This window comes from Rhinolophus sinicus, linkage group LG03, assembly GCF_036562045.2.
Source record: "Rhinolophus sinicus isolate RSC01 linkage group LG03, ASM3656204v1, whole genome shotgun sequence".
Classification (NCBI taxonomy): Eukaryota; Metazoa; Chordata; class Mammalia; order Chiroptera; family Rhinolophidae; genus Rhinolophus; species Rhinolophus sinicus.
In genome coordinates this window covers 102,333,065-102,462,893 of record NC_133753.1, presented here as the reverse complement: position 1 = coordinate 102,462,893, position 129,829 = coordinate 102,333,065, and the positions used below count along the sequence as shown (strand labels likewise).

Sequence of the window (129,829 nt, the reverse complement as noted above, 5' to 3'; positions counted from 1 at the left end):
GAGATGACAAGACAAGATGGTCCTGGAAATCCTCCCTCCACGGCCAGGAGGGGATTCAGAGAGGCTCGCCACCTTCCAAGTTAGATGGCAGAGCTAGTACCCAGGACTGGAAGTGACAGGGCCATCCATCAGAACCATCCAGAAGGAAAACGTGCTACCTCAGGACTAGTAATGTCCCCCCGTGCGAGATGTGCAAACAGACTGGATGGCCACTTGGTTGGGATGTCTTAGAAGAAACTAATACTTCAGATGGGAGTTGGGGTACAAGGCCCCAATACTTCATTGACCCTTTCATTGATCCATTTAGCAAATACTCCCTGAGGGCCTACTGTGGACCAGGCGATGGCCTGTGCTCTGGGGCTTCTGTTCGCTGCTATAGCTCTCTCCTCATAGAGCTGACCGTTCAGGCCTGGCGAGTCTGAATCCCCTCATATCTTCTCAAAAGTTCTGGAGGCATTTGCAGGATACAAGACAGTGTTCGTGGGCTTTGCCCTTCCCTCACTCATGTAGACTAATAACGGTAACTGCACACCTATCCAATGTTTACTACATGTCCGGCACTACGGGGTCTGACAATTGAGTTCGCGAACTTATTTTCAGCAATGTTGCTAACCTTTTTGGATATCAGAGGGATTATTCATTATGAATTTGTATCAACTGGACAGTTAACCAAGTTTACTATTTGGAAGAGCTGAAAAGGCTGCGTGAAAAAGTTAGATGACCTGAACTTCTCACCAACAATTCATGGCTCTTGCATCACGACAATGCACCAGCTCACACGACACTGTCTGTGAGGGAGTTTTTAGCCAGTAAACACATAACTGTATTGGAACAACCTCCCTACTCACCTGATCTGGGCCCCAGTGACTTATTTCTTTACCTGAAGATAAAGGAAATATTGAAAGGAAGACATTTTGATGACATTCAGGACATCAAGGGTAATACGACGACAGCTCTGATGGGCATTCCAGAGAGAGTTCCAAAATTGCTTTGAAGGGTGGACTAGGTGCTGGCATCAATGCATAGCTTCCCAGGGGGAGTCCTTCGAAGGTGACCGTAGTGACATTCAGCAATGAGGTCTGTAGCACTTTTTCTAGGCGTTCACGAACTTAATTGTCTGACCTGTATTCTAGGTGCTTTATGTATATTAACCTCCACAACATCTATACAGGCGTGTTGTGAGGATTTAAGAGTAAATATATATAAAGCACTTAAAACAGTGTCTGGCAAAGAACCCCGTGTAAGAGTTATAATTATCATCATCATCTCCATTTCACAGATGACAAACTGAGGCCCAGAGAGGTGACTAGCCCAGGTTGCATGGTTACTGAGGTGCTCACTCACATTGTCTGACGATAGTCCCTGCTTTCGCCCCTTCTCTTTACTGCGCGGTGACAGGTGCACCCAACCTTTAAGTGCTATTTGCTGCTTCAGACAAAGGTGGAAGTGGCCCCTTGAAAGGTAAAATCCTGGTAGTTTGTGCTATTTTCACCGACTCACACCCCGCCAGCTCTCCCTTCTCCCCTCCCACTTACCCCCACGTACTCCCAGCTTCCTGCCTTTGGGCTCCTCCTCCGGCCTTCCACCCCAGCCTCACCCCTGCACTGACTGCTTTCACAGACGTCCCGACTCCCTTGTTGTCAAGTCCAGTGGCCACTTTGCATGCTCTTGTCTTCCCCAGGGCCCTCAGACCCTTTCCTTGAAGCCCTCTTTCCCTTGGAATCCAGGATTCTCGCCAAGCTCTCGTTGCTCCTCTCTGACAGTGCCTTCACAGTTCCTGCTGTGGGAGCCTCTTCCTCTGCCTGTCCCTTTCCCTGGCCCACTTCCCTCTCATTCTATGGCAAGCCCCGGGTAATGCCATTCCCTTCGGCCTCTCTCCTGAGACCCTCTATGTGTACCTGTCCTGCTGTCCCCCAAGAGCTACATAACCACATATCTGACTGCCACCCTGTCCCATCCCTTTCCATGTCCCATAGCTCCGTTAACCTTGAAGCAGTCAAAACAGATCTCATCATTTCCCAGATTGTACCCTACGGTGTTCACCCTCAAACCCGGTCCTCTCTATGCACCCATACCCCAGAAGGCTGCCACTATGCACACACTTGGGCGAGCTGCAGTCATCTTTGGCTCCTCCCCACACCCCACTGCCTTATGGTACCTGTTTCTGAGGCCTGGCCCATTAACCTTATAAGCATACACCTCTTTGACCACCGCCCTGGACAACAGAATATTACCTTTTAAAGTACTTTTGCATGAGACTTCTGGGTCCCTTACAGCTGCTCTTCAAACTTAATTGCGCATTTGAGTAACTTGGCAGGGGGAGGGGTGACTTTTAAAAATCTTCACGACCAGGTCCAGTCTGAACCAATTAAATCAGAATCTCTGGCTGTGGGGTTTAATATCATCATTTTTTCAGGTGATTCCAATAATGCAGCCAACGTTAAAAACCTCTATGATAGAGGCGCTGAGCTGCAAATTATAAATGTCTGGGATTCAGATTAGTTTAAATCAGTGGTTCTTAAACTTCAGTGTGCATCAGACACCACTAAGTGGGCTTGTTAACATACAGATTGCCAGGTCCCCACCTCCAGAGTTTCTGAGTCAGCAAGTCTGGGATGGAGTCTAACAATTTGCATTTCTACTTATGCTGAGTCCAGGGCCCAGTACCACTGCTTAAACAGTGAGGAAATTTATTGTTTCACCTAACACAGGCCAGCGGTAGGCAGGATTCCAATCAATGCAAGGTAGATCTTCTATTGCAAATTGAAGTGGTGCCTCCATTACTTTTTTGGCTTCTGCTTCCCCCTCATGAGGCTGGGTTTCTGGACAGATGTTCAAGGTGCTTTGTAACTGGGCCTTGCTACCCCTGCAGGCTCATCTCTCTCCACAGCCTCCCTCCCTTCACGTTCCAAGGAGTCAGTGCTTCCTGGGATAAATCATTCTGGTTTGCCTTTGCAAGGCCTAATCCACCCATGAGAAGGCAGGCCTAGACTTTCCTGTCTCCCTGCACGTGCCCCTTTCCCACTGTACAATTTCCTCCCACCCCACCTGCAACACTCACCCCGACAGCCTGGCATATTCACGCCCTTCTGCACGGGAATCGGTTACTTCTTCCTCCATACCTTTGTTCATGCCTTGCTTCCCACCTAGAATCCCCTCCTAGCCTCTGCTTCATCTGTCTAAACGCCCACCCCTGAAGGTACAGCCGGGTCTTGCTGCCCCTCAGAGTCCATCGACAGCTCTCCCTCCCTGACCTGCCCAGCTTTGCCAAATCCTGCTGTGTGTCATCAGTTGTCCTCTGTGGCCTTGGCTACCAACTGGGCTTACAACACTTGAGGGGCAGAGTAAGACCTTACTTACCACAGCCCAGTAGGTGGTGGGAGGAGTATGGATTAGGAGTGCAGGTGGACCCAAGTTTGACTCTGGGCTCTAGCCCTGGCTTCCTTGTTGACCTTGGGTAAGTTACTTGACTTGAGCCTAGTTTTTTTTCATCTGTTTCGAGTTATTTTGTAGCATCACCTGTCTTAAAGGTCACTATAAAGATCAACTGAACTCATGATGTGAAAGAATCTTGTACCCTTGACTGAGCTATACACAGTTGAGCCTTACTCTTGCTTCTCCCTCTCACAGACCGGCACGTGTCCCCAGGTTCACTCTTCAGCCATGTGACCTCTGGAAAGTCACTTAACAAGCACCTCCTAGAACATCAATCTTAATCTGTGGGATAGGAATGTGAGAAGATTAAATAAAATGCCAAGATCCTGCATCAATAAACACCATATGCAAAATGCTTGGTGAATGAAATTCTTAAAAGTACAGCTTCATCTCTAGGTGGTAGAGAAAGTGGTTCATGAATGGCCTACAGTTCTAAATAACAAATTAATGAGGAAAAGCCCCAAGATGCTCTGGACACCCCCTCCCCACCCCGCTACCCACAGCTCAGTCATTGCCAGTACCCCCCTACACACACACACACACACACACACACACACACACACAAAGGACAAAAGGGAAGGAAATGAGGCCACTTGGTTTGCTCTCTGACTGGATCTGCTTCCTCACCCGAGGTTGCGGGTATGTCTGTCTGTCATCTAGTCTCTGCAGCAGCCTCTTTCCCTCAGAGGGGCTGTCAGGAGAAGCTCCCTGGCGGGCATGGAAACGTTTGAATCTGGAATTCCCGACCCTGGTACTTCAGCTTGCTCCGGGTGGCAGGGCTAGGAGGCCTATGGGCCATGCCTGCTCTAAGACTGTTCCCTCTCCAGCCAAGTGAATCTAATCCAAACTCTATCATTAGTGTTGTATCAGAATATCTCCTCTTTGGTGAAATCTGAATAAACTCTGTAGATTGTACCAATGCCAATTTCCTGATTTTAATATTGCACTGTAGTTATACAAGATGTTACCACTGGGGAAACTGGGGGAAGGGTACATGGAACCTTACTGTTCATTTTTCTCAACTCCCTGTGAATCTATAATTATTTCAAAATAAGAAATGTCTTGTTAAAAATCTCCTTTTCTACTTCCTTTCTGCTCCCCAGGCCACCCTTGGATCCTAGTAAACACCTCCTGGTTTTCCTTATGTCTTTAGTCTTGGCACTCACTAGTCCATCCAGGCAGAATCTCCGAGACACCGATTTTGCCCTATCTCGCCCTGTAATACCAGTGAAGTCTCATCTCTGCTTGTTGGATTGAACTGGTACTCACTGCCCTCCAGACCTTTCCAATCTTATCTACTACTTTTTATTTTGCTCATGTCCTGCCTCCCTAACAGTACGTGTCCTTCTCAGGTCTTTGCTAAGGCTGTCCCACACTCCAATTCCAGAACTATCCTTTCCCTTCTCCATTAATAGTAAAAGCCTATCTGAATTTCCTCCAATGCTAAGAATTTCCCACCTGTTAAATGGGAATAATAATTCCCGCCTTGTCTCCTTGAAAGGATCCAGTGTGGTGATGGCTGGAATAACGCCTTTAATAAACGATTATCAGTAAATTAAGCGGAAGCCTAGACAGGGCCTGCATGTCTTTCCCCTTCAGCCGCCACAACAGCCTCAACGACCAGGCCTCCCTAATAACCAAGCCCCGTCCCTGGGGTGGGCTAAGGTCCGGGCCCCGCCCCTCAGGACTCTCCAACCGCCGAGCCCCGCCCCTCAGGCCTCTCCAACCGCCGAGCCCCGCCCCTCAGGACTCTCCAACCGCCGAGCCCCGCCCCTCAGGACTCGCCAACAGCCAGGTTCCGCCCCACGAGACTGTCCAACAGCCAGGATCCGCCCCTCTGAACGCTTCAACGGTCAGGCCCGCCCCGCGAGATACTTTAACAGCCAGGCCCCGTTCTGCGTGCGTGCGCGGCCCCGCGGAGACGTGCAGGCTCCCGCGTAGCCGGAGGCTGAGGTGGCAGCAGCTGGGTCAACATGGAACTGCCGCAGATGCCGGAGCTGATGGGGTTGTCGCTGTTGCTCGGGCTGCTGGCCCTGATGGCGACGGCGGCGGTAGCGCGGGGGTGGCGGCGCGCGGAGGAGGAGATCCGGTCCGCGGGTTAGTGGGGTCGGGGCGGGTAGGGGCGACCCAAGGGGACCTCGCTCCCGGCCTCCCCGTGGTCCGACTTGCCGTCTGGGCCCGCGGGTGGGCCGGCTCCCCCTGGGCCTCAGTTTCTCCTCTTGTGGAATGAGCCTCGCTTCCTAACAAGAGGTGCCGCCTCGCCGGGCTGGTCGCGCCCCTTCGGGAGGACTGGTTAGAATCTGGGTCCCGCGCTGCCGCTTTCTCGGTGGCCGAGGCTAAGCCACTTTGCCTTCTGAGCCTCAGCTTCTCTCCGAGGTTGCTGCGAGAAACTCCCAAGCGCGCTACTTGTTCGTTATTTTATGAAAATTGGCGCGGTGGTGGGGGACAGACGGACATTCAGTTGTAAGCACTCAGACTAGTTACCGGATTTATTGAGTACCTACTACAGTAAACTTTGGGGTCTGTTACTTTAGGGAGTCCACTGTCGGGTAATGGAGAAGAGCATCTAAAAATTAAAAATGTAAGTGAAAAATACAGTGTAATAGGTGTTCTAGAAGAGGTCAGTACTAGAAACAGGAAACCGAGGGGTGAGAGTGACCAGCCCTGCTTTTTTTGGGGGGGGAGGGGTCAAGAAAATCTTCACTGAGAACTGGGAACCCATGATGTATGGTCTTGAAGGATAGACGTGTAAGAGTTCGCCAGACGGCCAAGGAGGAACATTCCTGGCACTGGCAGCATGCACGAAGGTAAGGAGCCCCAAACAGCATTTGGTAGGACTAGTGCGAGGGGAGAGAGACCTGTTAGACAAGGCTGGAGAGGTAAGGAGTGGGCACATTGGGGCTGGCCATCTTTGTATTGGGCCTCAGGAGTTTTTTCCTGAGGAATTGAGGAGTCTTGGCAATAATGTAACACATGCCAACTTTGTGCCTGGCCTGATTCTCAATTAAATCTGCCGTTTTATGCAAAAGTGCCTGGCACCATTTCTGGTGCAGGGTAACTCAACACATGTTGACTGCCTCTCATCCATCAGCTCTCTCTTACTCCTTTTTGCCTTTAATGCTTGTGTTGGGTACTCTGCTTGTCATTTTGTATATGTTATCCAATTCTGACAGCTTCTCCTTAGGGAAACCAAGGCCCAGAGCAATTGAGTAACTTACCCAAGGCCGGGGCTACCAGATTCGGTTGTGCACATTATTCCCCATACAGGGATATCTAGCCAAGGATTTGCACTCCACTGGCTGTGCTTTGTGCCCACTTAGTGTGCCAGCCCCAGAAGGGCACCTTTTCTAATTTATATTGAGGTTCTATATGGACTAACAGTGAGCAACCTCCTCACAATCCAAAACTCAGGTCTGATTCCAAAGCCTGTTTTTGCCCACATCACTCTTGTTGAGAACAAGGGCCATATCTGGTCATCTCTTGCTGCTCCTCTCAATGCCTGGCCAATAATAGATGATGTAAATGCTTGTTGAGTGAGTAATGGATGGATGACATGGCCCTTTCTTACAGGCCAAAAAGCAAATGGAGTTCCACTTGACAAGTCCTTGAGATCCAAGAAGCAGAAACAGCAGCAGCGAATTCGTAAGGAGAAGCCTCAACAACACAACTTCACCCACCGCCTCCTGGCTGCTGCGCTGAAGGTACATGGGTACCGTGTACGACACACACAACAAAGACACGTCCCCACAGACGTTTTCCTTTGTGTTGTTCTGTACATGTTACAGACCCCTCTGCTTCTGACCAAAGTCAGTTTGGACACCCCATCCTATCCCTTCTCGTCACGTCCTATCAGGAACTTGCTGTTAATCCAGGAAACAGAGCCCTGGAGTTAGAGCTGTACATTGGGGTTCCCCATCTGCCCAAGGGGTTCCTGTTCACACTTCCTCCAACCCTTCCCCTAGAGCCACAGTGGGAACATATCTTGCATGGACTTTAGCAGCAATGGCAAGTACCTGGCCACCTGTGCCGACGATCGCACTGTCCGCATCTGGAGCACCAAGGACTTCCTGCAGCGGGAGCACCGCAGCATGAGAGCCAATGTGGAGCTGGACCATGCCACCCTGGTGCGCTTCAGCCCTGACTGCAGGTGGGGCAAGATGGAGCCTCGAGTTTGCCTATAGGAGCCCAGCCCCAGATTTATGGGCTTCCCTTCCTGGTTTGGGATAGTGAGGGGGACCCAGGGTCTCCCTTGGGGTAGCAGAAAGAGCATCTAGACACCTTGAGCCCTGCCTGGGGCTGCCTACAGGGTTATGCAGCTACACAGCAAGGCAGCAGAGAGGGGAAGGTCTGTTCCAATTTGGGAAGTACCAAAGCCTGGCTTCCAGGCCAGTCTTGGAAGCTGTAATGATTTTCTAAGCCCTAGAGAGAAACTAAAGGAGTCAACCTATGGGAGTCCTATCTTCCAAGGAGCTTTAAGAGATTTTGAAACAAGGGGTTAAGTTGTAAGGCCGGACTGTAGGCCATGAGAGGAGATCTTGATTTTCCTCAGTACCTGGTGCGGGCCTGGCACCCATAGGCCTCCATGTCCAAATGAGTGAGGGACGGACTTGTTTGCTGTCTGTCTTTAGAGCCTTCATTGTCTGGCTGGCCAATGGAGACACCCTCCGTGTCTTCAAGATGACCAAGCGAGAGGATGGGGGCTACACCTTCACAGCCACCCCAGAGGACTTTCCTAAAAAGCACAAGGCACCCGTCATTGACATTGGTATTGCTGACACAGGTAAGAGGCATTCAGAGGGGGGAGCTTGCCCAGGGAGGAGGCAATGGCCCGTTAGACGTGGTGAATGACTTAATGCTGCCTCTCTCAGCGTTATGCTCAGCCCCAGCATGATAAACGGGCTTTGGCTCTTGGTCCCCTGGAGTCGAGGAGCCATAACAAGTCCCCAGGGAAGGCAGGTAAAAGCCACAGTCTGCAGCAAAGTCCTTATCTGTGGTGACATGTGGCCCAGGAGGGGAGCATGGATACTCTGGGCAGCAGAGGCCTTCATAAGTGTCTCCTTGGAGACTGACGGTTGGTTAGGGCATTGACTTCAGCTTATGTCACTCCCCTCACTCCTCAGGAAAGTTCATCATGACTGCTTCCAGTGACACAACTGTCCTCATCTGGAATCTGAAAGGTCAAGTGTTGTCTACCATTAACACCAACCAGATGAACAATACCCATGCTGCTATATCCCCTTGTAGCAGGTGAAGGACAAGGGACTTGGGCGTCTGCAACGGGCAGAGGTTGGGGCTGGGGGCCAGGGACAGCAGTGAGCCAGCTAAAAATAGTGAAAGGAGCGTCATGTGGAATCAGGACACCTGATTCAAGTCTGTAGTCTCTGTTTCTTCATCTGTAGTTTTTAAAAGGTTGGTGTGGGGGTACTACATATCTTATAGCATGGCTGTGAGTGAATGAGGTCACGTGTATAAAAGCACTTTAAAAATACAGTGTTACTTAGGCATAAGATTATGAACTTCCTCAAGAAAGAGGCTTAGTGGGTTTGCAGAAACAAGATGCCCTTAAAATTAAGTTTTAAAGCAACCTGGGTTGTATGGCAGGTTTGTGGCCTCGTGTGGCTTCACCCCAGATGTCAAAGTTTGGGAAGTTTGCTTTGGGAAAAAAGGCGAGTTCCAGGAGGTCGTCCGAGCCTTTGAACTGAAGGGCCACGCTGCCGCTGTCCACTTCTTTGCTTTCTCCAATGACTCCCGGAGGTGAGTGAATCCTCTGACTTTTTACCAGTGGCTCTGAGCCCCGCTCTGAGGGGGGGTTGCCTGACCCTCAGCGGGAAGGAGATTTCGCAGTGGAGGGCTTCCTAGCTGAAGCCCTGGTGCTGTCTTAGTGCCCTCCCCTCCAGGGTGTGTTGGGACTAGAGCTGTGATTTTTTTCATGCTGCAGGATGGCCTCTGTCTCCAAGGATGGCACGTGGAAACTGTGGGACACAGATGTGGAATATAAGAAGCAGCAGGACCCCTACTTGCTGAGGACAGGCCGCTTTGAAGAGGCGAGCAGCATGCCGTGCCGCCTGGCACTCTCCCCTGACGCCCAGGTCTTGGCCTTGGCCAGTGGCAGCAGTATTCATGTCTACAATAGCCGGCGGGGTGAGAAGGAGGAGTGCTTTGAGCGGGTCCACGGGGAGTGTATCACTGACTTGGCCTTTGACATCACTGGCCGGCTTCTGGCCTCCTGTGGGGACCGGGCAGTGCGGCTCTTCCACAACACCCCTGGCTACCGGGCAGTGGTGGAAGAAATGCAGGGCCTCCTGAAGCGGGCCTCCAATGAGAGCACCCGCCAGAGGCTGCAACAGCAGCTGACCCAGGCCCAGGAGGCCCTGAAGAGCCTGGGCGCCTTGAAGAAATGACTCTGGGAGGGGGCAGCAGGCAGGATCGGGCCTTCTGCTGCCACTTTTCTCCCAGGTACTCTATAGCTGCAAACCTTTGAAAGGAGTATCCTGATTTTTTTAAATGGTGGCCCCCTCCTTTTTCCCATTGAAACTGTTCTTGCCTACTTAGATCTCTCTCTCTTCTTTCTGGTTGTGACTCCTGGCCTTACTTGACCTCCCAGGCTAATGACCAAGGTGCTTCTCTTTTTCCTGAGCCCAACGAGTGCAATCTGTTTTCACTGAGCACTGAGGAGGGTGGTAATAGGAGAGAGAGAGAGAGAGAGAGAGAGAGAACATAGTCTTTGACCTTGTGGCAACACACCTTGGTATCCAAAGAAGTTTGTAATTGTGGAGGCAAAACCTAGAGAACGCCTGAGTATTACTCAGCAGTGTTGCAGAGGCTGAGACTGGGATATCTTCCAATTACAGAACTGTGGTGTGGGTCAGGGAAAGGCTAGTCTTGATCCAGGCAAAGCCCCTAACCTCATCCAAAAGTTTTTAAGGAATTCCATTCTGTGCCTCAGTTTTCTTATTTGGAAAATGGAGAATAATCTCATCTTGACCTCCTTAACAAAGATGTGAGAATATGAGAGTATAAGTCCCGAGATTTGGAAGGAAAATGGAAAAGAGTATTAATATGTTATCTGTTATCCAGTATCATTTATTAACTACTGGGTAAAAGTGGGGTTTCATACTACTCTGTAGTTTGAAACTAAATTAGAAAGAAACATATCCCTTGGGAAGGTGAAGTTTCTGGGATCATACATTTTCATATGTGGTTCTGCTATAAGTGGTGTGGTTGAATCATAGAATCCGCAAATGAGATCCTCTCTTCCAGGAGGTTGTATCCTGTTGGAGGAGACCCATTTTCGATTCAACAAACATTTGAGTGCCTACTCTGCCCAGCACAGCACTGGACATAGATATAAATGGGACATGTGCTCTGCCATCAAAGATGGCTGCTGGGGGAGAGGTACGCATGCCTATTAAATGCTTCTTGTTAGCTTATTTATAGCTGTCGAAGGTTGTTGTAGAAGTCAAGGCAGGAGAGGACTGAACCAGGACAGAGGCAGTAGATACGAAGTTGAAGCTGAAGGGATAGATTGGATAAGAAGGGGTATTTAGAAGTTTGGATTTTTGGACTTGAGGACGGCCAGGGTGTGGGCGATAAAGGAAATGAGGAATCCAGGAAGACTTGAGTGTAGGCAACGTGGATTCAGTCAGATCAGGTTCTCCCTCTCCCTGAAACAGGGACCTCCCTTCCGCACTGTTTGAACAAGCCACAGCCTTTCAGTACTCCCTCCGCCCCACTACCACCACCACCGTCCACTCCTCCGAAACATGCTTGGTTATACTCCAGATTGTATGATATCCTGAATGTACTGCTTCTCTCCATCTTCTCTTACAAGCCTGGTCCTAGCCACTGTCACCTACTGGACTATAATATAGTGTCCTCATTGGTCTCCCTGCTTCTCTTGCCTCATTAAATCACTTTTTTCTACATAGCAGAGTGATCTTTAGAAAATGTAAACCAGATCACCTTGTTCTCCAGTTAAAACCCTCCAGAGGCTCCCTATCACACTTGGAATAAAATCCAAAATTCTCACTAGGATCACAGCGTCCTATGGAATCTGGCTCTTTACTTCCTCTGTGATCTTGTTACCACTCACCCCACCACCCCAAGTTTGCTGTTATTCCACCACGCCACGTTATTTCCAGCCTCAAGGTGGACTTGTGACCCTGCTGTTCCCTCGCCTTGCAGGCATTTTTCTTTTCTGTTGGCTGACTTGTCATGCTCGTCATAATTCAGGTCTCCGTTTTAGTTACACTTCAGAGACCCTCCCTAACCACCCATCTGAAGTAGCCCTTTCCACCAGTCAAACCGCATCCATCGTATTTGCTTATTTTATTTATTTTGTTTTACTTAATGCTATCTGAAATTATCTTGTTTGATATTTGTTTGCTTCAGGGGTTTCAGTTTAAATGTTTATGGATGTCAAGTGGGTAACATAAATGCTTGATTCGGGCCAGTCTAATGGGTGTAAGACAGCAGGAAATGGTAGGGACTAAAGCAATCTCTAAAGGGCGTGTGTCCTAGATAGGGAGCAGGGGTGGCTGCTCCTTATTATCCAGGAATCCAGAAGTTGCCTGTTTCAGAGAAGCTACAGTTGGCAATTTATTATAAAAAGAAAAAATTCAGCCTGTATGGGCAAAACAAAACACTAACGGGGGCCAGCGGCAGCGCACCAGTCTCTGATTGGCAGCTTCTGGATTGTTCATTAACCCACTGGAATGTGAGCTCCACAAAGGCAGAATCCTTGCCTGTCTGATTTGTTCTTTCAAGCACGGTGCCTGGGATAGAATAAGCTCTCAATAAATTAAAACCAGGATTTGCTGACAGAAATTTCAGTGCTGGGTGTGTCTTCTCACTCCCGCTTTCCACTTTGGTTTTACATTCCTAATAACAGGCTCCTGATTAATAATACCGTGCACGTGGGTCCTGATGAATATTTGCTTTCTGATTGCCAACAGAATGAAGTTCTTTGCATATCTACTTGGCTCTGGCTTTCCTCTCATTATATATCTAGGAGAGGAAGTGACCATATAGAATGTTGAGTTACTGAAGTCAGAAGTCTTTGGTTCAGCTGGATAATTTACTGACTTGAGACCTTGAGCGGGTAGATCATTTGACCTCTGAGTTTGTTTCCTCGTCTGTAAAATAGGGGTAAATCCTATCCTGTGTTTCTAATGAGCTGAGTGAAATCACTGCAAAAAAAAGTCATGCAGGCTTCCAGAGGACAGAAAGTTCTCGCTAAAGATGAGGCTGCTTCTCTAGTAAGAATGAAGAAGGTATCTGGATATTAATGTAGAGCAGAAGCCGCTCTGTCTTTTTGATCAAAAATCCTTGTGTGTGCAAGCAGCATTAATATTTTAATATTGCTATTTCAACTTCTGTGGGTTTGGAATTTTTCAAAATAAAAAGTTGGGGAAATACTAAAAATGGTAGTCTATAACCTCTTTTTATCAGTCATGAAAAATAGAGAAAAATATTTAAACCACAAAAATACTTGTTTAAAGGCCTATTGATAGTCTTAGTCAGTTTTCATCAAGGTAATAATACTTATATTTAAAAGATTGTTCTGTAGTTGGAGATGATAGGAGGTACGTAGGAAACACTGTTGTGATGAGTTATCGTGATGGTTGGTTATTTCATACAGCGTTAGAGAGATGCAACACTCCCCAAGTTGGCCCCTTATCTAGAAACTTAATAATTTGGGGATTCATGTACTCCTCGACAAAATTCCAGAAATACGGGTCTCCTGGTGAACACGGCTTGGTTTCAGCCCACAGCTCTTCAAGTTGAAATCCACTGAAGGGCACAGGTTGGCATTGCAGAAGCACGCACAGCATCTCAAAGCATGATTCATACACACAAAATTGTGACTCTTCTGAGATTGTGACTGCATTTCCAAGTCTTCGTTTCTTCCAGCTTCCAGCCTCTAGAGTGCAGGGCAGTTAGAAAATGAGTAGTTTCCACTTGCTTTCTATTCAGTATACATACCCAGTTTGAGCCCATTTGCATTTTCTTGATCCCATTAATACTGGCTAACAGTGAGTGCCAAGAATTTAATCCCTACGAACTTGCTACTGTTTTTGCCTCAGCCATTCTCCCAGTAAACACATCTTCGTTTTCATTTGCTGAACTACCTCTTCCCTGACTTGATCCATAATAGATTTACAGGCGATAGACCCAGGCGCTCCATAGTGGGCGTGTAACCCATCAGCGGATCCTTGGACTTTGCCAAAACTTTAAAAAAACGAAAATGACTTTTTCTGCTGGGATTGCTTAGTAAGTAGGATGTAGGCTTGTTACTATGTGTAGTCGTGTCCAAGAATGAAGGTAACACAGGAAACCAGGGCCAAAGATGTAGAGAGACCACGTACTGAGGACGCTACCTCAACTGGCAACGCAGATACACCCAAAGTTTCCACCACTGGACTTGTTAGAAAAGCCACGAAGTTCCTGTCTGTGATTAAATCAATTCGAGTTGGGCTACTCTTGACTTGTAACCGAGAAAGCCTGAACGTCAATATTACTACCGAGTCCAAGTAAATTGCTCAAGGCACATAATCAATAAATGTCATGCCCAGATATTTAAATTTAAGCCTCTCTGGTACTAAGGTACATACCTCTAACTACCAGGCCCATCCCTAACATTTGTAAAGCCAGAGGCAAGAGCACAAATGGAAGCCCACTTGCCGTGTCTTAATATTTAAAAGTTATAAATCAAACAGCTCAAATACACCCTATCCTATCATGATAGTTTCAGCACTCTGGAAGGTCAAGTTTGAATTTAGAATTCTCAGACTCAGGTCTGTGCTGCAATGTGTCAAAGCAGGGCATCCCCTGGGTAAGGCCTGTTCCTCTTTTCTTCCCATCTGGTTCTTTCCCACATTGCAAGGGATACCCAAGCCCACACCTCCACGTGCCATCGTATCCGTGAGAATCACCATCCCTTGGCCACCCACCACTTGGGCCTTAGGGGTGCACCGTGGCAGCTCAGCCTTTGTGAGAATGGACCAAGGGGAGAGGCTCTTGCAGGACCTGGATTCAGGCTTGCCTCTGGGCAGGGATTCCAGGGTCTTGGGTAGCTGGACTGTGGTTTGGTGGATGACGTGGGGACACAAGCTCTGAGTCCTGCAAGCTCTGTGCCTCATGGGGAGGGACATGGCAGGAGGGGGGCCAGAATAAGTCCCCCCAGGAGTCCTCTTGCCTACGTCTAACACTATTAACCTCTGTGTTAACCACACTTCATTATTTCCCTGCAGTTCCTAGTTCACTGTTACTAAACTCTCTTAACACATTAGAAATGGAATGCTGTGTTTTATTGTGTGTTCCTGGGGGTTCAGCCAGGTATATCTCAGAGTTCTAAAAGTTCTGGACGTGTGGAAGTAGCCTCAGATAATTTTTTTAACGGGTATCTGTGGCCAGATTACTGACTTTCTCACCTTTAAGTATTTCCAAGTATCCCACAGATTAGCTGCAGCCAGGATGCCAGTAGAGGAACCATTCACACCTTGTTCTTTCCTTCATCACATCCCAGAATCAATCTGACAATGTTAGGAAGGAAGCCATGGGGAGCTGAGCACACCGGCTTTCTCCCTGGTACACTGATAGCTCTTCCTCCTGCTTTCATGGTAGGTGCTATTACTGCAGCAAGTGAACCCAGCGTTATCACGCTTAAACATTTCAAAGTGCTTACCAGCTTGTAAATTATGCTATCTAATTGAGTAGGGTTTTATTTGTTTTTGTAAGTAATCTCAGTTAAACTTATTGAATATCCTGTTTCATCCTCTCATCCTCTCCTTTACTTTTTTTTCTTCCTAATGGCACCTTTCAGCACAGCTGAAACACTTGATGATGGCACGCATTTGTGGAGTACTCACTAGAGTCCAGACACCGTTCTTAGTGCTGTAGTGATAACTCATTTCATCCTCCCAGCGGTTCTATGATATACATACTATTATCACTTCCATATTACCCATGGGGAATCTACAGCATTGCCCAAGTCACTTAGAAGTCGCATGGCTGAGCTGGGATTCAAACCCACGGAGTCTGGGCCCAGCACTCAGGTTCCTAACTGTTCTCAAGCTGTGGCAGGTATCAGATCCCCTGGGACCTGGGCATAACTACAAAGGTCCAGGCCCTATCCTGCTTCAACAGGCCTGGACCTCTGCATTCTTTCTTAGCTCTCAGGTGACTTAGATGCCAAACTTTGGGAACCATTGCACTGTGTTCTTCTGCCTTGACTTCGAATGTTATTCAGATGCTGCTGCCCTACCTAAGGGTGTGTTCCTATCCCTACAAGTATTTTCTTGCTTGTGCCTAGTGGAGGAGACACTGCAGGGGAGCCATCCAGGGAACCTCTAGAGGGCTGTCCCACTCCCTGCTTGGCACTGGAAATCCCCCAGCTCTTGTCCCTGACCCACGGCTATCACCTCAGCTCCCTCAGGAACCTCTTTTTGGAAAATGCCTTCCCCCCATTATTACCTCAGCCTAACTGTCGTGCAGGAGACCCTGCGGGGTCTCTGCTCCCACTCCCCATACAAGAATGCAGGATATGGTAAGGCCAAAAAGGAACACCCACGGAGCCATAGGTAGGGGAGTCATACCACTATATTCTCTCTGGCGGCACTATACTCTCACTGGAGGCTGGATCCACACTGTCCGCAAACCGCCATCCACACTTGCCAGCCCAGCCGCCATCTTCTTGCTAGCCCCCATTCTTTCTCTCTTCCTTCTCTCTCCTAGCGTAGCCACAGCAGTTATATTAGTGGCCAATGGCTCACTGGTTACAGCTGACGGCCAACTAGCCACAGCTGATGGCCATGCAATCACAGTTGATGGCCATTTACTACCTGAGCCAGCACCTGTCTATGTGAGGCCGAGAGCCTGGAAACTACTTTCTGGGGCTCTGCCCCCACACTAACTTAATGGCTTCTCAGTGCTTTCACAAGCTTACACATTCCTCCATCTCTATCCCAGGTTGTATTGTCATTTATCTATGCTGTGATTGTCTGGAAGGCAAGTGACATGTCTGATTAATTTTAGTATCCTTACAGCATAACATAAGGTCAGTCCCTCATAAGAGCTTTCACCTCCCTGGAACCTTCCCCAGCTCCCCTGGGCCTCACAATTGTTGAGTGCCCCCTTGGATACTCATTCTGGACACCTCCCTCTAAAGGGCCCATTTCCAACACCTAACCCAGGGATCCTGCAGCCTCTAACCAGCACATGATTTGGGCACATGCTTTACACTCCCAGAGGCTGCCTTAAGGTGAGGGTCAGGAACAGGCTTGGCTTGTGGGCTTTAAACTGCATAATCCATGGAGAGGTGAAGACGGCATTCTCATCCTGACAGTGGGCTGTTCATTGCAGGGCTTCCCTTCCCCCTCTCCCTCATTCTGACTACTTTCCCAGGAGCCGGAAGATCTTCCCACTGCCTGCACCCAGCCCCTCAGGGGCATCAGGGAAACCAGTTTCTTCCTTGGCTGATCTTCCTGTGATACTGAAGCTCTGGACAGTCTTTTGTGTGCGGACGTGCTTTCATAATTATAGCTACTCCATCCAGAAGTCGTGTTTCAGAGACTCATATCTTGGGGAAAAGCGCATTAAGTTTTGCTTCTATGTTGTCTGTTTTCTACAATGAACGTGTACTTTTATAAAAATTAGTAAGATCATCACGTGATATATGGTAAGACTAATAACCTCTCATTACATACATTTTCTCACATGCTTCATAGCAACTCTTGTGAGGGATCAATTACTATCCCCATATTGCAGATGAGAAAACAGGTTTATGGAGTAATGTTAAGTGACAAGCAAGAATTCAACCCTGGGACTGAGCATACAGTTCAAGCTGTTCTTGGGGTTACCCCACATGGACTCTGAGTTGCCTCAGTTCCTTGAGGGCAGGGACTTTATAGTCTTAGGAGTCTGTCCTGCGCCTCGTTCTAGCCCTACTGCACCCAAACAAGTGAGCACACAGTAGGCACTTTATATTTGTTGGTTAACACAATAAACACATAAGTTATTGTTCAACAGTAAATGAGCTCACTATGGCCACCCTTTCCTCATCCACCATGTAATTGTGCTGCCAGTAGAAATTCCATTACTTTCTCAGGTCACTATGTCTTGTGAGATCACACACTGGAGCATAATTCTCCCAGGGACTAGTAGCTCCCTAATGAGGAGATCATGAAGGCTGCAGAAGTGGAAAGCCAAACCCTGGGGTTTGGAGGCTACAGCCACCTGAGCGCCTTCCAGGAATTGAGCTCACCTCCATCACAACCAGATGATTTGAACTCTCCACAGGCAAGAAAAAGCAGCAGCTACAAAGAAGGCTTCATGCCCATCCATGAGGGGTGGGGTGGGGGTGGGTGTCTGCAGTTCACCAGACCCCTAAGACCTGCTCGCTCCCTGGGTCTCTGCAAGACTTTCTGGGATCCCTGGAACCCAGAGCCATTGTCTCCCCGTAGTGATTCCAGGGAATCAGCTGATGGGATCGATGACAGACATTCAGAGGCCATTGTGGTGTTGCGTGATGCAGCAGCCTGCGCCCTGGTGTTCGCTGGGCAGCGTCATCGCTTTTCCCTCTGGCCAGGAAGACGTACCCCTTCTCACCTCTGTCAGGTCTTTCAGATCCAGCTACTGTATCAGATCTTAAACGACTGCTAAGTCCTCTGCCTCGGTGTTTGCAGGTTATAGTATATTTAGGTGTGTACACGGGTATGCATACAAGCCATCCCCATGCAGCCAGTAGGTTTGACAGCCCAGGTATTGGTTTCAGAGGCTTTGGGAGCACAGAGACAGGAGATTGCCGGTGCTCGCCAACATCCAGCTTCTTTCTCCTGGATACAAGGCTAGACATTTTCCAGCCTCTCTTGCAATTAGGTGAAGCCATAGGATGAGTCCTGGACTTTGTGCAGGAGTGATCTGTTTAATCTGGGACCACCACTAGGAACCCTCCTATAGTTCTCCATGCTCTCTCTTCTCAACTACCTGGGGGCAGAGAATTCAATGGACATTGCTGAGGCTGTAAATGGATGCGCCAGTAGACGGAGCGAACCTGGGCCCCTGAATGACTATGTGGAGCAGGTCACCCCCAATGCCATGAACAAGAAATAAATTTGAATTGTGTTAAAGCCATGGAATGTGTGGGGGTTGTTTGTTACAGCAGTTAGCTTATCCTAACATTCTTAGTACCGAATGTCTCTTCACTTACCCCAGTGAATGTTGTGATTTATAATAAGAAATATATGTTCCTGGCTCACAGCTCCCATAACCCTTATAATTTCTTAAGTGATTAGATCAATAGGAACAACTTTTAAAAATAATACTTGTTTTTTGTTTTTGGCTCCATAAATAGCTCCAGAGGGAAAATGGGTGTGTTTTGTAATTCCAACAAGCCCCTTTGACCACACCTGAGTTTATTTAATGTGGTTTTTGAAAAGCCCCTAGATAACCACTGACAGAGGCTGGTTGCCAAGGGAACCAAGCAAGTGATTAGAGAGTTGGCACATTCAGCCCCACCTGACCCCACCTCCAGAGATCAGGGAGAGTGTGGAGATGAACTTAATCACGAAGGCCAAAGATTTAATTAACATGTTGTGTACGGATCATGAGAATCTTCGTTTTTTCTGAGCCATGCGTTAAGGACAGATAACGAAAATTCTCGTTTTTACTGTTGACTCTTTTTACTTTGCATATTTTATTGAATTATTTGTAGAATAATTATTTATAGAATAATTTATAGAATAATTTATTTGTAGAATCTATTATTTATAGAAAAATAATAAATAACATAGAAGCATTTACGCTTTAAAGAGAAGAGTGCATTTTAAAGTAGTTTCTTTTAAAAACCTGCCGGAACAGAGGGGTATGAGGGATTTAAACCCCGCCATACGCAACGTGTTAATAATGCCTGCATAATGAAGTCTCCATAAAAATCCAGAAGGAGTTCCCAGGGCTTCCTGGAGGCTGAACACGTGGAGGTGATAGTGAGGTTACTGCACCCAGAGAGGGCATGGAAGCTCTGTGCCCCTTTCTCCATCCCTTGCCCTATGCATCTCTTCCATCTGGCTGTTCTCAGTTGTATCCTTTCATAATAAACCGGTAATCAAGTAAGTAAACTGTTTTCCTGAGTTCTGTGAGCTCTTCTAGCAAGTTAATCAAACTTGAGGACGAAGTCATGGGAACCCTCGTTTTACGGCTGGTAGGTGAGAAGCTCCTGAACTGGGGGTGGGAGAGGCAGTTTTGTGGGACTGAGCCTATGGGATCTGTTGTTTACTCCAGGTAGGTAGTGTCAGAACTGAATTGAACTGTAGGACATTCAGCTGGTTTCAGAGAATTAGTTGATGTGGGGAAAGCCCACACGTTTGGTGACCAGAATTCAGAATACTGGTGGAAGAAACAGGAGTGTTTTTCCTATACCACCTCTGAGTTTGGGGGCACTGGAACTAGTGTGGCAGCCAGCTTTCTGGAAGTCTGAACCATGTGTTAACAAAAATTCCAAAAGAAATGAAAAGAGTTTTATTCATATATGATTTACAAATCAGGGACGTAGCCCTTGGTGTGAACCAAAGACATGTTCCAAAATGGAGGGGAAAGGGCAGCGTTTATAAAGGCAAAAGTTGCAAGGAGTTGATAATGAAAGAGATATGGATTGATAGGGGAAACAAGACTATAAACTTAAATCATTCGTTTTCTGATTGGTGGGGGTAATTGGACTTTCAACAGTCAACCGGCTCAGTGGTCAAGCAAGTGGGTTTGGGAGATGAGAACGACAGGTAATATATGATTAAGCAGATATGAAGTCCTAGTTTCAGCTCCGGCCTGTAGAACAAAAAAAGCTTTGATCACACAATTATGTTACAGGCCCTATTATTTAACAGTGATGCAAGGAGTACAATGTACTAGAAAGGACAATCAGCACAGAGGCGCTGCTTGCTCTGCGGGCAGTTCCTGAGCCCAAAAGGACAAAGTTATTCTTTGCAAGCAGCTTCAGAGCTCAAGCTGTAAAAAAATCCAAATATTGGACCGCAAATTATGCTATTAAAGTTCTTGTCAGTCCTCACACGGGCTGTAAACACCTTCCTCCACCCCACCCCAATGGCGGTGGTGTTACACTTCTCTTCCAATTTTACCTACAGGCAGCTGGGCTAGAGGAGAGACCCTGGAACCTGGAGTCAGAAGTCTTGGATTCTATCCTGGCTTGGCCACACACAAGTTATATGCAATCTTCTGCAACTCACTTAACCTTTCTGGCCTCATCTTGAAAAGTGGAAATAATAATAATGCCTACATTGCTCCTGACAATTGTGATAAACAGAAGTGAAAGCCAACTAACTGGAAGTATTAAAGACTGGTTACTTGTCTATACAAAGCTGGCGGCCCACATGGGGAGAAGTAAGGGGCATGGCCCCGGAGGTTTTATCGTCTCTGGCTGGTAACCTCAGGGAACCAGAGCTGCCTCTAGGAACCTCTCCCTTTCTTGTGATGCCTTCAGGAGTTGTTTCCCCACTCAAGCCTGTACTGAGATAAAATGTCCTTCCACTAGTCCCTAGTCTGGGAACTTGGGGTACCAGGAACCTCCTGCTTTGTCTCAAGGGTGCCCCACAATTCTCTTAACTTCTCAGCCCCTTCTTGCTTTCCACTTTTTGGGGACTCTCACCTCCCCATGCCCTGCACATCTGCGTGTCTATCTTTTTTGAGAACTTGGGGCCCAAAGTGCTCATCTTATGGAACAGAGGCTTAGACTGTTGGAGGTACTTGCCCAAAGTGATCCAGCGAGTTGTCACACAATGGAGACTAATGCTTGGGCCTTCGCCCACCAGCTCAGCTGGACTGTCTCCTCTCTTATTTCGGCAGACTTGGCTCTAAGGTACTTTCCACAATCCCTGCCTCTTAGTTAATCCCCCCCCCTTTAAGTGTGAGTAGCAAGTGTGACTTGCTTCTAACCAATAGAATCTGCCAAAGGGGGTGGGGTGTCACTGGTGATTACATGATGTCATATACGATTCCTCGCTAGCGGGCTCCTTTTGTCCCTTGCAGGCTTATTGTAAGAGGGCCTATGAGTGGGCCGTGTGGGTCGCCTGTAGGAGTTGAGGGCTGAGGCCTTTAGTCTTACAAGTGCAAGGAGTTTGTTCTGCCAACAAAGTGAGCCTCAAAGTGGGTCCCTCACCAGTACAACCTGTAGCTGAGACCTGGGCCCTGACCAACACATCGATTATAGCCTGGCACAGGACCCAGGTAAGCCAGACTTGGATTCTTGACCCACAGAAACTGACATAATAGATGTGTGTTGTTTTGAGTCTCTAAATTTGTAGCAGTTTATTATCAGCATAGAAAACTAATATCTTCTGCCCTCTAAAATGTTGCCCAAATTATGTTCCCTCTGTCTTGTTTATGCTTCTCAAGAAAGGTCTTCTATTTTCCGGATTTCCCGCTGCCCCAGTGCCTGTCGCAGAGACCTGCCCATAGCCCTTAGGGGAGTCAGCGAAACAGGAGATACTGAATTTTTAAAATCATAATGTAAGTAAAATAGGGAAAAATTAATTCTATTTTTAAAAACCGATCTTGCTTTCATTCATTATAGGACTTTGTATAGTTCTTTATATCCAAGGAACACTCAATAAATAAGTTTTGATTTGATAAGTTAATCAGAATTATATCAGGATTCTTTCAGTTTCAAGTGTCAGAAACCTGACTCATCTTGTATTAGCCAAAAAAAGAAAGGGAGATTGTTGGTTCATGTAATGAAAATTCTAGGAGTTCAGGCATAGCTAGATCCTGGTGCTCAGCAGAGACATTGGGAATCTGCCTAAATCAATGTCTGAATTCTGTTTTCCTGTCTGCTGACTTCGGTATCAGGAAGGTTGTCCTCAGGTGACGATTATATGGCTCCAGGAGCTCCAGTCTTACAGTCTTGCAGCTTAGCCACTGGTGGAGAGAGTGTCTCTTTCTAAAGACTTCCAGCCAAAGTCCTAAGAATTCATGTATCCATCCTTGAGCCAATTGCTGTAACTAATGATATACAGTGCTCTGATTGGCCAGATCTGGGTCATGTGTCCATCCCAGACAAAGGGTGGAGTCAGTCTTGCCCAAACCCCATGGACTGAGGCTGTGGGGGAGGTTGTTTCCCAACAAAAAGAAAAGTTTGGTTTCAGAAGTAGGAATGCTGGGCGCTCAAAAGCATCAAATGACCAAAACTCAGAGTTACCTACATACAAATGACAAATGGGAACTTTTTTGATGATTATTATCTAAAGATTCAGTTTGTGGAATGTATGTAAGTGTGCTCCTCTGTTACATTTATTCAAAAGCCATCTTTTGCCTAGTTTCTGCACCCAATACTCAGTGCTTGCCACTGGGAAGAAAAGATGGATGGGTGGATAGCAGTCTTTCCATCCAGAAGGCGCTTGATGAGGCCTCAGGAATATGGCAATAATAGTAGCAATAGCGAATACTGATTATGTGGTCGGTGAGGTTCTCAGTGCCTGATACACATTGGGCTCCGTAAACTTCACCACAACCCTGTTGGGTAGATAGTATTGCTATTTCTATTTTACAAATGGTGAAACTAAGAAACAAAGAGGTTAAGGGGCTTCCCTAAGTGGCAGAATTAGGACATGAACTTGGATCCAGCACTGTGCTCTTAACCCACTCTGTTATGCAGGCTCCCAGCTGTGCCTGTACCCAGAACATAGGCCAGAATGTGGTGACCTACCGTCAGCAAGGCAACGTCCTGTGCCAGGTACAGTGCCTGGTACTAAGAAATGAAGAAATGAGGACCACCAAAGTATTACAGAGTATTAAAGGACCCTTGTTTGGAGGGGTTTGGAAGTAGCAACAGGGACTGGAGGAGAAGAGAGAACAAGCTCTCTCAGAGAGGTAGGTGGGAAGCTGGACCGACCCAGTGTCAGGAGAGTTCCCTCTTTTCCTCCCTCCTTCCTCTCTTCCCTTCCTCCTTTTTCCTTCTTTCCTTCCTTCTACAAATAGTTGCTGAGCACCTTCCATGCGGTGTGTGTAGAGCATACAAGATGTTTCCTCCCTGTGACTTTGGGGAGAAAGCAGGCCTGGCTGTATGTGCCTATGTTATAAATCTCAAACACAGAATATTAAAACAAACGAGCAATGTTTATTTATTTATTTAAATGTAAGGAGAATATTTAAACAAACAGCAAAATCAAGTCAGAACTCCCTACTCATCTTTGCATATTCTTTTTGAGCAGGACCCCAGCTTTGGCTATCAAACGGGGCTACACATCAGATCATCTTTTTCAAAACACATTAAATTAAATTTCCCCTGGTGTGGACAAATCTCTATGATGTGGTAACAGAATAATGGACCCCCAAAGACATCCATGTCCTAATCTCTGGAACCTGTGAATTTGTTAGTTTACATGCTGCCTTAGTCAGCTCAGGCTACTTTAACAAAGTACCGTAGACTGGGCAGTTTAAACAACACAAATGTATTTCTCACAGTTCTGGAGGCTGGGAAGTCCGAGATCAAGATGCTGGTAAATTTAGTCTCTGGTGAGCGTCCCCTTCCTGGTTCATAGATGGTCCTCTTCTCGCTGTGTTCTGACATGGCAGAAAGAGGGTAAGAAAGCTCTCTCAGATCCCTTTTACAAGGGCACTAATCCCATTTGTGAGGGCCCCATCCTCATGACCTATTTACCCCCAAAGGTCCCACCTCCTAATCCCATCACACTGGGGGTTAAGATTTCAACATATGAATTTTGTGGGGACACAAACATTCAGTCTACTGTACATGCCGAAGGAAGATTTAAGATTGCTAATTAGCTGGCTTTAAAACGGAGACTATCCTGGATTATCTGGGTGGGCCCAGTGTAATTACAGAGACACGATGTCCTCAAAAGTAGGAGAGGGAAGCAGAAGAGAGAACCAGAGAGATAGCAGCATGAGAAGGACTCAACCTGATGTTGTTGGCTTTGAAGATGGAGGAAGGGGTCATGAACTGAAGAAAGTGGGCAGCTTCTAGAAGCTGGAAAAGAAAGGAAAAAGATTCTCCCCTACAGCCTCCACGTAATGACAAGCGGGGAAAAGAAGGAAGAGGGACACACGCTAGAATGGGGCTAATGAATTTATTTAGCAATATCTAATCAATTTATTTAGCAATATGCAATAGCAAAAGACAAAGGCAGTTAATAGAATGTGCTAATGACAGAAAGTAAAGGTGGTTAAGACTAAACTATATACATTGATAACAATGTCATGTTAAAAGAGTACACATACATATAAGTTTAAGAGATCCCAACACTTTTATTATTGATCACAAATCACTTGGCTAAATACATAAATAATATCAGTAAGCAGTATCCAAAAACAGTAATAAGCTCTATAGGATAGCAACTATTACAGTAGATGCCAAAAGCTCACCAAACTTGGGGAGAACAGCACTGGAAAAGTCATAAATCAAAACTTTGCCAGGTCTGTAGCTGAGAGAAACTCAGGCGTCTCCCACACCACTGCTTGTTAGTTCCCAAGAATGCTATTGTTGGTGGTGGTGGTGTTGTTGTTAGAAGTCAAGGCGTCTTCTGACGCTATAAGCTGCAAGCTGCACACAAGTTTTCTAGATGTTAACAAGTTCTCAAGAAGGCTAACCGTGGGGAACAGCACTGGAGAGGCCGGGAATCCGCCAGGCCTCACCAGGTTCGTGGCTGGAAGTCAGGGCATCCCCAGGTGTAAGCTGCATGTTGCTGGGAGTCTTCAAAATGTTAGAATGATGAGAAAGCACCAATGACAAATGACCAAATGACGAAACAATAATAATAATTATCCTGCCAACTGAGGTCTATCTTATCTATCTCTTTAGATGCACCCCAGAGCCACGCTCCTTGTTCCTGCCGCCCCCTCCGGGATGGCCAGTTCCGGGAGGGTCCGGCAGTTACTGATATGAATGTTGTCCATCCGGCAGAAGGGCCAATTCATCCAGATAAGCAACAAGGCCTGGCAACGTGCCTGTCACGTCGTCCTGATATAACTTAGCTGCTTCTTCACTTTATCTGCTGATGTGGGTGAAACAGACAGAACAAAGAGGGAACTCTCTCAACCCCTGATCAAGAATTTCTTTAACCCTAAGCTAACCATCACCTCACAGCACAGACAGAACAGCAAACATCATCTCATATCTCCCCTACTCGAGAGAATGAAACCAAACAGAAAACCTCATCTCAGGTCTTCCCTGCTCGGGAGAATGAGACCAAAGGGGGAATTTACTCAACCCCTGATCACAGCACAGAAATCACCTCACATACAGGAACAGATAAAAGCTAATAGACAAAAGCTCACATCAACCAATGAAGGCAAATTTTCTTCACCATCTTCCCTACACTCCAGAAGGAATGTATCTTGACCTTAGTCCAGTGAGATCCATGTCAGACTCACATCCATATCTACAAGATAATACACTTGTGCTGTTTTAAGGCACTAAGTTTGTTATACTTTGTCACAGCTGCAACAGATGAATACAGTGACATATTGAAACAGGGCCCGGTTGGGACCCCCACAAAAGAGGCCATGCAATGTCCCTGGCCTCGCCTCTCCCTGCCCTAGAGCTTAACAATTGATCAAACCCCTCCCTGTGGTTTGAGCTTGGAATGTCCCCTGTCCCCGTTCTTGAGCTTAGGATGTCCCCTGTCCCAGTTCCCTGCTTTAGATAATTACCCTGAAACTTATGCTTGCTTACTAGTCCCAATACCCACCCCCCCATGCTTGCCGATTACAATCTTTATGGCCTAGCATTCTTTCCAGGTCACTGTCATCACTGCTCCTGGGTTGGTGACCATGTTAGAGAGCCACATCGCCAGAGGGGCAGCTCCATGCAGACCCCCGAAACCATCACGTAGCCTCTGGAGGAATGCCCAGATTTTCTTAAATATCCCAGCCCAATCAGAGAATGGTAAGACAGTTTTTGAAGGTGTTAACCCGCTGCCTCCTCAGACCACCAGTGCTCTGACAATAAACGGTTGGTTCTATCACCCAAGTCCTGTGTCGGTCTATTCGCTGAGCGGCACAGGCAGCACGTTGCCCTCCGGTTACAATATGATATAAAATATCAAAGTACAGAATAATGAATAGAGTGTGCTACAACCACTAGTATGGAAAAACAAAAGAATAGGTACTTTTGTACCTATGTTCATGAATATGTGGACGGGTGGGTCTCCAACTTGGCTACACTTTACAGCGATCGAGGCTTAAAAAGCAAATCGCAATGTTCAGGCTGCAGCCCCGTTAACTGAGAACCTCTTGGTGGGGCAGTGTGGGGGAAAGAAGGCAGGTCAGTATCTTTTGAACTTTCCTAGGTTGAGACCATTGGTGCAGACTCTCACTGAAAGGTCAGGGAGTGGAGAACAGGACGAGGGCAGGACCAGGGAGGGAAAGATGGCATTTGTTTAACCTTTGAACTGTACTGCAGACCTTAAAGAAACAAAACAAACGTCTTATTATAGAAAATGTCAGGGTATACAAAGTAGAGAGGACGATGTAGTGAACTCCCATGTATTCATCACCCAACTTCAACAAGTACTAACATTTTTATACCCTTTTAATTTTCTAGCACGTGTACATGTTATATATTAAGTAAATAATATGAAAATAGAACACACATGCCCAAGCTGTCCTACAGAACTGTGGAGATAAAACTTCAGGGACAGGACCCAAGAACCTGAATTTTAACCACCTCTTGGGAGGTTCTCTCCGTTGAGGTCAGCACTGGACTCTGCCTCTGATTGGCCTGCTTTGGCTGTATTCTTGTTTCTTACTTCCTGGCACTTCTCATGGCAATGCATCAAGGACCCACCACCTCTGAACATGTTGAAGGCCTCCTAGAATCATTTCCATTTTGAGCCCATACACCTCTCTGTTAATGAATTCCAGAAGGTTCACTGTTGCGGCTTAAGAAGACACGGAGAGTCCTTTGCAACCTCCTGCAGGTTTCCTTTGCTCCTCAGGACTGTTTCTTGGGCCTCTGTGGCCTTACAAAGTGGCTTTCACAGAAGGGACACCCTGATCCCGCTCCTCTGTCTGCTCTCTCACTAGGGCTTCTCACACAATCCGAGGAGGACAGAGAGAGAAACTTCAGCATACTTCAGGCTCTTACTCCCTGAGCTTTTCTTCAAACAGATTTTCATGAATACCAGTGTGGGAGACGAACATCCAGGCTTCTAGGTTAGAACCACGGGCATTACCAGGTTCCGCAGCCTCTGTCCGCCACTGAAGCAGCCCAGGTGAAGGTCGTCGCTTTCTGGGAGGTTAAATAAAAGGAAAGTGTTGAGAGAGACGAACTCAGTACTGTGGGGCCTCAGTTAGCATGTGGGATTACATGCTTTTGAACAATTGTGGAGGCTTTCTTGAGAGATGGGGATTTCAAAAGGAGGGTGGTGAGTGGATTAGGAGAGGGAGCGGCATTCCTCAGGGGAGAAGCTTGTGAGTGACAGCAGAGGTGGAAATGTGCCAAGTTGTTCAGGGAACAAGGAACACAGGTCTTGTTCAGTGGTTGCTGAGTACGGGTGGGGGCAGTAGCACTGGAAGCCAGAGACTGTTTCTGCCTGCAAGACACTTTGTTGTTTACAAAGCTCCTCCACGCCCTACCTCACCAGATCTTCAACACAACCCTAGGAAGTGCAGAGCCACTGTTACTGAACTCATTACACAGGGGCAAAAAAACAAAAATGGATTCAGAATGGTTAGGTGACCTAGGCAAAGCCACAAGACAAGAAAATGGCTGAGCGAGGGTTCTGACCCAGAGTTTCTTGTGACTGGTGTCATACTTGGGGCCCGAGTGACCTGTAATGTACGGTATGAGTCTGAACTAGGTAGTGGGGAGCCACGGAAAGGTCTTTACAGGAGCCATGGTGATGAAAGTGCGCGGGGCAAGCATGTGTACTGGTTGGAGGACTGTGAATGCTGCAGAGAAGCTAAATCGCTCCGACAAAGAAAGTGGGATGATTTACAGGTAATGCGCACAGGGCAGAAAAGGAGGAAACAGCTGATGCTGGGCCCTAAAGAGAGTCTATGGGGAAGAATGGTGTTCAGTCATTCATTCATTCACACAGTCATTCAATAACTTTATTAAGCACCTCCTCTGTGCCAGCTGCTGCACTAGGCATTGGGATGTGAGGAGGTGATGGTGAACTTGACGACAGAGTCCCTGCCCACACTCGGCTGACATTTCAGGAGACAACAAATGATAAAGAGCAAATGAACAAGTAAAAGAATCTCAAATTGTGATTAAACATACTCATATGATCTTCAAGAACATGCAAGGACATCCACCCAGTGTCATGTGGCCTTGAGGTGGCTTCTCTGCCTGCCCTGGAAACCCCTACCTCTAAGTGTAATGCAGACGGTGTTCAGGGCCCTGTGGGAGTGGGGTGGGTCAGGGGAGGGAAGTGTCCTTCCTCCTGCTGGGAGCGGTCTGAGGAAGGCTTCATGGAAAGGGAAACATTGAAATTGGGCATCCATTTATTCAGCAAATACGTACTGAGCACCTTCTGAGTGCCTGGCTCTGTTCTAGGTGCTAGTGATAATCAGTGAACAAAACAAAACGGACCATGTTGCCACCTTCATGGAGCTACTGAAAGATAATAAGCAAGATAGGCATGTAAAATATGATTTCAGATAGTGATGAATGCTCTGCAGAAAAATTAATTGGGGAAGGGGATACCGTGTATGTGGGGACAGAGACCGCTGTCTTAGACAGGGTGGCTAGGGAAGGCTGCATTAAGATAACATTTGAATAAAGACCTGAAGGAGGTGAGACAAGGAGCGTGCAAATATACACAGAATAGGTGTTCCGGGGGAAGGACCTACAGTTCAAAGGCCCTGAGGCAGGAGTTTTACTAGGTGCTTTCAGATGAGCTAGGAGGCCAGTGTAGTTGGAGCAGAGACAGCAAAGGGTAGAGGTGTAGGAGGTGAGGGGACAGATGGGGCATTATAGGCAACGGTAGCTTTTACTCTGAGAAGGGAAGCTACTGCCTTGAATGCAAGTTGCCCAAGGCAGAGGTCTGGCCTGGCTCATTTCTGCATCCCCCTCAGCATGTAGCACCAGACTTTCACCTAGAAAATGTCAAGGTGCGATTTCTTTTCTTTTTTCTTTTTTTAAGAAAAGTATGTTAACAGAGGGCATTTGTGTGGCCTATAGGGCATAGTTGGTAGGTGCCCCCTTTGAACACTGTCTTAATGGAATGAAGAGGAAAAGTAGGGCCAGGTGGACAAATGTGGGCAGGAAACAGGTAGATCAGTGGGTCTTCAGAGCAGGGGATGGCCTGAGGACGGTGGCTGACTGGCAGGGTGGGCTGGAAGAGAGACGGGTGCAGGAGGATAACACAGCCGGGAGGAGCAGGGTGGTCTGTGTAGTGGAGAGAAGCTAGACAGGAAACTTCAGCTGGTAAGCGGGCCAGGACATGGGAAAGGATGAGAGAGAAGTTACATATAAGTGTCAGGTGTTGGGCTGTGTGCCTAGACCAGGGGGACCTATGAACAGAATTGGAGAGGTCTAGAGAGCTGGCCTCTCTCATGACACTTACCATGTTATACCTTGCGTTTTATTTCCCTATTGCGTTTTCCTTATTCTCCCCTCCATGGCAGGAAGTATGTCTTACTCATCTTGGTGTCACCCACCATGTGCACTGCTGTAGGGCATATGGCAGGTGTTCAGGCAGTGCTTGTGTTATTTTGGGATCAGTAGGGTTTGAGAAACAGGTGCGACTGCCACCTTTGATCCCATTATTTCTAGAATCATCCCTTCCCTCCACATGCTGGTTCAGCAATTCCACTCCCCAGTTAGGCAGATGTTATTCCTGGCCTCTCACTAGCAGGACCACATATGCTTATGAAGCCATAATATTGGTCAATCACGAAAACGCTGAACAGTCACAGTCAGAGGCTGTGTCAAGTTCAGGGTTAATTAGGCATTTCTCTGGGGCACAAAGGAGGAAGTTTCTCTTGAGGTGAGAAAACCAGCCACTACAACCAATGCAAACTGTCACCCGCTTCCTTTGTCTCCTGAAACAGCTGTTACAGGACCCTCCCTGCATACTGCAGGCATCAATAAATCCCTGTCTGGTGGGAGCTGCACTGAAGATTCAACATTCACCCAAACATTTATTGAGCATCTACGTCTATGGACCCAGTTATGCCTTGGAGCAATTGCATCTACCCCTTTTTCATCAACTTCAAGGTCATTTCCCCCCACCCCCCAAACCTCTGGACACCCCTCAAGTAGATTAGGGTTGTCATAGTACCTTGTACTTCCCTTAGCCTAGCATTTATAAAATGGAATTTTAAATGCCTGTTTTCTGCTCTGCCTGTTCTACTAAACTAGAAGCTCTTTGAAAGCAGAAGCCTAGATTTTGTCCACAGCACATAGCCGTGTACATCGCAGGCATCATTTAACTAACAATTGCTGAATTAAATAAGGCAGTGATGGAGAGTGCTAAGTATGAACAAAGTGGAATCCTAGGAAGGCTTCTCGAGTTCGAAATGGATATTGGAAGAGTAAGCGGTCAGTTCATCAGGTGGTGAACAGGTGTGTGCAAGGTCAGAAGGCATCCTGAAGAAAGGTGTGAAATTTTCTGTGGTTGTAGCACAGCGGTATATCTGGGGAGCTAGGGCGCCAGACAGGAAAAGCAGAAGGAAAGATGACGTACAACCACGGTCCCATTAGGGTCAATTCCATTCAACACAGGTAATGGCAGCATCCCTGGCGAGAGGACAAAGGTGCTGACCTCCAAATCCCCTGGGAAAGAACCAGGTATCCCAGCGGCAGCACCTCGCATTTCACCAGGCCCACACCACAGCACATGCCGCCCGCCGTCTGCGCACCCCGGCCTGCCTGGGGGCCAAAGGGACTCCCCGGGCACCTAGCGGGGGACGCCCGGGGCGGGGCGCGCAGGCGCGCTGAGACCTTGAGCCCCAAGGGGCGGGCGGGTGCGCGCGCTTCCTCGCGCACGCGCGCACGGAGGGGGCGACGGCCGCGGTGACGCTGCTGCGGCGGGCGGGTGGCGGCGCGTGAGGCGCGATTCCCCGCGTCTTGGGAGCAGTGCCCGGGCCCCCGCCGTTCCCGCCGCCGCCATGTCGGGCCGGTCGGTCAGGGCCGAGACCCGCAGCCGGGCCAAGGATGACATCAAGAAGGTGATGGCGGCCATCGAGAAAGTGCGGAAATGGTGAGGGGTCGGGCCGAGGGTGCTGGCGGGGGTCCCTGGGCCAGGCCCAGAAGAGCGCCGGACTAGCGGACGGGATGGGAGCCGACTGACGGGCGCTTGGGGGGAAGGGGGAGCTGGAGAAGGCGGGAGGAGGGTGCAGCTAGCGTCGGCGTGAGGTCAGAGGGCGCACCGGCCGCGACCAATCAGTGGCTCGACCGACTCGTGGCCCCGCCCACCTGCGAGTGGGCTGTGCGTCTCTCCGAGGAGCTGCCGGCTTCCGGTCGTGCTGGTCAGAAGAGCGTTCCCCATCAAACCGGTGCAGGCTGTTTCCCCATGTCCTCCGGCTTCTGGAACCTTTGCGTTATGAACTGTCCCATATAACAGTAAACAGTCTGAATGTAACCCGCTGTCCAGAATGAGCGTTCTACGTATTGACTTTTTAAAGTTTGGTGAGAGGTTCTCCGTACCTACCTACCTGCCACGGGAAGGAAGCGTGGTCGTCGGAATCAAAACCTTCTCTTTCTCCTAATACCGGCCCGCACCCTGCGAGCCTGGTAGGCATTTTCGCTTGGAGCCCTGGGAGCTGTTAGTAGAGGAGTTGAGACCTACCCCTCGTTTGTAAACGGCTCATGTCACGTTCCTTGCGGGCGCCGGTTGACCGCCTATTTTGGATCAGGAACTCCGATGTATTTCTTATCACAGTTTCACAGCCAGTTATTTGCGCCAACTTTCTGAGTGCTTTTAACTGATTACTACTAATAATTTTAAAGGCCTGGAAGTTGTTAGCTCCCTCCAAGAAGCCTTCCTCTAGCCCTCCCGCCCCTCACCCTCCACCCCCTTTAGGGGCTTCGTTACCTTGGACTTGATTTGCGTGTTTATTTGTCCATTTCCCTACAAGATCAAGTTCCTTATCTCTATATCCAATGGCTTCGTATATAGTTGAGACCCATTATAAACATTAGTAAAATAGTCACGATTTTTCTTCCTCCACATCTGATTCTCCTAGGTTTTTTGTGAAACCTAAGAATCGGCACACTTTCTCTTCTGGTAGTCTCTGTCCCCACCAGTATCCTAGGCCAGATGACCATCCTCTCTCGCTCAGAACGGTACCAGCTTCCCTATGATCTTGCTTCCTTCAGTTCTTGCCCATTGTCTGGTCCTTCCCTCACATGCACTCAGAGTGATTTCATTTTTCTCAAGTGCAGATCTTATCACAGCACTCCCTGCTATGAAAATAATGCTCCAGTGACCTCTTCTTGCTCTTTCCCAGGACGCTGCCATCTTTAAGGCAGTTGGAGCCACACTGCCGTTCCAGCTGCCTGGTAGCCTTCCTCTGCCCTCATTTCCCTCTTGCCTTGTCAACTCCTAGCTCAGCTCAAAAGTTGATTCCTCCAGGATACATGTCAAGATCCCCAGTCTAGATAAGGCTCCCTTCATAGAATTTTCCACAATTGTGTTAGGTTGAACCATAAAACATTTCCTGTATTTGACTTTTTAACCTATAAAACTGGCAATCTGATATGGTTAAACCTAATGATTGACTAATTGTGACGTGAGTTGTATTATGTCTGTTTCCAACTGGAATGCAGGCTCTGTGAGGGTAAACACCTCATCTTGTTCCCTGTGTGCCGAGGACCAACCACAAGCTCTTTTATAGTAAATATTTGTTGAATAAAGGAGGAGATGGAGTGTCTTTTCCAGGAGTTAACTTCCAATATCCTGTCTTTAGTTCATTCTTTTTTCTGTTTCATCACGGCCTCTACATTTCTGTGATGTCATCATTTGCTGAACAGCATCATCTGTAGCAACACTTACTTCTTTTTGTAATCTCAAATTTGAACCTGAAACCTTCAGAAGTTATTCTTCAGGCTCCCCACCTCTGCTTGTCCGTAATTTTCTGCCTTATTTAAGACTATTACTTGCCTTTCCCTGGGTATGTGCCTGGGGGAAAAAAAAAGCTACTTGTTTTTTTAAGGCTTGTCTCAAAAGTTACTTCCTCTGTAAAATAAAACCTTCAAGCAGTTATTCCATGGCTTGGCCTTCACCCCTTTGAGGAGCCAGTGTAAGGCTTGCTTCTGTTAGCTTGAAGCAGCCTATCCTGCGATTAGTTTTAAATGGGGTCATGTTTCAACCCAGAGTTCCACAGGACTCATAGGAGTTCTCCCCTCCATGGGATATCCCAGTCTTACTGTCTTTTTGTCTTTTCTACTTCCTTGCCACCTTCAAGTATTACAATCATATCCTTATCTTTTTCATTCCTCTTGAGTTCCCAAGGTAGGGACCATATCTTACACATCTTTTATATCCTGCAGGACCTTGTGTAATAGGGCTTTGTAAGTATCAGTGGAATTGAATTAATTTTTGGAAAATAAGGAAGTGATGCCAGGTAGACACCTAAGTTTGAAAATGTGCTGGTACTTGATATTGGTGTAGTTTGTGAGCGAAAAAGGTTTTGGTACACTGCACGTAGGAAAGGTGGCAAGTAGAGAGTTCAGAGCCAAAGATATTTAACAGAATTTTTTCTGGAAGAGGTGATTTTGCACTGAAAGGTAAGGTACAATTTGACAGAGAAAGTTTAGAAGGCATTTAAGATTAAAGGAATAATCTGAGAAATAGGAAAGCACAAGTTATGAACAGAAAATCTATTTGATTTGTTTTATCAGTCCTAAGAAGTGTCTTTTTTTCCTAGGGAGAAAAAGTGGGTGACTGTGGGTGACACATCCCTTAGGATATTTAAGTGGGTTCCTGTGACAGACAGCAAAGAGGTAAGTGTGGAAGAAAATCCCAACAACAAAAAGGTACTGTTTTCTTTCTTTCTTTTTTTGATTGCCTCTTAATTATGAAGGAATTTATTTCTCCAGAATTGAGTTGACAATACTTCAAGGCATTCTGTCATTGGTCCACACAAGCTTCTTTTTATTCCCTTTCTTCAACCCATTCCTCTTTTCTACCGTGTTTCCCCAAAAAATAAGACCAAACCGGAAAATAAGCCATAGCATGATTTTTCAGGATGCTCGTAATATAAAATAAGCCCTAATGCGTCTTTTGGAGCAAAAAATTAATATAAGACCCGGTCTTATTTTCAGAGAAATATGGTAGGGCTCATTTTATATTACTAGCATCCTGAAAAACCATGCTAGGGCTTATTTTCCGGTTAGGTCTTATTTTCGGGGAAACACAGTAGGGCCTAGTGAACTACAGCCCAGGCCTGCTGCCTGTGATTGTCGTGATAGCTCAGTTGGAACTCAGCCATGCCCATTGGTTTCCTTACTGTGTGCATGCTTTTGAGTTACAGTGGCAGAGTTGAGTAGTTGTCATAAGACCTAATGTCCCGCAAAGTCTAAAATATTTATCTGACTTTGAAAATATTTGCTGACTCCTGCTCTTATCCAATTAGCTACCCACTGTAGTGTATTTTGTGTTTTATATGTATATATGCCTTTCTAATTCCTTTTTGATGGGTTTATTTGGACACCTGTGTATTCTTGAAAAATACATAGCATTGTTTCATATTGGTACTTAAAAATTTACATCTATATATAGCATTGTGCTATAAACCTCTATTTCTTCTCTTATTCAACCTTGTTTTTGAGAACTTGCCATATTTCTGTAATTGTAAATAGACTTAACTACCTTTGACTCTTGCATCGTATTCTCTTATGTACAGTGACCACATTTGTCTACACATTCTGGGTAATAAAACACCCTGATTGTCTCCAATTTTTTTCCTAATTGTTTTGAAAAATCTCAAATACAAAACATGCAGAAAAGTATATAAAACATAAATGTATAGAATAATGAATAAATATAAAGCTAATACCTTTGTCGAAAAAACTCAAGTCAAAAAATAGAGCATTGCCAACTCGCCCGGACGCCTCTGTGTGACTCTTCCCAGCATTCCGTTCCTCCTCTCTAGAGGAACTCACGCTCCTACCTTTGCTTTTCCTACCACTTCTCTAGTCATTGTAAACATTTTTAACTTTATATAAACAGCATCATGCAGTGTCTATTTTTGTGGGTCTTGCTTATTTTACTCAGTGTTATGTTTATAAAATTCACCATGTTGTCTTTGGAGCTGTTTTTTCCTTTTCGTTGCTATATGGAATTTCATTATAGGACTATATGGTAATTTATCTTTCCGATTCTCCTGTACATAGATGTTTGGGTTTCCTAGTTTGGGATACTAGGAGCAATGCTCCTCTGAATATTCTAATTCAGTATATGGGTCAACATGTGCATGAATTTTCCTAGGACATATTCCTAGGAGTGGAATTACTGGGTCTTAGTTAGGGTCTGCGTATTTTGATCTATACAGTACTACTTACTGTAGCTAATGCTAAACTATTTCCCAACGTGAGTGATTGTACTAATGTATGTTCCCACAACAATTATGAGAGTTCTCACTGCTCCAAATCCTCATCAAGAATTGATATTGTTAGACTTATATGTAAAGCTACCTCATTGTGGTTTTAATTTGATGACTCTATGTAATTATTAATGACAGTGAACACCTTTTCAATGTTTATTAGCCTTTTGGGTGTCCTCTTTTAGGAAGTGCCTATTTAAGTCTATTTGATTATAGTCTTTTTCTTATGACTTGTGGGAATTCTCTGTGTTCTAGACACAAATTCTTTATATACTACCCATACCTCTTTCCATTCCATGGCTTGCCTTTTACTCTCTTTATGCTGCCTTGAGTAACAGAAGTTTTTAATTTAATGTAGACAATATAATTTATATTTTTCTTTATAATTAATAATTTTAAATGTCTTAAGAAATCTCTTCTTAGAGGAACAGAAGTATGGGCTGGTGTTGTGATTCTGTTCCAAGAATCCCCAGGGACCTAGGGTCTTCCTTTAAAAAAATTTTTGTAGAGAGTAACGGCTCTATTCATTTTACTTGATTTTTGTGATAAAATATACATATCATAAAATTCACCATCTTACCCATTTAACAGTAGTGTTAAGTATACTTGTATTTACCTATTGTGCAACCAATCTCCAGAACTCTTCATCTTATAAAACTAAAACTATACCCATCAAACAACTCCCATTTCTCTGCTCCATTTTTGACCTTGTATCCCAAGGTCAAGCTCTAGCCCTTCATTCAGCACATTTAGATTCCAAGCAGCAGGAAGAGTGGAAGGATGGCAAGTGGTATTTTCATGAATTTAAGGAGTTTTCTAGAAGTTGCCTCAGGACATATATATATATATATATACTTACTATGTGTGTTCATAATAGTTTGTGGCACAGGAAGGCTGGAGAAATGTGACCACCTAAAAATTTTATTAATATGGACAAGGACTTCTATCATAATACACTTTATTTCTTTTTCTCTCTTTACCTCATGATGATGATAAGTTTTTTTCTTTTGATTTGAAAGTTCTTTTTTATTTTTCAATTGGCTACCTCTAACTTAGTAAGACTTATTGTTTTTCCCTCTAAAGCTTATCAAAATCTGTTCTCCCTCTGAACCTGATAACAGCCATAACACATTTTACCCGCCTCTAGTTTCCACCTCTCCCCCACTTCCATCCTTACCTTGTCCTTAGTTTTGGAGTTTTATAATAGATCAGATATTCAGTTCAGATATTTCAGTTTTTGCAGATATTTCTTGTTTTAGTCATTGCTTAATTAGAGTAAACATTACTAATTATTTAACCCATTGTACCTACTTATTATTTTTTTCAGATTCATTTCTCTTGCTGCAATACACCCTTGATGAGTTTTGTCAGAGGGCTTTTCTAGAAAAAACTTTCTGAAAATATGTTTTTATTCCTGAAAATATTTTTGTGTTACTTTCATGTTTAGTTGATTATTTTACCTGTATATGAAATCCTGTGTTCAAAATTACTTTCTTTCAGCATTTTGAAATTATTACTTGATTGTTGTGCTTCTGGTGTTGCTGTTGCTGATGGCAGTCTAATTCTTGATACTTTCTAGGTGATCCTCTTGTATTTCTGGAAACTTGTAGAATTTCTTGTCTTTGATCTCCCAGGACTTCTGTAAGACTGTCCTGCAACGTTCACATCTAGCGTCTTTGTTTTTGAACTTTTCTCATTTGTTTCATCTCTGTCCTTTCCTCATGTATTCTGATTTTTCAACCCAGTTTTTTCTTCAGTATCTATTTCTGCTGTTAAACTCATTCATTTAATTTTTATTTTGAACAATTACATTATTCATACCAAATTTCCTCAATTGGTTCTTCAGGACAACTTTCTAGTATCACTATCTTTCTGAGTAGACATATTATGTTCTATTTAAATTCTTCTGTCCTGTTATCATTCTGGGATAGCTTGTTCTGTTCATTGTCTTTCTCATGGTGCTGTTTTCCTCCAATATCTGGTTAGTTTTTTTCTGTGCACTGATCTTTTATTCCCTTAGGACTCTGTGCTGCCTTGGCTAGTAATATGTAACTGAGCAGAGTGTGTAGGCCTCAGCTCTGGTTCTCTCTCTTCTAAAGGAATTTAAGGGATGGGGTTATAGCCTCAGGATTCAGCCTTTCCCTTTCCCCTCTCCCATCTTCCCCTGCCTCCCAGGGAACTCCCTAGTACCAATCTTCTCTGTGCCACCTTTATATAGGAGCAATATCCTGCCTTATCGTTGCCAACCAAGCCCAAGGAGCTGGTGGGGGAACATTAGGAGGGCTCTGGAGCCACCCTTTATTCTTCATGCAGCCCTGGCTCCGGTAGTGCCATCACCCTGAAGGCCCAAAGGTCAGGCAGCACATTTCTTGGGTAGTCTGTATATGTGGGGGAAGGACCCTGCCCCAACTCATTTCTCCCGTATGAGTCTCTGGCCCTTTCCTGTTTCAGGTTCTCCCAGGACTCAGCTCCCTTTGTCTCTCCTGAAGGCTTTGTCAGTGTTTGTGTCAGTTTGCAAGCTGAGCCTGAGGTCTGTCAGTTGGGCCTCCAGTGGTTCGTGGTAGTGTGCCATCTTTGAAGGTTGGAAAAGGATGAAATTGGTAAAGAAAGTGATGTAAAGGATACAGGGAGTGGGCCTGCTGATGGGAGAGTAAATTGGCCCAAGCTTTAGACAGGTCGAGTTGACCATATATGTACATTTAAAAGCTTTCAGTGATGGATGTATTGATTCACTAGATTCACATTGTATACATACATCAAATCACCACAATGTACACTTTAAATATCTTACAATTTTATTTGTAAGTTATTAACTCAGTACAACTTGGGGTTGGGGGAGGCTTTCTAAACATTTAATCCCTTTGATCTAGAAATTTTATCTCTAGGGATTTATCCTCAGGAGATAATCCTGATGTGTGTAAGGTACATCGACAATGGTGAGCGTTACAGTATTGTTCACAGTATTTAAACATTGCAAGCAAAATAAAGATCTTATGGTAGAGAATTTATTAAGTTATTGTGCACCTGCATCTTGTAAAGCTGTGTAACCTCTATAAAAAGGCTGTTGTGGAAGATTATTCAGGGGCATTATAGGAAAATGTTGTTAATGTGGTGAAGGAGGGAAGGGGAAGCAAGTTATATACTGTATCATGATCCATTTTCACACACGTATGTGTAGGTTGTCTCTGATTGTACAGGCGATTTTCATTTCTTTTTCTGTATTTCCAGAATTTTCTATGGTGAATGTGTATTTTCCATGAACACAGAACCATTAAAGATAAATGAGAGATCAGGAAAAAAAATAACGATAAAACCAAATGTTGGCCCGGGTGCTGTGAAACTAGTACACCAACTATATGGCCACCATCCTTTTAGAGAATGGTGGGGTACAGTATATTTCAAGAAAAATAATATGTTTGTATGTTCTGATCTAGAAGGAGTTTTTTTTGTATATTTATCTGAATGAAATAATCCAGAAAAAAGTGAAAGTTGAGCATTGTGGCTTTATTTCTAGTAGCAATAAATAAACTCAATCCTAAATAAGTTAAAGCTAGATGTCCAGTGGTTGGGAAGTGATTATGTGAAATTGTGGCATATGGAATATTATGCAGCTATTAAAAATCAGGTTTATGTAAGTTATGTAGTAAAATGGCAAAGTGTAATTAGATTAAAATTCTATCTGCACAGAAAAAATGAAGGGAAAAACATTCATAAATGTATACAGTTGACTTATTGCAGAGATAGGATTGAGAGTTACAAACAAAAACTGAGTTGTATTACTAGTACAATGCATGTACAATAAATGGACATTATAAACAGTATGAATTAGTGAATTTGAGATTACTCAGTTTAAACTTTTGGCTGTTGGGATGCTCTCATCCGCAAATTTCCTTTCCTGTGGGCTTGTTTGCTGCAAGCCAGTGCTTACCTTCCCACTGTGATTTCCCTACACGTGTAACCTACTCCTACTTGAAAGAAATAATGTTAATAGGCAAAGGTTGACGTGGAGTGATCATTTTTAGTGGACAGGGTTCATTGGTCAGGAATAGAGCTAGCAGGGGCCCCTTTGTCCCGTAACTTCTTGCATTACATGTAAGTGATTCCTTCCTCTGTCCAGTCGGAGGTCCATTCTTTCACTTATTATTTCTTGCTGTGCTACTAAAATAGGAATCTTTCTTAGATGAGTATTTTGTGTTTCTCACTCGTCCACATTGGGAAGGGTTGAATAGAGGCTTCTGATTAGGGCAGAAAGCAGAAGAGTACCACAGGGAGCTCTAGTGGAAGCATATGTATCTGTCTGTCACTTTTGATTAATGATATTAGCGCTGGAAAGGTCCATTTTACAGATAGAGACACTGAGGCTTGGGGACACCTTGTCTAGGATTTTGTTACTCCTTGGGCCCTGGATTCTGAAGCCGCTGTCATTATTCCTGTTCAGTCCTAATCCAGACCTCTGTGGTGTCTCAGCACCATTTTCCCTCTCTGTGAGTCTCCTGCTTGGCTCTGTCATATTCCTCTGTTTTTCCTTTTCTAGAAAGAAAAGTCAAAATCGAATGGTTCAGCAGCCCGGGAACCTAATGGCTTTCCCTCTGATGCCTCAGCCAATTCCTCTCTCCTCCTTGAATTCCAGGGTGAGTTGCATCCATATGCCTTCCTTGCAGGAAAATGAAAACTTAGATGAACCCACTAATAATAATAGTTCTATATATCATTTCAGTGCCTACTGTTTTGCTGGTATCTTTCTCGGCACTTTACTAGGGCAGTCTTTTCATTTAGACCTCACGATAACCCTGCAAGACAGATGATAGTATCCTCATTTTCCATTTAAGGAAACAGGCTCAGAGAGGTGAAGTTATTATGCCTCAAGTCACATAACTAGTAAGTGGCAGACCTCTCGTTAGTTCCTGGTTTTCTGGATCAGAAGCTCTTTTCTTAGAGTGTGTATTTTATGATAGTGCCTTAGAGTAGGCCGCCCAAAGCCAAGGCATCTGCATGTCTACTGTTGGCATAAGTTCTGCCTTCTAGACCAATCTTCAGTAAACATCCTGCCTGTGTCAGCACTGCATTCGTATTGTTACCTTTTACACCTATGTGGCATTTACTATTTGTAAAGCACTTTCACTTCAGTTTCTCGTTTTTATCCTTACATCAACCTGTGAAATAAACCGGGCAGTAATCATCATCTCTAGTTGTGGAAACTGATGCTTGGAGAAGAAAAGTGTTTGCCTAGGCTCAAAAATGACAGAGCTTTATTCTTTTTACAATAAAATGCAACTTCCATTTTAGCATAGAAGATAGGTCTTTGTAAAGGTCAAGACTAGAAAGGGGTTATGATTTACTCTTCAAGACTAGACTGGGAGTGTGCAGGTGTCCCCTCCCCACCTTTCTCCTACCCTCTCCCCGCCCGGGTCAGTGTGATACAGGAAGAGTACAGGGGAAAGGTTGTAGCTACGTGTGGGGTGTTCAATAGTCATAGGGCTCTGGGAGACAAGCGAGGCTCCATTTTCTCAGTCTGCCCACCGTCTCATCCTTTTCATTCAGTGAACAGTTAAGGCACTTTTACTATGTGCCAGGTACTATGCACAAGAGATTCAAGGACCAGTAAGCCACAGCGCCTACCTGCACAGAGTATAATAGAAGGAAACCGGTGTGTAAAATAATACAAATATAGGTGCACACAGGATACAACAAGAGCATAAAAGAGAGAGTGGTCGTTTCCACCCAAGGGAGCCTGGGACGTGGCTCCGCGGAGGACGTGATGCTTCAGCTCAATGTTGGCCTACACGGGGGCTTTCCAGGAAGACTGGAAAGAGCAAGTTATAACAGACACCTGTGCACAAAGCCGCTCTTGCTCAGGTCCAGCTTGGCTAGAAGCAAGGGTGTGTATGAACTAAAAACAGGCAGTGAGCCTGGAGATCAGAAAGGACTTTGTATGGCGTGCTAGGGCCACCTTGTGCCTGCCTGGAGAAGCAGTGGGCTTTGAAACATATCCTTTAGGCACAGGGAGCCATGGGAAGGTTTAGAAAGATGGCGCTGGCAGCAGTGTGAAGTACAGTTGGGAGGACATGGGGCTGAAGGAAGGGCAGTAGGGCACTGTTGCTGGAGACCAGGCCAGAGATAATGAGGCCTGAACTCAGGCAGCAGGAGAAGAAGGAGTGAACGTAAGTGACAGAGCAGAAGGGTGGATCAGATTCGGTGACTGGAGGACGGGTGCCGGAGGAGAGGGAGAGGAAGGAGTAGTGGACTCCTGTGTTTCCATCTTAGGTGGTGACTTTAAGCCTTCAGACAGCTTCCCAGGTGGGAACCCCGTGGTCCTGGAGGTGTCAGGGGGAGCCTGGGCTGCGGAAAGGCCTGAGCTGAGGACCTCCAGTCACCACCCTCCTCTTTTACGTAGCTGAGAGTGCCAGGCAGATTTGATCGTTTTCTACACATCTTGTGTTGTGAGAAAGGTTGAGAGGCACAGCTACGTCCCTCTGGGCGACTAGACAGTGAGAAAATACCAGGTCTAAGCTATAATTGGTGGGTAATAAAGGATTAATAACTATATCCCGACCTTCCTGAAATATATATGTTGCATAAACTTAAAGAGTCTAGCTGCATGTGGTGCTTAGAATATGTGTCGTGAAATAGAAGGTGCTTAAATTAATCAGCTTAGACTTTGTTGCTACTTTGCAGTGCATAGAAGCCCTGTGAGTGTGTGCCTTCGGGTCAGGGTGCATCTCCAGCAGTGATCTCTGTATCCGGCATGTCCATGGCTGCCTGAGGAGATAGAGCAGGCCCTTGGCTCTATACTGTGTTACTCTCAAGGAAAAATGACCGCCCTCAGCTGTTGCCTTTGTTATGTTTGGTTTTCAGATGAAAACAGCAACCAGAGTTCTGTGTCTGATGTCTATCAACTCAAGGTGGACAGCAGCACCAACTCGAGCCCCAGCCCCCAGCAGAGCGAGTCCCTGAGCCCAGCACACACCTCCGACTTCCGGACAGATGACTCCCAGCCCCCGACCCTGGGCCAGGAAATCCTCGAGGGTGAGTCAGTGGACCCAGGATGAGTATCAGTTGACCCAGGAAGAGCACCTCTTGCTCTTGCCTTTTCTCTTCAGAGTAAGAGGTTAGAGAAAGTGATGCAGAGCGTGGCGGCCTCAAGCCATTTGTTAACAATTTTGGCTGTTTTGGGGAATGGTTGTATTTTTCCCTCCTCACAGAATGAAGGAAGAAAACAAGCAACACAGCTGAGTGTCAGGCTCTGTGTGAGGCACTTTTTGTATTTGATTCTGGGACAATTCTCTCCCAAACCCGATGAAATAGCAGCTATTCTATTGTCTCCATTTTACAGATGAGGAAGTGGAGTCTTAGGAAGGTTAAATTGCTTACCCAGGATCACGTAGCTAGTAACTGGTGGAACTGGGTGTCTCCGATTTCATTCCTTCTAACTTTGAGTTCATGCCCTTTGCATTATATCCTGCGAATTTCTTCTTTTAATACAGGTAACCCCCATAAAACACGGCACTCCTATCACACAGTTTCTCTCTAACACGGTTTGAGAATTGGGGGAAACCCTCATACCACACGGCATCCTAGAACACGGTTTCACTCTAACACGGTTTGAAAATTAGAGAAATCTCCAAACAACACGGAGCATAATAAGAGCTTTTAAGAGCAAAAAATATCTCATTCGAAATTTTTCATTCAAATGTGGATGTCATACCAGATTTGACTGCAGAATTTTCAAAATTTATTAGAATTTTAAATCCATTTTGTTCGTGGAGTATTAAGCTCAGAGGATGAAGATATCTTGTCAAAAAGAAATCACCCTCGGTTAATGGTGCTTAGTAGTGATGATGAAGAAAACATTATTTAATACACATTAATGTGTTATACTTTTGGTGAAGATTGCTTTAATAAAGATATTTCTCTTAATTATAAAAATATAATAGTATGTTTTTTTAATTTTTGGAACCTAACCCCCTTTTTTGTACTAGTTCTTTGTTTCGTATAACACGGATTCGCATAATGGTGTTTTTAGGACCCTAACAACCGCGTTACACAGTGGTTGCCTATACATACTGATTCTCTGGCAGTATTGCCTCTTTACTAAGGCACCTCCACATAGCTGCTGGGAAGGCTCCACCAGCTTGAGGCAGATTCTGTAGGAGCCTCCCACCTCAGGAGGCCCTGCAGTTATGCTGACCTTGCTGCTTTTTCAGAGCCCTCGCTGCCTGCCTCAGAAGTTGCTGATGAACCTCCCACCCTCACGAAGGAAGAACCAGTTCCACTGGAGACACAGGTAAGGAGGCACTTTGGGTTTCCCAGTTTCTAAGAAAAAAGGAAGGAGTCTGTTGCTGTGAATTGTACCTATGGCCTTGAATATGCTATAGTAGCGTGGGAAGGCAGCATGGGAAACTGGTGTCCCCAGGTCACAGGGTAGGGGAAGACGTTTGGTTATCTGCGAGAAGGTTGGTATCCGGCTTCTGGTTTGTAATGAGGGTGAATGGAAGGTTCTGGTTCAGAGGGATGGCCCTGTAATTCCATGCTCTGGCTGTTCCTAGATTACTGAGGAAGAGGAAGACTCAAGTGCTCCACCCCTGAAACGCTTCTGTGTGGACCAAGCCGCAGTGCCGCAGACAGCGTCAGAAAGCTAGCACCATCCTGGTGCCCCAGCCTCTTGGCCCCCTGCTTCTATTTATTGCGTCTGGTTCTGACCGTGCTGTGTGGCTGGGGTAAGGGCAAGCCCTGGGGTCCAGAGCCTGCACATAGGAGCCTTCTGGGCTGGAAGGCTGCCAGAGGACTTGGGGCTGTAGCATCATCTTCCTGTCCCCGGCACCTGTGTCTGCTTGCTCCTGAGAAGAAGAGCTCATGTCCTTACTGCACCCCAAGTAGGCTGGGGCGTCAGCCATCCCCAGGTTCATCTGTCACCACCAGGTAGCAGTCTCTGCTCTAGAGCCTCTGGACCGAGCTGCTGGCACTTCTACAAGAGGAAAGAGATGTGGAAGGCACCCCTGGAGAGGAGAGGGCCTGGAGTTACTTGAACTTGAATGGCGACTGTAGACTCATGGACTTTCATAGTGCTGGGTGCCCTGTAGGCTGCTGTTGGAGAATGCCTGGGCAGAGACTTTGGAGGGAAGGGGCTTTCCTCCAAATGAAGGCAGAAAAGTCCATGTAGATCTCTTGCTGTCCTGGCACTTCTGCCCATTCCTGAGGTTATCCTGCCTCACATGGGCTCTCTAGCTGCTGACAGTTCTTTGCCCCCCACCGTAACCATTCCCTTCCCCCAACACACACACACACAAACGCAGCTTTCCCTGTTTTCACCTGTACATTTCATTCCAGCGTGCCTCATCTCCTACTATGGTCCCCAATACTCATGCCACAGACTCTGCCCCAGCAAGCATTTAAGGTCTGATAACAGTACCTGTCCTCCACAGTACTCCTTCAGCTCAGACTTTCTAGAAAGTTCCCTTTTCTTTGAAATCTGCATGTTTAATTGAACTTTGTGATTTTATTTTTTGTTTTGAAAAAGTTTAAGAAATGGAAATGGGCAACAGTGAGTGAAGACATATTTTAGCACTGAATAGAATATTTTTAAAATTAAACTATTTGAAATATGTCTCGTTGGTATCTGAATATTTTACTCTTGAAGGTTGTGGGGGTGGGGGGTGGGGGTAATGGTGGCTGAGTGCTTGTGAAGTCACTGTGGGCTGGGCTCTGCCGATTGTCTTATTTCCAGAGTGACTTTCTGATGAAAATGATTTGGATATACCCTTTGAAGTTGTCATGTTGTCAGATTATACTTCTGTCCCTGTGTACACTGAATACTTATTTTCCACAGTTCCAGGTCCTTAGGAAGCATTCGTGAGTTCTTTTTTTTTCTTCTACTTTTTAAAAATTATGGCAAAAGATATATAACATAAAATTTATCATTTTAACCATTTTATAGTGTACAGTTCAGTGGCACTAAGTACATTCACAATATTGGGCAATCAACATTGCTGTCTAGCTCCAAACTTTTCATTGCCTCAAACAGAAACCCTGTACCCATTAAGCAGTCGCTCCCCACTTGACTCTTCCCTGAGGCCCTGCAATCACAAATCTGCTTTCTCTCTGTGAGTTCCTGTTTTGCTCCTGGTTCCTAAAGAAAACAGAATCATGGTTGAAAATAATTCTACATTCTATACGTTCAAGAATTTCATTTCAGGGGCGGCCTATTAGCTCAGTTGGTTAGAGTGCAGTGCTCTTAACAACAAGGTTGCTGATTCAATCCCTACATGGGCCACTGTGAGCTGCGCCCTCCACAACTGGATTGAAACAACTACTTGGCTTGGAACTAATGGGTCCTGGAAAAACACAAATAAAAGTAAGAAAAAAAAAATGGAGGGACCACAAAGAAGAAAAAAAAAGAATTTCATTTCTTCAAATACTTTCAAAAAGTATTTCCTAAAGTGATTCCTTATTTCTCGCAGGGGTTCCAGGTATCTTGGACGAGACTAGAATCCAAGTTCTGCCCTGTTTTGTCATCCTGTTTTTTTTTTTAATATGTACTGTCAAGTTGTCAAATGTCACAGTTATTAGAATTGTATGTGGTACATAAAATGTTTTAATGTGTGTTTTTTTTTTTTTTTTTTTTTTAATGTGTTTTTAAACAAAGGAAGTTATGGAAAGTATAATGACTATGATAAAAAGAACAGGCAGATTTAGAAAAGAACCAGAGTTTCTGTAAACAGAATTATTGAAATCAAGCGTCCCAAAAGGTAAGCAGGAGAGAAAACGAACAAAGGGAGATGGCAGTTGGCATCTGTGGTCACTTCGTGACCAGGTGTGAGGACTGGGAGGAATGCTTTCCCTTGGGGGTGATGGACTGGCTCGGGAGCTGGACCTCTCCAGGGAACTACATAGAGCACAGTGTGGTAGGTACTGGGGTAGAGCCCACGAAGGAACAAGTAAGATGATGAAAAATGTGTAATAGAAACCGTTCTCTTCTTTCATTGACTTCCACTTTACCATCACTTCATTGATATTCTGAGAAATGCAGGCTAGCAGTCTCCACTACCATCCCAGAATCTTGGTGCATAAGGATTAGGAGAGGAGTAGGAAAAGAGAAGGGAAAAGGTCTAGGAATGACCATAGTTACTCACAACTTGTAAGTTCCCTCTGGGTAGCGGTAGGCCCAATGCATATGCACATTTGAAGTATTAAGAAAATACATTTTAATTTATATTCTTTAAATATGAATAAGCACTAAAAAGCAATAGAGCTTGTTGGATTTTTGCACATGAGAATTTTGGAGTATGCAGAAGGTGAGTACATGGGAACAGATTTACTCATCATCTTGGAAAATGGTATTTATTTTACAAACATTTATTGATAACATATCCTGGGTCCTCTGTAAGGTTCAGCTGGTAGACACATGGTCTCCACCTTTCTGAGGTAGAGAAGCTAGTCAGGAGTCTGTGCAGTGGGGGTGGTGAGGATAGGCTACTGTCAGGGCTCAGAGAAGAATCTTGGAGGCTTAGTGGTCCCAGAAGGTTTATAGAAGAGCTGGCAGTTGAGGCTGGGCCTTGAGAAATTTGGATGTGAGGAAAGACTACTTTGGGCAAAATAGCATGAGCAAACAAATGGGGGCCGTGAGGCATGGGGTGTGTGTGGGGAGCAACTGGGGAATTGGGTGTCTATTTTTACAACTTTGTATTTTGAGAACTTTCAAAACTCCAAAAGTTGAAAGAGTAGTTCAATAAGCTATGTAAACCCTTCACTTAGATTCAGCCGATTATTATCATTTTGCCACATTCGCTCTATATTTCAGTACGCATTTTTTCTTTGCTTGAAAATAGGTCGCTGTCATTCTGACTCCTTAGACCTAAATGCTGGTCTCTCCTAAGAATAAGGACATTCCCCAACATGACCAGAGTATCATTGTCGTACCCAAGAAATTTAACAATGATAATATTTAATCTAAACACGGTCAAATTTCCCAAACTGTCCAGATAATATACTTTATAGTAATTCCCCACACCCCCAGATTCAGGATCTAATCTGAGAGCACACATAACATTTAGTTCTCATGTCTTTCTAGTCTCGTTTTAGAACCGTTTTTGGGAGGTGAATGGATAGATTTCTTTCATATCAACAATATTTTTGAAGGGTCATGGTGGTTATTTGTAGAATGTCCCATAATCTGGACTTGTCTTTTAAGGTTGTCAGGTTAAATGGTTTTGGCTAGAATACTGCAGAGGTGATGCCTTATATTCTCATTGCCTTATATTAAGAGACACTTATTGTCCTTATTGTCAGTTTGTTCCATTACTGGTGATGCTGAGTTTGATCACTTGGCTAAGGTGGTGCGGGCCAGACTATTCCACCTTTAGGGTGCATTTACATAAATAATCTGTAGGGAGTGTTAACCTTTCGCCCAGTGATTTTAGCATCCATTGACGACCTATTTCCGAATCAATTACTTCATTGGAGGTTGCAAAATGGTGATTTTTCTAAATCTTTTTATATTCATTCACTCATTGTCAGCCTTCTGTAAATAACAGATTTCCCTTGTCTTTCACTTCCGTTTCTCCTTTTCTCTCTGAATATTATGACTGGCTCATGGATTCTCTTAATATTCAATGTGTATTATATTAAATCCATTACTGCCATTTTTCTTTTTGTACTGTCATTTTCTAAAATGTTCAAATTGTCCTAGATTCAGCTAATTAGAATCCCTTCACGCTGGCTCTTGTGTCCTTTTGACATGGCCCCATCATTATTTGAGCAGTTCCTTACTATCAGGCCCAACAAGATATTCCTGTCTTAACTTGAACTTTACTAGCCCCAGTCATTTTTCTTAGGAGCTTTAGATCTTTTCAGTGGGGTATTTAGAAACCTAGACAAACCTGGTTTTGCTGAAGAGTAAGGAGTCTGAGGGATGTCGTAGACAGATTGAAGACAGATTGTGGAGGGCCTTGAAGGTCAGGCCAAATAGTTTGGTTTTATTCTGTTGGCTTTAGAGAGCCAGCCATTGGAAGCCAAGAACAGGGGAGTTGACATAGTGTAGCAAGATGCCATGGAAAGGAAAGAGGGAGGCAGGGGGACAAGTTGGAAGGACATTGCCCTCCTGATGCGTTTGCATGTATTGAGAGAAGACTTAGAGTTCTGTCAGTTTGGGGATAGAACAGGCAGTGACAGAGGAAAACAGTAATAATAAACTGAAGCAAACAATGGAAAACAAAAGAAGAAAGATCTAATCAGTTCACCATGTGGATCATCTGCGAATAATACATAATCATAAACTATACACTGAATTTTGATTTAACTGATTACAATATAATTGTTTTGGGAATATTCTTAAATATGTGTGTGGTGTTTCTTGGGGAAGAAGACGGCTAAATCCTCATCTTCCATTGAGGATTTCAAATTAAAACTGAAAAACTAAAACATAGCATTACGTATATTACTTAGAAATATGGAGATAAATGCCAGAGGAAACAGCTTAACAAATTGAAAGTGGCTGCCCAGGCTACTAGGAAGTGGATGGGGAGAGTGCTGCAGGGCTGCTTTTCGAAGAACTATTTGGTTTTTTAAACAATTTATGCTCGTATGTTCCCTTCTTGGAGCTACGTATGTTCATTTTACCATGAAAAAAACTATAGTTTAAAACATATATAGTTTATAAAAATAATATAGTTTAAAACATTTTAAAAGAAGGAAGTCATAGTTTTGGTCAGAAATAATAAAGGCTTGAAGTAGGATGCTGGAGGGATGGCAGGAAGGGGGTAGTTCAAGATCTTAGGCAGATAGAATTGACACTACAGTAGTCCCCTTTATCCACGGTTTTGCTTTCCGTGGTCTTAGTTACCTGTGGTCAGCCATGGCATGAAAATATTAAATGGAAAATTACAGAAATAAACAATTCATAAATTTTAAATTGTATGCCATTTGGGGTAGTGTGATGAAATCTCATTCCATTCTGCTCCCTCCCACCCAGGACATGAATCACCCCTTTGTCCAGTGTCGCCACGCTGCACTATACCTACTCCTCAGTCACTTAGTAGCTTTCTCTGTTATAAGATCAACTGGCTGTAGCACAGTGCTTATGTTCAAGGAACCCTTATTTTACTTAATAATGGTCCCAAACCACTGGAGTAGTGATGCTGGCAATTTGGATATGCAAAGAGAAACGTAAAGTGCTTCCTTTAAGTGAAAAGGTGTGTATATATAGAAAAAAACAGGAAATGTTAAAGAAAACTTTCATGACTGAAAGCTTTTCCAGCAGAAAGGGTTTATTCAGCTAAATCCTAGACAGAAAAAGGACTAGGTTCTGGAGTATGAAGTCTACACCACAAACATCAGGGCTAGACAAAGAAGACAACATGTCCACCGTCCTGGATTTGATGGGCTCTTTTATGCAAAGTTTGGAAAACAAAGATGTAAGTTGTTTTGAAAGAATTTACATTGGCTATAAATAAAAGAGGTGGGAGAAGGGGAAGTGGGGCCAGTTCTGGGATAGGTTGATAGTCCATAAGGAAGAAGTGTTTGCTCCTGGTTGTGGGCAACAGTCTGGAAAGTTCTGCCTAGGCAAGAAGTGGAACTGCCTGTAGCCAGCTAATCAGCTATTCTCTTTAGATAATGGAGGAAATAGCCACCTGGAAGTTATTTCAAAGTTTCAACACATTCAGGAATGTAAGCAGTATTTTGTTGGTCTTGCCCCTTGCAGTTATTAACCGATTAACCTCTCTTGTCTCATTTCACCCCCAGGCCTGCTGTAATTTAATTTAAGACATCTCAGAATTTTCTCCATATATATAATATTATACATATATATTATATATATTGTTATATATATTTTATTATATATAATATATAATATATATTATATATTATATTTTATATATGTATATAAAATATACATATATTATATATTATATTTTATATATGTATATAAAATATATATATGGTTCAGTACTAGCTGCAGTGTTAAGCATTCACTGGTGGTCTTGGGACGTTTCCCTGTGGATAAGAGGGGACTGCTGTATCTGGTTGACCCTATGGCTGTGGAGCTCAATCGAGGTCAAGGCTGAGCCTGCAAGTTTGTGAGGAAGGTACGGCTCTTAATAGAAATAAAATACTCAGAACAGATGATAGAGGGACGGAAGATAGTAAACTGTGGGTTTGGGATGTTTTGAGTTCTAGGAACCAACAGGACAGGTGGGAAAAGACCAGCCAGGAGCTGAAACTGTGTAATCAAGGATTTGTGTCTGCATCAGTAAAGGATGGGTGTGTGGCGGGCATAGTTCCATGTGACACAGACCACAAATATGGGCCCTGCTTGCTGAGCTCATGTCATAGAACTACCCAGTGGAGATCTGCATAGGGAAATGTGCTATGCTTCCTTACATAGTGTTACTCCTGCAGCTAAGCAGTCACAGTTGACTTTGAGCAGTAGAAGCACACATTTTAATCTCTGCCCTTTATTATCATTTATTCAAACGTTGGGAGAGAAAACACATTGAACAACAAATTTTGCTAAAATTATGATTTAAAAAACCCTGAGAGTGCAGTGAAAGCTGCCTTTTCCCGATTGTTCCCATGGGCTGGAACAATCGGGAAAAGGCATTATTAGGAAGACTGGGATTCAGATAGAGGAGGAAGAAGTACACTTCTGGCAGTGGGGAATAAGCATAGTGAATTCTGGGAATTAGGAAGTGGTGCGCTTGGGGCTTGGTGAGAGTTAGGCACTCAAAGACTGGATGGGAGAATAAACTCAGAAAGGTTTTGTTGGCAACAGGAGTCAATGAAACTACTACAACAGGAAACTGACAGTTGTGTTAACTTAGTCTCTCTACCTCCCCCTTTTTTTCACATCTTCAGGACAAGATGTTAAAATCTTGTGTTAATAATCAATTCCATTGTTTGTAAACTTGAGCCAGAGAAATGGCACACATCCACCAAGCGAGAGTCACATTAAGTTTATTTTTTATATTGTAAAACTAATATAGCATAATCACTATAGAAAATGAATTGAAAAACATAAAACAATTTAGAATAAAACCAAACATAATTCCACCTCTCCAATGTAACCAGTTCTTTATTTGAGGAGACCATTATCAACTCCTTATTTTGGGGCTCCCGTTGATAAGCTGTGCTCACAAATCTCCACCTCCACCTTCCACTTCTGGCTTCAGAATTTCCAACTGTGTTCTGGATGGCTCTCCGGGGTGTCTGGTTTTTGTGGCTGAAACCGAGCCCATCACTGATTCTCCGATTCTAGCTCTCTAACAATACTAGGGCTGGACTCCAGCGTGCATTGGCTCCAAGGGCTGGAACAATTACGTTGCTCATTCTCCGGTGCAATTAGATGCTTGTTTTGAAATATCAAATTTTCCCCCAAATTTGTTTCTTAATGTTTTTGGAGTCTGCGTGTGTAGTCTGCTGTTAGGTACCTAGCCCTGGGAATGTCTATCCCTTTAGTCACCTGGTCTGTGACTCTCAAATATGTCCGCCTGTCTCACTGATCCTGTTACGGTTGAAGCCCTTGGTATCACTGCCACAAACTACTGCAGTTCCCTTCAAAGGGGTGACTCCAATTCAAGCACCACACGCTGTGCCCAGGGTGATCACATCTTTTGCCACTCTCATCTCTGTACTTTCTGCCTCAAAACCCGTTTTAGGCACATGTCCTGAATTTATCAAGTTGGTCCTGCTGCTCGCTGTCTGCAATGTTCGTCTCTCATTTCTCTGCCTAGTCTAATGCTACCTATCTTTTCACAATCAACTCAAATGCCACATCCTCTGAGTTTCTCCTAATCCTCTTAGAAGAAAAGGCTACTGAAGGAAGATGAGCTCCCTTCTCTGTAGGTGATCAGAGGAGGCTCCATAGAGGTGGCGTCTGACCTAGAAGTTACCCTTTACTGGAGGTATACTTCTCACCTCAACGTGAGACGAAAAGAAGTCTTGTATTGGAATGCTGCATTCAGGGACATCTAGCAGTGTAGCCCTGTTGAAGAACAGGCTGGGAAAGTACGTTCTGGGGCCACTGAAGATCTTTGAAACTAGGGGGACAAGTTAATAGGGAGAGAATTATTATGAGTGTGTTTCTGACTGCATTGAATAGTCAAACAGATTTTGGACTATGTGGGTGTACTCAGCTTGGAGAAGCAGCTCAAATGTCTCACTCTCCAGGCAGTTATTGCTGTCTACTTACTGTGCATTTTGTTCAGCACTCATCACACAGAACTGTGATTATTTGTCTCATTTTTGCAGGGCAGTCCGTCTTATTTTCCACCCTTATACCACCCAACACACGGGCTAGCAACACTCTGGTGCTAGTAAAGGCTCTGAAGGAATGCTGTCTCTTTAATAGATGGATGTCCTTGAATGCATTTTTCCAAGAAGCTTCTATGTTATCATTTTCAGCAAGCCCCTAGAAACAAGCACCATACTAATATCCACATCTCAACCACACTTTCGTCCAGAAGTTAACTTTCGAGAGAGCAAAGCTGGGGCTCAACTTCTCCTTCAGTAGAACCTTTGCTTGGGTAAGGTCTTGGGGTTACTTCCCGCCAACTCCTCCTCCCATCCGCTCCACCCGCGCATCTCCGGGCGTGGCCGAGCGCTGCGCCTTTAAGAAGGGGGCGGAGCACAAGTGGAAAGACAAAGCCCCTGGCCGCGCGCTCCCCCTCCCCCCTCCGGCGCACCACACGGACAGTGGTGCCCGGATGTCGGTGTCGCCGTCGGTGACAGATGGCGCAGTGTCTGTATATGTTAGGGGGCTTCTCTGGCCTGACTGCCTTGAATTTCCGGCTTTTCGGTTCCCCGTTATCCCCCACTACCAATTCCGCGGGTGGAAGCCCGCACGCCTGTCAGCGGCGCTTACATAACGTGACCTTTCACCTTTTCATACTGCCCTCTAGTTCCCTGCAACCCAACTACGCGGTCGGGTAAGGGGGCGGGACCCAAGAGCGGAGCGGCAGCTCCTTTGAGCCAATAGACTGTGAGCGCTGTCCAGCTCTCCGCCTATTGGATCCTTCGCCACCGGCGCCACAGGGGAGCAAGTTAGTGTGTGCACTGGCCGGGCGGGGGGGAGGAGGGGAATCTCCCGCCATTTTTCAATAATTTCCTCCTGTGCAGCTGAGGAGGAGTCGTGACTGCCGAACACGGGGATCGATAGTGGAGGTTGGCCGGAGGCTGCCGGGCAGTGCAGCGGTGTGCGTGGGAATTCTGCGCTCTTGCGCCCCGTTCCATGGTCCTCGCGCGGCCGCGCCAGCAGTGAGGGAGTCGAGTTCGCGCCGCCCTCTCACCCCTCCCCTCCCCCACCCCACTCCCGGGAGCCAGGCGCTCACTCCGGGCCGCAGGGCCTAGTGTTGCACCGCGGGCTTGCCGAGTACCCGTCTCTGCCTTCCTTGCTGCCGCCGCCGCTGCGATGGCGCCGCTCCTGGGCCGCAAGCCCTTCCCGCTGGTAAAGCCGCTTCCCGGAGAGGAGCCGCTCTTCACCATCGCGCACACTCAGGAGGCCTTCCGTACCCGGGAGTATCCTTTTCTAGCCGCGCCAGCCTGGCTGCCTGCGGGGTGGGGCAGAGTGGGCCCCGGGATCGCCGGGCCGGAGGGCCATGCAGCCCTGCGTTGGTGGCAGCTGTCAGCATGCTCTGCGATGGCGGGTTTGCACCCTGAGCCCGAGCCCGCTGTTCTGGAGAGGGGAGCGGGTGGGGGTGTGGGCCGGCTCCGCTCAGGCCCTCCGGAGCCCGGCGCCCTCCATCCTTTCCTCCGCTCCGCACTTTGTCCCCGGGCCTCTCGGTTGAGGAGAGACCCTCTTCCCCCCCCCCCCCCCACTCCATGGTTGGTTTTAGGCCCTAAGTACCACGGGAAGCGGGGTTTCCTTTGCTTCTTTTTTCTTTTTAAATTAAACCTTCAACTTAAGTTGTTGAAATTGTACCCGCGTGGCCTCGTGATCCGGCTTGTACAAGTCTCGACTGCGTGTTACTCCGATCTCTGCGAGGGCACTTGTGTTTTTCTCCTCCGGAGTGGACTTTAGGCTGCTGACGAACTGACAGGATCGTGAGGCACAAAACCAAGAATAAATTTCCAGACTTAGAGGAGGAAAGGGAAGGAAAAAAAAATTACCTTGGAGTAGCTGATGCCATCCTTCCCTGGGCATGCACAGGTTTGAAATTTTGATGATTTAGAAGGAGATTGGTATTTGTTTTTAAGTAAAATTAAAAACAGATACCAAGATATAGGTCAAGTTTTTATGTTATATTTTAGAAGCATGAGACTGATGTTTTAAATACGAAGCATCCTTCTAATCATTGTGTCTTGCACAAGCTTAGTCATTTGGTTAAAAGTTGTACCTTTATTTACTTTTTCTATGGATGTCAGTTGAGTCCGTTTTGAATGTTAAGTATAAAAAGGATTTCTGAATCAAGCTTTCTTTAATGTACAGAAAGCTTCAAGAGTGAAGGCTAATGTATTCAGTTTTATTTAATGTATTATTTTAGTTCTTTTAGCTCAAGATCCTTTAGGACTTGATTTCTTGTGGCTTCTGCTTGCTCCTGTATAGAGAAGGAAGTGCCCATGGGAGCTGATATAATTTAATTTCTTTTTGATCATCCCTTTAATGTAATACTTGATAAGGTAATCTCATTCTTGTTTCAGTGTAGTTTGTGAATGTTGGGTGTTTACATACAAAGAGACCTGGAAAGTGAGTCCATGCTGTAGTAAGGCTTTTGAAATATAATTATAGCATCTCAGAGCTGAATGGGTTTAGGAGATGGTTAGATTCTCCTCTCGGGTTTGCCAGTTGCGTCCAGAGAATTGAGGTTGACTTGTTAAAGCTCACACGCACTGTAAATGATGAGAGACAGGAGTAGAATCCTGTGCTTTTCCTACCTCATCCCTGTAAGTAAATAAAAAAAAAACATGGAATGCTTCTCCTTTCTTTTAATGTTAGTCCACTTTGTCAGTTTGTGACATGAAAAAGGTGCATTTAAGGGACAGGTGAGAGTGGTAATCTGGTTCCTTTCCTTGTCCTGTTAGAATTTTTGGATTGCTTTGGAGAAGTACTCTAGCTCTACTAGATACAGTGTTATTCTAATGGTGCCCTACTTTTTTTTCTTTTTTTTATAACATTCCAAACATTGGTGAAGTAAAAGATTACTTGTGGGAATCTGCCATATCCTTTTTAAATGTCATTTAGATGTCACCTTTTGAGCAGTTGATGATTACTCACGCACTAATATTAATCAGATGTCAATTTTTCAGGTCTGGTTCTAATGCAGTAAAAGAAACGTGATAGAGAAGAGACGAGTTCTAAGTCTGTAATAGGTACTGAGCCATGTAAAAAATTGCGGTAGATAGCTAATTTAGAACTGGCAGCACAGGCCTTTTCATATCATTTGCTGAAATGATTGAAATATAATGATATATGTATGTGTATAAGTATATATATGGTATATGAGGAGTTCCTCTTAATAATGACAGTTGAATCCTGAAACTTTTAGAGTGGTATGTATTTAATAAAAATCTTCACTTAGAAATTTTCCCATACCAGTATTTAGAACACTTTCAACAAAGGAGTTCTTAAATTTTGTTACATATTGGAGAGAAATTGCTCACTTGGGAATTTCTACAAGTGGAAGCACTTTCAAGATGGTTTTTAAACAATTGTATTGTGTGGTTGGTAGGTTGGCATATTTCTTTATTAGACTATTAGGGATTTCATAGAGAAGAATAAGTATGTGGTTGGGTAACAGTTGCCATTTGAAGTATTGCTATTTCCAGTTCTTAGTTTATAGTTATAATTATGTTTTTAATAGGATTTGATACTTTAATTTTCTCCTAATACCTACCTTTTGATTGCATGTATATTCTATAGCAAATTTATATTTTATTGATTTATATCTGTGAGTGTTGGTATGTATTTGAAGGCATCATTGTACATCTTAAACTTACATTGGTAGTTGTGAATGATGTAGACATTTAATGACTGGGTGTTGTATTATTGACGATGTGTTTATTATACTGTGTCTTTGAATCTGTGGTACATTACTCTCTAGGGTAGTACTACAGGCTAGACACTAGATCTTAGTTGGAAAAATTCACTTTATCAGTCAATTTTTGATGTGATTATTTGACAATAGGATAATACACTGACTAAGTCAAGATGTGTGTTAAGGAGGAATGAACCTACAAGCAGCCTGTTGTAGATTAATATTTTTGTTGTATTGCTTTAACCTAGTTTCTAAAGCCTAACCACTAATTCATAACCTTTGTGGCATCAGTGTTTGAGAACTTTTAACTGGTGTAATGAGGAGGGGCTATTATAATATGGCTAGAATAACTTGATTTGTCTAGAAAAACATGGGTAGAGCACGTGACATTTGGAATACTGAGCTCTTATGTTGATGTTTGTAATTTAATTTTTTAAAGTAACAAATTGTACCAGATCAGAATTATTTTTAACTTAATGACAAACTAGTCCAAAGAGAAAATAGGATAAAAAGTAACTCTTGACATGGTGCTTTGCCATCTCACTTAGAAGTCTTAGGGTTAGAGTTGTGCTCCATACTTTCCTGGGCCACCTCATTTCAGGCACTTGTAGAATCAAGTACTTTATTAAAAGAAACAACCCTCATACGGCTAAAGAGAACAAAGAAGCAGCATATTGTGGTAAGGTAGCTCTTGAACTCATGAAAAAGTAGATGCACATGAGATAGTCAAGGATTTGAAAATATCATTTATAGCTTACACAACCTTTAGAGAATTGCTTTGACATTTTGTCTGCAATTATATGTACAGCAGTTGCTGGAACATAAAAACCTCAATTGGCATTTGCTCTGAGTGGTTTTTTGAGAGTGAGTGACTTATTTTCGTAATCTAAAATGTGAAGTAGGATTTAGACGCAGCTGGCTCAGTATCCTTTTAGTGGACGCTTTCTTCTTTCATTTTCACTTTTTTCTCTTGCTTTCTCTTAACATAAAGTAATAATCAGAACAGAGGTACATAAACTTAATAATACCCAATGTTAAGCATTGTAGGAATTCCAGTTTTAGACTTTTGAAATTACTCTAATTTTGATGACTAGCCACTTCAAAATACTGTGTTGTCAGCGGCATTCATTCCTAGATGTAAACCTTAGGTTATAGTGCTGTCCAATACAAATATAATGTGAGCCACATGGGATTAAAAATTTTCTCATGATCACATTTGAAAAAAAAAAGGAAAATGGGTGAAAAAAAGGAAGAGACACGTTTTTCTTATTCCTAAGCCCAGGCTGAAAGAGCATCCCAGTCTGCAGCATGCTTTTCTAGTGGCAGGAACAGCTGGAGGAAACCATGATGGCTTTTTAAGTTTCTTCCTGGAGGTGGCATCTTTCACATCTCACATCTGTTGGTCAAAGCAAGTCACGTGGCCAAGCCCAACATCAGTGGGGGAGGGGATATTTTTCCTCTTCACCTCAGGCATTGCAAGCCACAGGCAGTGGGTGGAGATGTAGACTACTCTTATGGAAGGGAAGTGAATATTTGGAAAAAATAATAGTCTACCGAATTTCAGGGTTTTAGGGAATGTTTCCTGGGGAAAGTTACTTTTAAGCTGAGATCTAAATGATTAGAATGTAGTTAAAGGATGGAGGACAGTTCTTTGAAGAGTTTGTGAGTTTGAAAGGTTCTTGATTTTGAAAAATTCTTGACAGAAGTTTCATATAGCTGGAGTGAAGATGGAGTTCCCTAGTGGTGAGAGATACAGAAAAGGGTTGTATCGCACAGGTCCTTGTGAGACAGGTTGAGGACTTTACCTTAAATTTAGTGGAGGCTGTTGAAAAATTTGAACAGGACAGAAGCAGGCTTTTAGGTTAGAAAGGTCACTGGCTGCAATGTTGAGCACGGATCTGCAGCCATGAGGCTAGCGGCACCTAGACTTAGTAAGTGGTCATTCAGTAATCTAGGCAAGAGCTATTGGTGGTCTGAGTAAATCTACTAGTCCTTGAGGTGGAGAGAAGTACAATAGATGGATCTCAGAAATACATTAGGTAGCTTGGACAGAATTTGGTGAGGAGGAGTCAAGGATAGTGTTTTGGTTGTCACTTGGTTAGTGGTGTCAATGTCTGATACAGAGAACCCTGAAAGAGGAGCAAGTGCTTACTTTTTGTTTTGACTGGGAATGGGTGGGGGGGGATAGGAAGTGAAATGCTTAGTTTGGACATTCTTACATTGAGTTCCTGTGGATATCCAAGTGGAAATGTCTGTATTACTAGTGTATAGGAGGTAATTTAAGTTTGCAAACTTGTTGCAACGATGTGGCTAACCTTTTCTGATACCAGAGGGATTATTCATTATGAATTTGTACCAGCTGGACAGTTAACCAAGTTTACTATTTGGAAGTGCTGAAAAGGCTGTGTGATAAAGTTAAGACATCCTAACTTGTCGCCAACAATTCATGGCTCTTGCATCACGGCAATGCACCAGCTCACACGGCACTGTCTGTGAGGGAGTTTTTAGCCAATAAACACATAACTGTATTGGAAAAGCCTCCCTACTCACCTGATCTGGCCCCAATGACTTCTTTCTTTGCCCGAAGATAAAGGAAATATTGAAAGGAAGACATTTTGATAACATTTAGGACATCAAGGGTAATACGACGACAGCCCTGATGGCCATTCCAGAGAGAGTTCCAAAATTGCTTTGAAGGGTGGACTAGGCACTGGCGTTGGTGCATAGCTTCCCAAGGGGAGTACTTAGAAGGTGACCGTAGTGATATTCAGCAATGAGATATGTAGCACTTTTTCTAGGATGAGTTCGCGAACTTAATTGTCAGACCTTGTATTTGGACCTGGAGTTCAGACAGGAGTCTGAGCTGGTGAAAGAAATTGTTATCATGTAGATTGTACTTGAAGTTATGGAAATGATGAGGTTACCCAGACAGACTGCAGTGATTTTCAAAGGAGGGTGGGAAATCTACGTAACAGGTAGAAGGGACTTTCATTGTTTGAAAAACCATAATCAGTCAGTATTTGGTATTTGAATATATATGGTTTGAAACAAGGTTTCCCCTTTTTTCTAATTAAAAATAATAAAAATCACAGAAAATAAACCTCAACAAAATCTTGATTAGTGGAGTGATTTTTCAGTACTGTGGGAGTCAGAGGATTGCTTCCCAGTGGGAATATATTTGCATTTCAGGGGGCCTGAGGGCAGATGGGATTGTTAAAGTAATCAGAAGAAGAAATGAGTTTAAAAACAAAACTGAGAAAAAAGGATATTATGTTGAGAAGCACAAAGGACCAGAGAAGAAGAGGATTAATGGTGAGGCCAGTTACAATGTTTTAAAATGTTACGGCTGAGTGGGAAATGAGGATCAGAGGCTGGGTTTAGATAATGGCTGTGTTACTAGAGAGAAAAGACTGAATTGAGAAATATATAGGGGTGGCCGGTTAGCTCAGTTGGTTAGAGCGAGGTGCTGATAACACCAGGGTTGCTGGTTCCATCCCCACATGGGCCACTGTGAGCTGCGCCCTCCTTAAAAAACAAAACGAAACAAAACCAAAGAAATATATAAGTGGTTGTAGTTAGGGACTGAAGAGATGAAGATGATTTCCTGAGTTTTGATTTGGCACTAGGGCCGTTCAGGGAGAGTGGGATTATCTATTAAGGAGCAAATTTGGGAGGGAGGAGAGAGGTAATAAGAATTTAGTTTAGAAAAAGGTGGATTTGAGGTATCACTGAGGCATCCAGGTGATACCAGTTCTGTATGTTGCTGACTGTGGATCTAGATCAAGGAGAAGGGGCTGGGGCACATTAGTCCTACTTTTTAAAATAACTAATAATAAAAACTTAATGTTCTTTCTTTAGGACATATTTGCTAATCTCATTTGCATTCACACTGATTACTCAGAGAATTTCTTCAGTGTAGCTAAGTAACACATTAGAATGTTAGGCTTTTTTGTATGTTTGAATGAATCCAATGACTGATTCTGTCTTTATTTTACCTCCCTTCCCCCAGTGGAAACAGGCAAACAAAAACAGAAAACAAATCTATCTTGTTGATTAGTTATGATAAAGGAAGCCATGCTATTTCCTTTTCTCTATATACAGTAGTCCCCCCTTATCCGCGGGGAGTTCGTTCCAAGACCCCCACTGGATGCCTTGAAACCGTACCGAAATACTGAAATAGTACTGAACCCTATATATGTTTTTTTCTTATACATACCTACTTATGATAAAGTTTAAGACTTCTCTTTAGCATATCCGAATTGCCAGCAACATTACCCTTTTGCTTTGGGGCCATGATTAAGTAAAATAAAGGTTATTTGAACACAAGCACTTCGTTGCCCAGTAGATCTGATAACAGAGATGGCTACTAAGTGACAAATGGGTGGGTAGCCTATACAGCCTGGATACATTGGACAAAGGGATGATTCACGAGTGGGATGGCACAAGATTTCATCACACTACTCAGTTCAAAAAAAGATTTCATCACACTACTGCAGTTCAAAACTTATGAATCGTTTATTTCTAGAATTTTCCGTTTAATATTTTCAGACCATATTTGACTATAAATAACTGAAACTGCAGATAAGGGGGACCATGTAGGTTTTTACAAATTTTTAGTGATTGGATTTACATAGCTTTGTATGGAAGTCTGACTCCTGGTTTTTACTGTTACTCTGTTTTGTTTAACCCTTTAAATATTAGCACCACCACGGTGAGGAAAAGAGACTTACTGCTTTGTTTTTGTTAGATCCAGAGAATGATAGATACAGTGAGTGCAGGTGCTTTTACTATTGGCTAAAACTACTATTTTAGATTGCCTATAGATTTGACCGTTTCTGTTTTCACCGATCATAACTCTGGAAAACCAAGAATCTCCATATATTAAAAATGAATTACTTGTTTAGTTGTGAGATAATATTTCGGAGGGAGTTGTTTAAATATTTTTATTTCAACCGGTATAAAAAAATGTCACTTGTGCAGAGATTGGCAGCTAATTCTCTAGTGTTGTCAGTTTATTTTCTTGCACAGCATTTTCTTGCACCAGATGCTGTGCTAAAATAAAACAGTTACTTGTCATTTGAATTTGAATGTGGCTGGCTGATGTTGAATTCCAGTTAGGATGTTTTGGAAAGGTACCATGTATATGGCACTAACTTAATGATGCTCTCTTCCTCCATCTTACAAACAAGGAATGACTAGTAAATGACTTGTAAATGTATTATTATTGGAGACAGCATAAAAACTGGATAAATATTATATCAAAATTATTTTTAGGACTTTATGAAATTTATTTTTTAAACCCTAAAAATGAATCAATATTATATCAAAATTATTTTTAGGACTTTATGAAATTTATTTTTTAAGCCCTAAGAATGAATCAACAGGTGTTTCTAAGGTAAAAGCCAGACTTTTAGTAAATGGATCATTAACAAATGTGGAAGGTTATTAAAGTGCCGTGAGACTGGTCCAGTCATCGCATCTTGCTGTGGAACTGATTCTTAAACTTCCTGACCATCTGAGTTGTGTAACAATTCCATATACCTTAAATTCTGTTCCTTGTGACTTATGTCTTATTTTACCTTTATTTTTTCTTGTGAATTTTTAGTACTATATGAGTTTTGTGAAATGAAACGGGTGAATTGAAGAAAATATTTGTACTGAAATATTAATATTTTGTTTGTAAAACATGACAAACCATTCTAATCGTAGTTTAGTCTTAATCATCTTTGAATTTGCTAATTGAAAACTGATTTTTATCTTCTCGTGCTATACATGATAGAAAGAATACTATAGGTTTTTTTCCTATGTATGATAAGTATTTTATGGATATGGATTATTTGTCTCTGTTGCTTGAATATTGTTTTCCTGAGCCACTGCTAACAGAGAGTATGAAGCCCGCTTGGAAAGGTACAGTGAACGCATTTGGACGTGTAAGAGTACCGGAAGCAGTCAGCTAACACACAAGGAGGCCTGGGAGGAGGAACAGGAAGTTGCTGAACTGTAAGTAATAGAAGCATTCCTCTTCCGGCACCATCTTCATATTATTATGAAAGGGAGAATAGTAACTATAAAGCAGTATTTGTGTTTAAATTTATGGGGCATAAATTGGAATACATTGCATTAGTATAATGTGGTGTCTGAGTGTCCTTGTCTAGTGGCATTTTGTTAGTAGCAAAGTGTGTGGAATATATAATTGTGTGTATACTTATTTAGATAGTTATCAGGCTTTTGAGTGTTCTTGCTCTGTAGTTTTACCTTGTAAATATTCTGGAAGTGTGGTTCTAAGCAATAGAAGCAAATATAACCTAGAAGTAATATGGACGTAGCAAATTAGCAGAAGGTTTTATTTTGTGGTCATTTGAAATTTAAGACAGTATTTACAGCAGCTATCAAAAGTATGCAGTTTGAAGACCATTTATCCAAGTGGGGTAGTTGAACGAGCTGTCGTAAAAATCCTGTCTATATTCAAAGCGCGTGCTTATCTGGGTATTCTCTCAAAGAAAACACTCACAATTTGTGCAGTAGGAGCATGCAAATGATAAGTAGAAACTAGGGATGATGAAATTACTCTTCTGGGAATTTGGAATAGAATCTTTTCTGTGGACTTCTCATTGGCTTCTCTTGATAGTAGATAAGCAGAGAGCAATACAGTTGAGTAATCTAATCCTATTCTGCTCTTTTCCTGGTGTAACAGAGCACTGGGTTCAGTTGAGACTTGGGTTCTAGTCATGGCTCCATCATTGATAATAATTACTCAAGTCTGTTAACCTGGTGCCTGTTTCTTCTTTGCTTGGATCACTTACATCATTCTGTGTTGGATTAGTGTTATTTATGTATATTCCTTGTTTAGACCAGGGATTGGCCAACCTTTTCTGTAAAGTGCCAGTTAGTAAATATTTTAGGGTTTGCTATTCTGAGGTTGTACAGTGAAAACAGCCATAGATATACATAAACGAGTGGGAGAGACTGTGTTCCAATAAAATTTTATTTACAAAAACTGGTAGCAGGCTGGATTTGGTCCACGGGCTACTGTTGCCTCCTGTATTAGCCTGTACACTTCTTGAGGGCAGGGCTCATATTTTACATAGTCTTGAACTGGTTACAGTCCTCTGCACTATATAAGCACGTACTGTTTGCTCTTTGCAAATAGAGATAGTGCTACTTTCTCTGGGTGTGTTTTTGGGAACACAGGAGACTGAGCTGAAGTTGCTAGGGAAAACTTAATGGGATTTCATGAAGACGGCGATGTTTGACATTTGAAGACAAGATGAGACATTTGAATTTAATTCAGTGAACAGTGAGGACAGCAATAATTAAGAGAGGTACATATGACGGTACAGTGTTGATTGAAGTTGGGCTTTGAGAAGTTTAATCTGGAAGCAATGTGTAGGAAGAATGAGAAAGGCAAGAGGCAGGTGTGAAGTCGCATAGGCCAACTAGGATGCTGTTCAGGTTGGGAGTCATGGCACTATTGGGAAGGGAGAGAATGAGATGGATCCTCTCATTCTTCCTGAAAAGAGGGTTTTGGCCATAACCGGAAAACCACTACACACTTTGTTTTTGAAAAGTTTTACACATTAGCATGTTAAAGATTTTCAGAAGACCTGTAATAAAGAAATGTTAGCTTGGTTTGATCTTGTGGGCTTCAAACTTCTTTGACCTCAGAACTGATTGCATCAGTTGGAAGTTCTGAAGAACACACTCGAGGAATGTTTTATGTGATTGGATAGCTAACAAGATAGGGGGTGATGGGAGGGATAACTGAAAAAGACAGGTTTTACAATTATTCAGAGTAGAAATATTTTTTTTTCTGATTATAAAAGTAATGCATACTTGTTATAAGAATGTAAATAACACAGAGTTAGTAAAAGAATCTGAACATCATTGTCCAATTTCATTCAGAAATAACCCAGACAAATGAAGTTTAAGCCAAGTGACTGGGAGGATTAATGGAAAGAGTGTGTGAATTTATAGGGGCCAAGAAAGGCCTTAGGAACTTGAGGAAGGCTGAGGACAGCTCAGAAGCATGGTTAAGCAGTGAAGGAGGACATTGGGGAGAGGACGAAGGTTACAGCCTTAACAAAGGCAGGGAGACCAGAAGCTTATTGATTGTGACTAGGGAAAAGCAGCTAACTCGGTAGGTTAATTGTAAGGGAGTGTAAGAGGTTTTTTTTTTCTTCTCCCCAAGTCAAGTTGTTGTCCTTTCAATCTTAGTTGTGGAGGGCGCAGCTCAGCTCCAGGTCCAGTTGCTGTTTCTAGTTGCAGGGGGCACAACCCACCATCCCTTGCGGGAGTTGAACTGGCAACCTTGTGGTTGAGAGGACGCGCTCCAACCAACTGAGCCATCCGGGAGGCAGCTCGGCTCAAAGTGCCATGTTCAATCTTAGTTGCAAAGGGGGGAGCCCACCATCCCTTGCGGGACTCGAGGAGTTGAACCGGCAACCTTGTGGTTGAGAGCCCACTGGCCCATGTGGGAATCGAACTGGCAGCCTTTGGAGTTAGGAGCATGGAGCTCTAACCGCCTGAGCCACCAGGCCGGCCCTGTAAAAGGTTTTAAGTCTAGCAGTCAGTTGGTGGAACATTTGTAGTTATGAATAATAGAGTGATTGAGACTATTTTAAGATGATAATAAACCTAATACTTAAATTTGCATGAATGTTCTCATGCCTGATGACCGCCCCTTTACCCACAGCACAAATACTAAACTATCTGATCAGAATTAGATATCTAAAGATCCATTTAGGTTGCTTTCTATTTTCTGCTACCATGAAGAATTCAGCAGTGAATATCTTTGTGTACATATGACAGTTTTGATAATTGTTGTCAAACTGCTTTCCAAAAGAGTTGAAACATAGGCTGTCGGTAGTATATGAGTGTTACATTCCACTAGTCAGTTGCCCGTGTTGGGTATAATTAAAATCTTTTTTGCTAGTTTAGTAAGTGAAAAGTGGTACATCATAGTTTTACTTTGCAAGGGCTTTGGAGTTCAAGTCATGGTTCTAACATGTTGACTCTTTCTGATTAATTTTCCTTATCTATAAAATGAAAATTCTAGGTACCTCATAATGTATTATAAGAACTAAATGAATGAATATATATGAAAGCATATTATTGATTTGAGATGTAATATAAACATAATTGTTATGGTGCCCTAACCAAAAAATGGGAAGAGGCTATGAATAAATAAGTCACACCTAGAAAGGGAAATCTGCAAAAAAAAAAAAAAAAGAAAAGAAGAAAAAAAAAACTAATGGAAAAATAATCAGTCTTACTAATGATGTGCCCATTATTTTTATTTTATAGATGAGAAGATTAACCTGGATAGGTCAATCTGACAAACTACTTAAAAGTTCTTTTCTTTTTCTTGTGTATCACGTGGTTTTAATCTTTGTATTCCCCAGTGCCTTGCATATATTTACCAAAGAAATGTTTGAATTGACCCCTGAATCGAATTAAAACTGGATAGGTTTTTCTGTGTTTTCTTGGTAATTAATGGCATACTTGTTTAGTTTGAAGGAAGAGTTTCCTGCCTGGTATGAGAAACTTGTTCTGGAAATGGTTCACCATAACACAGCCTCCTTAGAAAAGTTGGTAGATACTGCTTGGTTGGAGATCATGACCAAATATGCTGTGGGAGAAGAGTGTGACTTTGAGGTAAGTGCCTTTCTTTTTTTTTTAATGTAATTTGACTCACTAACCATATGTCAGGATTGGAGCTACTGATGTAGATTACAGAATGCATTTCTGTGTGTATAAAGTTGTGTTAATAAGAAGCTTGCTTTTCTTAATATCAAATATAAGGACCAAATTTTAGAATCATAGTCATTATTGGGAATGTTTAATGTTATAATTGTTATACTGTGTATCATTGCACTTTTGTTTTCCCTATTTTATACCTTATTAATAATTCAGTGCGATCTTGGCTTTTTTTTTTTTTTTTGTAATTTTTTTCATACTTTGTTTAAAAGACTCAGATGTATTTAATCCAAAATCTATGGTACCAACAAGCAAAGGATCTCATTTCATTGTGATAGTGAGTGAGTTGACTTTTTTCTTTTTCATCTGAAATTTGTTTTTTAATTTTCCATCTCAAATAGCTCAGGGATAACTATTACTAAAGTGATACCTAACACTAAAGCAATCCCTATATAATCCTTTGAAAGCTTAACGTAAGATTCAGAAGGAAGGGAACTGACATTTGTTAAATATCTGTATGTACTGGATACTGGGCTAGTCATTTTATGTAATGTCTTGCAGAATCTGCACAGAAATGTTGAGGTAATAAACAGGCTCAGGTATTTAAACAGGTTGTTTACATTATTAACTCATGAGATACAAGTGATTTCAGTTGTATGTAATAAAATATCTAACAGGCCAGTACTTTTCAAACTTTAGCCTAAATAAAATCACTTATTTTTTTAAACTGTTTCAAAACATTGAAGCAGAAGGAATGCTTCCAAACTTATGAAGCCAGTATTATCCTGATACCAAAACCAAATAAAGACGTTAAAAAGAAAGAAAATTACAGGCCAATATCCTTGATGAACATAGGTACAAAAATTCTCAACAAAATATTAGCAAACTGGATTCACAATGCATTAAAAGGATTATACACCATGACCAAATGGGATTCATTCCAGGGATGCAAGTATGGTTCAACATCCATAAATCAGTGATACATCACATTAACAAAATAAAGGGTAAAAACCATATGATCATCTCAGAAAAAGCATTTGACAAAGTTCAACATTCTTTATTATAAAAACTCAACAAAGTGGGTATAGAAGGAACATGTCTCAACATAATAAAGGCAATGTATGACAAACCCACAGCTACCATCATACTTAATGGTGAAAAAAGCTGAAAGCCTTTCCTCTAAGATCAGGAACAAGATGAGGTTTCCCACTATCACCACTTCTGTTTAACATAGTGGTGGAAGTCCTAGCCAGACAAGACAAAAACAATCAAAGGTATCCAAATTGGAAAGGAAGAAATAGAACTCTCATTTGCAGGTAACATGGTACCATGTATAGAAAACTCTAAAGACCACTGGGAAACTATTAAAACTAAAAAATGAATTTAGTAAAGTTGCCGGATACAGAATCAATGTACAGAAAACTGGTGTGTTTCTATGTACCAATAATGAAGGAGTAGAAGAAAAAATTAGGAAATCAATCCCATTTATAATTGTATCAGAAAGTATAAAATACCTAGGAATAAATTTCACCACGATAGCACAACTAAAGATACAAAAGAGGACTTCCAGAACTGCTTTAGAAAGTGGCAAGAACGGTGGGATAAGTGTGTTTGAAGCAAGGGGGAGTACTTTGGAGGGATTAATGGCAATGTATCTTTTACTCTAATAATATTTTTTTAATTTAAATATTCACCATAGTTTTTAATCATACCTCGTACTACCTAACATGATACAGTGATTCAGTGCAATCCCTATTAAAATATCAATGGCATTCTTCTCAGAATTAGAACAACTCATCCTAAAATTGATATGAAACCACAAAAGACCCCGAATGACCAAAGAAATACTGAGTGAGAACAAAGTGGCAAACTTATACTACAAAGCTACAATAATCAAAATAGCATGGTACTAGCATAAAAACATATATCAATGGAATAGAGAGCCCAGAAATAAATCCTCATTTACATGGTTAATTAATCCTCACATGTTTATGGTTAATTAATCTACAAGAAAAGAGGCAAGGATATACAGTGGAGTAAAGATAGTCTTCAACAAGTGGTGTTGGCAAAACTGGACAGATACATGCAAAAAAATGAAATTGGACCACTTTCTTACACCATATATAAAAATAAACTGAAAATGGATTAAAGACTTAAATATTAGACCTGAAACCATAAAACTTCTGGAAGAAAACATAGGCAGTAAACTCTTGGACATCGCTCTTAACAATATCTTTTTGGATATATATCTTTGGTCAAGGACACAAAAGAAAAACAAATGGGACTACATCAAACTAAAAAGTTTTTGCACAGCGAAGGAAACTGTCAACAAAACAAAAAGCCTACCAAGTGGGAGAAGATACTTGCAAGTGATAACCTCTTATAAGGGGTTAATATCCAAAATATGTAAGGCACTCATACAACTTACATCAAAACGCAAGCAATCCAATTAAAAAATGGGCAGAGGACCTGAACAGACATTTCTCCCAAAATGACATACAGAGATGGTCAACAGACATGAAAAGATGTTCGATATCACTAATCAGGGAACTGCAAATTAAAACCGCAATGAGATATCACCTTATACCTGTCAGAATGTCCATCATCAATAAATCAACAAGTGCTGGTGAGGATGTGGAGAAAAGGGAACCCTTGTACACTCTTGGTGGGATTGTAAATTAGTGCAGCCACTATGGAAAACAGTATGGAGATGCCTCAAAAATTAAAAATAGAGCTGCCATACGATCCAGCAATTCCATTTCTGGACATTTATCCAATGAAAACAAAAACACTAATTCAAAAAAATTTATGTACTTTCCACGCTATACAGTATTGTTCTTGATGCCCACGTAACTTAAAGGAAACTGTCACAATGTCCCTAGCCTTTGATGTCCTCAAATTTCTTGTAGCAGTAACACACTTAGGTGGCACCATCCGCCCGCCCCTTTCTTCCTCCTCCCTCCCCTCCCACTCCGGTTCAAGCCGTTGTTTCTCAGTCTAGTTGTGTAGGACACAGCTTCCTGGCTCATGCTGGTATTATGAGCCTTGCACTCTCCCCAGCTGGCTGAGGCAGCTGGTCTCCAGTCGTCGGTCGGCTGCTCACAGCAGCTCATGGCAGCTCTCGCTGGCTGCCGGCCATTCACGATGGCTGCCGGTCACCATCCACTCATGGCAGCACACGGTAGCTCACGGCAGCTCACGCTGGCTGCTGGCCACTGACTGTTCAGGGCAGCACAGAGTAGCCCGCGGCAGCACTCAGCCGCCCAGCTCCAGGGAGAGCTGTTGTTCACAATCTTAGCTGTAGAGGGCGCAGCTCACTGGCCCATGTGGGAATCGAACCGGCGACCTCGGCATTAGGAGTACGGCGTTCCAACCACCTGAGTTACCAGACTGGGCCCGGCACCATCCTTGACTGGTAAATGGAACCGTACATCTACAAACAGAGACGTGATGGCATATACATCATAAATCTGAAGAGAACCTGGGAGAAGCTTCTGCTGGCAGCTTATGCTATTGTTGCCATTGAAAACCTGGAATACACGCTGGCCAGTGTTCTTGGGTGGCGATGTGTGCTGAAGTTTGCTGCTACCACTGGAGCCACTCCTATTTGCTGGCCATGTTACTCCTGGAACCTTCACTAGCCAGATACAGGCAGCCTTCTGGGAGCCGAGACTTGTGGTTACGGATCCCAGAGCTGACCACCAGCCTCTCACAGAGGTGTCTTCTGTTAACCTGCCTACCATTGCTCTGCGTAACACACTCTCCTCTGTGTTACATGGACATTGCTATCCCTTGCAACAACAAGGGAGCTCACTCAGTGGGTCTGATGTGGATGCTGGCCCGGAAAGTTCTCTGCATGAGTCACACCATCTCCCATGAACACCCCTGAGAGGTCATGCCTGATCTTTGCTTCTACAGAGATCCTGAAGAGATTAAAAAGTAAGAGCAGGCTGCTGCTGAAAAGGCTGTGCCCAGGAGGAATTTCCGGGTGAATGGACTTCTCCAGCTCCTGAGTTCACTATTGCTCAGCTTGAGGTTGCAGGCTGGTCTGAAGGCATGCAGGGGACCTTTGTGTCTATTCAGCAGTTTCCTACTGAAGACTGGAGTGTCAGCTGCCACTGAAGACTGGTCTGCAGCCCCCACTGCTCAGGCCACTGAATGGGTAGGAACAACCACCAAGTGGTCCTAAGCTGTTCTTCCACAAATGCTTATTAAACAAAATGGAAATAAGGTTGATGAAAAATAGTTTCTAAAAGTTAAAAATAAAAGGTATATGCACCCTATGCTCATTGTAGCATTACTAGTTACAGCCAAGATACGGAAGCAACCCACATGTCCATTAATGAATGGATAAAGATGATGCGGTAAATATATACAATGGAATATTACTCAGCAACAACAAAAAAATGAAATCTTGCCATTTGAAACAGGCTGAATGAACCTAGGGAGTATTATGCTAAGTGAAACGAATCCGACAGAGAAAGACAAATACTGTATGATCTCACTTATATGTGGGATATAAAAAAATAAAAATGAGTAAACAAAACAGAAACAGACCCATAGATCTAGAGAGCATGCTGATGGTTGCCAAAGGGGAGGGGTGGGAGGGATGGGGATTGATATAAAAGGAAGGTGTAAAACAAATGAGTTGCTTAAAGAAACAGGGAGGGTACTATTTTTCTATTTTGGATAAGGGTTTTATTTTTACAAGTTTGATGTGATCACCATAGGTGGACAAAGAATCTCACACACATAGACATATACACATGGACATAGACAGACTCAAATAATAGTCATGAGCCTACCGAAATGAAAACAACAGGCAAAGGAAAGGAAGAAAACAGACACACACAGACATGAGGATAGATACAAGATAAACAAATTAAGAGAGGTGTACACAGATACAAACACAGTTTTCTTATAAACCCATCAACCTGGCCAGTCTGCCCATCTTGGGAAATAGTAGCTGATTCAGCTCAGCAGGGAGCAGCTGAATAATTGAAAGATTCCTTGTCCAGAAGGCTTAAATATATGACCACTACCCTAGGCAAGGAGATGCAATATAAAGGCTCATTTCAGGTGCCAACTTGTGGTTCCAGTTAATCTTCTTCACTGATGAATTGTCTCAAACATGTAAGGAAGAAATAATACCAATTCTATACAAACTCTTCCAGAAAATAGAAGAGGAGGGAATTCTTTGTGATTCATTTTATGAGGTCAGTATTACTAATACCCAAACTATATAAACACATTACAAGAAGAAAACTACAGACAAGAAAAACAAATATATATGTATATATGTTCACAAAACTCTCTCATGAACATAGATGTAAAAATTCTAAAAAAAAAAAAAAATTTTAGCAAATGAAACCCAACACTGTATTAAAAGGATAATACATAATGACCAAATAGTTTATCCTAGGAATGCAAAGTTGTTTTAAATTTGTAATTCTCCTTATTGAAAACAAGAAAAACAATCTGATCTCAGTTTACACACACACACACACACAGAAAAACATTTGACAAAATCCAACATCAATTCCTAATAAAAACTCTCAGCAAACTGCCAAGAGAAAAGAAACTTCTTCAACCTGATAGAGGATATTTACAGAATAACTTGCAGCTAACACCATACCTAATGGTAAAAGACTGAATGTCTGCCCTCCCATTCTACTTGACATTGTATTGGAGGTTCTAGTCTGTGTAGTATGTCAAGAAAAAGAAAAGTCATCCAAATTGGAAAGGAAGAAATCAAATTATCTTCATTCCAGACAACATGATTGTCTATGTAGCAAATCTCATGGAATTTACCATAAAAGTTATTAGAACTAATAAGTGTGTTTAGCAGGGTGGCAAGATACAAGATAAATATACAAAAACCAATGTGTGTTTTTACATGTTTGAAATTTTAAAAAAGTAATAAATTAGCCTGAGTGGAGCAGGGAAGCTGAGTGGTTATGGGCTCACGTCTCAGAGACAGGTAGGTAGTGCTTGCAGCATGACTGACCAACTGACTGAAGAGCAGGTTGCAGAATTCAAAGAAGCTATTTCACTATTTGACAAGGATGGTGATGGAACTATAATAACAAAGGAATTGGAAACTAATGCGGTCTCTTGGGCAGAATCCCACAGAAGCAGAGTTACAGGACATGATTAATAACATGAATACTGATAGTAATGGCACAACGGACTTCCTGGAATTTCTGACAATGATAGCGAGAGAAATGAAAGACACAGATAGTGAAGAAGAAATTAGTGAAGCATTCCGTGTGTTTGATAAAGATGGCAATGGTTTTATTAGTGCAGCAGAGCTTCGCCATGTGATGACAACCTTGGAGAGACGTTAACAGGTGAAGAAGTTGATGAAATGATCAGGGATTCAGATATTAATGGTGAAGGGCAAGTAAACTGAAAATTTTTTATAAATGGTGGTAGCAAAGTGAAGATATTGTGCAGAATGTGTTAAATTTCTTGAACAAAATTGTTTATTTGCCTTTTCTTTGTAACTTATCAGTAAAAGGTTTCCCCCTACTGTCAAAAAAATATACATGTATACTAATTAGGACTTCATTCCTCCATGTTTTCTTCCCTTACTATCAATGTCCTGAAACCTTATTTTAGAAAATCAGTCAAGTGATATGTTGCTTGCAGCATCCTCTGGATATATCTAAGCCCTTCTGTACATCTAAACTTGGAGTTGGTCTAATGAGGGGACATCTATCTGGGTTATATCTTTTTTTAAGTAGAAACTGTCAGCATGTTGAAGTGTGGAGTTGTAACTCTGCGTGGACTATGGACAGTCAACAATATGTACTTAAAAGTTGCACTATTGCAAAACAGGTGTATTGTCCAGGTACTCGTACACTATATTTTTGTACTACTGGTCCTGTACCAGAAACACTTTCTTTTATTGTTACTTGCTTTTAAAACTTTGTTTAGCTACTTAAAGAAAATTTGCTTATAGCACAATTTGCCTCAAATCCATTCCAAGTTGTACATTTGTTTTCCAATAAAAAAATTTTACCCAATTAAAAAAAAAGCAATACTACTTCAATAACATCAAAAAATATGAAATACTTTGGGAGTAAATCTGACTAAAGATATGCATGACCTGTACCTAAAAATTATAAAACATTACTGAGTAATTAAAGAACACCTTACATTAACGTGTCAGTTCTTCCCAGATTCAATACAGTCCCAGCAGCTTTTTTGTAGGAATTGCCAAGCTGATTATAAAATTGATTTGGAAATGCAAAGAATCTAGCCAAAACAACTTTGCAGAAGAACGATAAAATTAGAGGCTCAATACTATCTGATTTTGCATCTTTAAATATTAAAGTATTAAAATGATGTGAAATTGGTGCAAAGGTAGACAAATAGATCAGTGGAACAGAATAGCATCCAGAAATAGACCCATATGTATACATACATGCATACATAAACACATACACACACTACTGAAATTTGGTAGAAGTGGAAAGGTAATTAAGCGAAGAAAAGATAGTCTTTTTAGTAGGTGGTTCTGGAAAAATTGGATATCCATATGTATAATTGACTTTATAAAATGGAAATTCTTGAACTGTAACTACATACATCTGTGGTTTGTGCAATGATTGCCTTTGGCCTTAGTACATTGGTACATAAATTATGAATTAGATTGTGATCATTTTATTTTTTAAGATGTCATATTTTAACCTAGAAGTCTGAAAAATAAAATTGGAAAGACATCACTGTACTTGGCTACTTTATAGAGTTTTAGTGAGTTTTTTTTTTTTAACTTTTATTTATTTTAAGTGTGTTTTTCCAGGATCCATCAGCTTCAAGTCAAGTAGTTGTTTCAATCCAGTTGTGGAGGGCACAGCTCACAATTGTTTCAGTCTAGTTGTGGAGGGGTCAAACCAGCAACCTTAAGAGCACTGCGCTCTAACCAACTGAGCTAACCGGCCACCCCAGAGTTTTAAGGAATTTTTGTCAAGTGAGGTGGAATGTATAATGGATTAATATATTCTAAACATTATCTTTAAGTTTCTAGTTCTTATTCATTATCTCTGATTCTCTCTCCTGTCTCCTTTATAGATTGGGAAGGAAAAAATGCTCAAGGTGAGGATTGTGAAGATACATCCTTTGGAGAAAGTGGATGAAGAGGCCACTGAGAAGAAATCTGATGGTGCCTGTGATTCTCCCTCAAGTGACAAAGAGAATTCTAGTCAAATCGCTCAGGAGCATCAGAAGAAGGAGGCAATTGTAAAAGAGGATGAAGGAAGGAGAGAGAGTATTAGTATGTATGATGCTAGCTTTCTTATGTGACTCTGTTTATTTTATTATACACAGATCTTTTTGTATTCTCTTTCCACTAAACTTGTAATTGAGTTTTGTAGATAGATAGACATGCTTTTGTTCATTTATGATTCAGAAAACAACTAAAATACTCAGAACATTTTGTAAATCTCCCTACACAATTAAGACCCTTGGGAAGTAATTTCCTCTAGTTGCTTAGAAATCTATGTGCGCATACCTAGCTACTCAACAGGGTAAAGAAAATTTGCTTTCCTTTTCTAAGTTGGGAATACGAATGTGTGTGTGTGTGTAGGGGGTCAGAGTAGGAGGCACAAATTCTAATTCCCCCCCCCTTTTTCCGCCCCCCCCCACTCACTCCCGTTTAAGCCATTGTTTCTCAGTCTAGTTGTGTAGGACACAGCTCCCTGGCCCATGCTGGTATTATGAGCCTTGCGCTCCCCCACAGCTGATGCAGTCGGTCGCAAGTCGGTCGCCAGTCATCGGTTGGCTGCTCACAGCAGCTCTTGCTGGCTGCCGATAGCTTTCACTGGCTGCCAGCTGCTCATGGCAGCACATAGTAGCCCACGGCAGCCTCTTGCTGCTCAGGGCAGCCCAGCTCCAGGGAGAGCTGTTGTTCACAGTCTTAGTTGTAGAGGGCGCAGCTCACTGGCCCATGTGGGAATCAAACTGGCAACCTTGGCTTTAGGAGCAGGGCGCTCCAACCACCTGAGCCACCAGGCCGGCCCCAATCTATTTCTCTTCACATTGTAAGCCAATGTGATGGTTTTAAGATACTTCCTTTTATCTATATTCTGTAACTCAGGTCCCTCTCGGATGGGAGCTGCCAGAATTTTGAAACACTGTGATGTCTAAAAGTAATTTTTAGAGACTTGGAGATTCTAACAATACAGTTTTGAAAGTTGAAGAACTGACATTGCCCATTGGGAAAATTATTCAGCCTCTGAAGCTTCCATTTAAAAAAACAAAATCTGTAAATAAGGAATTTGACTGGAATAGATTCCTTCTGTCTCAAAATATGAGTACTCAAAAGGGTTTACGTATTTTGAACCTCTCCCCATGACTGTTAGACAATCAAATAATTTTACCTCACGTTTAAGTGGTACAGAGTTTGAATTAGAATGTCGTAGTAGAGTATTATGCTGTCAGTTTTCCATTCTATTTTGTGTCTTTCCAGATGTTTTCGATATGTGCAGATGGTTTTAGAGAGACATCGTTATCTAGCTCCAAGGAAACTTTAGATACTAGTGTTGTAGCTGGTCCACCCCAGTTGTTGATACTTCAGTTTTTCTTTTAATAATTTTAAAATTGCAGTTAATATTATATTACTGTACAGTACTATGTTAGTTTCAGGTGTAATTAATACTTCTTTTTGTTTTCCACTCTGTATTATGAATGCTAATGTCTGTGTTTTTAGTTCTTCTTTTCTTTTTTATACTGAAGGTTTTTTTCTTTTTTCTTTTTCTGTAAGAGTGCCAGGTTATTAAAAAGTGACACTTGGTCAACCCCAAACAGCAAGCACCTCCCCATTCTTCCTAACCTGGCCCTGCTACATCTAGCTCCTTGGTACCAGGAGATCAGACGTGTCTCTTAGTTTAAAGGTATTGATAACACAGAAGATTATTCAGTATATCGGTGTCTCAACCTTGATTGCCACTAGAATCAAGGAATTTACAAATATTGTTGTTGAGACTCCACCCTAGGCAACAAAATGAAATACTCACTGGGATTAGTGTCTGGATATTGGTTATTGAGGAAAAAAAATCTCTTTGGGTGATTCTTATGTAGAATCAAGGTTTTGAGACCTTGGACAAACTTGAAACATATGCAACCCACCTTTTTATGATCTTACAGCAGGATTCAAGTTGGTCTGAAAACAGGAAAGCCAAGTAATCCCTGAGAAGCCCAAGTAGAGCAAGAAATATGGAGAAAAGACCATTTTTCAAATGTTTTTATCTCTTCTTAAAGTTCTCATACACTCATATCAGATACTGAAGTTTTCTAATATGTGCAATACTTAAAATCCCAGGACTCGACGTTGATAAATGTTTTGGTTAGGTATTAGCTGATGATATGTCCTGTAAAACTTCTTTCTTCTAGATTCAGATCATTGGACTACCAATGATGTGTTGTAGCTGTTAATTTTATGCCTTAAGCATTGTGTACCAGGACCCCTACCTAGTTTTAAGCTTTGACTTCTTTTTTAGTGTTCTGTGCCTTAGTTTAGTTTTCAGTTATTGGGATATAATGTTATTGCTACTATGTGGAAAGAGTGGTGGGCAGATTAAAGAACTTGTGTGATGATGCCATCGGAATATTTTCAGGGGAACAATTGATTAGAATTTCCATAGAAATGATAGATAAATTCCCGTATACAAAATATTTTCTTACCAGTTGACCTTGCCTTCTACTTTATGAAAATAATAATGAATTAGGCAGGAACTTTTTCAGCTTTGTGATGTTAAACTCCCTGTTATAAATTTCTCTATTCTTCCTCCATCTTAGTAGGGAACTATCTTTCTTCTTGTCTAAAATACTTGTGCTTTGTATTCCATTTCCTCCTACTTTCTCAAGGGTTGGATTAATTTATATTATTCTACTCTATAGTGTTTTTTAACCTTCTTGCTAGTGATTCTTTTTTTTTTTTTTTAATTGGGGAATGTTGGGGAACAGTGTTTTTTTCCAGGGCCCATCAGCTCCAAGTTAAGTCGTTGTCTTTCAATCTAGTTGTGGAGGATGCAGCTCAGCTCCAAGTTGAGTCTCCATTTTCAGTCTTTAGTTGCAGGGGGCTCAGCCCACCATCCCATGCGGGAATTGAACAGGCAACCTTGTTAAGAGCTCGTGCTCTAATCCACTGAGCCATCCGGCTGCCCATCACTAATGATTGTTTTCAATTTATAAACAAAATTTTATTTTCTAAAAACAAAAACATATCCTCTCTTGATCCTGTTCTCTTTGTCTTATTCAAACCAAGATTCTTAAGAATGTTGTCTCTACTTTCTATCACTTTATTTCTTATGCTATTACAGTCTAACTTCAGCTTCTTTACTCCTGAAATTGTTCCTAATAAGATTATAGGTGACCTCCTAATTGCCAAATCCACTGATTTCTTAGCTATGTTTAACTTTTCTGTTACATTTAATTAACACTTTTGGTCACAATCATATCTTTTTACTTATTTGATACCACAGTCTCCTAGTTTTCCAACTACTTTTCTGTTTTTTTACTTCCTTTTTCCCCGTTATTCCTTAGATTTTTTTCCCAAAGGTTGTTGTTCTGCCTTTTTATTTTAATTCAAATCTGTTGTATTTCATCATGCCCACGGTTTTAAACTCAATCTGTCTATAGGCTGATGATTCCCAAACCTAGATCAACTTAATTTCTTAACTTTAGACCTAGTCTTCAGTTACATGTCCCAGGCAATTCAAATTTAACACATGTAAAGCTAAATTGATCATCTAATTATTTATGTTGTCTCTCCAAGGCAAGTAAACAAGAACCCTGATGTTTTTTAACATTCTCTTACTCAATTAACGATACCATCATCTACTCCATCCCAAAGGCAGAAAACTTGGAAACTTTTAACATTCCCACATCTAGCTGGTTACCATGTCTGTCTTCTGACTATCTCTTGGCTCTTTCCTTCTCCATTCTGGTTGCATTAATTCAGGTGTTTAACATCGTATCTTCTGATTTCCTTATCTTCAGTTTCACCTTCACATTTTATTTATTTGCTAACTGCTGAAAGTTTTCTTTTTTTAAATTTTTCATACTAGTGATTTTCCCAAAATGTACGTCTAGTTAGTAAGACCAAAAATCATTTGTTTCCCTAGTGCCCACAAGACAAATTCCAATCTCTTTAAACGGTATATAATGTTCTTTATAATTTGCTCCTTATTCACCTCGTTAGTCTGATTTTTTACAATATTCTAGATCATATTCACCCATACTTCATTACTTGCAGTCTCTGAACAAGTCATATTTTTTCTATTTTTTCTAGGCCTTTCCTGCCTATCTTCCAGATTAAGTTAGACATAGTATTTTTTCTGTACCAACTTCTATTATAGTATTTACCACATTGTATTATACTTGTTGTTGACTCCTCCCATAGACTTTAGCTTTAGCTGGTTGAAGTAGGATTTTATGATTCATCTTTCAGTGCCTGGTGCAGAGTAGATGCTGAATAAGACAGTTATTAATGAATGAATGGATAGTATTAAGAATCATTTTTTTCACTAATTTTTTCTTGATTTGACTAGATGACAGAGCACGTAGATCTCCACGAAAACTGCCTACTTCATTAAAAAAAGGAGAAAGGAGATGGGCTCCTCCAAAATTTCTGCCTCACAAATATGATGTGAAACTACAAAATGAAGATAAGGTTAGTTGGCTCTTTATATTAAGGCTCTTACATGAGGTACATGTTGTTTAAGAAAATATCATAGGACTAGTTTTCTGCGAAAATATAAATGAATGTGTTTCTACAACAAATTATGAGTGGTTGTCTAGTCTTAGTAATTAAGATTTTAAGTTAAATTGTATTTTCTAGGAAATTACATGCTTTTTCCCTTTTAATAGAAATTATTAGGGTTAAGAGTAATTTGCATTTGAACTTCAAACTCAGATAGTTTGAAAAATAAGGATCTATCCCAGCAGTTACAGACTTCTGAGGTAAAAGCTCTTCCCAGTTAAAAGTAGAGCAATTTGTAATGTAGTTAAATTCAGAAACTGATTCAACACTAATTAGTGCTTTTTCAAGGAATCTGTGGAGCTAATAATCTAAAATAATAGTAAACACCATTAAAACAACTTAGTACTGTGTTTCATTGATTCTAAGATGTTCACCTTTCATATTTTTTAATACGTCAAGAATCAGTATATATCTTAAAGTCAACTGGCAAGAATTTTTTTCTTAAGTGGTGCATAAAATAATGTTTTTCATTAATAACATCTCAGATTCCATAAACTGTGATATATTACTTTCAGGTACTCATATACCTGTGTGTAAAATCTTATGATTAGAAAGAAGTGGGAAGGGCGGCTGGGTGTGGAAGGCAGCTGCACATTTTTCTTCATGTTTAACTGTTTTATAGAAGAAATTTCTAAGGCCTGAGAAATGTACTAATTATGTCAAAGTTCCTAATTTAGTAAATGAGATTTGGGAGGATTATAGCCCCTATTTTTTTGCCTCTTTTAGAGTGTTGTTTTTTCCCCACCTCAGAATGTTGACAAGTCCTATTCCATTTTGACTCATTTGTTTTATAGTTAGTGATGTCAAGACGTAGCTAGATTGTGAGGACTTCTTTATATTTGAAAATGTTAAATACAATTTTTCGCTAAGTTTCTTACCTCCTGTTCAGCAAGGTAGCCCGTTGAAACATCGCTAGGGAGTTTCAACTACTTCCCTGATTATCATTTGTATTCTTATTGATGAATATACATTGTTTTGTTTCACATCCTAAAAAAGTTTATAGGATGATAGAAAATGCAAATAATAAAGATATTTCTAATCTCATACTCAGATGATAATTGATGAATATAGATGTGGTTAATGGTGGTTATCTTCTAAGTGACTTTTAAAAGTAGGAATATTCTATACATACTATTTTGTTGCTTGCTTTTTTCATTTACTGCATGGTAAGCATCTGTATTGTCATTACATTTTCTTCCAAAACAATGTTCTCAGGTTGCAGTGTATATATTAGGCACCAGGGAGTTTATTAAAAATGTAGATTCCCAGGCTTTACTGCTAGAGATTCTTCTGATTCAGCAAGTTTGGGGTGAGGCCTAGGCATTTGCATTTTAATAGCACCCTAGATGATTCTGATGCTTTGTTCTGACTGAGAAATGTTTTTCCCCCATGGCTGTATGGTATCCATTAAATGGGTGTATTTTAATTTTTAAAATCAATCCCTTATTAATGTGCCTTTATATAGTCCTACCCTTTCTTGTTTTTGCTTTTATAACAAGTTGATGACTGTCCATTTATTTCTAAATTTTAATGAGAGAAATTGCTGGTTCAATGGATATACACATTTTAGGACTTGGATACATATTGACAAATTACCTAGGGGTATCTTTAAATGAACATACTGTCTCTGAAAATTATTTTTTCTTCCATTTAGTTTATAGCCCTATTTTATAGATGGAATTAGGATTTTTCTGGAGAGAACATAAATCTTCTCATTGGTTAATTTATTTTTACCCCAGTGTTGAGTTGTTTATATTTGTTAACCTAGATCATCAGTAATGTGCCAGCAGACAGCTTGATTCGTACAGAACGCCCACCAAATAAGGAGATACTTCGATACTTTATACGGCATAACGCTTTACGGGCTGGCACTGGTGAAAATGCACCTTGGGTGGTTGAAGATGAGTTGGTGAAGAAATATTCCCTGCCTAGCAAGTTCAGTGACTTTTTACTTGATCCATACAAGGTAAGGTCACTATTAGTTTTTGAACAGCAAGATAGAACACTATTAGATGAGTTTCTTTTCTCAGATGGCTCCAATAAGATTAGATTTATAACAGATTTTGAACTCTAACATCAGATAATGAATTCAAAACTTCTCAGGTATGTCTCATGTAGGTTGTGGTGTGTGGGGTTTGTAGGGGAGAGGCCACATTGCCCTATCTCCCCTAATTCGGTTTTTCACTATGGTTGCCTTATTAACAAAAAAACTACATATATGTGCTTTTTTTTTTGCCTCAGATCCTTGGAATGAGGTATGGTATAAATACAAAAAATATTTTACAAATTGATTCTTAAAAATGAAAACTGATTTTGTATATCAGAAAAGATGATAAAATATACTGGCAGCCTTGAAAAGGACTTGGAATGAGTATTATTTTGACAGGTTAGTAGGAAATTTGGCATTTCCCTTTTGAGAACTTTTTTTTTGTCTTATTTGATCTTCAAAGTATAGTTATGAAGTTGTATGGTGTGTGTATGTTAACATTTTACTTTCCAGTTTGTGAAATGGAGGCCAGTCTAATGAGAAGCAAAAGAAAGTAAATGACGAAAGCCAAGAAGACATTGGCCTCAGATTTCTGATTGTCTTTTCCATCTCAAGGTTTCTCCAATAAGATTTTTAATGTAGCTATGAGAGTATTTATGCTTCTTTCGTTGGTAAATATTTGCATACTGATATTTTCATCTTGGTCTCTGGGCCAGAATGGGACCAGAAGAGAGCTGCTGATCCATTGAAACTAAGTCAGAGTTCCAGGATTTCTTATTTTCCCCCTTTTCTTTTTAATTGTGAAAAACTAAGGATATCTTGAGTCACATAACTAAGTTACCTCAGTTACTTTATGTTGATTTTTGATGACAAAAGTATGTTGAGAAATAACTATTTCTCCAAACATTGATAAAGACCTCCAATCATAGTTTAGCATTTAGCATGTTTTCTTATTCAAGACCACCATGATAAAGCAGTATGCTCTTTACATTTATATTATTTGCATAAAAGGAAAAACTCAGGAATTAATTGGCATTTTCTAGATCAGGACTAAATTTTCCATGTAACTATAGTAAACCTAAAATTTTTCCTTAATATTTGCATTTACTTAGGGGAAATAATTTAATTCATTGTCATTTCATTGCTATAGTTTTGGAACTGATACAGCTTTTGCTGGTTTTAATTTAAGATTACTATTTTTACTGTATGAGAATCCTATATAAAATCATCTTGAGTGGGTTTTAGACTCTTGTATCATTTGAGTCCTTTAATAGTTACCTCTTTTTAAATGTTATAGCTGTCTTTTAATGTATTTTAGTTTAGTGATTCAAGTATGTTAATAACATAAAAGACTAGTATTTATGGTTAAAAGTTCTTTGGAGTTTATTAGAATAAAATGGATCCACACTTTGTAAGGACCAGAGATTAGAGTTCCAGGAACTTACATCTTGAAAAGCAATTTCTGAAAAAATTTGCTACTCTCAAATTTTCTAATGCATGCTTAAAATATTAACTTAATGAAAGTTGGCTATAATTCAGTTTGAGGCTTGAAAGTACAAGCTTGTATAGACTAAACTGCTATAAGAAGGCAGTGATTCTACCTAGTAAGAGAAATTGAGACTCATGTAAAATACTAGTCTACAAAATTAAGGGCATATACTTAGTTTTTATATATTTTTCCTACCTTAAACAATATTTATTATTCCCAATACTATTTGATATTTCACTGATTTTGTCTCCTCTCAGTTTTGCATAAAAGTTGTTACTCCTTTTTGTAAAATTAGTTTTCTTAAAGGCCTCTTGGCGACTCAGCCAGGATAGAATATAGTAAAGGGATAGATAAATAGACCATAAAACAGTGCTTTTGATTCTTTCCTCATCTAAGTGAAATTTTAAATAATGCATTGAAAATTAGAGTTTTGATCACATATGATCCACCTATCCCCAAAGCAACAATTTTTTTCTCTTTGTTTTCTCTTTGGTTTTGTAGAATTTAATGTTCTGCTAGGCTGCTGAATACAACTACTGTTGAGAGAAATGAGGCCTGGAGAGAGGAAGCAAGTTCTGAGTAATAGTTTTAGGAAAGGACTGATAGGGAAAACTTAGGTGGGAGAAAGGAAAATTATTTAAAGGTATAGAAGTTTGAACTGTTATCTGAATAGGACCTAGTATGATGAGGGTGTGTTTGTGGTCTTGTAAACACTAGAATATGAATTACTTGAGAACAAGTACTGTCTTACTCATTTTATATCCTGTGATGTTTAGCATAGGTATAATAGGTTTGTGGCTAGTGAATTCATTTCTTTAAGAACTTCTGTTCCTCAAGAAAAATGGAATTGACAGTTGAGTTTAGGGATAACAATTTTTTTGTAGGCCTAATGACTTGGAGGAATGATTTACAAGGCAATTGGGTAATAGGATAACTCATATAAGATGAAATCAGCCTTGCAGCTCATTTTCCTTTTCTAATACGTTCAGTTCTAGTGTTTTGTTATTCTGTCGATAACGTTTGAACTCTTATTTTGTAATGGTATATCCTAGTGGGGAAGCTTTTGGATAGAGACATAACAAGAAAATAATACTTTTTAAGAAATTTAGAATACTGAAATAATTTGAATGATTTAATATGGTTCTTAATACATTTTAGAAACATTTTATTTTGAAATAATGTTATATAGAGAAGTTGACAAAATACTATAGAGAATTTCCCTTCAAGTAGATTGTAGGAAATTCATGTAGATCCCTTAAATGTTAACATTTACCACATTTGTTTTATTATTTTCTCTCCATACACACACCAGTTTTTTTTCCCCCAGAGATATTTGAGAGTAGGTTATAAGACAGGATGCCTTTTTACAAAATACTTGAATATGTGTTTTTAAAAACAAGGATATTTTCTAATGTAACTATATAGTACAGTTATCAAAATCAGTAAATTAACATTGAAACAATACTATTACCTGACCTATATAGTTCTTACTCAAATTTTGCCATTTATCCCCATAACATACTTTTAGCCAAAAAATTTTCATTTTGGTTTTAATAGGATCCAGCGTAGTTTCATATATTACATTTACTTATGTCTCGTGAGGCTCCTCTGATATGGAATAATCCTGCTGTTCTTTGTCTTTTAAAAACCTTGACATTTTTAAAGAATACAAGCCAGTTTGTTTAATGCTCCTCAATTTGGGTTTATTTTCTCATGATTAGATTTAGGCTATGAATTTTTGGTAGAAGCACCACAGAAATGGTGTTGTGTTCTTCTCAATGAGTTATATCAGAAGGCACGTGATGTAATTTTGTGTCATTGCTAGTGATAATTATTATATTTTAAAAGATGTTTCTTATCTCTCCCAATAACTGATGTTTTTAATAACTGTTCATAGCCGTATGATTTTTCTTTAAATTTTGGCTCTCAAAGTTTGTTTGAGTTGGAGAATAGAACAGAAGTATTTTAAAAAATTAAATTATATTTTCAAAGCACTTAAAATATTTTATACCGTGTTTCCCCGAAAATAAGACCTAGTCAGACCATCAGCTCTAATGCATCTTTTGGAGCAAAAATTAATATAAGACCGGTTATTGTATTATACCCGGTCTTAAATTATAGTAAAATAAAACTGGGTCTTATATTAATTTTTGCTCCAAAAGATGCATTAGAGCTGATGGTCTGGCTAGGTCTTATTTTCGGAGAAACAAGGTAGTAACACATTTCACAAGTTTGCTGATGGAGGCATCTAGGTTGAGACAAACCCACTATATGAATGTTGCTTTGAAACTCCTAACATGGTTCCTTGGGTGAATGAGAAGAGTAAAAGAAGAATCAGAATATAGACAGCCAAAGTTTTCTAATTTAGGGTTCTTGCTGCTCACTGTTAAGTTAAATTTAGCATGTAAATGGGCTGCTCTAAATCAAGTTTCTTCATTTTTCTTGTTAGATTTCCTTTTTTGTGGTAGTGGTGGTTTGTTGCAGGTGACAGGGAACAAGTATAGAATTGTATATACTATTTTCTTATAGCCTCTCATGTTGCTGAGACAGATAATTATTCTTTCTTGTTTAGCAATTAGGAAGGGCTTTTACCGACAACTATAATAATACTGTTAATCCAGATGTCCATTCTTTTCTCCCTCCCTCCTCTAGTAGATTACTTATTCTGAATGGGAGGTAGGGGACACCCTTAGCACATAAGTGGTTTTATACTTTTTCAGATCCCCCTGAGTCCAGCCATGCTGGCTCCCCATTTGGCTGTGACTGCCCAGCATGCCCTATGCTGAGATGATCCAGTTACTGAAGGACTGCTCACGCTGGGAGCTGGCCTGTTGGGAGGGGGTTGGGTGAGTTAATTTCTTTCATTTTTAAGAGAAAAAAAGTTACATGGTGTGGCTTGGCAAAAAACACACCTTATAAATAAAAATGGGTAGCTGGACCCTTTTTCATGGTTAAGCCATCCCAGCTCTTTCTTGCATAATTTCTGCAAAATATATTGCTTCTAAGTAGAAGAAATTAGAGGAAACTTATGCTAAATTTGAATGACTTTTTAAATAGAAAGAAACAATCAGTAAATTAAATGGCCCAATTATAATCGACCCTATTAAAACATCTAAAATGGTGAAAATGAAACAGTCTCAAATTGGTGTCCTTTTTAGAATGATTTAAATATAACCTGTTATCCTAAGCATTAGAAAATGTATTATTCTATTTTGTCTGTACTCCGAAGATTTTCCAAGGCTAGCTGAAGACGTTGGTTAACTCTTGGGAGGCACATTTTTTGTCTTTAATTCCTGCCAGGATAGTGTTGGGTCTTACTCTGTGATTTATAGAATCGTCTTGAAATATGGTTCTCTATTGTCCACAAGAAGAGTGAAATCTTACCTAAGTTATCTTTGCTTATTCTTTTTAACTTGTTGAAACTATTTCTGGGGAACCAGAACTGGGAGATTCTGCAGGGATGTATCCCCTGAGTCACTGATAATGTTTATATTCTGTAAACTACAAATTTGTCAGCCCATGTTGATGCTGATAATTGAGTAACCCAATTTAGTCAGGCAACAAAAACAGTCAGCTAGAGGAACCATAACCTGTAATTGCCTGTAATTCTTAAAAGGCAGATTGATTTTTAAAGTTAGAGAACAGAGCCAGAAAAAGGGTTTGTTAAGTATAAGCCCATTTATTCATTGCAGACCATACTTAAACCTCTTGTGCTGCCTTGGTTTTGTGAGTTTGTTTCTCTGATTATATTCTTATATTTGGCAATGTAGTACAGCTTATTAAATTTTACTATTCCTGTTTGTTTACTCCAAACAAGAGCATAGGTGTTTTTCTGTATCATCTCTGGGATTTATTTCACCATAGCCATTTCCCTATAAAAGGGGTTCATAATTTCCTATTTGATAGTCTTTAGCTGTTTCCTTGCCTACATCTCATTTCACAGTAACCTGTTTTACCTACTGCCTCTAGATTGCTTCTTCATGTGTTGCTCTGATCAAGTTAGTTCCTTCCACTCAAAAACCTGAAGTTTTCTAGAATTAAGTATTCTTAAAGTAATCTAGTCTTTCTCCTAATCACTTGAAACAATTATTTCTTTTGAAATTGGCGGTACTTTTTATTGGTGGTTATTATTTCATTTAATTTGTGTTTTAGCTTCCAGTCCTTTTCTTAGTAATTATATTCTTTAAAGCATGGAAATCAAGTGTTTTTTGTTTGTTTGTGTTTTTAAATATACATTTAAACAGAAACAGTGGTATCCTGACAGGTTGACTGGTTCTAACGTAGTAACACATTTCTGTATGACGAGGATAAGGTAGAGGTTTGAGGAGACAGGAGAAGATGTGTGTCAAGGGAAGTGGGAAAGTGAATAGACTAAGGGAATACTGTGATTACTGGGTGCCATTCAGGAGAGGTACCTGGTTATGAATTTAAATAAGACTACACAGTCATTGTAGTTTTTATTCTAGTCTTGTTTAAGCCAGACACGTGCAGGCCAGGAGTAACTAGATACGAGAGCAAAGGAGACGAGAGAACTGTCGCTTTATGCAGGACTGATTATAATTACTGACTGGACTTTAATCTGGGTAAGAGGGATAAGGAAGTGAGCATGGTGAAAATGTGATAGAATTAGCAGATTTAAAGTCGTGGTGGGGTTGAAGGATTGCAGAGTTGGGATGCTTGAGGGAGTGAATTAGAAAGATGTGAGGGGATGATCAAAGAGAATGATACGAAATTGAGAATTTAGAGGGCTTCTAGCTACTAATATATTCATGGGAATGAGTTCTGGAGTTATGGGGAGACAACAAAGGGGGGTTTGAGAACTAGGAGGCCGTGGTCACGGTGGCTTTTTATTTGTGAGCAGTGTTTTTGTTGTTGTTAGTATACTCACTGATACTTTTAATAAGAAACCATACTTCTGAATTTAGACAAAAATTCTTACACAGTAAACGCAGTAAACTTTCTCTTTAAAAGCATATACTACCCCCCATTGAGAACAAATGCTTAAAGGATAAAAATCCAGTCCTGGCTCAAGAGCAGTACTTTTGAAATTTCTCACATGTTGCCATTCCTAGATAATGGATATCCTTCATCCGAGATCCATGGATAAATTCTGAAATTGTATGCATAGTTTTTGTGTGTTGTTTCTGAGGAAAGGGTTCATAGTTCATTAAAGTATTTAAGAACCTAATCTGTATATAAACAGAAAGCTAGTTGCATAGCAGAAATGTCTAATATTAGAGCATAGATTTTTAAGTGTGGGTATCGAGAGTATTTTGTGTTGATATGGCTAAAACATTAGCTAACATTCATGTGTTTGTTTTTTTCAGGGACATAGTGTCTATGAAGAGAAATGAATATGTAGTTTTACCTGAATAGTAGAAAGAGGGCCTTTAGGGTGCTTAAATATTGCTTCTTTAAATTAGTTTTTAAAATTAATTTTGCTCCTGTTCTTAAATTCTAGTACATGACTCTCAACCCTTCTACTAAGAGGAAAAATACTGGATCCCCAGAGAGGAAGCCCTCAAAGAAATCCAAGACGGACAGCTCTTCTCTGAGCTCACCGCTAAACCCTAAGCTATGGTGTCATGTACACTTGAAGAAATCCTTGAATGGCTCCCCACTCAAAGTAAAGAACTCAAAGAACTCCAGATCCCCAGAAGAGCACCTGGAAGAAGTGATGAAGATGATGTCGCCTAACAAGCTACACACTGACTTTCACATTCCTAAGAAAGGCCCGCCTGCCAAGAAGCCAGGGAAGCACAGTGACAAGCCTTTGAAAGCAAAGGGCAGAAGCAAAGGCATCCTGAATGGACAGAAATCCACAGGGAATTCCAAATCTCCAAAAAAGGGCCTGAAGACTCCGAAAACCAAAATGAAGCAGATGACTTTGTTGGACATGGCCAAAGGCACTCAGAAGATGACACGAGCCCCCCGGAATTCTGGGGGTACACCCAGGTCCTCGAGTAAACCTCATAAACATCTGCCTCCTGCTGCCCTCCACCTTATCGCCTATTACAAAGAGAACAAAGACCGGGAGGACAAGAAGAGCGCCCTGTCCTGTGTTATTTCCAAAACAGCCCGTCTTCTGTCTAGTGAAGATCGAGCTCGTCTCCCAGAAGAACTGCGAAATATTGTTCAAAAGCGCTTTGAGCTTCTAGAGCACAAAAAGAGGTGGGCCTCTATGTCTGAAGAACAGCGCAAAGAATACTTGAAAAAGAAACGAGAAGAACTGAAAGAAAAGTTGAAGGAGAAAGCCAAAGAGCGGAGAGAGAAAGAAATGCTTGAGAAACTAGAAAAACAGAAGCGGTATGAGGACCAAGAGTTAACTGGCAAGAACCTTCCAACATTTAGACTGGTGGACACCCCCGAAGGGCTGCCCAACACTCTCTTTGGGGACGTGGCCATGGTGGTGGAATTCCTGAGCTGTTACTCTGGGCTCCTCTTACCAGATGCTCAGTATCCTATTACCGCTGTGTCCCTTATGGAGGCTTTGAGTGCAGAAAAGGGTGGCTTTTTATACCTGAATAGGGTGTTGGTCATCCTCTTACAGACCTTACTACAAGATGAAATAGCGGAAGATTATGGTGAGTTGGGAATGAAGCTGTCGGAAATCCCTCTGACTCTGCATTCTGTTTCAGAGCTGGTGCGGCTCTGCCTGCGCAAATCTGATGTTCAGGAGGAAAGCGAGGGCTCAGACACAGATGACAATAAAGATTCAGCACCATTTGAGGACAATGAGGTCCAAGATGAGTTCCTGGAGAAGTTGGAAACCTCTGAATTTTTTGAGCTAACATCAGAAGAGAAGCTGCAGATCTTGACAGCACTCTGCCACCGAATTCTCATGACATACTCAGTGCAAGACCACATGGAAACCAGGCAACAGATGTCCGCAGAGTTGTGGAAGGAACGGCTTGCTGTATTAAAGGAAGAAAATGATAAAAAGAGAGCAGAGAAACAGAAACGGAAAGAAATGGAAGCCAGAAATAAAGAAAATGGAAAAGAGGAGAATGGGTTAGGCAAAACTGATAGGAAAAAAGACGTTGTGAAGTTTGAGCCCCAAGTAGATATGGAAGCTGAAGACATGATTAGTGCTGTGAAGAGCAGACGGCTGCTTGCCATTCAGGCTAAGAAGGAGCGGGAAATCCAGGAGAGAGAAATGAAAGGTAAAAACTTATGTTGAAAGAAAAGGGGAAGAAGCCCTTTAGGAGATAGCAAAAGTAAGGAAATTACTGAGGTAATGGTGGAGTCTATTTGTCATAACTGTGTAGTTATTTCTGTATGTAACAACCCAGGCCCTACTACGTATGTAGTATTCTAGCAGGAGTGTTCAGCCTGGCACTCTGCAATTCGTGATAGTTTGGCTTAGAGTAATGTGATGTTAGCATCTTTTCTGGCTTTTCTGGTTTGTACCAATCCACAAATAGGCATAGTGGAAATAACATATGACCTGGAAATTGCTGGTAAGAGTTCTAACCCCACCTCTGACTTAGCTGTGTTCCTTGGGGCAAGTTACTTATTCGTGCCTCAGTTTCCTCATATGCTTAAGATTGTTGTAACAATTGAATGACAAGGTATTTGAAGCTGTCAGCATAGTTGCCAACTTAGATATTAATATATATTAAATTGTTTTATTAAGATTTAAGAACATAAAAATTTGGGGCTTTGTTGAGAGCCCCATTAAATCCGAACTTTTAAATAAACAGCTTTATTAAGAAATAATTCATATACCATGCAATTCTTCCATTTATAATGTACAATTCAATGTTTTTCCTTTTAACACATTCACAGATACGTACAACCTTCACCACAATTTTAGGACATTTTTATCACCTCAAAAAGAAAGCCCATACCCTTTGGCTATTATCACTCCACCCTCCCATCCTTCCCAGCTTTCAGCAACTACCAGTCTACTACTGTTGCTAAAGATTTGTCTGTTTTGACATACATAAATGGAATCATATAATATGTGGTCTTTTGTGCCTGGCTTCCTTCACTTACCATAATGTTTTCAAAGGTTCATCCATATAGTAGCATGTTTCAGTAGTACTTCATTCCTTTTAATAGCAGAATACTATTCCATTGTTTGGATAGACCACATTTTGTTTTATCCATTAATCAGTTGATGGACATTTGGTTTGTTTGTACCTTTTTGGCCATTATTAATAATACTGCTATAAGCATTGGTGTACAATTTTTTGTGTGGACATATCTTTTCATTTCTCTTGTGTATATTCCTAGGAATGTAATTGCTGGGTTTTATGGTAACTCACCGTTTGAGGAATTGAGCAGGTCTACTTAATGTGTGGACATTTTTCAAAGTGGCTGTACAATTTTGCATTCCTACGAGCAGTATATGAAGGTTCTGATTTTGCCACTTGTCTGCATCCTCATCGACACTTGCTGTTATATGACTTGGATTATAACCGTCCCAATGGTAGTGAATTGGTATCTCACTGTGGTTTTGGTCTGCATTTCCTTGATGACTGATGACGCTGAACATCTTTTCATGTCCCTGTTGGTCATTTGTATATCTTCTTTGGAAGAATGTTAATTCAGATCTTTTGCCCATTTTCAAATTGGAATTTTTGTCTTTTTTTATTTTTGAGTGGTACGAGTTCTTTATATATTCTAGATATAAATCCCTTTCCTATCAGATATATGATCCCATGTATTTTCACCTGTTTTTATGCATTGTCTCTGTGCTTTCTTGATAGTGTCCATCAGTTTTTTCCTTTTGGTTGCTTGTGGCTTTGGTGTCATCTAGGAACCCATTGCCAAATCCAAGGTCATGAAGATTTACCCCAGTGTTTTCTTCTAAAAGTCTTAAAGTTTTAGCTCTTACCTTTAGGTTTCTGATTCATTTTGAGTTAATTTTCATATATGGTATGAGATAAAGGTCCAACCTCATTCTTTTGCATGTGACTATCCAGTGATGTCCCAATGTCTTTTGTTCAAAAGATTTTCTTTCCCCATTGGTACCTTTGTCAAAAATCATTTGACTATAGACGTGCATCAGTCTATTTCTGGACTCTCAATTCTATTCCATTGATCTATATGTCTATCCTTACACCAGTATTACAGTGTCTTGATTACTGTTGCTTTGTAGTAATTTTTGAAGTGGGAAAGTGTGAATCCTCCGACTTGTCTTTGTCAAGATTGTTTTGGTTGTTCTGGGTCCATTGCGATTCCACGGTAATTTTAGAATTACATGTAGCTTGTTAATTTCTACCAAGAAGCCAGCTGAAATAGAGGTTGTTTTGAATCTATACATCAATTTTGGGATCTATGGATCTAATAGACCTATTGCCATCTTAATGATATTTTCTGTTCTGATCCATGAATATGAGGTTTTCCATTTATTTAGATCTTCAATTTCTTTCAACAACGTTTTATAGTTTTCAGAGTATAAATTTTGTCCTTCTGTTAAATTTATTTCAAATAAAGCTCAATACCCAAGGGTTCTGCTTTGCCATTCCTCATTCTGTATTTGTTTCTCCCATCTTGTAGCATGTGATCCCAGGCTGTCATCAGTATCGTTTACTTACTTGATCAGTTTTCTGCGTACACAAAATTAGTTTCAGAATTGCTGTCACCACAGTAAACCTACTAAGTGTCTTAGGTGGTTTTTTTTTGGTCATTTACACTATTTTGATCACTGTTACAGTTTCCAAACTTATGAAAATTTCCAGCTTATAAAATGAAGGTGGTAAAAACCATTTATTTGTCAAAGTTGGATATTTAGAATTAGATAGACAGATACTAGAAATAGTCTTAAATTATATGTAACAGATTTTAGGTTAAGTCTAACAACTTTACTTTAGTGGTTCTTTCATTAGAAAATACGTAATATCTCTTTTATAACAATTTAGGTTATACTGTTTATGGCCATTGAAATGTTTTTACATATATACGCACACCATGTGTGAGTATGTGTATATATGTACTTTCCAATTTGGAAGATGCTATGTATACTTGCATTCGGATTAGTGTTATTTATATCACACTTCAGCTGTGTTTTACCTGAAACATAATGATTTCTTCTTGAGTTTCTGTGTGTTATATTTATCTTATCATAGGAGAAAAGCGAGGCAGAAGATACTGTATTATTGATATAGAGAAACGGGACAAAGAATATTAGTATTTTGCCACGGCCAGTATTTGAATTAGAGTTCAGGTCTTTCATATCTAGTTCAGTGCTGTAACCTCTGACACTAAATTTGGTCTTCTTTTGACTACTTGCCCAGATTCTTTTTTGTTTGTTTGTAGCTGCAGGAGAAGAAGCTTTTCCTTTATTGTGATTTGACCATCACTCTTTATCATTTACATTTGTGTACAGACCTCTACTGAAATCATTGTTGGGAGCATAGTTTCATTCAGACTAGAAAACTGTTTATTAAAAGGTAACAAATGCTATGTTGTGTTTAAATAAATGAGATTTGTCTTAACTTTTTAAAAAATAACATGGTTAGACTGATAAATTTTCCAGATTCTCATCATCTTGTAGATGTTTAACTGGGCTTTTGTTGTTCAGGGAAATTTCAGTTGGGATAGAATAAACCCATATAACGAATGATCAGAAATTGATTAAAACTTTTTTTATGTCACTAACAGTAGTAACTTGCTGAACAACTCAAAACATAGTGTTCAGTATGCAGTTACTGTTATTATCCACAAGTGCTTCTCTGCCCCTGTTTTTCCAATTCTTTTTCTTGTCACCAAGGCTAATAAGCTGAGTTACTATCAAATTCCTCCAAGGCTGAAATTTGTTTTATCTTGAAATAGCTATTCTAGTTTTATTCATCCTGATCATTTTGAGGATTGTATGACTGGTCCTATCATGTTTCAGTTAATTCCATTTAAGGACTGTTTAAGGTTACATTTATAATTAATTATTAATAAAATAAAATTAATTTAATTATTGCAATTAATATATTATATTTTGGAGAGAAAAGATTTTGCATTGAGCTGATGGCTGAGATATCACCAAAATTCAAAGCTCATTGAAGGACCAGATAGAAATTGCTGTTGTCACATGTCATTTCTTATAACAGATTGGAATTAGGAGGAAAAACTTTAAGGTTTGATGCAAATCGACTTTATACCAGGCACTTTGTACTCCATATTTTATTTAAGTTGTAAGAGTGGAATTTACTAGAAAAAAAAAATCTAGTTGATTCTTTTTGTCTTTAACAGTGAAACTAGAACGCGAAGCTGAGGAAGAACGAATACGAAAGCACAAAGCAGCTGCTGAGAAGGCATTCCAGGAGGGAATTGCCAAGGCTAAACTCGTCATGCGTAGGACTCCTATTGGTACAGATCGAAACCATAATAGGTAAGTTGAACTGAATTTTTGTCATCTTGTAGGGCCTTTATGTTTTTACTAGTTATGAAACTGTTAAGTATTAGGTTGGTGCAAAAGTAATTGCGGTTTTTGCAATTGTTTTTAACCTTTTAAACCGCAATTACTTTTGCACCAACCTAATACGAAGACTAGGCAAGCTTCCCTGTTCATGGATTTTGGAAACAGAATTGCTTATCACATTCATTGAGTATTTACTCTGCCAAATGCTAGGGTTACAAAGTTAAATGAGACATGACCCTGTTCTTGAAGACACCAGAAATATGGAACTTATAAATTATGGTGATAGGTGAAATGTGAACCAGATAGAGGTCTTTGGAAATTGTAATATATTTGAAATGCATACATTGTCTGGAACCTAAAGTAGAGAAATATTAGAGTTATGAAAATTACAGATAAGTAAACAAGACTGAAATTCCAAAACTTTTGGTATTCTTTGCTTTACTTTATAATTTGTATATTTCTGAATGTTCAGTAATATTCTGTAATCATCTGCCCAAACAACAAAGTCATCCTGTGCTCATGATGTATCATGTTATTAATATGTAGTTGTGATTTGTAGATACTGGCTCTTCTCTGATGAAGTTCCAGGATTGTTCATTGAAAAAGGCTGGGTGCATGACAGCATTGACTACCGGTTCCACCACCACCGCAGAGACCACGCAGACTCTCCCGATGAAGATTACTGTCCCCGTAGTACGTATATCTGTTAGTTACTTACCCTGCTCAAGTAGGGTAAATATTAGGACTCTTCCCTCTGTCACCTTTTCCATTCGCAAAATTTCTTTATTGCCTTCTTAGGTAGATGCATGTGAGTGGGGTGGGAGAATCTGAAATGTACAGAAAGAAGGGAGGAAACTAACATTTTGATTATCAACTTTGTTCAGGCATAGTGTAAAAAGATAGAGCTTGGAAACTACTCGTGTAAAATCTAATTCTCAAACAAGATGTTGACAATAGATTTTACACGAGTAGTTTTCAAACTTTGTTTCTTGGAAATTGAGGTAAGAGGGATAAGAAGGCAGTTTATGTCTTCTTCCACTTTTAAAATTCATTTATTCAGTATTTATGGAGCGTCTCTTATTTGCCTACCAATTTTTCATGTGCTGTGGTACGAGATAGCAAATAAGACAGATAAGGTTCTAAATGTCATTGAACTCAAATTCTAGTGAGGCAAAACAACATCTAACTAAAAATAAGTGACTGAGGAGGTCAGGAAGGGGCAGATTATGTTCTTTTCCTTGATCTGGGTTCTGGTTACATGGGTGTGTTCAGCTGGTAAAATCAATACAGAAATGTACTTTTCTAAGTATATATATGTATATCTTTTCGAGGTGTGTATGTATATATACATACTCAGTATATATATACACTCATATATATATACTGTATATATGTGTGTATATATGTATATGTGTATATGTATATATGTATGCATATACATATACATGTACATATATACATGTGTGTATATGTGTGTGTGTATATATATATATATATACACACCTACATACTACATACACACACACACACACACACAGTTGACCCTTGAACAACACAGGTTTGAACTGCAGAGGTCCACTTGTATGTGGACTTTTTTCAATAAATACCTGGACGGTTTTTGACCCACGGTTGGGAGTCCATGGGTGTGGAGGACTGACTACAGATTTTATTTAGGGGACTTGAGCATCCTCGGATTTTGGTACCCGAGGGGGCTCCTGGAACCAATCCCCTGTGGATACCGAGGGGAATTAAGTTTTTGGTGAGTCAAAAGTTTTATGTGGCTTTTCGACTGCACAGGGGTTTGGTGCCTCTAATCTGTGTTGATCAGGTGTCAACTGTATAATATTGCAAGGAAGAAATTAAATATATATTTTTTTAATTAAAAAAACCCAGATGGTTAGGCTAGATCAGGTTTTCTCAACCTCAGCTTTATTGACATTTTGAGCCAGATAATTCTTTGTAGCAATAGTGACAACCAAATCGGTCTCCGGACATTGCCAGATGTCCCCTGGGAAGCAACATGGCTCTGAGTTGAGAACCACTGGGTTAGATGATCACAAGCTTCCTTCCAGCTCCACTTTCTATAACCTAATAAAAATTGCTTCTCAAATATTAGATTATGTTTTTTTGAGAAGCCTGTTTTTAAAAAGTAGTTTTCCTTCATTTTAGAGGAACTTGTAATCCAAATTACAAACTCAGGAAATTGTTAAATATGGTAATTAATATATAGCCCAAATTTCAAATTTAAGGCGTTTTCGTGTTCAATTATGTTAAGTGCTAGATTGTAATACTTAGTATAAAAGTCTATTTCTGGCCTTTTCTGCCATCTTGGGGCTTGTGGAGGCCTACTGGGAACAGGACTTCTAAAATGACAAATTTGTCTGGAAGGCTGTGGTCCAACGCCATTTTTGCTGGCTATAAGTGGCGTCTCCGGACCCAGAGAGAGCGCGCAGCTCTTAAAATTAAAGATGTTTATGCTTGAGATGAAACTGACTTCTGTCTAGGAAAGAGCTGTGCTTATATGTACCAGGCCAAGAACAACACAGTGACTCCTGGTGACAAACTGAACAAAACCAGAGTCATCTGGGGAAAGGGAACTTGCACTCATGGAAACAGTGGCATGGTGGTTCATGCCAAATTCCAAAGCAACCTTCCTGCTAAGGCCGTAGGACACAGAATCCACGTAATGCTGTACCCCTCAAGTATTTAAACTTACTGAACAGTAAATAAAGTGGATTTGTTCTCAAAAAAAAAGAGTCTAGTTCTGGTAGACTCTGTAACCTCATCTGGTAGACCCCAGGTGAGGGCAGTTTGAGGGCAGTAAGTTGAAGTCAGCATCTTCAGACATAGAGATTCCAATGGGTTGAGAGACTGAATGTGTTTCAGAAACTTAGTGACTGTCCTTAGAAATTGGGCCTCCACAGTTACAGCTCCTGAGAGAAGGTTGGCATCCAAATCCCTTCACTTCTAGAGCATCCTGGTAGATGTTGTTGCTTCATGTTTTCTAGTTCTAGCATGGCAGGATCTCACCAAAATTACCTGACTGAAAAGATAAAAAAAAGATTGTGTTAGTATTGCAGGGGTGAGAATGGGAGCAGGGGAGCAAACCAATCGTAGTATTAGGTAAGACTTCAAATATTGGCATAAGATCTATCTATCTTTATTAATGTCATATGTTAGTGTATAGGAACTGGTTTACAAAAAAGGTAATCATGTCTGACCTTTGAAGCTTCCAGGGATAAGTTTGTAGTAGATATGTTTTGATTGACTCTCACTACAGATGCCTTTGTGTTAATATTGGAGTAAATTATTTATTTGCTTTGATAGAAAGAGATTTAATCATCCCCCTCCATTGTAAGTTGTGTAACTCTTAAACTTTGAACTGTGCAATGATTCAGCTGTATAGAGAGCAAATATCTCAGATAGTGTGCTATATGTTAAGATTTTTAAGAGAAGTTAGCATCTATTGTATATGTAGATATATTTAAGATGCAGCATCTGTGTTAATTGTTGGATTTGATGTAGTGTACTGCTTAGGTTTGAAACTAGGAATTGGATATTTACTATTTTCAACTTAATGTATAAATTTTTCATAGGTAAGAAAGCAAACTTAGGCAAAAATGTAGGTGTGAACATACAACATGGACCAGCAACAGAAATCGCTGTAGAGACCACCACCCCCAAACAAGGACAGAACCTATGGTAATGTGAGCATTCATCTGGTTGCTCTTTCTTTTCCCTTTTCAATGTAAGAAACTATTTAATATAATGATACCAATGAGTTAGTGATTATTAAGGTCATTTTGTGTGACTTTGATTTCTTGGATGTGTAAACTCATTGCTTTAAAAGCAGACTTGATTTTTTGATAAGGAAATATTTGTTTGTTCTAAGGTTTGGAAATTTTATTCCCCGCCCTCATAATGTAACCTTGTATACTATATGATAGATGTGACATAGTGTTGGAAATACTTTTCAGTCTATTTGGTAATAGAAGTATTTAGGATTTTCATCTTCATTAATTAAAGAATAAAAAATTATATACATAGCCATTAATCTTCTTTTGTGTCATTCTGCTTTCAGGCAGGGAGCTAGATTTTAAAAAGGTCCTTTGGACTTTGTGATTGCATTAACTGTTTTAGTTATGTTCATCTTTGGTGTAATGACTGTTGATCTTTTATTTTTGGATATGTTTACTCTTTGAAGGTGTGCGGACAAATATGCCTATTAACTTTATAAAATTTGCCTGATTATATTTTAGTAAGAAACGTTGGCTCCAATAGCCAGTGATAAAGTTAACATTAAGCCTCATAGAAATAGTAAATTGGGGCGGCTGGTTTGCTCAGTGGTTAGAGTGCAGTGCTCATGACACCAAGGTCTCCAGTTCGATTCCCTCATGGGTCAGTGAGCTGCGCCTCCACAACTAGATTGAAGACGACTTGACAGTTCCCCAATTAAAAAAAAAAAAAGTAGTTCCTATTGTAAGCAAGTTTGGGATTCTGCTCTCCCAACTCCCACCATCAACCCTAGATCCCTTTCTTAGTTTGATCTCCCTCCCCCCTTATTCAGCTCTGTTTTGCCCCTACAGGTTTTTATGTGATAGTCAGAAGGAACTGGATGAATTGCTAAATTGCCTTCACCCTCAGGGAATACGAGAAAGTCAGCTTAAGGAGAGATTAGAGAAGAGGTAAGGATTTTCATCTTGCTCCTCACATGTTACTTCTCTTCAGCATTAGATATTATAAGTACCTTAGAGGGTTTTTATTTTTTTATTTTTGTTTATCTGTACACTTAAATTTTTAAAAATGTCTGTAACTCTTTTATATTCCTTTTGCTTGGTATTTTCTTGGTACATCATGCTTGTTTGGAAAAATATGCATTTAAACCATGTATACACAGGGTAGCAGGACTAGTCATTGAATAATGTATGCCATGCACCACGCTGAGAGCCGCTTTGTAGGGAGGAAGCCTTGCAAATGCAGTTCCACATCAGCTGGTGTTCAAAAGTTTTCTCTCATATTCAAAATAGCCAAAAAACGAAAATAACCTTAGTGTCCATCAACTGATGGATGGATAAAGCACAATGTGGTTTGTGTATCCATAAATTCAGCCAGAAAAAGGAATGAAGTACTGACACATGCATTGACATGGATGAACCTAGAAAACGTTTTGCTGAGTTAAAGAAGCTAGACTTAAAGACCACCATATTGTCATCTAGAATAGGAAAATCCATGGACAGAAAGCAGATTAGCAGTTGCCAGGGGGTGGAGGAAGGGGAGAATTGGGAGTGACTATTAGGTATGGGATTTCTTTATGGGGTGATGAAAATGTTTTGGAATTAGGTAGTTTTAATGGTTCCACAATATAAAAACCACTGAAAGTGTATGCTTTAATATTGTGAGTTTAATGTTATGTGAATTACATCTTAGAAACCCCCAAAATTCACAACAAAATCTGTTCTGTGTACAAAATTAGCATCAACTCCATCTGGATTTGCTAGTGTCCTTCCTGTTCTAGCCATTGTTTCTATCAAAGCCAGGACAAGGTTTTGCCTTAAGGCCACCTTTAATTTCTGACCGCGTGCATCATGGTTGAATTTAGGTTTGATTGAAGAGAGAAGGAAAATACCATTCAGTATATACTGTTTCCCCAAAAATAAGACCTAGCCGGACCATCAGCTCTAATGCATCTTTTGGAGCAGAAATTAATATAAGACTGGGTCTTATATAATATAAAATAAGACTGGGTCTTATATTAATTTTTGCTCCAAAAGACACATTAGAGCTGATGGTCCAGCTAGGTCTTATTTTCAGGGAAACACGGTACATGTTCTGCAACTTTGCCAGGCTTTTGTGAGTGATAATGGGTACATCTACTGGTTTTAGCCCACTGCTTAATGTGTAAGATCAGTTAAATTTATATTCTGAATCATGCTGCATTGATACAGACATGAGACTAGGCAAATTAAGAAAGACAAGGGAAAATGTCAGTACTCAGAACCACAAAGGAGTACAGTTCTATAATGTTCCTTCTGTTTAAATATTTGCTAGGTACATGTGTTGGATTGAAAGGACTTGATCCGTTCACTAAATGTGAACGGATCAAATCCTTCCATTAAAAGGTTAGAGATTGTCAGGATTAAAAACAAAACTTAACTTTTTTCCTTTGGTTTTGTTGATCATTAAAAAAACCCACTTCATTTTGTTTGGTTTTGTTTTAAACTTTTTAAAAGCTGTCAAATAGTATAAAGCCTTTGGGACTTTCTGCTCTTTACTCAGCACTAAAGAGCCATCAATTTTTTTTTTTTTTAAGTAACTGAACTTCATCATTTTCCTTTCTATATACTGTTCCAAGACACTAATATTTGTGAATCTGCCCCAGTTTATCTATTTCTCTTGTTGATGGTTATTTGAGTTGCTTCCCCTGGGGGTAACCAAGGGGATAGGATAATGTATCACCATTTGAGGTTCAGATTTATAAAAAATATATATGCTCTTTATAAGAAAATAAGTAAAGTGATGAAGGATATAAATTAAAGGGTGTGCAGTCAATTATAGCTCAATTAAAAAAATTTATTTTAAAGTGTGCAAAAAGCTAGGCCAGTTGGAAACTATAAAGAAATAGTTTTTTCTGTTAGATCCATTGAACATTTGTAAAAATTTGTCACATACTTAGCCACATAAACAAACTCAACAACTTAAAAAGTAGAAATCTTCAGGATACATTCTCTAATCAGATTGTAATAAAATTAGAGATAAATTCTTTAAGATGACTAAAAAAATAAAAGGGAAATTATGTTGTATCTAGAAAGCAATGGAGACTTCTTTATAAAGAAAAACAGCAGGACACAATGAAGTTGTATTCAGAGGAAAATAATATTAAAAACCCTTACTATTAAGAAAGGATGGGGAACTTAGTAGTCAGATGTCCTTGAGCTTTAGTTTTCATTTTGGTGTAGGAAGCAAACATTAAGGTTTATGGCCCACCCAGGGTAGGTAGTCTTATTGAAGTCTTTTTTGCTGGGACCTCCTCAAAGGGTTTAGTGTTAAGCTTTAGTATGTAGTGTTTAGCTTTAGTGTTAAGAGTGAACTTGAAGGTCCTTATATAGGTTTTCAGTTGAAATCATGTATCTTCTGTGTTGTGAAGTATTTCAGGCAGATGATTTAAAGTAGTCTTGGGTTGGTAGCAATTCCTGACAGCTGACATAAGCAAAGTGCACATTCTTTGGAGGAGTACAGCTTCACAGCAGGCTTCAAAGAATTCCCACAGAGAAAATTCCAAGAAACTCATGGTAAAAAAGTTACAAAATTCACAAACCAGGTACCGTGATGAATGAGAGCTAGGAATTGGAACCCACTTCAGACACTGGAATTCATCAAATACAGAATAAAATAAGGGTTTTTAAAGTTAATCTAGAATAAGAGAGATTTGAAAATCTGTTCAAGAAACATGAGACTACTAAAAAACACCAAAGACAGATGAAAAAGATCTAAATGTTTTATAGAGGTAAAACATGTTATTCAAGGAATTGAAATTTATAGACTATCTTCAGAATTCCTTTATTTTCCCTCACACTTGCTTCAACTTTTCTAGGTACCAGGACATTATTCATTCTATTCACCTGGCCCGAAAGCCAAATTTGGGTCTGAAATCCTGTGATGGCAACCAGGAGCTCTTAAACTTTCTTCGTAGTGATCTCATTGAAGTTGCAACAAGGTTACAAAAGGGGGGTCTTGGTTATGTGGAAGAAACATCAGAATTTGAAGCCCGGGTAAGAACATGAAACACCCTTTGAAATCTCTTACTCATGGAAACCCAATTTGGAATTGTTCCCTGATATTGTTCCTGACTTCCCTAGATGATTCTGGAAATCATACATTTGGGTTTGTCTTGAAAGACACATGTGGCACCAAAACGTATTTTCCCTTTGTCATCTTATGCTGGTATCCAGAAAAATTCATTAGTTGGCTCAGAACCTTTGTTTAAAAAGAGGTTTTCTGTTAAGTTGAAGAAAACCGGCACTGGAGCCATAGTCCTGTAACATTTAACCTGTCTATTCCCATGTGGTGCTTGTGCTTTTAAGGTATGAAACATGATTGTGTATCCTGCTTTTGTCCATTCTTTACACCTGATCAGCTCAGAGTTACGCTTATATTGGGCAACACACATGCTGTTAAATGGGTCCATTTCAGAGCCCATTTATAGTCCCATTATTTGCTGCTCAGTAGGACCCGTAAGCGGTATAGGCGAAACAGTTCAAGAGACCTGATCGATACTGCACTTTAGATAGGTTTAGGTGTCAAAGATGGAGAGAAGATAGGAGAATACTATCCATCAATTATTATTGTAAAATGTTTTGTTACTGATTTTAAATAATAAAGTCCAGATTAACTCCAAATAATATATAGGGTGCCCAAAAAATGTATACAAATTTTAAGAAAGGAAAAAACTATTAAAATTGTAATACTCAATAATACAAGACACGTTTGACTTCTGCAGTTACAAGAGGTCCTCAGGGTGGTTGCCATCAGTGTCCAGATGCTTCTGATTACAGCGAACCACTATTTGAGCAACATTGACCAGTGTCCACTTGTATACATTTTTTTGACATCTTGGGTATTTGTGGGTCGTTTCAAGTTATTCATATGCATTATTATATTCGTGTGAATATAATATATATTCATATGTATTATAGTTGTGATTTCTATAATCCCCCCCCCCCATTTCCCCAAATTTATGAACACTTTCCATTTCTTTAAGTCTTTATATCTTTTGGGGGTACATACTAACCCTTGGAGTTGATAAAATCTTAAATCTTCTGTCAGAGTTTGTATTTGCTATTTGAAATAGCAAATTATATATGCATCTTATGTATGCACACCTTATATATGCAACTTTTTTCTTTTAAATTAGCCTGGTTATGAATTCTTGGTGCATTTCCTGCGGAAAAGAATTTAAACAACTCTGTGTTTTTTAAATGATTTTTAAAATTATTCAGCCCAAAGCACTTCGCCATTTTAAAATATGTATTACTTTTTTGTTTACTTAGGAAATGTTTATCAGTTGCCTACTTTGTGCCAAAATCAGCCCGTTCCTTGCTAACATCATCCTTGGGGTATCATCACTCTTTGTTTCTCTTTGTGATTTTAAAATGGTATCTTTTAATTGGCAAGTCTTGCGTGACAGAGAAGGCAGTCTTCAGTATTGAACAGCATGATTTGGTTCAGAGTGATTTAGTTTCTTTTCCCTCATTCATAAAATAAATGTGAGGCTTAGATGAGGTCAAGTATGTAAAGCATATTACCTGGCTTACAGGTAGTAAGCCAGTAGGTCAGAAAATTTTTATTCTCGTCAGTTTTTCTTTGCCTTGGGACTGTAGTTTGCACATAATAGGCACTCAGTTACTGAATGAATGAACGAGTGGCCTAACTTCGTAAGTAGAGCAACTGGCAGCATCTCCTGGATCCCTCCACTGATGAAATGGACACAGTCAGCTACTTTTAAATGCAAAAGCCATACACTGAATTGAGGAACCGGGATCAATTAATGTTATGTGACCCATTGCGGTTAGGTTGTTCGAATTTAGTCAAGGATAGTCTCCTTTCATCTTTCTCTTGGCCCTTCTCTCAATCTGGTTTTTAAATCAATTCCTGTAGGTGATCTCATTAGAGAAACTGAAGGATTTTGGTGAGTGTGTGATTGCCCTTCAAGCCAGTGTCATAAAGAAATTTCTCCAAGGCTTCATGGCTCCCAAACAAAAGAGAAGAAAACTACAAAGCGAAGATTCAGCAAAGACTGAAGAGGTGGATGAAGAGAAAAAAATGGCAGAGGAAGCAAAGGTATCTATTTAACGAAGATAGAGTTTTATGACTGTAGAAGAGTGTGATTTGGTTTTAAAATAGTCTAACCCTATGCTTTTTAGCTACTGTAAGTACTGTTCCCTGAGCCATTCTTCCATTTTTGTCACTTGCACTGAATTTTGTGATTTTCAAACTGGCCTGTGGAACACAGGCCTGTTTCTAGGGCTGGGTAATGGATCAGAATGCTCCCCCCTAACAGAGCCAATTCCTTGGTGGTGGTTTTAACATTTTTAAAAATTGTGGTAAAATATACATAACAATTTAACATTTACTGTTTTTATATGTACAGTTCTGTGTCATTAAGTACATTCACATTGTTTTGTAACTGTCACCACCATGCATCTTCAGAGCTTTTTCATCTTCCCAAACTAAAACTGTGTTTATTATAAACACTAAACTTTCCATTTTGCACCCCTCCCACCCTGGCAATCACCATTTTCTTATTGTGTCTATATATTTGACTATTCTAGGTACCTCGTTTAAGTGGAATCGTAGAATATTTGTCCTTTGGGACTGTTGTACTTAACATAATGTCTTCAAAGTTCATCCACATTGTAGCGTGTGCCAAAATTTTCTTCCTTTTTCAGACTGAATAATGTTCTGTTGTATGTATAGACCACATTTTGTTTATTTCTCTGTGGATGGACACGTGGGTCACTTTCCAGCTTTTAGCTAATGGGAATAATATTGCTATGAACATGGGTGTACAAATATCTGTTCCAGTTCCGATTTTCAGTTCTTTTAGGTATATATCCAGAAGTAGAATTGCTGGATCATACAGGTATTCTACTTAATTTCTTTTTATAGGCCCCAAATTTTAGTAAGGTCCCCATTTATTTGCTACTAAAAACTGAAATAGCATATCAAAAAAAAATTTTTTTTAATTAAAGTTTATTGGCGTGACAATTGTTAGTAAAGTTACGTAGATTTCAGGTGTACCATTCTGTATTACATCATCTATAAATCCCATTGTGTATTCACCACCCAGAGTCAGTTCTTGTTCCATAACCATATATTTGATCCCCTTTACCCTCATCTCCCACTCCCCGCCCCCTTACCCTCTGGTAACCACTAAACTATTGTCTGTGTCTGTGAGTTTTTGTTTCTCATTTGTTTGTCTTGTTCTTTTGTTCTTTTTGGTTTATATACCACATATTAGTGAAATCACATGGTTCTCTGCTTTTTCTGTCTGACTTATTTTGCTTAGCATTATATTCTCAAGATCCATCCATGTTGTCACAAATGGTCCCATTTCATCTTTTCTTACCGCCGAATAGTATTCCATTGTGTATATATACCACAACTTCTTTATCCATTCATTTATCGAAGGACATTTTGGTTGTTTCCATGTCTTGGCCACCGTAAATAAAGCTGCAATGAACATTGGAGCACACGTGTCTTTATGGATAAATGTTTTCAGATTTTTGGGGTAGATACCCAGGAGAGGGATTGCTGGGTCATATGGTAATTCTGTTCGTAATTTTTTGAGGAACCTCCACACTGCCTTCCATAACGGCTGCACCAGTCTGCATTCCCACCAACAGTGTATGAGGGTTTCTTTTTCTCCATAGCCTCTCCAACACTTGTTACTATTTGTCGTGTTGATGACAGCCATTCCGACTGGGGTGAGGTGGTATCTCATTGTGGTTTTTATTTGCATTTCTCCGATGATTAGTGATGTTGAGCATTTTTTCATATGTCTATTTGCCATCTGTATGTCCTCTTTGGAGATATGTCTCTTAGGGTCCTCTGCCCATTTTTCAATTGGGTTGTTTTTTTGTTGTTGAGTTGCATGAGTTCCTTGTATATTTTGGATATTAGCTCCTTATCGGAGGCACTGTTTGCAAAAATCTTCTCCCATTCAGTTGGTTGCCTCTTTATTTTGTTGATGGTTTCTTTTGTTGTGCAGAAGCTTTTAAGTTTGATATAGTCACATTCATTTATTTTAGCTTTTCCCTTGCCTTTGGAGTCAGATTCATAAAATGAAAAAAAAAAAATTGAAATAGCACATCAAAAAAAATTTTTTTTCAAATTTTTGAAAAACAGAGAACCTAATGTACCCTGCCCTAATTATGCTCCAGCCAAACCACACAATGTTTTCTTTTTTACATTCCTTCCACACAAATTACTTGCTTCTAATTCTTGATATTGGGTTTCATGTCACTGACTTCAGGCCTCTAAAGCACACTGGCCATACTGAAGACAGATTAGTGCTTCTTTGGGTCAAGTAAAAAAGTGGAACTAAAGTATATTGAAGTCATTCAAATCAAATTATATAGATTCCTTATAAGTTACTGGTATCAAGGTAGACAAAAAAGATGCAAGAAAAAAGACATCACAGAACATACCATAGGGTATCGGAATATTGGTATACAGTCTGTCCGAGCATAGAGTAGCTTTCCTTTTTATTTAATTTCTTGAGAAACTGCCATAACGTCTTCCATAGTGGCTGCACCATTTTATACTCCTACCAGCAATGCACAGAGGTTCCAGTTTCTCCACATCCTTGCCAAAACTTAGGTTCTGTTTCCTTGATAGTAGCCTAGGATGTGAAGTGGTATCTTGTGGATTTGATTTGCATTTTCCTAATGATTAGTGATGTTGAACATCTTTTCAAGTGCTTATCGGCTAGTTGTCTATCTTTGGGCAAATGTCTAATTTAGTCCTTTGGCTATTTTTTAATTGGGTTGTTTGTTGTTGAGTTACATGGGTTCTTTATATTATCTGGATATTAATCCTTTATCAGATATATGATTTGCAAATATATTCTCCCATTCTGTGAGCTGCCTTTTCATTCTGTTGAATGTCTTCTGATGCCTAATAGAAATGACAAGAAGTTCAACTTAGCTATTTCTTTTGTTGCCTCTGCTTTTGGTGTCATATCCAAGAAATTATTGCCAAATCCAATGTTGTGAAGCGTTTCCCCTGTTTTCTTTGAAGAGTTTTAGCTTTTATGTTTAGATCTTTGATCCATTTTCAGTTAATTTTTGTAGATAGTAAAAGGTAAGGGTCCAACTTCATGTTTTTGCATGTGCATATATATGTAAGTTTGTGGTTTTCTAATTTTAAAAGCCTGTTCATTGCAAGTAAATCATATGTGAGAGGTAAATAAAATATGAAACAATCTTTATTTTAACTTCACTCCCCAAGAATATCACTTTCTAATAGTTTGACCTGTTTTCTGTGTACATACAGTGACGGGTTTGTTGGTGTTTACAGAATGGAATTTTCTGCATGTTCTGCAGTTTTGTCACTTGTCATCCTACCCTGAGCATCTGTCCCCTCTCCCTGTGAGTCCATGTAGATCCACCTGACAGTGTGTTGGTTTTGCTAACATCTCAATGCCTTACTGATGAATATTATGTTGTCTCTGTTTTTTCTTTATTAGAAAAATTAGCAGATCTATTTTTGTCTGTTACGGGTATTAGATTTCTGCTTAAGATTACTTAAGAATTAAGAATTATTTGAAAACACTACCTTAAGGGAGAGGTCCCAGCCATTATCCAATGGAATACTTTCCTCTGTTTTTTGATTTCTCTCTCTCCGTTTCTCCCTATTTCCTTTCACAAACAACTGGTAACTGGCCTGTGCCAGTCACCGTGGTACATCTGGAGCTTATAGTGATGAGTACAAAGCCAGAAGTTTGTGCCCTCGGGAAACTCAGTTTGAGTGTGAGAGATGGTTAGAGGAGTGTGACAAGTACCGAGGATGATAAAGGAGCCGTCCTCGGTTCACTGTGAGGGATACCTAGGGCAAATGAGAGGACTCCCCAGAGGAGACAGCCTAGCAGCTGGGTTTGGAAGAATAAGTTGGAGTTAATCAGTTCATGTGAGGGGCCATAACTTGGTTAGATTGAGTTGAAGTTGGCCTTCTTATCATAGCTGCCCTCCCAGTTTACACAGAATAAGTCTGTTCGCTAAAGCTCCTCAGATATTTGAACACAGTTGTCATGTTCCCGAGGCCAAGGGTGATAGGTGCTACAAGGAAGATCATTTTGGGGAAGAGGTAAGCAGAACAGGAAACTAAGGCTCACTTAGATGAAGATTTAACATTTATGAAGTAGGCTCAGAGACTCCATGCCCATGTCGTTATTGTACTGGGATTTAGTTCTCACCTTCCTGTGTTCCTTTTAATGAGTATACGGCATCCAGGTAACTAGATGAAGTCTAAGACATTAGATAGTAGTCTCCTTTGCTAAATCTCTTCTCATTAAGCATGATTTCTAGCCTTGCTGAGTACTACATGGGTTTTGTTTTACACTTGATTTTAGCCAAAAGGCCGAGAAGCGATACATGGATTTTGTTTTTAGTTTTGTACAGGAGAGTCTTTCTTAATGTGATCTTTCTCTGCCGTTCCTTTACCTGTAATGTTTTCTTATTGAGAACTAGTAGATGTAGAATTCTCATTAAGTTTTTTTTTATTTTAGTGCTCACCCCATAGTGAAGTAACCTCTTTTTAGCTTGTCATATGAGACTTTATTCTTAGCTTGATTAGGGAAGAAGATACGAGCACTTTGCAGGTTTAATCTTGGGGCTCAGACACGTAGTAAGTACACAAACGGAAAGCATGGAAGAGTTTCTTGGAAAATCAGGTTGCCTACTGAGTAGTTCAACAATGTTCTCCATTAAAATGGCATTATGCCCTGCAGTTCCCCACTAAAGGTCATCTTTGCCACAGCTCTGAAATTTTCTACTGTCCTTTGCTTTGAAGGCTTCCCCTTAGCATGGACCAGGCTTTTTTAAACTGGCGCTGTGTTGTTGCATGAACTAATATCAGTCTCTAATCTGGGCTTCAGTTTCCTTATGTATAAAAGTAGATTATCTCTCAAATCTCTTTTTGTAATAGTCGATAATTTCAAATATTTAATGCTTATTTCATTTTCTTGTATTAAATGGTAAAGGCATTGTATAATTTGGCAAAATCTTGGGTTCTGTTAGGCTCTCTGTTTACTTAACTTTGGATGCATTTATCCTGACAACCTGATTATGTTTTTCCATTTTATATATTATTTTGTGGAAGAATGTGGTCTAAAGCCTCATTATATTTTTGCCAAGATATGATACTGCCTTTTTACTATTAGGCTAAGGGATTAATGGTGACGTGCATGTAAGCTAGCTTCCCCTTGGTTCTGTTAATACCCACTTCTAACTAGGGACCAACTTTATTTAAATGTGCTAGGGAATTAGAATTTTTCGTCAGAGTACTGTGTCTAGCCTCCCAGTAGCACTGCACGACAGAGAGATTTACTGGATGCCACCACTGTTGAACGTCAGAACTTTATCTTGCTGTTGTTCTGTTTTTAAAAACACTGCCGTGAATATGGTAGGGTTTTTTTGTTTTGTTTTGTTTAATGTGCTGGACTGTTTGGAATTTTGTGCAATGGGATAAGGCCAGGATGTTCTGTCAAATCTTCGGTGCTTAATGTTTTTACCCTCAGAATTCAAAGCTTGTTGGAGTCTAGGCTGATCTAGATGGATAACTCAGTGGATATAAAAGATCCTAGTGATTATCTAGTATGTGTCCTGCCAACAGCATTGGATTGGGGATAAATTGGACCTAAATTGCTGTGAGACCTTGGACAAGCTTTATTTCCATGAACTATAAGCGAACGTTACATGCATGTTCATAGCTAAAAAATGGAAATGACCCAGATGTCCATCAACTGATTGATGGATAAACAAAATGTGATATATCCACACAACGGATATTCAGCAGTTAAAATTGAATGAAGTATTGTTACATGCTGTGATGTGGATGAACCTAGAAAATATTATACTCATAAAAGCATCCAGTCACAAAGGCTACTATTATATGAAATGTCCAGAATAGGCAATTCTATAGACAAAAAACAGATTAGCAGTTGCCTAGGGCTGGGGAAGTGGTGGGTTAGGGTAGGGAATGGGGAATGACTGTTAACGGGTACAAGGCTTCTTTTTGGAGTGGTGAAAATGTTCTAAAATTAAGATTATGTTGATAGTTACACAAGTCTGTAAATATATGAAAAACCATTGACTGTACACTTTACAAAGTAAACTTGTTAATATAAATTTTATTTTAATCAGTGTTTTTAAAATGAGGTTAAGTTTATTTCCAAGATCTTTTCCAGTTCTTTTTTATTTCATTGAGGCCAGATGAGCTATCGAGTACCCAGATTTATAATTTATCGGAAATAACTTCAGGAAGTAAAAAGCAGTACTGGGTTGGGTGCTGGTGACTGTTTCCTGAATACTTGTGTGCATCTGACTGTCCACTAGAGGACAGCAAAGTCCATTTTACCCATTCCCTGCCTTTTCTCACTAGCACTCGTTTTAAGAACTGAGCCTAAAATCTTAAATTTATATCCCATTGATGAGATTTGGGTTGTTATTACAATAAGAGCCTATGGTTCCACACGTTAGCTCGATTGTATCGGGAAAACGATCAGTGTGGCAGCTGTCATAGTGGACCTCACGTTTTACTGAGCTCTAAAGAGGGAAGGAAGGAGATTGTGCTGTATTTCGAAGGCAGATGTTGAAATATCTGCAGTTGGAGGTTTGAGTAAGGAATGAGTCAGTTTCCACGACAACTTTAGCAGCCTCTTAAATAGATTATTTTGGTGTGTTTATATTATCCTTGTTGTTCAAGATTTATACCTGCAAGTCTCTCTCTGGTTCTCTATTTCTGTAGGAAAGAAAGGACAGCTTTAGTTTCTCTCCCTCAGCCCTCACACCACAGCTTCAGATGTTGCTCACTATCTTTGTCCCTCAGTAGCTCTGTTTTAAAGACTCTAGCCTTTCCTGTAGGAGGAAGGCTATATTACTGATCACACCTCTCTGCCTAGGGCAGGGCAGTGGGATCCAGCAGTTCGCTAGCGCTGAGTAACTGAGTTAGGAAGTAGCAGGGGTTGCTCATCATGACTGAGTTGGCACTATGACGCCCACAAGGTTGATGATACTGAGACAACCCAGTCTCTCAGCTTCTGGTGAATTGCCTGAAGAAGCTCTACCTTGTCCATCTCTGTTGTATTTTCTGACTCTTTGAGAATTATATCCCCCATATTATATTTGCTTACGTGGATGCTCACCTGATCATTTAGGCAGGAAGTGCTTTGAAACATCAAAACACCACCTTTTGACTAATAAAACAGTAATACAATGAAATGAATTATCCCAAATGGCATTTCTGTTCCGCCTTAGAATGCATATTTTTTAGGAGAGAGGGTTGTGTTTATCAACAAAATTCTATATTTTCCACCATCTTATGTTTTGCTTGGCTGTTTCTAAATTATTTTTCATTTTCTGATGATGGGAGGAGGCAATGCAGGTTATACTGAAAGTACCTACCCAGAATGAAGTCAAGCATCCCTGGGACTTTAGCATTTTTACTTTAAGTTGGAAGTGGTGCTAAAGGGGGATATTTTGTATCAGTACTTAATACTTTTTGTTTTTAATTGGGGAATATTGGGGAAGTGTGTTTTTCCGGGACTCATCAGCTTCCGAGTCAACTCATTTTTCTCCCCCTGCCCCCTTCTGCCGTATCCCCCACCCCACTCCGGTTCAAGCCATTTTTTCTGTCTAGTTGTGTAGGACTCAGCTCTCTGGCCCATGCTGGGGTTATGAGCCTTGCGCTCCCCACTCCCCGGTAGCTCTCTTCAGTTCTCCCCGGCTGCCGGCAGCTCACGCTGGCCACCGTCTGCTCCTGGCGGCCCATGGTAGCTCACGGCAGCCCAGCTCCAGGGAGAGCCATTGTTCACAATCTTAGCTGTAGAGGGCGCAGCCCACTAGCCCATGTGGGAATCGAACTGGCGACCTTGGAGTTATGAGCACTGCGCTCCAACTAACTGAACCAGCCAGCCGCCAGTACTTAATACTTTTTTCTTAAGTATTTAAAATATATTTTAATGAGAATGTTTTCTCACCATGTTTAAATAAAAATGATTTGCATGTTTTAATCTGAAACTGCTCTGGATTAGGACTTAATTGTGTCCTGGTCTATGGGGCTTAGATGCCAGCACACTTACCTCCCAGCTCTCCAGTGGCGCCTGTGACCCTTGTTCTCCTCTGTTGGGCATCCTTGTGACACCCTCAGGGGCTTCTTAACAAATGTTCAACCATTTCAGTTTTGCATCCACTGGAGGGATGTAAACTTGAGGAATATGTGCTTTTCTAATCCAAGCATCTTTTATTACATCTTTTTCCCAATGTGGACGTCTTTTTGTATTTTTTATTGTGGTAACTATGCAGTTTATGAGGGTGCTATGGATCCCCACCATATTTTTCATGATCTGCAGGTGAAGGCTGAAACGCTTGATCTGGAATTCTTGAGTTGGTAAATTTGTGACGAATCCAGTCTGTACATACGAGAGACTCCATACCTTTCGTCAGTTTGTAGTGTGCCCGGGGCTTCTCAACCACTGCGTGCAAAATCCCCGCCATGAGTGTGGTGACTGTTCTCTGTAGAAGCAGCGATTACTAAATGTTGTTCAGCTGAACTTACCTGCCGACCAGTACTTAATATTAGGCTGGTGCAAAAGTAATTGTGATTAAAAGGTTAAAAATAATTGCAAAAACCGCAATTACTTTTGCACCAACCTAATACTGTTTAAGGGTTGTAGAATGCTCTATAGATATTATTTATTATTTCTAGGCCCTGTAATCTCTGACTGGCACATACTAGTGTAGAAACTGATAATCTTTTTAATAACCAAAGTTTTATTAGCTCTGCGACATTGTTGCATACTAGCATTTACGCAATACAAGTGTTCCTGCTTTTAAATGACACTGAATCTTTAAGTGGTTTTCATTAGAAGAGACCTATCTTTAGTCATTTCCCCCACTTTAATTCTTTGTGTGACCTTTGGTAAGTTTTTTTAACCCTTCAGAACCTTGATTTCTTCTGTAAGATAAATGAGTTAGACTAGAGGGTCTCTAGGAGGTAAATGTACTTGGAATTCTCTGGTATCTTTACCTATTCCTAGTCCTCTCTCCGTGTGTGCTCTGTCAGCACTATATGAAAAATCCACGTCTTTGAGGTCATTGTAGTAATGCTGGCCTGATTTGGTCTCTGTTTAGGTTGCATCTGCTCTGGAAAAATGGAAGACAGCCATCCGTGAAGCTCAGACTTTTTCCAGAATGCATGTTCTACTTGGGATGCTTGATGCCTGTATCAAGTGGGATATGTCAGCAGAAAATGCTAGATGCAAAGTTTGTCGGAAGAAAGGTATATTTAGGTCAAAGTTGCTTATCGGAGTGTATTAGGGACTGGGACCTCCATTTCCCAGATCTTTTCTCCCCTAAAAAATTGTGTGCACAGCTTTTAAATGTGGGGGGACGGATTTTACCTTCTGGGCTATGAAATGCTAGTCTTTGAAATCCCATGCCAGCAAATCATAGTAGGCCCTTTGTTACTCAATTTTGACTAGAAAACAATGGCAGTTGGTTTCTCTAATCTTTTCATTTTCTAGAGGGAACAAAATTACTAAAACATTCTAACTTACCATCTCTGAATTTTAGTCATCTGTGAAGTAAGGGGGCTGCCAGCAGAGGGCAGTGTTTGTACACGGAATCCTCAGGTTTGGGCAGACACGCAGGGTGTTCTGTAGAGCAAAGAATTTGGGACTCATACCTATGGACTCTGACGGCTCTCAGCATTAGAGTCTCAAATTCTTTGCTCTACAGAATATCCTGCGTGTCTGCCCAAACCTGAGGATTCCGTGTACAAACACTGAGTCCATAGGTATAAAAGAAACGTGATGGCTAAAAGCCTCCCTCAGTGATTTGGCTCTCCAGTGGCTAAAGTTATCTTGTGAATTAGGTTAGAACTTAATTCCCAAGGATGAGAAAACCTATGTAAAATCATTCAGTTGCTCTAAAAATTGATGATAGTTGGAGAGGGGAAATGACCATGTTAAGTTGGTTCAGTGCATTTTCAAATGTAGGCAGTGTTTTAAGAGAACCGTATCAGGTATGAGTTGGGAAGTGCTTACGGGGTCCAGGAGGAGGAAGGGCAGAAAACATAATCCTTCTTGGGGGGTTCGTCTCTTAGTGGGAGAGGAGCAGCAACATTTCCTGCTGTCACTTGGGTTTTGCTACCTCTTAGTGTTTGGTGCCCTGTCCTAGCCCTGGGTAGATTTGGAGACAGAAATTAGAAGCCCTGAGCCCTAAATTACCTACAGCCTGATTTGTGCTATATTTCTTTTCAGAAAACGACTGCAGTTTTAAAAAAAGGGTTAGCACTGTACTAGAATGTTTGTTCTTCCATGGTGTTGAGGGTGAATGGTCCTTTCTTACAACTCCTTGACTGTTGCCATTCTCCCGACAGTGCTGTACAGTTTTATCTCCTTGCAGGTGAGGATGACAAACTGATCTTGTGTGACGAGTGTAATAAAGCCTTCCACCTGTTTTGTCTGAGGCCGGCCCTCTATGAAGTACCAGATGGTGAGTGGCAGTGCCCAGCTTGCCAGCCTGCTACTGCCAGGCGCAACTCCCGTGGCAGGTGAGAATTGCTTCTTTTAAAAGCAAATAAATGTATAAGTAGCTGTTATAATTAAGCTTCAGTTATTCGTACTGAATGATTCTAAGGAGCTTTAAGTTCATCTTTTGGGTAAAGAGCCTAATCATTCTAAGGTATTACAATAGGAGCTCAAAGGGCTCTGAGGTAATTTTAGATTAATGTTGACATTTCTAGTTTTCACTGCCAGCCAGTTCTCTGTCTTGAACCATACCTTCTAAAATAACAATATATCTCCCTCTGCCTTTGGCTTCCACTTTGCCCCCTTCTTAATTTGTGATTACTTCTGCAGCCGCCCATTGCTAAAAGCCCTGAAATTCATGACCTTCGTTACCCAGGCCTAGGATGTTCCTTCTTTATCATGATGAGAACGTGGGCATCACCTTGCACATCTTCACCCTCATCGTCCAGTCATTTATTTGCCAGGTGTTGTCAAGTCAGTGTCCAGATGTCTCATGAGTCATGTCCCCTGCTGTCCATTTTCCAAGGTCACTGTTGTCACTTGGCCCTCCTACATCTCTCACCTGGGCTTCCCAACTCCTTACCTCATACCTTTCCCTTTCCAGCTTTTGTGGTGATACCAGAAGGGTTTACATACAGCAGAGAGCTGCTTATGTCACTTTACTATTCAAAAACATCAATCTTTCCGTTGTCTCTAAAGTCAAGTCCAAACTCCCTAGCCTAACTTGAGACTCTGGTACAATACTGGCGTGTGTTTTTATGAGCCCTCATTCCCATATTTGTGTGTTCATTGCAGACTGTTCATTGTGTATCCTTGCTTCTTGTGCTTTCCTCCCAACTGGGAATATTCCGTCTTCCCAGAACTGCCCCCTGGGCAAACCGCCCATGGCCTATGGAAAATTTCACTGCTCTTTTGAAATATCCTTACGTCCTTAGAATTAATTGTTCTTCCTCTGTGTTCCCTCTGAGTTTTCGAGCTCTAAAACAGTATTTTGGTACATCTTGCCTTTATGATTAGTTTTGTACGTGACCGTCTTCCCATGAGATTGTAAGTGCCCTGAAAGTAGAGGCAATGCTTTGTTCTTCACCCTAAACCCAATTAGGACAAACACAGGGCCTTGTAATGAGGAGGCGCCTAATATTTGCCAAGTTAATAACTGTTGTTCTCCATGTTGAAATTTGAGGTTGTAAAAAGGTGGCTTACAGGCACTCTGGCTCGGTCTCTGAAAAGGCAGAGTTGTTTGATCCTGACCCCCCCCCCCCCCCCCCGGCAGTATTAGTTGGTTATTTCTCAGTCCACTCCAGCTACACTTAGAGATGAGGCTACTGTGAGATGGGGCTTTGGACCAGCTGTTCTGAGCCGGGATTACCACTGCTTTGATGTTCTGGTCATCGGCAAGCTGTTTCAGCTCCTGGAAGGGGGCCATCAAGGTGGAGTAACACCTGTCTGGGCTTTCATGCTTTCAGTCCACCTCAGAGTTGGGACACATTTTAATACCTGAAATGTTACATTATCTGGCTGTTTTTATGAGATAAAAGGAATAGAGTTTTGTGTTGTTTGATGTGGGGGAGGGGAGGATTGCATTTTGGTCTTGATTGATGTTACCATTGGTGTCTTAATCCAAAGCACTGGGCCTGGTGGCGGAGGCATGCTGTTGAAGCTAGGTTTTCATTTTGGTTCCTGTGTCCTGGACTAGATTCAGGTTCCCTCCCCCACCATCAAATCTGTCTAGTCTGCAAAGAAGAAAAAGTTGCTGGTATCCCTGTGGGACTTGATCCCCTTAGAAACACTTTGACCTAGAACCATGTTCTGGACATGCTTTTTCCACCTCACAGGAATTACACTGAGGAGTCTGCCTCTGAGGACAGTGAAGATGATGAGAGCGATGAAGAAGAAGAGGAGGAGGAAGAGGAGGAGGAGGAAGAAGATTATGAGGTGGCTGGTCTGCGATGTAAGTATTATGTATTCAGTTTGCCTTCGAAGTTAACCCTATAGCCTTTTAAGCTGACTTGGGAAGACTGGGGGCTGGTAGTAGATACTCAGCGTTGTCATCAGGCCATCTTTTCCCACGTGTTGTGGCTGTTGGGGTGACTCTGTCGTCATGGTTTTCAAAGGGTTTATAAGATGCCCTTTAACCATCTTCCCGGTAGGAGGTTGGATAGCTTGGTCATAAGGACATCAATTTATGGCAGATCCATTTATTCCAAAAATTAGTGGAATTCAAGTTTCCAAGTTTGTTATGTGATGAGCCTGCTAGTTCTGACCCCCTCAGTGTCTGAGGACAATGGGTAAAGAAGGTCTAAGCCCATTGCTACCTCCTTACCGTTCTTTTGGCCTCTGGTGTAGTGCTGCTCGCAGAGGAGTTATTTTTCCTCTGGTCACAGTGATTTTCTCTTCCCTGTAGTGTGCAGGGCTATAGCTTTACTTGTTTGAAAAATGAAAACTGGGTTTCCATAGTTTAGGCCTAAAGCTGTTATGAAGGTTCAGATCTGTTTCACACGAGGTGCCAGTAGGGAGAGTAAAAGGCCTTATTTCTGTTCACCGCATTGACTCTTATTCTCTCATGTTTATGTTTCATGAGTCTTTGAGAGTCTTGTCATTTTCATGGTTAAACCTAAAGTTCTGCAATCTATCCTTTTCAACAGCTTGCCTCTTTCCAAAATATACCATTTTTTGTAGGTTAGTAGAAAAGAGACCACAGGTCAAGATTTTGATGAGCTTTTGAAGAGATGGTACAATTCCCAAGATGATAGCACTTGAGCGATCGGACTTGATATAAGGAGAGGATGTTTGGCATAACCAGTCTCTTACTGCAGTGGTGCTGCCAGACCTGAGGGCTTTGGACTTGCACACTTGCTCCCACCTGCCCAATCCTCAGGCTTTTAATTTGGGACACCTCAGTTTCTCCCATTCCTATTAGGCTCCTTTTGTTTGTTCACTAGGCGTGTTTTCCAGGTATCCAGGGGAAGGAGACAAGCAGTCATTAACCCTGCATTACAGAGGCTGGCATCTGCTGGCCCAGAGTTGTGATTTGGATGCAGGTTTATCTGGGAACAGATTCTGAATATTGCAATGTGCTGATTTTGTTTATTTTCAAACTAGTTTGCTTTCCACTTCTGAGTTGTTACTCTCTTTCCAAGGAATTATTTCCTTTCCAGATTTTGAGGATTTTATCTGCCAAAAGGATGTAGGAAGGTATTTGTTTGGTACTTTAGAGCTTTTTGCCTGCTCTGCCTTTTAGGTCACCAAAGATGTGGTTCTGGTGCAACTCAAGTTCCTGGGTTAGTGGCTGTCCCTAGCACCCCAAGTTTCATCCTTGGCATCAGCTTCTTACTCATTCTTCCTAGTCTGGTCTTGAGCTAGAGACCCTAAAATAGCCAATGAAGGGTTATCATGGTCCAGAAGAAGGATGTAAAACATTGTTTATTGACTCGTTGTATCATTGCCTCTGTATATCCCCTATCTCTGTCCAAATGTCACCTCCCCAGTTTGCAGAGAAAATTAGTGGAGAAACTTTGAGCTAATCCTTATGGAGCATTGCTTCCTAAGGACATACTGAGGAAATGCTGGTTTGTCTGACAGTGAGCACCTGTTACAAACCTGAGTCACAAGTAGTCTTGGGTGACGTGGTGTTCTTTATTCTCTCCTTGGGGATCCTGGGCAGAGTGCTTAGGGAAGTGGCCTAGCCAACTGTCTACGCTTTTCAGACGTGTAAGAAAGCAGGACTGGGGCTACCCCTAAATTGGATTCAAGGAGGAAGACTTCGCATAAGTGTTTCCCATAAGTTATCAGCTTTTCTCTGAGAAGACTGATGGCGAGTTTAGGATAACTCTGGGAACTATGAAACACGATCTCTTCTACAGTCAAATCCCATTTCACATGTAAATACACTGCACTCTCTTAGGCTGAGCTTAGGCTGTAGGAATTCCAGGCAGACCTGCAGCAAATGGCCTGTCCTCCTGAGTGAGTTACTTTACAATTGACTCCTTCAGGGGCCTCATTCCCGGGAGTAACTGAACGGGGTGGGGCCAGAGGATAGAAGTACCCTTCTGAAGAGACTTAAGAGGTCTTTGGCAGTTGATGAAAGGCATCCATTCTTCATTGACACTGGTGCCTTCAAAGTGTCCTGATAGGTAAGGCCGGAGAGAGAGCAAAGAGCACCCAGAACCCAAGGAAGCCATTGCTCTGCTTGTCAGGTTGTCTCCCCATTCTACAGACACGCTCCCGTCATCCTCAGTTGTTCTGCTCTTAGTTTGTATTTTTTATTTCAGTGAGACCTCGAAAGACTGTCCGGGGCAAGCAGGGGGTCATCCCCCCTGTGGCAAGGCCAGGCCGACGACCAGGTAAGAAGCCGCACCCTACCAGGAGGTCTCGGCCGAAGGCACCACCTGTGGACGACACCGAGGTTGATGAGCTGGTAAGAATTACTTCTCATCCTACCTCTAATGTTTCTGCTCCTGACCCCCACTCCAGCACTAGGAATTCATTGGGCAACAGGTGGGAGCCTTTCCCTCTCCTCCTGCCTCCCTCCCTTGGGCGGCTGATGGGTGGGCCTGCAGGCAGACGGGCAGCAGGCCCTCCAGGAACAACTATGTCCGGCATCCCCTGCTGTAGCCTGCAAACATTGCGTCCTCCAGTTTAACAGGCAGCCTGCGACTTGTGAAGGGGTTTAAAATAGTACCCATGTGTCTCCATTGGCCCAGAAGGGCTGGGTCTCCATCGTGGGAATGCCAGCAATGCTGGAGCCTCACTTACTCTCGGGGCTTTTGCTGACAGTTGTTATGGGAGGGCCATTACCCTCCCCTCTGCTCTTCAGCCAATGTGATTTTAGCGGTTTTGCTTTAGATTTCATTCCAGCTTTAAAGAACAAAAAGAGGTTCTTGAAAACTTGCTTGTTTTGACAGATCAAATTGGCAATGAGTGAGTTGGGGGCATCAAGTCAGCCAGTAGGGAGCTCAGAGGCCTTTGGAGATGCTCCCTGCCCAGCCCAAGCCCTTTGACTCCGTGGCCCCACTGCTCTGAGACGCGGCCTGTGAGGGCTGCTGGAAGGGATGCCCACTCCCTTTCTCCTTAGCCACTTGGCTCCCACATGCCTGCGGCAGGAGAGCCCAGGAAGGGAACTGCCTCTTGCTTTTCTTCTCTGAGACTCCTGCCCCCACAAAATTGGCTGCTAGTGGTCCCCATAACCCATCTGGCTTTCTGCAGTTGCTTGTACATAACCCTCCACAGTGTTAACTATAATCCCAAGTCCATCTGCTCTCAGTGGGCCAGCGTCCTGTTGACAGTGGCCCTCTCTAGCTGACCTCTGGCAGGACTGCTGTAATACGGCAACTGCTGCCTGCCCCCTGCTTCTCTGATCACCATCCACCAGGGAGGAGGCAAGGGGGCTGATGGGAAGATGCCCACTCCTCGCTGAGAGGGCTCCCTGACTGAGAGGCAGATGATTTTGATTGTCTCGGTTCCAAGAAAATGGTTGAACTCAGATTTCTCTTTTTTTAAGCAGATGTACACATTTTCTGCCCTATTCACTCTTCTTCTCTTGGACCTGTAATAATAGCATGTCTTCTTCCTTGGACACCAGGTGCTTCAGACCAAGCGGAGCTCCCGGAGGCAAAGCCTGGAGTTGCAGAAGTGTGAAGAGGTCCTCAACAGGATTGTGAAGTACCGCTTCAGCTGGCCCTTCAGGTGAGTGAGCCTTGTGTTTTCACGCACCTGGGAGTCGCAGCTGGCTGAGGGAGTGTCAGCTGAAGCCCTAGGAACCAGCCCGATCCCTTCCTTTCAGGACATGTCTCAGTGACGGGATTAGCATTCCAAACCTGTAGAGACAGCTCTTAGTACCAGGCGAATTCATCGTCCCTGTGCCTGCCTGTTGGCTGAGGTCAGCAGGGTTGTGCCACCGGCTGGTGGTTTGATAACCAGGTTTCTGTCCGTTGTATTCAAGGCTGTGCTGATACCTCCGTTCGGTTTCTCCGCAGGGAGCCTGTGACCAGAGATGAGGCTGAGGATTACTACGACGTGATCGCCCACCCCATGGACTTCCAGACGATGCAGAACAAATGTTCCTGCGGGAGCTACCGCTCTGTGCAGGAGTTTCTTACTGACATGAAGCAAGTGTTTACCAACGCCGAGCTTTACAACTGCCGGGGCAGCCACGTGCTGCACTGCATGGTGAAGACAGAACAGTGTCTGGCGGCTCTGCTGCATAAACACCTCCCTGGCCACCCATATGTCCGTAGGAAACGCAAGAAGTTTCCTGAGCGGCTGGCTGAAGATGAAGGGGACAGTGAGCCAGAGCCCACTGGACAGTCCAGGGGACGAAGACAGAAGAAATAAAGAGGCGGGGCCCTGGTAAGGGAGAGGGAGCTGAGGTTGGGGGGATCCCGGGGAGAGCAAGGGAAGTGTGGCAGGAAGGCAAGAAAGGAAGATGGAGAAGAATGTGGAAGGGAGGAGATCACAGAGGCCAGAAATGCCCACCATCCCAGTCTTGTGCTGGTTTTCTAAAACTCTCCGTAGGGCCTTAATCACACAGAACTCTTGGAGAGCTCATACTGGGTTGCTGGTCTCTGCCTAGAGAGATTATGGGTAGTAGATGGCCTTAACTTTCCTTTCTTCTTTCCTAAGGTCCTTTCCACTTTGGCCACCACACCAGTGCCAAGCCCTCTGGTCTCCAGGGGAGGGATTACTGTATTACATAGAAGAATCAAGTGTGATCAGGCCAGTTGGGGAGGTGGTGGTGATTTTTTTAAATCTGTATTTATATACAGTCATGTTTCTTTAAGCCCGCGCTCTGTCTCTTCCTCCCTCTCCCTCTCAGGTGACGGGATCAGTGAGTGCCATACAGAGTTCTGTATTCACCAGCATCATGAAACAGTTGTGTTCTTTTGAGTTGATCTTGACAGAGTAAAAGGACCTGTCCTGGAGCCATTCCTGAATACCCTTTCCCTTCTTTGTGACAACTCTCTCCCCACTCCCACCCCACCTCACCCCCTCAGAAAAACATACAAAATCAAAAAAAAAAACTAAGGCACTTCACTTAGAGACTGGAGTCCTGCTTATAATCATGCATATAACCTTTACTTTGATGGATCTGGCCAGAGGGGTGTTGGAGCCCAGCCCACCCACATACCAGACAAGCTCTTAGGGGAGCAGAAGAAAAGCAGGAAGAATTGAAATGTTTAATTTTTTTAAAATTGATTTTTCTAGTTATTAAAAGTTGCTTGTTTCAGCAGTGATATTGTATAAAGAACATCTTGTAAAATATTTCTGTCATCTTGCTTTGGCACATGTACAGTACAATTTATATGATAACGTGTTTGCTTTCCTTTGCCCATCTCCCTCAGCCCATCTTCTCTCGCTCATCAGAGCAGGCAGTGGGACCTGGTGGGGGAGGGGGTGTGCCCCTGCCTGCCCTGGTGACCCTGTCCCTTCCTCCGCCTCCATCGCCTCCTCCCAGGCCTTTTCTGGCCTCAGAGTCTACTCCCAGAGAACCCAATCTGTCCGTGGTGTCAGTGGGAGGTGAGAGAGGAGGGACGGGAGGAAAAGCTCCCGCAGCCCCTTCCCACAATGACTCTAGTGTAGTAGTTACATTTAGGCAAAACTTTGTAGTCTTTTCCCTTTTATGGCCGATTTTGATAAAAATGCAAAACAGGGTTTAATTTTCTTTTCTATCAACTTTGAATTTGGAAATTTTGAGCACCTAGGTTCTTCTGTACCTATTTAAATTAAGGGAAAAGAATTCCACCAAGGGAATTGCAACTCATAGAACTTGAGAATAAAGACTCTTAATACTGAACTTCAAGGTGTGGTCCGTTTCTGCCGTCCTCCTCCTTCAAGGACTCCGGGGATTTGCTCCAGTGGCTGGTGGATAGGTTTACCGTCCCTTCCACCACAGGCGTGGTTAGCACTGACATTACAATTACATCAGCCCAGCCGCCAGCACCTTCTGCCTCTTACCCTAGAGCCAGTCTGTTCTTGTTAATAGTGAGACTCCTGTGTTCCCACTTCAGTGACACCTGAATTGTTTGTTTTTTAAATTGTCTTTAAGGAGGAAGGGCCCCATTGAGGGGTAAACTTGTAATAAATTGGAATTTCAAATAAACATTATGTACTTGTGTTTATAAAGAAGAAAGTTCTGGTGAGTCTTTTTTGTGCTCTTGGGGGTGGTAGTGGATGGTAGAGGCCGAGCACTGTTTCCCCACTGACTTGCCAACAATTGTTCTTCAGAATCAAGAGGGTCTCTGCTGACTTGGTCTTTTTCACCACAGGTCAGATCCAGCTACTTATTTCTTTGCTTCCAGGAGACATTTCTGACGCCCCGGGTATCAAAGCCCTGTCTTCAAGTTTCTCCTGGCCTTGTCTCTGTCTGAAACCCCCAAAATTTCATTTGAAACTTTTACATATTAGGGGAAAGTATTTTTTAAGGCTTCACGATGGGAATTTATGTAGTCCTTTAGTTAATTTTGGGGAAACGCCTGATATTTTAAAATACGTTTCATGAAAATTTCAAATATAACACAAAAAGAGAGTGAAAATACAATGAATTCCCATGTACTCAGCTTCAGCAATTTTACCACATAGCCAATCTTGTTTTCTTTATACCTTCTTTTTTTTTTATGCTGGGAGATTTTATAAAGTCCGAGTGGTTGATTTGAGTAGGTCACTGCTGGGTGGCAGACAGCCTGCCTGTGGAATTCAGAGGTTTTGCAGCTACTCCGTGACCCCACTTACTGAGAAGGGAAACTGCCGGTTCCTGACTGCCTGAACCAGGGACAGCATGGGAGAAAATGGGGAGACGTTTGAGGACCCTAATCCGTGGGTGTGGATTTTGCCGCGTACTTGCTGAGAAGCCTTGCTGAATGGGGGTTTCAAGCCAGGCCTGTACTGAGCACTTGGGGATTTTCAGTCCTGCAGGGGAGGAAGCAGTTTGCCCCGAGGTCAGATCAAATTTGGTCAGCCTTAAGGCTCTGGACAAGAAAGCTATACTTCCTCACAGCATTTTCTACACAATCAGTCGGACTCCCAGCCCGAATCTGCAGCCCTGTTCCTCCGGTAGATTCCTTAGGCCACACTAGGGTAGTGCCTGTCCAACTATCTCAGCCCATTCCCCAAGGTGTGACCATGGAGGAGCCGCCTAATTTTGGTTGTCTTGCAAATGAGGACAAGAGAACTTTCATTCTCGAGGTGGGTCTGAGTCATTCTGAGAACCAGTGGAGGCCTCTCCCTTGTGCTGATAACTCCTTCCTCAAACCCTGTCTCTGGGGAGGGCACAGTCAGGTGGCAGTGAGGTGGTATCTGGATTCGAAAGTCGCCACTGGGGCAGTGGGTTCTGCAACTTCCAGGAGTCAGGGTCTCCTTAGCAGGCGTGAGAAACTCAAGCCAGGTAGGAAGAGAGGGCTGCCCTCTCACTGCTTCCCTTATTACTCTGCCAGGGCCCTAAGGCCAGAGAGCAGCTACTAACCCCCCTGGGGCCTCTCCTCAAGCTGACCTCGGTCAGCATCACCCTGCTGACTCCTGTGAACTTGGAATTGTTTCCCTGGAACTGACACTGACTGAGGTAGGTCAGGGCTTAGAAGTCGTCTGAACTCAGGCCCTCCCTCCCATGCACGAGGTCAGATGTGTGGACATGAGCACACAGACCCGCTGCTCTGCACTCACGTGCTGAGCCACCAGCACCACTGAGGTGAGGGGCCGGGGGCACACAATGCACAGGTCAGCAGGTGTTGGTTTCTGAGGTAATTTTTGGGGCTCTAGAATTTTTCTTGGGGTCTGGGGAGATCCTGCTGTAGGAGTGGCTTCTCGGGACAAAACCATCCCAGGTTATAACACGTGCTATCCTCCTGGGGAGGTGGCGGTGCTGTGGAAGTCACAAAGGCTCCGCAGCCTGCCGCCCGCCTGGCTGTGTAATCTGGAGCCAGCCAAGCCCTCCACTTTAACCCATCTGTAAAGTGGGGAGAGCAAGGTGAAATGGAGGACTTCGTGAAAGGTCTTTAATGGTTTCCTTCTTCCTTTTCCTCCAGGCTCTGGGACTTTTCCATAGTGTCTTCCAGCTCTGAGAAGCCTTAACTGGCAAGGACCACCTCCCTCCTTCCCTCCTCTCCCTCCATCCCTCCCTCCCTCCCACAAGTCCTGGCTCATGCGAACCATCCCAGCCTCAAAACAGACAGAACCCCTTGGGGACCTATGTAGTCCCTTAGGAGTCCTTTAGCTTGTCCCGACTACACAGCACCCTCATCCCCTACCCCTGTCCCAGATGTGGAAGCCAGTCTGGTTTCGGCTGAGTGGGGCATAGCTAAGGACCATCTATCCCCCATACACTGACTGGCAAGGAACAGCGTAAACTGGTGTCACTTTGATGCCCACCCTCTCCTTTGCCCATATACACTTGCCTTTCTCTTCCTATCTCCGGAATCCTCTTTTTTGCTCCGGCTGCCCCAGCCCTTAGCAGCTTCAGCTCCACTCCCTGCAAACCTGACCTATAAGCCCAGCTGGGTGCAGCCACTGCCCCTCGGAACCTGGCCCGTCACCTTCAAGAGGCTTATCCTGTCTCACTCAAGGATGTAACTCTCCTCATAGGGAGAGTTACAAGGCGCTAGGGTCACTTGGTTTCACTGGTTAAATAAAGCCCTGGCACCTACAGTGTGTCCTGTGAAAAGGGAAGGATTTAGATGGGGAGGGCATTCCACGTTCAAGAAATGCAGAAGCAAAGGTGTAAGGGTTGCAAAATTCCCCCAGGGGTCAGTACTGTGCCTTGTGAGGGACAACCCTAAACCCCTCTCAGTTCCTGATGGAGTGGTCTTCTGAGAAACGGACACACACCCGTTCAGTTTTTATCTGGTTTCTTCCTTGCCCTGTGAGATGGGTGGTTGGTTCAGGGCAAGAGCTCTGGCCATAGAGGCCCTGGGTCTGAGAGCTGAGCCCCACCACTAAAGCGAACCAGTTGATCTCGAGCCTCCCCTTCATGCTAAAGTGAAGCTGGCAGTGCGCTGTGTCTTACACGCCCAGTGATCTTCACCTGCCTGCAGTCACAGTAGCCAAAGCCGAGGCCAAGATGGAGTCCTGGGGTCTGACCCCAAGCTGATGGGGGTCTCTAGGATCTGGCACACAGATACACACGGGACCTTTTCCTAACCCCCCCTCCCAAGAATATGTAAGATGCCCCAGAGGAGCCGTGCACATTCCCCTCACCGATCCCATTCTCACTGCTGCTCTCAGCACCTCAAATCTTTATCCACAGCCCTTCAGAAGCTGGGGGCCCAATTCCCACTATACTCAAAGGCCCCCATCTCCATGCCCATGTCTGCTACCAAGATGCCCTTATACCAGTCCAGCCCCATCTCTACTCCATCCAGAGACATGAGGGGGTGGGGTGCCCTGACTAGGGCCCCAAGGAGTGAGGGGGATGCACCAGCAATCTTCAAAGGCAATGAGGATGGTCAGACTCCGGCCTCAGGCCCCAGAGAGGGACAGCAGGCTGGGCTACAGGAGGCAGTGGGAGCAGGTCCTGAACCTCTGAGGGAACCTTTGAGACAAGCTGATGTCCTCATTTTCTACATAAATGAGGAAAGTGGAGTCTGAGAAAGTGAAGACTTACCCACAGCCCCCAAATAGGCTAGACTCCCAGGGCCAGAGGTGGGGGTGTCATCCCAGGAGATTCCCTGAGTATCTCAGCTGGAATACTTCCCAGTTTCACTGGGAAGCAGGAACCCAGGCCTCAGAGACAGGCAAGCCGGTTGCCAAAAGGAGCAAAGGCAGGCAAAAAGGGACACACACACACACACACACACACACACAATCTGGAACTCCTGCAAAACACAGCTGTTCCATGGGGACGTCCTGATTGGTGGGGAGCCAGAAAACGGGGGCAGGGGGATGAGCCCAGCACCCACCTCAGCTCTGCTCACAAGGGAGACTCCTACAGAGCCCCCACCCTCTAATCTTCCCCTTTCCCAGCCCAGAGAGGACTCAGGAGTGCCACACGGGGGTTTATTCCAGTCACAGCTTCCAGAGAAACTGAACAATAAATTACATCATTAAATAAACTCCCTGCAGGACCACGTGCCCTTCTGCCCCCTCCTCCTCTCCACATGCTCCCCCAGGACCCTGTGGGGACTCAGCCAGGCAACCCCCTGCACTCGGCCATAGGGGAGCGAGCCTCACAGGGTCCTCACAGTGAGGGTTGAATGAGTCTCCCCACCCTGGTCCTTGGCCCCCTTGCACTCACTTGCCTGACCTTGACAGCTGGGCAGCTGCTAGTCAGCTGTCTCCTCCGGAGGGGGGTGCTAGGAGGGGACAACAGCCGCCCTGTGCAGGCCTGTGTTCCTAGAGGTGTGTGGGGTTCTCCAGAGAGGGGTCCGTCTTAGTCATGTGCAAGACCACAGTGGGGGCCTTATAGTGGCAGTGGGTGCCACGACCATAGCCCCCAGGGGCCCGGCAGGCTTTTGCCCGGGCCCGGCCCGCTGCCATCTTGCGGTGGCAGAGGCTCTGCCAGGTCTGGAAAGTCTTGGAGCTCCATACCCAGACACCGCTGGTGATGCCCACCACCAGTGACATGAAGATTTTGAGCATAAATACAGCCACGGTGGGCACGGAGCCCCCCTTCAGTGAGCAGTCCCTTCGGCCACCGGGCATGCTGGCCGGGGAGCACGGCTGCTCCGTGGCCCGAAGGCGCCAGAAGTCCATATTGAGCCGTTCATACACATAGCACACAATGACGCAGGTGGCAGGCACGGTGTACAGGATGGAGAAGACCCCAATTTTGACCATAAGCTTCTCCAGCTTCTCCGTGTTGGTGCCACCTGTCTTCATGATCTTGCGGATGTGGAAGAGGGCCACGAAGCCCGTCAGGAGGAAGCTGGTGCCCAGCACCAAGTAGCAGGACAGGGGCACCAGCACGAAGCCGGTGAGTGCAGCTGCGTCCATGCTGGCCACGTAGCATAGCCCAGTCAGCTCGTCCCCGGCCACCTTGCGCAGCGTCAGGATAACAATAGTCTTGAGGGCCGGGAGGCCCCAGGCTGCCATGTGGAAGTAGCTTCCGTGGGCCTCAATGGCTTCGTGGCCCCATTTCTTGCCGGCTGCCAGGAACCAGGTGAGTGTTAACACCACCCACCACAGCGAACTGGCCATACCGAAGTAGTAGAGCAGCAAGAAGACCAGCGTGCAGCCAGTGTTCTCCAGGCCCTCCTGGATCACGTAGAGCGCACCCGCCTCCTGGTCGCAGGCCACGCTCTGGGCCCCGGCCACAGCGCGGATGAGAAAGGCCAGCGAGTAGACGTTGTAGCACATCGAGAGGAAGATGATGGGGCGCTCGGGGTACTGGAAGCGGTGAGGCTCCAGCAGGAAGGTGAGTACGGTGAAGGCCGTGGAGAAGAAGCACAGAGCTGACCACACGGCCATCCAGACGAGTGCGAAGTCCTTGTCACGTCGCGACCAGAACACTTCGACACCCGGCCCGCAGCGCGGCGCGCACGAACGGCTCTTCTCCACGTACTGGAACTTCTCGGGGTTCTCGCAGGTGCCCCCGCCGCCTGGGTCCGGAGCTGCGTCTCCGGGGGGCCGTGCGGGCCGCGGCGCCACGGGCAGCATGCCCAGGCCCTTGTGGGGCTCTGCCGGGCCGGCCGTGGCGTTCTCCGGCGCCTCCATGCAGAGCGCGTGAGGGTCGTTGCGCGTGGGCAGCCTGGCGCAATCGAGCGAGTCCGGCCAGCCGAAGTTGAACTGCTCCATGATGGGCGCGCAGCGCAGGCGCGCTTGCTCGCACATGGGCCGGCAGGCGGGGATGGGCGTCGAGACCTGGTCAGTGCACATGGGCGCGTAGAGCGAGCACAGGAAGAAGCGCAGGTGGCTGTGGCAGCCGTACTGCACGAGAGGCGCAAACTCGGCCAGCTCGGCGGCCGCCTCGCCCTGCGACGTGTGGCCCAGCAAGTTGGGCATGCGGGTCAGGTTGTAGCCGATGCCGCGACACATGGGAATCTCCACAGCCTGGCACGGCGCCGGCCCGCGCCCGCGCTCCGGGTCGAAGCGGCCGATCTCCAGCGCGGCGCCGCCCGCCGCCAGCAGCTGCCACAGCAGCAGCGCCCGGCGGAGCGGCGGCACGGCCATCCCGGGCGGCCCCGACCGAGGGCGGGAGGTCGGCCCCTGCTCACTCGGGCCGCGCCGTCCTGCACCCCCGTGTCCGCCCGCCACGTCGCGAGGCGCGGGCCATCGCCGAGCCGCCCGCGTGTGTCCGGGCACGGCAGGGCGCTCTGGGCAGCGCGCAGGAAAGCCGCCCGAAGGAGAGGAGGTGCCGAGCCGCTACCGCCACAGCCACTCCTGCGGCAGCAAAGCCAGAGCTGGCGCCGCCTGGGGAGGCCGCCGCTACAAGCCTCGGGGCGTGGCGCCAGGCGGACACGCCCAGGGGCGGATGCTCCGCGCATCGGGCACGCCCCCGGCTGGGCTTTAAAGGAGCCGCGTCTCGCATCCACCCCCTGGCGCCCACGCCGCTGCGGTCCTGAGGGGCGGGGTGTAAGTATGACATCGTGCCCGCTTACACTCGGTTATTCCCCTTCCCTTGCTGCCCAGTCTTTCTCCGAGACTGGACAGTCAGCTGGGAGATTCCCCCTCCCACCCCATACTGGGTCGCCTCTTCTTACCCCACCCAGGCTGGAGACTGTTTCTAAGGCTTCCACGCGTAGGGAAGCCTCGGCCTTGTACTCAGTGACAGTTCAAGTGCTGCCTCTGCCTCTTCATAGTTGTATGTGACTTTGGGCTCTTCTCTCTAAGCCTCAGTTTCCTTTTCTGTGAAGCAGGCAGATAATCCTGTAAAAATTAACACCATTTGTTGTGCGCATGCTGCTGATCTGTCACACTGCACACGACCTCGTTGTGTCTTCTCGGCTCTCCTTTTGCCAGGTGAGGAAACTGAGGCTCAGAGAGGAGTGACATATCCAAGACCCTCGGATATTAAGTGTTCCATTTGTGATCGTCTAACTCCGACCCAGGTACATTTCACAATACCGCTGTGCTCCCCTCCAAGAGGTGTTGTTACCTTTATGGGCCGTCCGGGAGTCCCTGCTGTCTAGGGTACCCCCTCCACACCTCTGGGATCCACTTAGAACCTGCTTCCCACAGAGCTGGAGGACTCGGTTTAACACCTCCGGTTTCCTTTTCCCCCCTCCCATCCTGCACTCTGAGCTCCCTTGGGCTTTCCCTGGGAATTCCTCTCTGTCTCACCCAGCCGGCTCTGGTGCTGCCTGCACCACCACCCTGCAGGCCCTCAGAAAGCCGCCTTCTCCTTCCAGAGCCTGCAGAGCTATGGGCGATGTGTAGTGA

The 129,829-nt window shown here is 42.4% G+C and overlaps 4 protein-coding genes and 3 pseudogenes across 6 annotated transcripts; 6 read left to right on the top strand and 1 right to left on the bottom strand.

Moving 5' to 3' along the window:
* Nucleotides 1–5,319: 5,319 nt before the first annotated feature.
* TBL2 (transducin beta like 2) lies at nucleotides 5,320–12,261 on the top strand. The gene is made up of 7 exons (XM_019755012.2): nucleotides 5,320–5,532; nucleotides 7,006–7,136; nucleotides 7,398–7,582; nucleotides 8,064–8,215; nucleotides 8,556–8,682; nucleotides 9,037–9,189; nucleotides 9,374–12,261. The coding sequence occupies exons 1-7, from the start codon at nucleotides 5,409–5,411 to the stop codon at nucleotides 9,834–9,836; spliced, it is 1,335 nt and encodes a 444-aa protein (XP_019610571.1). The 5' UTR covers nucleotides 5,320–5,408; the 3' UTR covers nucleotides 9,837–12,261.
* A 19,123-nt stretch (nucleotides 12,262–31,384) lies between these two features.
* BCL7B (BAF chromatin remodeling complex subunit BCL7B) lies at nucleotides 31,385–45,559 on the top strand. The gene is made up of 6 exons (XM_019755011.2): nucleotides 31,385–31,610; nucleotides 34,279–34,354; nucleotides 40,490–40,586; nucleotides 42,811–42,981; nucleotides 44,160–44,239; nucleotides 44,502–45,559. Exons 1-6 carry the CDS (start codon nucleotides 31,519–31,521, stop codon nucleotides 44,592–44,594), a joined length of 609 nt encoding a protein of 202 aa, XP_019610570.1. The 5' UTR covers nucleotides 31,385–31,518; the 3' UTR covers nucleotides 44,595–45,559.
* An 8,418-nt stretch (nucleotides 45,560–53,977) lies between these two features.
* Nucleotides 53,978–122,654, top strand: BAZ1B (bromodomain adjacent to zinc finger domain 1B). Of its 3 annotated transcripts, none has more exons than XM_019754962.2 (20): nucleotides 53,978–54,462; nucleotides 62,802–62,918; nucleotides 66,428–66,572; nucleotides 74,691–74,892; nucleotides 79,169–79,290; nucleotides 81,149–81,346; nucleotides 88,318–90,019; nucleotides 94,050–94,188; nucleotides 94,778–94,911; nucleotides 97,815–97,920; nucleotides 98,805–98,903; nucleotides 101,810–101,987; nucleotides 103,873–104,055; nucleotides 113,127–113,274; nucleotides 114,402–114,549; nucleotides 116,362–116,477; nucleotides 118,798–118,943; nucleotides 120,108–120,211; nucleotides 120,502–120,874; nucleotides 121,341–121,480. In XM_019754962.2, exons 1-19 carry the CDS (start codon nucleotides 54,356–54,358, stop codon nucleotides 120,857–120,859), a joined length of 4,452 nt encoding a protein of 1,483 aa, XP_019610521.2. In that variant the 5' UTR covers nucleotides 53,978–54,355; the 3' UTR covers nucleotides 120,860–120,874; nucleotides 121,341–121,480. The 3 variants fall into 3 exon arrangements, with proteins under 3 accessions (XP_019610521.2, XP_019610520.2, XP_019610519.2); XM_019754961.2 differs by lacking the exon at nucleotides 121,341–121,480 and adding an exon at nucleotides 121,148–121,226; XM_019754960.2 differs by having other exon boundaries at nucleotides 120,502–122,654.
* LOC141570384 (small ribosomal subunit protein uS2B-like) lies at nucleotides 66,944–71,167 on the top strand (annotated as a pseudogene).
* LOC141570383 (calmodulin-like) lies at nucleotides 71,971–73,464 on the top strand (annotated as a pseudogene).
* LOC141570655 (large ribosomal subunit protein eL33 pseudogene) lies at nucleotides 96,474–96,972 on the top strand (annotated as a pseudogene).
* A 3,840-nt stretch (nucleotides 122,655–126,494) lies between the features above and the next one.
* Nucleotides 126,495–128,870, bottom strand: FZD9 (frizzled class receptor 9). The gene has a single exon (XM_019754932.2). The coding sequence runs from the start codon at nucleotides 128,618–128,620 to the stop codon at nucleotides 126,845–126,847; it is 1,776 nt and encodes a 591-aa protein (XP_019610491.2). The 5' UTR covers nucleotides 128,621–128,870; the 3' UTR covers nucleotides 126,495–126,844.
* Nucleotides 128,871–129,829: the final 959 nt, after the last annotated feature.

Coding starts and splice junctions, on each gene's coding strand:
- BAZ1B (XM_019754960.2), top strand. CDS start 54,356: ATGGCGCCGCTCCTGGGCCGCAAGCCCTTCCCGCTGGTAAAGCCGCTT. Junction 66,573..74,690: donor GAGAAGAGTGTGACTTTGAG/GTAAGTGCCTTT, acceptor TCTCCTTTATAG/ATTGGGAAGGAAAAAATGCT. Junction 74,893..79,168: donor AGGAAGGAGAGAGAGTATTA/GTATGTATGATG, acceptor TGATTTGACTAG/ATGACAGAGCACGTAGATCT.
- TBL2 (XM_019755012.2), top strand. CDS start 5,409: ATGGAACTGCCGCAGATGCCGGAGCTGATGGGGTTGTCGCTGTTGCTC. Junction 7,137..7,397: donor TCCTGGCTGCTGCGCTGAAG/GTACATGGGTAC, acceptor CCCTTCCCCTAG/AGCCACAGTGGGAACATATC. Junction 8,683..9,036: donor GCTATATCCCCTTGTAGCAG/GTGAAGGACAAG, acceptor GTTGTATGGCAG/GTTTGTGGCCTCGTGTGGCT.
- BCL7B (XM_019755011.2), top strand. CDS start 31,519: ATGTCGGGCCGGTCGGTCAGGGCCGAGACCCGCAGCCGGGCCAAGGAT. Junction 34,355..40,489: donor CTGTGACAGACAGCAAAGAG/GTAAGTGTGGAA, acceptor TTCCTTTTCTAG/AAAGAAAAGTCAAAATCGAA. Junction 42,982..44,159: donor GGGCCAGGAAATCCTCGAGG/GTGAGTCAGTGG, acceptor CTGCTTTTTCAG/AGCCCTCGCTGCCTGCCTCA.
- FZD9 (XM_019754932.2), bottom strand. CDS start 128,620: ATGGCCGTGCCGCCGCTCCGCCGGGCGCTGCTGCTGTGGCAGCTGCTG.